A 144,179-nucleotide genomic window follows, 5' to 3' on the forward strand; every position below is an offset into this window, starting at 1 on the left:
GTTGGTTTTGTGTCAATGGGTGAGCATCTAAAGAGTTACATAGCTCTGCAGTCAACATTTATTTGCTTTACAGTTAATGTGATGTGTCATTAAGCCCAAGATTTAGCTTTTGAAAAAAATCAGTAATATTTTTAGAAGTAGGCTTTGCTCACATTGGTCTCCTCCTTTGAGAATTTATGGAGTAGGGACCTGAATTTAATAGAAGTTGTTCATACTTAGTGCTTGTGGGTCACTGAGGCCCTGATCCTGCAGAGACTTACGCATATGCTTAACATTCTGAGTAGTCCCAGTGAAGAGAATGGGACCTCTCAGAATGTGTAAAATTAGACAGATGAGAAAGGCTTTTCATCATCGTGATTGTATGTTTTGGGGCCAAGCAATTCTCCCGTGCAGCCCACAGTAGGGTCCTCCTGGTTGTGGGGTATTTTCCTCCTGCAATTTCTAATGTGTTTCTGTACTTTCAGGAGGCGTCTGTGCTCCTTGATTACATCTTCTCAGAGAAAAAAACCACAAAGTCACAAAGGGAGCAACTATAGAAAAGTTCCTATCAGCTGTCCTTACTGTAACACCAAAGGAGACTAGTGATGTTACAGGTAAGCTCTCTCTTCCCAGTCCACTTTGGGTCCCTACTGGCCATTACTGGTTTTGAAGCAGTTAAACTAACTGGAGACCTAACTACTCAATACATTTCCAATAGTGGCCACGTCAAAAGTTTCATTAGAAACAACTCCAGCAACTGTTCAAAAGCCAGGATTTAAATTCTACCAGGTTTTATGACTCTAACTACCAAATAAATACATTTCATTGGTTTGAGTCCAGTTCAGTCTGATGTCATCAAAGATGTTAGATCTGTAGCAAAGAATTTCAGCCGCTGAAACAATGTGAAGTAACTATGAGACAAGCTTAATGAAGCACAGGAGTACTACATCTCTAGCAAGGTGTTTAATGATGCTTTCCTACCAATTAAAGGCTGTTAGGGGTTACATTCAGGGCTGCACCTCTAAGCCCAGGGCCGGCTCCAGGGTTTTTGCTGCCCCAAGCGGGGAGGGGGGAGAAGAGCCGCGATCAGCACCTGCTCCACTTTTTTCTTCGGCGGCAATTCAGCGGCAGTCCCTCCGAGAGGGACTGAGGGACTTGCTGCTGAAGAGCCTGACGTGCCACCCCAAGCACCTGCTTGCTGAGCTGGTGCCTGGAGCTGGCCCTGTCTAAGCCATAGCATAGATTTCACAGCCCAGGCGGAGGGATTTGGCTAATTGGCTTAAAATCACATTTGCATCCTCCTGATCCTGGGCTGTTCCAGAGGCTGGAGAAAATTTTGGTAAAATTTGGCAAATAGTTTTAGCGCCCCCCCCCCCCCCAAAACACACCAACCTGAAAAGTTTTGGAAACGTTTTGTTTTGACAAGTAAACCACAATCTTAAATGCACAATTTACGGAGTCTGGAACAGGTGATGATGATAAAGTATAGTACATTTCACATTTAGGCAACCATTCAAATCTAGCCCAGATAGGTAGTGACTGAAAGATGTTTACAGTTCTATGGCTGCTCAGTGACCTGCTGTGAGCAAAACAAGAGAACAGTCTCAATCCACTTTGCAGAGCTCAGGGGCTAGATTCAGTGCATTGCCCTAGTGAAGCTCTGCTGGGCTAGCCATGCCCTTTTGGCCCCCAGGTCTGGGGGATGTTATGCGGCAGGAATGTAAACTGATCCTGTGTCTGACTGACTGGTGGAGCAGTCCCTTGAAGTCTGTAATCCACTGGTATCTCCCAGGGCCGCCCAGAGGATTCCGGGGGCCTGGGGTCTTCGGCGGTGGGGGGCCCTTCCGTTCCGGGACCCGCCGCCGAAGTGCCCCGAAGACCCGCGGCGGGGGCCCCCCCGCTGCCGAATTACCGCCGAAGCACAGCCCGGTCTTCGGCAGTAATTCGGCAGCGGGGGGGGCCCCCGCCGCGGGTCTTCGGGGCACTTCGGCGGCGGGTCCCGGAATGGAAGGGCCCCCCGCCGCCGAATTACCGCCGAAGACCGAGCTGAACTTCGGCGGCGGGACCCGCTCCGTCTTCGGCGGTAATTCGCAGGCCCCGGAGCGGAAGGACCCCCCGCCGGCAAAGACCGGGAGCGAAGAAGCTCCTGCGCCCGGCCCCGCAAGAGTTTTCTGGGCCCTCCGGAGCGAGTGAGGGACCCCGCTCCAGGGGCCCCGAAAAACTCTCGTGGGGGCCCCTGTGGGGCTCGGGGCCTGGGGCAAATTGCCCCTCTTGCGCCCCCCCCGCCCCCGGGTGGCCCTGGTATCTCCTAGTTGCTCTAACTTGAAGCCCTGGGCCTGGTTTGGCCTCTAGGCTCAGGAGAGCATTCAAGTGTCAAATCTTTGGTCTAGTTCATCTGGGGCTCTAGCTTCAGGTGTCTACTTCCCAAAATTGCCACTGCAGCTAACTAGAGAGATAAAGGGGCAAACATAACCTTTCACTTAGGTCTTGCCCTGCACTACAGAACCTTGAATGGCAGAGCTGTACCGGCAGAGCACCTCCTGAGTAGATGCAACATATGCCAAAAAAAGGAATTATTCGGGGGAAGTTTTAAGGCCTGTGTTACACAGGAAGTCAGATTAGATGGGATGGTCCCTTCCGGCATTAGAATCTATGAAGGAGCTCTTCTACCGGCATAGTAACATCCCCTCCGTGAATGGCACTAGGGCTGACAGTCTGCATTGCAGGAACTACACCAGAATCCCCCTGTATTGTAGACACAGCCTATGATGACAGACAGTACTTTGCTGTGGGTGTAGATACCACCTGCCTAAACCAAGATGGCTACATTGCCAGAAGTCCTCCTCTGTCACCATGCTAGCAGCTGAGGGTTGAGTTGGTATTGCTAGGACACTCAAGGCTGTGGGGTTTTTTTCACACCCCTGGCTGACAGTTAATGGTGACGTAGTTCTAAGCATAGACCAAGCCTAGCTATACCAACAGAAGTGCTTTTTTGTTGGCATATTTGTATTTACGCTGCGGGTTCTGCTGGCAATGCTGTATCAGCTAGCAGGTGTGATCTCCCCCCTTCCATAGCTATGCTGCCAAAACTTTGTAGTGTATATCAGGAGTAAGGGCTGCCCTGCCCACAGAACCTGCACCAGTTTATTTATAGGTCTGATGTTAAATCAGTGTTGCTCTGTACAGACACTTACAGCATTGTAGCTTGCACCTGCCAAACAAAATGAACTGCTGTCAGCCATGTTTAATTTGCTATTGGTGTCCACACACAAAATTAGACCTGTTTAACATCACACTAGTGCAAACTGAGTGCGTAAGCCAGGCCTAAAGGTTCTTTCAGTGTCAGGGTGAAGGAACAATGACAAGGTAATAGTATTCTCAGCCCTAGCTACACCTGCTTTAGAAACAAATGGAACGTTTCCTTCTCACCCATAGTACAAAAATAGATCAAATTGAATAGAAATACTGTGTGTGCACATGTGCAACAGGCTTTTGAGGACCCTTTTGTGTAGCATTACAACTAATTTTCCTCATTGTTAAAACTAAATCTCCTTCAAGTGATGGCCCCTATTTGTATTCCATACCTGGGTCCATATGCGTGCCATGCGTCTGAGTCTGGAAGTGTTTCTTAGCAGTGGCCATTGACCCATACATGGGTAATGCATCCCCTCATGTTCGCAGGTTGTGTGGGTCAACACCGCTCCTGTTCCTGCCTCATGGCCTGAGGTGGAACCCCTGTTCCTTCACACTTAGTTCTCACTAAGAGTGACTACTGTCCTTTTGTTGTAGGTAGTGAAATTCTTTCCCCATTTGGGGACCATTTCCTATTCGTCCCCTCTCCCCCCCAGCCTATGTCCTGGATTCCAGGTTTTAAAAACTATCCTCCCTGTGATCATTCTCTGTGAGCGAAGAGCACCAGAGGTGCCTGTACTGCCTCGACGAGGCACATACCGTGGCTCACTGCCCTATCTGCAAGTCCTTCCTGCCCCAAACCTGGGAAGCTCAGGAGCTCCACCTCCATACGTAAGTGATGGAACTAGGCATGTGGGGGGTGCTGCTGCACACTACTCTTGAAGTGGTTTCCATCACATACAGAGTTTACAGTTTGGTTCAATGGCCCTCAGCATGCCCACTATACAAATTGTTCCAGTGCCTCCATAAGTTCCTAATAGAGGAAGCTAAGCGACCGCATGCACACTCAGTTCTGGGACCATTGGACCTCCCCCCTGTACAGGGGCCATCACATCTCTTTGACAAATAGGGCACCCAGGCTTCACCCCTCCCAAGAACCAAAAGCTGCCCCTTTATGGCTCCCCTGGAACAATAGCAGAGGACTCACAGGGCAACATTTTACTCTTCCCCTGGATGAGTGACCTCTGCTATGCCTTTCCCTCCATTCTCCTCCCCCAAGCATTAGACAAGATCCACTGGGATCAAGCCACCGTGGTACTCATAGCCCGATTCTGGCCCTGTCAATTCTGGTTCCAGGACCTCCTCAGACTCTCCACCTGTACACAACTCCTCCTCTGAACACTGCCAGATCCAGCGTCCCACTCTGGGTCCTCTTCATCCACAGCCTGGTATCTAGATGGAACTTGAGGGTAGACAGGGTGTGCTCCACCCAGTGCAACATCTCCTTAACCAGAGCAGGATGGCATCCCCCAAGGCCTGCTACCATGATAAATGAAGATGCTTCATGCCATGGGCTCACCACCATCACCACTGAGTATGATAGCTGTACCTGTCATCCTCTACCTTCTCAAATCTCAAAATGTCTAGCCTTGCCCTCAGCCCATATGGGTCTACTTGCCAGTGTTCCGTGCCTTTCTCCCTGCTGTGGATGGCACCTCTGTGTTTACACACTACCACCATCCATTCCATGAAGGGTTTACTCAATGCCCTCCTGCAATACTCAAACCCGCACAACTGTGGGACCTTAATCTCCTTCTCTCTCACCCTCTGAGCCACTGGCAACATGCTCCCTCTCCTACCTCTCCAGGAAGGTGATATTCTTTGTAGCCAAGACTTTTTACCTCAGCTAGACAGGTCAGTGAACTGGCAGCCATGATGACAGGACCTCCCACCCCCAACATTGTATTCCACAAGGACAAAGTGTCATTACCACTACACCCTAAAAGTAGTTTCTCCTAAATCAGTGCATCCACCTAGCTATTTTCTGCCCCAAACCACATCTCCAACAGAGACAGGGTCCTGCACTCCCTCACTGACAGCCATGCACTGGCATTCTACTTCCACAGGATTCACTCCTTTTGCACACTGCAGAAACTGTGTGTGTCCATTGCTGGCCAAGCCCTTTTCCCTCAATGAATCTGAGTGCACCCCCCGAATGCAACACACAATTCAACATATCCCTGCCGGCTGAAGTCTCAGTGCACTGTACGCCTGCCTTACCAATGTCTTGTGGTAAGACATGTCATGCAGCACCCGGGTACTCTGTCCACACATTCATGACCTGCTATGCTATCGCACATGCAGCAGCTATGGACATTGCTGTGGGCCAAACTGTACTGCAGATCTCACTTCCTATCACATCCTCGCACCCCCCTGCTTGCTAATCCCACACATATGGAATACATATATGGACCATCACATGACAGTGAGGAGGTGGGTTACTTTCCTGCCTTTTTAAAAGCCTTATCTGGTATTTCAGCAGCAGAAAGGAACTATCACCACACTAAACAGTTGGATTTGCAAGAGAGGATGTATGACCCTGTGGCCTACGGCTTTACACAAGAAAGTTAGTTAAACCAGTCTAAGGGCTTGGCCACACTTGAAATGCTACAGCAGCATAGTTGTTCTTCATTGTAGACACTACCACAGCAACAGGAGGGGTTTTCCTAGCAGCATAGGTAATCCACCTCAAGAGACAATAGCTAGTGCGACGGAAGAATTCTTGTTGACCTAGCACTGTCTGCACCCCTGAGCAACATAGTTATGCCAATTAATTTTATAGTGTAGACCAGGCCCACAGATGCAATTTGAAACCAAGCTTATTACTGAAATAAGTGTCCACAGAGCCACTTGCCTGATTTAACTAGATTGGTTTCAAATCACACCTTTAAACCAATGCAATATTCTGAGTAGGCACTTCTTTTAGTTTCAATACCGTAGTTAAAACCTGTTTCTAACATGTTTTCACAGGGTTTGCCCTGGGTAAAACAGACTCGCATTAAACCAGTGCCCTTGTCTTAATTCTCTTGGAACTACAGCTGCAGAATCTAAGCTAGATATTATTTGGAGATTCATTGGCATTGGGGAGGAATAATTAAGGCACAGAACTAGGCATCAAACGTCGTAGTTTGTTTCCAGCTTTGCTACAGGCTTTCTTGTGTGCTCTTGGGCTAGTTAACTGTATATTTTATCTGTACAACAGCTTCCTGTAAAAACATAGAATGCTGAGGTTGAATTCATTAGCTTAAACAGAAGACTAAGGGGTTTTTTTCTTTTAAAGGAGTGCCAATAAAAGGAGCAGCAGCCCCAATGGACAACAGTCACAGGAGCATACTTCCTAGGAGTGGATATTTCTACTCGTTACCTCAGTGTTGTTCATCTTGGATCCTCTATTTTCCAGCTAGCACATCTTGAATGGGCACCCCTTTTCCTAACATTACAGCTCCAATGTGACCCACTACATTTACAACAGGCGCCTGTCAAAGTTTGATGGACTGTAACGTCGTATCCTGGAGCAGTTGCTTACACAGCTCGTGACAGTTTTTCAGCTGGAATTAGTGGCTCTCAACCTGTGGTCCATGGAGTCCTTCAGGACAGGCCAGAGAATAAAGCCTGAACATGAAACATTAGAGGGCTTAAGGTTCCTTCAACAGTAAAGCCTTGGTCACATAGCCAAGGCAACTGCATGCCCTCCTACAGTGCCTTCGTTTGAAACTACCTCACCACTGCCCCCTACCAAGGCCACCTTTATATTAGAAAAAGTATGTTTAACAATTACTGAAGTAGCAGAGTGAAACCTGGCCTTGCTAAAGTAAATCTAAAGACTCCTAAGAGTCAAGATTTCACCTCTTACATAGACATGGCAGGTCTGTAGTTTTAATGGGTCAGGTGCCCCTTGCTGGCCACCTGCCATACTGCTGTGATGGGAAAGCAAGCCTCAGAGAGTCCAACCACTGCCTCCATCTTGGGGGTTGTAGGCACACAACTCAGGGTGCAGACCTGCAGTCTAACACTCCCTTCTAAGAGCTGGAACCTACTGTCCAGCTGCATGGCCCCTCTGGGCACAAAGACAACTCTTTAGACTCCTCTGTACTTAAACACACCCTTTCCCAGAACTCTACCTGAAAGGTGTGAAACCTTCTGGTTCTAGTTAGACTCTGGGCAAAAATGTTATACACTTCACCACTTGTGCATGTCTCCCAAAAGTTAAAACACAACCGCTCTTTTACTTAATCATTATAAACACAATTAAATGGAGATGTACAGAAAACCACCATCCTAACTGGAGAGAGTTGGGGATTACAGAGAAGGCAAATACAGCAGAATAATTTCCATTTAGTTTTATATGCCTACAAAACAGCAATTCATTTCAGAACCTCTCCTGTGACACTGTGGTGGGAGATTTAGCCATTTAAATTAAACCTTCTGAGCCAGTATAGTTTAAGACCAAAGACACATTACTTGAAGTTTAGTCAAAAGAATTTATTAGAAAATATTATGCACTACATAAAACTATTTTTAGAATATTATTTCAGTAGCCAGCACTCCAGCCTTAAACACCACAGCATAGACTTTGCCCAGCCACTGTGCTCCTGAAGATACATCTTTAGGATGAGACATTCAAGCAGCATGCACAGTGAAACCATTTGAAGGAGTGCAGGGAAATTCTTTGTGATTTGCCTATATTCACAAAATGTATAACAATTTAATAAATTTTCTCAAGGCAATTTAGATAAGATGAATTTGTCTTCTCAACCTTCTCAGCATCAACTGGGCCCAGAGCTCCTGCTGCCACTTTGTATTCTGTATTAGTGCATGTTGGGAAATCCCAACAACTGGGGGTTAACACAGAGTTTCAATAAATATCAACAGGAACACAGCTTTAATACTAGTCTTAACAAAAAGATGTTCACAAAGTTAAAGCACATGCCTTCTAATGCAGTCATATTAAAGTAGACCTTGCTGATTTTTCTGGAAAAATATAGGAGAGTCTATGTATTAAGGCAATGCATTTTTAATTTAAACATCCATTATAATGGACTGCATATTTTCTGATAAATTCTTAAATATTTCAGTTGTAAAAAATAAGGTTTACTGATCACATTCTAATCTATCCGATATTCGAAATACAGTGGAGCATCACCATAATAATCACTGCCCCAATTATAATGTGGTAGTAAGTGGAATCTTGTCATCCAGACAGGAGTGTGGGAACAACGATTAACAAATCCTGCCTTCCCACCCGCAACATGTGAAAGCAACCATCCCTCCAGCCCTTCACCTCCTACTTCCCTTCAAAAGGACATTTATCTATTTCCTAAAAGGAGCATTATAGTGAGGCTCAACTGTATAGAGTAAAAAGATATAAAAATCATTAAACCCCAAAAATTCATCAGAGGAGGAAAATGCAATAAAAATAAGTACGCATGGCGTGATTAACCAGGATCGACATAGCAATTTGCTACAAGATTTGTCAAAAAGTGCTAACCAATTCTAGCTTAAAATAGATTGAGAGTTCATACAAATTGCTACGACTGTTTATGAATCACTTCTGAAAGATCTAAAACATGGCTTGACCGTAGAAAATGTATTATACCATCAGTCTCCAATTTACATAATATTTTGATTTAGGCACACAAAAATAAATATAGCAAGTCAAATGCTTCAGTAAGTCTGCAGAAAGTTATAATTAAAACCAAGTTATCAACTGTTTTGTGACAGCATTTAGTTATATACGTCTATATCGCTTATTTTATCCTTCATCTCATGGAAGGGAATGGAAAAGCATTGGAAAGTCCCCTATCAAAGACAGCTCTGTGGATGGTAACATCCCAGAAGGTAAAACAAACAAAGTATATTACACCACATTGCAGGGACTAAGTGTCAGCATGGCACATTCACACTTTTGAGGCCTTTAGTTGGAGCACAAGGGTCTTGGGTTCACAAACAACAGTATCACCAGAGTGCAGTACTGAGGGACTCTCAGTTCAAAAGGAGAAGGAAAGCAAGGTCCCATCTACCGCACTCCTAGTCCCTGTCCCAATGAAAGTTAAAAGGAGCTGAATGGGTGCTTTTTCCATAAAGAGCTGGTAAAAATCTCAAGGTCCTGGCAACCATACCCTCTCAGTGTAAAGCAGGTTCTACTCAACACTGCAAGCATTCCTGTAACACACTTAATGGCCTCCATATTTGCCTTTAGAATGGGACTATCTATACCTAACTCTTTATTGCAAAGTGTTTTGGGAAATATGAAAGCTACCATATGTGACTACATATTTCACATGTTACCTAAGATAACTTTGTGCCGTTTTAGCGACAAGTTCGGTGGTTGTATTCCCTTGCAAACTGTAATTCATGTTAATAAAATACCTCACATAACTAAAATTGGCACAACTGACCACCTCTGGTCATTAGAGACCCATGTAAGACTTAATAAAGAAGTCCCTCTTGTTCACTATAGTTGACGCCAGTGCTTATATTCCTGCATATCCAGCCTTACACAGTGATAATTTCCTAGGTCCTTTTACCAGATAAGGGAAGAATTAGATACGTACTGTGGTTGCCTGAACCATACCTCTTGGAACTGAAGCCTTCAATTAATTTCCATAAGAATTAAGCAGATTTGTCCCAACATCTTAAAACAAAAGTCACAAAACAAAAACAAGCAGCATAACCTTTATTTGGTGTTACAATAGATGTACAGTGCCCATGATGCTGGACACTGAATCTTACTGTTTGATTAATTTTTTTTGTATCTAAACAGTTCTTCTGTTCAGACATAGCCATGTGCTTTTTTTTTTTTTTTATATACACACACTGACCCCTGCAATCACTCTGTCCAGTTAACACTAGAAATATTTGTCAGGGGAATACATTATCTTTATTATAATTAGGGGAAAAATCAAAGAGAAAAATCTTACTTTAATATCTTTAACCTGACTGATTACATGTACTGTACATACCTGTTCCAAAACCAATGTACTTAGAAGTTTCTAATTTTACGCACTTCATTATTCAAGTCAAAATGCTGTACATCTGCTAGTATCCACACAATCGTACATTCCTAATAAAAATGCACCCTCCTTTACACCTTTTACTTTCTTTTAAGCATCTTTTTTTGAAAAGGAATAAAGAAGTTGCAGTTAGATCTATATTTATTTAGAACAAAACATATACTACATTGAAAAATAATTTTATCAAAACCAGATTCCAATCAATCATGAATAATTTTCAGTTAATGGTTCATGTTGAAATTGCACTTTGCAGATTTATCTTGATCATGTTTTCAGTTCTTTTTCATTTTACTCTCTCTTTCTTTCAGCAGAGACTGCTTCCTCTGGATTTTTCTTCCGTGAATGTTTGTATTTGTCTACATATGCTTTCACTAGATTCGCCACTTTTGCAGAATTGACTTCTCCACTCTTGCTATGACAAACCTACAACAGGAAATATATATATCACACACACACACATCCTTGTCAATTCTTCACAGATGTCAGTAAAGAGTTACTCACAGATAAATAATGCTTACTTTCACTAAGATGGGCAAAACAAAAGAAATCAGGAAGGCTGTTCTATTAATTTAATAAGGCAAGATCTACCTACTCCCCACTGTTATTTTTTTGTCTATGGAATGAACAAATGTACCTGTGGTTGCAAGGTGCTGAGCACCCTCAACTCATTACCTTTTTTCCAATATTGCTGGGGATGGGGTGGAGCAATTAAAATATTAATGTACGTATATTTTTAGACTATTAAAAAGTCGTTCCCGAATACAACTTACTTTATCTACTGCTTTCCGCACAATTTCTTTATATTCCTCCTTGGTAATATCTTTATTCTGGTAGAAAGGTTTAATAGCCAGTTTTACCTCTTGTGCTGCTTTTTCCTGAATTAACAATTTCTGTCAAAAGAAAAATACCAGATTTTTAGGTAAGTATGTATGCAATTTTTTTTTTAAACATGAAAAGATTATTTAAAGTTAATTCGAAAATCAAAGTAAGAAAGGCTTTACAGACTGAAAGTTTCTCTTAAATTAAGGCTGTCAGAAACAGGGTCAACGTTCTGCCTTAATATTTGAACACACAACCAACTTCCACAGATGTCAATGAGAACCACACATACTAATCTGGAGCAGAATGTGGCCCCACTAATTAATTACACTTTAAAATATTTTTAAGTATTTACAGAAGTGCAGCTCTAAAAGTATTAATATTTTGTTAGATAAAAAATTAAGTTAATTTGTTTGTTTTTTGTAGTTACACAGTTTCCATGGAAGTTTAAGGATGACAGCAATAAGTATCCCATACATAAAAAAGGAGATTGACACATTTGCTCTCTAATTTTAACACTGTAGAATTATATATATTGCTCTCAACTCTGAACTTGCCTGGTCTTTCTTCGAGCTATCTGCGCTGGCTTCCACCGTAACACTTACTTTGCCTTCTGCAAATTTTACAGCAGCATTAGAGGTTTTGATGTGACTTGATGATGTTGCATTACCAGAACTTGGTCCCTGAACTGTTCCCACATTTCCCAGGACTGCTGTTGGAGCAGGCAAGAGTGGTGCACTCATGTTATTACTTACATGAGGAGCACTAGGAATACCCTGTTTTAAAAAGTTACCGGCAGTTAATACATTATTCTTCAGATATTCAATAACTGTTACTTTCTAGAACTCTCAGCAAGTGTAGTAAATGCACGAATACCACAGGTACTTGGGTTAGCAGCTAATTTCTACATCAGCTGTTGCTATAGCAGCCAGCCACTTTTATATAAAGATTAACACACACAAGAACAAAAACAGTTAATGAAAGCCTGAACAAAATAAATGCACCTTGCATCATGTTATTAAAGTTGATGGACCCTGGCTGAGGTGCACTTCTACCTACTGGGAAAGAATTCCCAAGAATGGTGCTGCAAATGGAAATGGACATGTTCAAATTTAGGTTCTGAAGGCAAGTACTTCCCAGCTTTTAGCTCTCATGGCAGTGTACAGGAATGTGTCTGTTAGATAAATCAGTTCCTAGATCCTTCACACCTTTAAAAATCACCACCAGCACCTTGAAATGCATACACAAAAAGGAAAGCTTATGCAAGTGCTTGAGCTCAGGTGTCAGAATGTTTGTCCATATGTCTTAGAAGGTTTGCTTCTGTGTTTCGCAAGAGGTGGAGCTTCTTGTGAACTTCAAGAGTAGCCATAGCCAGCGCTCAGTCAAGACTAGAAGTAAGAGACCAGAAGGCTACACCTGAGGAAAAGCCATTTCCCGTATATTCCGAGATATCAGCAAACGGCACAATGGACCATTTCTGCTACCTTGGAATCAAGGAATAACAATAGTGCCAACAGCTCCTATAGGTGCAAATGCCGCCTCTTGCCTGCTGCTCCAAATGCTTCTCCCTAGAAGCATCACTTCTATATTATGCAGGTTGAGTCACAGCCAGTTTATATTTATCCAGATTGGGCGGTAGTGAAACTAGAATTTGAGTTCAAATGTAAAGGAGATATAGAGCTGGATATCAACATTACACTGATAACAATCCAGTTAAAACAATCCTTAACCTTCCTTCGTTGTTTCTTAGAAACACTGAATAGGAAGGGAAAAACTGGAATGTTGCAGGACTCGCACAAGGACAAGTAACTATGCGACACTACCCTGAAAGACCTCTCTAAAGAAGGAGCAAATCTATTATATTCCCAAAAGACCCTTCAGGCAACTCAGGGCATGTCTACGCTACAGCGTAGACATCTCCTATATTGACAGAAGGGGTTTTTCCATCCATGTATTTAATCCATTTTTCCAAAAGGCAATAGATAGGTTGATAGAAGAATTCAGTCAACCTTGCCGCATCTACATTGGGGTGCAACGTTTTCACGACTCTGAGGTTGATCTAATTTAAATGTAGACCAGGCCTCATGGTCAATGATATTACAAAGTGCTAAAAGATTCAGGACTCAGCATGGACACCATTCCATAATGAGAGAGGGGCAGCACGCAGACATCAGTAGTCTCAGTTTCGTATCATACTTTGAGCAATACATCTTACTAAATACTTTACAGTCATATTTATTGAGTCACTGGACAATTCCATTAGCGAAGGGTTCACAGAAACACTTCCGCTCTCTCATGCTTCCGGTATTAGAATATTCAATTTCCCATTGTAAAAATCTAGTTTTAATTATTTCAGATAGCAGACCTAAACCAAATAGACAATCAGCCTGCATTTTAGTTATAATAGTATTTTACCATTGTGTCTGCAAAACATATGAATGAATATGACACATTTCAAATAAGTCAATATTTCCAATGGTTATGCCCTTTTGTTTCTGTGATGTTGAGGTTGTGGATATTAATGACTGACAGCAATGGAAAAGAAACATTTTCTAGAACAGTTTCCAAACTTAAGATACAGAGGGAAGGCTACCAGATTAGTTTGGGGTCACAGGCCAAGGCTGAGGATCAGCATAGATAAGAAAATGTGCAGGACCCCAGATCAGCTTCCACATTCTACAAATGTGCTGCTGTGTGTTCAGGTAATGTGTTAGGTAACCTCCTGAAAGCCACCCATCTTTCCTCAGCATTCCTGTGTGGCTCCTAATGTAATGACTGGCTGTGGGAGAAGCTCACATGTACAGAGCTGATGGCTAAGGCAACAGCCCACCAGCCCAAACTTCACTTCTCTGGAGCGCCACAGGAACTACCAACCTGGTGAGGCACAAAGATGCCCCACTATCTCCAGCAGAACTGAGACTAATGATGACTGGAGAAATGGGGTACGGACTGCAGCACCAAAGGGGAGGGACAGAGACTATACACAATAGGTAAAAGAGCCAAAATAAAATAAAGTAAAAATGATTAGAAGGAAAAAAAGGATGAAGACATGGGGAGGAAAAAAAAGGCAAGTGGAAAAGAAAAACAGACACAAGCAATGGCATAAGGAAATGGTGCAAGGGGACATTGTAGGGGTAACCCTGTGCTGATCCATCCCAAGAGTGGGCGCCAAAAAAAGGTTGGGAATCACTGATTTAGAGGATTGTTAAATGAGACAACAAAAGCTTCCTCATACTACAGAATATATAACCTTTTCCAGAGCATAAAGCCACCACTCTGCTGAAATAGGAAGAATATTCAGAATAATTTAGTATCCAATTTCTAAAAACTACTAGAATTGAAATCTCTTTTGTACACACAAAATTTGATAGTGGACAAATTATGAGGAAACAATACAACATTCCATTCTTGGTTGACATCTCTGGGTGCTACTGAACTACAAACAAACAGTAAAAATTGTGCATTCTGGCTAACGTTTTAAAAGATGTTTCAGAACAAATCAATTTCCCCATAAATACTTCTTTATCATCTTTTTCAGGGGGAGGAAGAACTGTTATATAACTGACAAGTTTTAGAGTACTTTAATATACATACTCTTGATCGATGTAACACTGCTTAACTATGTTTTATGACTACATTGATTAGACCGTGATTTCTGAAAAACATACCTGCAATTGTTTTCCATCTGGTTGTGAAGCAATGTAGCTGACTTGCTGAGATGGTGGGGGAGGAGGTGGAGGTGGTGGTAATCCCTGAGCATTGGTAGGAGCAGCTACCTGTATGAGAGGTACTCCTGTATGGAGATGCATGGGCAGCGGAGGATGAATGTTAAATGGATTGTGTTGGATGTTCATAATAGGAGCATGAACACCCACTGGATATGGGAAGATATTCATAGGCTGGTGTTGTGCATTCACTTGTGGCATTACATTCATTTGTTGCTGCATCATATTTATTGGTAGCTGAGAGCCATCACCTGGTTGGTTTGTTTGGTCTTTGAGGTTTGGATCTATTAAAAAAAACCAGAATATTTAAAGTACAAAATACGTATTTCTATAGAGAACAGAGACCCCCAAGAAACACCAATTTAGAGGTTTAAGGAGTCAGAAAGTTCAGGTTGCTCTGAGAGCCTTTGCTTTGAATTCTCCAACTACTCATTTATACCACAGCTTAAAATGTGTTATATTTTACTGAAACAGATTTTTCAGCCAAAGTGCAGGAATGCAACACACATTCAACTCGTCATTACTGAAACATAAGCATACATTTTCTCATGTATGCAATTCTGGGTGTCTGATTTGCACAACCATGCTATAGTTATTTCTAATAACTGTTCTGTAGTATAAGGATATTTATACTCTGATTGGCTAAGAGTGCTTATTATCCAGACTTCAGGGATACTAACTGTATGGGATGGTGACATGCTCCCTTACTCACAACGTTCACACTCTGTGCCAGAAATAAGTGTTTATCTCAACACTACTTCCCCACTTTAACAGTAGGCAATAAATAAATAAATAAAATATATTTAAAGACTAAAATTTACATGCAAGTAGTAAAACCCCAAAAGCTAAGGAGCTGGGACTGTGAAACTGCTGAACTGTTTAAAAATCCATTGACTCACTTTCTTTCTATGTGATTGAAATAAGTGGGAACTGTGTCACTGAATTCAAGATCAAGATTTGACCTTTCCTCTTATACCTCACCCTCTCCACACGTGTCTCCTTTTCTATAGGCCAACATGGCTCTGTCTTACTGAATTTATAATGGAAGAATTTAATCCTCTCCCTCCAAATTCAGTTTTCAACAACAAAAATACATTGGGCTATTTTGAAGAGGATTTTATGGACATGTAGGAAGTAGGGATTAGGCATAGAGATGGAGAAAGAAAAAAATAGGCGAAGAAACCGGGACGAGAGCAAAGGTCGGAATTTTTTTTGTAAGTTTTATGTAACATCCCATTTGTGTTCTGTAGTTTTAATTTTTTAATTCACGTTTCATAACAATTTCAGAGTATTAATAACTTGAGGGAGCTTTCCACTAATTCAAAATTAATCACATCCTGAGCTAGTAACTCCTCGGCCTTCTACTTCAAAGTTTATTCAGCCCAGAATATTTTTATTAACTTAACAGGAAACACTCAAAATGATATTTCAGTCCCACTGGGTGGGGATGTTCACTGTAACAAATATGGAAGAGTAACACTTATATAAAACGTTTTATTTACTCCTAGTTCTCCGAATGCCCTTTGATATTATTGCAGTTGTGTATATCTGAAAAAATTATCTTCTGTACAAATGAGGACTTTTTTTGCTGTTTACTCTTGTAATTAATAATAAACCTATGTTTATAATTGTGATGCCAAAAACTAAAGGATCAAGACGGGTAATAAAAGATTTTTCTCCCTCTAGGTCAGCCATCTGCTAATTAGTAAGAGCATAAGACATTTTTGGATTTATAAATACTTTATAACATGAAAGCCAATTTCACTCTAAAAATGCTGACTGCTACATTATGGTTAGTGCCATCAAGTTAACACATTATCAAATCTGTAACTTGTATACGTTTTCATTGGCAACTTAAGTCTTCCTTGAAGAAATCACCCTTTTTAAAAAGGTAGTAAGTAGTTCATTACGTTTCTCTCCTGTTCACTCTGTACCAACGATACCACGGTGTGTGTAAACTCTCTAAAATAAGCATGTACATGGATTTTTTTTTCTTTTTCTTAAGGAACATATTTGATTGGTTGCACCGTAGTCCCAAAGACTCAAAGGCCAGTTCTTAAGTTACTGAACATCCAGCCCAAGAGTGTATGTAGTGTACAGACCAGGGTGAAGAAAAAAAGGCGGCCTCCCTTCTTAAGTAAGCTTTTTCAATTTTGTTTGCTGTGCGACTGCTAGTTAGCCTTTGCTGCATAAAACAGTAAAGTGATAGTGTCAAATTCACATAATATTTGTAGTATTTTTTTTTAAATAAAGGAGAGAAAAAGGAAAATTTCTCCATTTAAATACTATGAAAATCAGAGAAAAATGAATACCTTGCTCAGACGTCTCATCTTCTTGCCTCACCCATCCAGACTGGGGACTTGAGGAATTTCTCCCTCTTCTTGAATAATAGTTCTGTACATCTGCAGGTAAAGTCTTTCTTACAGCCCAACTAGATGCAGATGTCCACCCAGACCTATCAGCAGGCGTATCAAAAGAAAAATCTTGTTCACTCTTACGCCTGTATGGTTGATGTTCTGGGAACCTTGCAGTCTCATTCCCAGAACTATTTGAGTTTCCTGAGAGGGGTTTTCTATTTTGCCAGTGGTTTTCATTCTGGTCTCCATACATGAAACCACCTCTGCCATGGCCACCTCTGCCACGGCCACCTCTGCTGCGATTTGAAATCCAACCTGAACCAAAGTTTTTATTCCATGAATGTCCTGAATTATCGTGTCTATTTTCTTCCCATTGTGGATCTTTAAATTTGTCTCTCTCTCTGCTCCTAGTTTCAGGAACAGAATTTATCCTTTCCATTACCCAGTCTGGACAATCATTCTTATGCTTTTCAGAAGAACATTGCTCATCTGTACTTTTCTCTGTATTGTCTTTTTCTTTTTGTATATTTTCATTCTGTTTTTCCTGTTCACTTCTTTTGTATCTATCATTTCCTCTGGGACTTCTCCAGCTGTCATTTGTCCATCTCTCTTTCCACCGAGGAGAGTGACCATCTCTTTCATTCCTAATGAATGAAGGACCCTTACTTCTTGTTCTTGATCTGGATCTTGATCTAGATCGTGACCGGGATCTTGACCATCTCCTATTTCTTCTCTCTCTGTCATGATCTCTCCTTTGTCCATCTCTATCACTATCCCTGTCTTTGCTTTGAGACCTAGATTTTTGCCTTGGAGAGGAATCTTTAACTCTTGACCGAGAAGGAGATCTTCTGCCTTCCCTGTCAGTCTCCCTTTTAGGAGACCGAGATGGTGTTTTCCTGCCCCCTCTAACAATCTCTCTTTTTGGAGACCGAGAAGGAGATCGCCTGCCCTCCCTGGCAGTTTCCCTGTCAGGTGACCGAGACCTCCTGCCCTCCCTGATAATCTCTCTTTTGGGAGATGGTGACTGAGATTTCCCACCCTCTCTCCTAGAAGGAGACCAAGTCGTTGATGGAGAGTGAAATCTAGACCTTCTAGTTCGAGTCTTTTTATCTTTTTTAAATTCTGTTGAGCATTCTGTTTCTTGAGAAGAAGCTTCATCTTTTTTGTCAGAAAGACCTGAGTGTGATACACAGTTTTCGGAATCTTGCTGCAATGAGTTTGCCTCCTCTTGTTTTATACTATCAACTGGTGATGACTGTTCAATTTGAGATTCAGCCTGGTCACTGCAAAATGAGTCACATTCCATCGGTATCATTTCATTATTATCCTCATTAAAGTGTTTATTAGATTGTTCAACATTCACCTTGAGTAACTCTGTAGTTCTGGCCTCTTCACATACAGGTATGGGCTCCTCTTCTAAAGACTGGTCCAATTTGTTAATGTCTAGAGAAATATTATTTATTAATACAGCTGTTTCAGTATCTTGAACAGTTTTTATGTTCTCAATATTTGAAGTGTTACAATTTGCTGCCTGATCTTTGTCCTCAGAATCATCAATTTCTATGGATTCTGGATGCTCAGTCAATTTATTTCTGGGGCTATCTAAAGGCTGAACTACTTTTGCCACAGATTCTGGATACTCAAGCAATTCATCTTGGGGACTATCTAATGTCTCATCTACTTTTGTAGGTGTTATTGAATCCTCAACTAATTGATCTCTGTGACTATCCACTGGCTGTTCTATTTGTTCAAGAATATTTTCACAGACATCTTTATTTTCAAAATCTGTAACATTTTTATTAACATCTTTTATTTCACATTTCTGAGCCTCTAAGGTTAACACAGGAGATTCTTGGATATAAGAACCTGAATCTGAATTTGCTAGGGTATCCTGTTCTTTGTCACAGTCTCTGGTAAGATCCTCACTCTCTATATGTTCACTGCAGCTTTCCAAGCCATTAGCAGACTCTGTTTCTGCATTATTTTTATGCATAAGGCAAGAGTTACTACTTTCAATATCTGACAGGTGGTCTTTATCTAATATTGGAGGTGTATCAGACTCAGCAGCTTGGTCATCTTCCACTGAATCGCTCGATGATTTTTCAGAACGCAGAGAACTTCTAAGTTTCTTTTTAACCAAAGGTACCTGCTGTTTAACTCCTCTTTTAGACTTCCGTTTTGAAAGTGGTTTTTCTGAATCTGCAGAAGAAACATTTACAGTTGAGTTATTGTCATTGGGGGCATCACATCCAGAATTACTTGATCTTGGTGAGCTGCAAGATTGACTCATAGTCTCAGTTTTTCTGTTCCGTGCAGATCTTCTAGGAGTAGTATTTGCAGTCTTCTTTCTTGTTCCTCTAGTACCAGATGTGCCAGAGGCTTGTTTTTTCTCCTCTCCTTCTTGTGTACATGCAACAGCATATCTCTTTCCTGAAGGATCTAATATAAAAAAGTATATATTAAAATTTAGTAAATATATTAAACGTAATGTGAACGCAAACATGGTATTTTAAGTTTCATGAAGAACAGATACTGATGTGTAGCACAATAGAAATTTTGGTATAAGACCCCACCAGGGCTAAATCTAGCATGTTGTCCGACTTATACTGTTTCTTCAAAACAACAGAAATAGACTAAAAAAATTAACATGTTGGAGATATACTGGCAAGGCTCCTTGGTAGCAATCGCATTAAAAAAAACGAACAAGCAACCATGTTTCACCACAGTGAGTCTTACTATTACCATTTGAAGAGTTAGAATGAATGCCATTTAAAAAAAAGTTACCATTCACCACCTGTAGTGACTAATTTACAGCAGAATTTTCCAGTTCAAGCATAAGACTTATTGCAGCTCCAGAATGCTAACATTCAATGCTGCTGCAAGATACATTTTTTTAAATGGGCATCAATGCAACTGTGAATTACCACATGAAAGGTGGTTAATTAACAAGTGTATATGATAGCATAATTCCTGATAAAATCTTAAATTCACGGTTTATAAATAAGACTCTAATTTCACTTTGCCATGGAGGATCCCAACTCTGTTGTAAGGCTCCCTGACTTCTCCAGCACTATAGTGACTAAAAGTGGACAATAAATTCTGCAGCAGCTTCTGGCAAAATTAAAAATGAAGTAATATGAAAAATATTATAAGAAGCACAGTATCCTTTTTGTTGGTATGATACTATATTCCATTTACTCTGCATTGGCCATAATTTTGAATTTTCAATGGGCCACATATTTTTGTACTGGCACTGCTTAATAGTTGTCATAGCAAAGTAGGAGGTTTTGGTAGCTGGAAAAGGGACAGTTGGGACTTCTAATACCCAGGCAGGCATGCGGGGTGGTTAGCACATTTGCTTTTTTTTGCTAAAATGATCAGCAGTGAAACCGTTATCAATATAGATGTTTAAATCGGGTTTAGGTTTCAAAATGTAATGGAAGTTAAACATCAGTTCTTAAAAGTTAGTGTTTCAGGCTGTATGCGTAAAGCCAAGATAACAGCACCAGTTCATGTTTAAATTCATGCTTTTAAGGTTCTCTTTTCAACCATAAGGGCTAGAAACAAAGGAAATTGATTACATGCTTACAAATTCACAATTCCAAGTCTTAATATAACAGATTACTGAACACTTCTGCTTTCCATGCTTTTACAAACAAACACATTTTTAGTTTAATAGAATCTGAATTAACCAAGATGGGAATCCATGAAACAAATGTATGCAATAGTACAAAACCCTTCCAGCTGGCAAAGTATAAACAGACTACATAGAGGTGTCACTTACTCTGTAGGGTTATAAAATTTGACAACATACTGTAAAGGTATGTATCAAAACATTAATAGAATCACAGATTATAAAGGCCAGAAGGGACCACTGCAATCATCTAGTCTGACCTCCATAACATAGGCCACAGGTATAGCTGTAGGATATTTTTGAAGTATGGGAAACAGAGATTTCTAAAGTTTTCCCATTCCACATTGGCATGAACCCAAAACTTTTCAATCAAGAAACCAGAGAGCGAGTGCATGAGTGAGTGCAGACTAGCAAAGAGCCCACGTCATATGGGAGGTGGATACCCAGGTTCAACTCTCTGCTCTGCCTGATTGAGGTAAGAGACTTGAATCCAGGTCTCCCACATTTCAGGTGTGTCCTAACTACCTGAATATTGGATATTCTCTCTCCCCGGAAATTCCATCCTGGACCCCTTCCACAGGAAAAGGGTTTGTTTCCACAAATTGGAAATTTCTAACCAATAAACAAAAAAAACTAAAAAAATTCCTGACAGCTCCACCATAAGACTACTCTGAATTATTTTCAGTTTGAATGAGAGCATCTCTTTTAGAAAAAAAATCTGATTTAAAATATTTCCAGTGACAGAGAATCTGCAACAGTTGACAAGTAGTACTACTATAAGGAATATGTATTAAAGATGAAGAGGAAATGGGTTTTAAATGGAGGCCCCAGACTCTCAGAAGGAATGCCAGGTGACTAAAGCTATTTAAAATGATAGCATCAAGAAAGCAGTCCCTGATATCCTGCCAAAGTGGCATCATATTGGCCAACTAGCATGTACTTGAGGTAGCTGCCTCAAACATACGAAGTGGAAAGTGTGCCTAATCAGATCTTCAAACCTGATATAGCCATAGCAAAATGAGTAACAAATCCCTCCAAGCCAAAAGGTGTTGCCACCTCATAAATTTCAGCATATTGTACTATTTGCTTAAGTCTACAGATTCAACATAAAAACAGCCATACTGGGTCATACCAATGGTCCATCTAACCCAATATCCTGTCTTCTGACAGTGGCTAATGCTGAATGCTTCAGAGGGAATGAACAGAACAGGGCAATTATCGAGTGATCCATCCCCTGTTGTCCACTCCCAGCGTCTGGCAGTCAGAGGCTCAGGGACATCCAGAGCATGAGGTTATGCCCCTGACCATCTTCGCTAAAGCCAATTGATGGACCTATCCTCCATGAACTTATTGAATTCTTTTTTGAGGCAAGTTACAGTTTTGACCTTCACAACATTCCCTGGCAATGAGATCCACACGTTCTGCCTTGTGTGAAAAGGAAGTACTTCCTTTTGTTTGTTTTAAACCTACTGCCTATTCATTTCATTGGGTGACCCATGATTCTTGTATTACATGAAGGACGTGAACAACACTTCCTTATTCACTTTCTCTATATATCCCCTTTAGTCATCTTCTTTCACAGCTGACCAGCCCCAATCTTTTTAATCTCTCCTCATATGGAAGATATTCCATACCTGTAATCATTTCTGGTGCCTTTCTCTGTACTTTTCCCAATTTTAATATTAACCTCTACCCTGATATAACGCGACCGATATAACATGAATTCAGATATAACGCGGTAAAGCAGCGCTCCAGCGGATCAAAGCAAGTTCGATATAATGCGGTTTCACCTATAATGCAGTAAGATTTTTTGGCTCCCAAGAACAGCGTTATATCGGGGTAGAGGCATCTTTTTTGAGACAGGGCAATCACATCTGGATGCAGTATTCAAGGTGTGGCCGAACCATGGATTTATATAGTGGCATTATGATATTTACTGTCTTATCTATTCCTTTCCTAATGGTTCCTAACATTGTTAGCTTTTTTGACTGCTGCTGCACACTGAGTGAATATTTTCAGAGAACTATCCATGATGAGTCCAAAATCTTTCTTCAGTGGTAACAGCTAATTTAGATCCCATCATCGTGTATGCAGTTAATATGTTTTCTAATGTGCATTACTTTGCATTTATCAACATTGCCATTTTGTTTCTGAGTTATTCAGTTATGTGAGATCCCTTCACAGTCTGCTTTGGACTTAACTATCTTGAGTCATTTTGTATTGTCTGCAAACTTTGCCTGCTTGCCCTTTTTCCTGATCATTTACGAGTATGTTGAACAACACTGGTCCCAGTACAGATCCTTGGGGGACACAGCTATTGGCCTCTCTCCATTGTGAAAACTGACGATTTATTCCTATGCTTGGGGAGGAGGAATAGCTCAGTGGTTTGAGCCCTGGCCTGCTAAACTCAGGGTTGTGAGTTCAATCCTTGAGGGAGCCCACTTAGGGATCTGGGGCAAAATCAGTACTTGGTCCTGCTAGTGAAGGCAGGGGGCTCGACATTATGAGCTTTCAGGGTCCTTTCCAGTTCTATGAGAAGTATAGCTCCATATATTATTATAATTATTTATTTGTCTCCTGTCTTTAAATCAGTTACTGATCCATGAAAGGACATTTCCTCTTATCCCATGATTGCTTACATGCCTTTAGTGAGATACCTTGTCAAAGGCTTTCTGAAAGTAACCTTTATACACTGGATCATCCTTGTCCACATGTTTGTTGACCCCACTCAAAGAATTCTAATAGATTGGTGAGGCATGATTTCCTTTTACAAAAACCATGTTGACTCTACCAATTTACTGTGTTCATCTGATTTTTTTTTTTGATAATTCTGTTCTTTACTATAGTTTCAACAAATCTGCGTAGTACTGAAATTAGGATTACCGGCCTGTAATTGGCAGGATCACCTCTGGAGCCTTTTTTAAAGATCAACGTCACATTAGCTATCCTCCAATCATCTGGTACAGAGGCTGGTTTAAATGTTAAGTTACATACCAGTCAGTAGTTCTTGAGTTCCTTCAGAACTCCTGGGTGAATACCATCTGGTCTTTTGATTTATTACTGTTTAATTTATCAATTTGTTCCAAAACCTCTCCCATCAACAACTTATTGTGGGACAGTTCATCAGATTTGTCACCTACAAAAAAAGTAGGAATCTCCCTCACATTCTCTGCAGTGAAGGCCAATGCAAAGAATTAATTTAGCTTCTCTGCAGTGGTCTTGTCATTTTCCTCAAGTGTTCTCTTAGCAGCCTGATAGTCCAGTGGCTCCACTAATTGTTTGGCAGGGTTAAAAAAACATTGCTGTTAGTTTTTGGATCTTGCTATTTGCTCTTCAAATTCTTTATTTGGCCTCCCTAACTCTACTTTTATGCTTGTCTTGCCAGAGATATGCTCCTTTCTATTTTTCTTATTAGAATTTGACTTCCAATTTAAAGGATACCTTTTTGCCTGCAATAGCCTCTCTTCACTATTGCTTAGCCTTGGTGGCATTTTTTGGTCTTTTTTTTTTTTTTTTTAATTTGGCACATACATTTTATTTGAGGCTTTATTATGGTGTTTTTTTAAAAGTTTCCATGCAGGTTATAGGCATTTTATTCTTATAACTGTACCTTTTAATTTCTGTTTAACTAGCATCCTCATTTTTTTCTAGATCCTCTTCTAAGTTCAATGCTACTGTGGTGGGCTTCTTTAGTATTTCCCCACCCCCAAGGATGTGTAATTAAATTACACTATGGTCACTATTACTGAGCGGTTCATTTATATTCACGTGCTGGACCAGATCCTATGCACCACTTATCACTAAATCTAGAATTTCCTCTTTCCTTTTGGGTTCCAAGACTAGGTGCTCCAAGAAGTAGCCACTAATGGTGTCTAGATGTTTTATATCTTCATGCTGTCCTGAGGTGACCTGTGTCCAACCAATCTGGTGATAGTTGAAATCTCCCATTATTGTTGAGTTTTCTATTTTTGTAGCCTCTCTAATCTCCCTAAGCATTTCACAGTCACTATCCTGGTCAGGTGGTTGGTGGTATATTCTTACTGTTATACTCATTATTTAAGAATGAAATTTCTATCCACAGAGATTCTATGATACAGTTTGATTCACAGATTTTTACTCTATGCTTTCTTTCACATATAGCAAAACTCCCCCACCAGCACAATCAACTCTGTCATTCCTATATATATTTTATACCCTGGTATTACCATGATCCATTGATCACCATCGCTCCACCCAATATCCTCATTTAACACCAGACACTCAAGTTCACCCATATTAGTATTTAGACTTCTAGCATTTGTATGCAAGCACTTATACAATTTGTCAATATTTAGTTGTCTGCCTTCATGTGATGCAACTGAATGGGCCTCTTTTTCATTTGACTGTTTCTCTTCAGCTCCTGCCTCTACTTTATCAACTTCTAACCTCTTCTCTTTTTTGGATCTAGCTAATCCCCCTTAATAGATCCTCCGTAAGAGATGTCTCTGTCCAAACCATGTGCTCCTCCACACGTGAAGCCTTTCCCCTCTTACATTTAAAAACTCCTCTGCAACTTTTTTTATATTTACATGCCAGCAATCTGGTTCTATTTTGGTTTAGGTGGAGCACACGTTTCCAGTATAGGCTCCTCCTTGCCCAAAAGGTTCCAATCTTCAGTGATCTAGCTTCCTTCTGAAACATCATCTTGCAAGAGGAAGAACTGAGCTGGGATCCTAACAGAAGTGAAATAATCCTTTTAAGTAACGTTTCCAAATCCACTGCTGAGAAGTAAGAACCCCCAAATAATTTTTTTAGGGTGTAAAATTTGTTACACAATGTAAAGCAGGTAAATGGAATTTGCCAAATTTTACAAAAAGTCATGTTTGGGATAAGAAAAGCATAAGAAATTTCAGCTGAAAGGGTGGTTTTTTTGTTTTTGTTTTTTTTTAAATCTAATTGCACAAAAAATATGGTCTTATAATGAAACTGCCTGCCCAAATCATACTGTATTTGTAGATTCACTAATGCAATATCATGTCAAGCTGATGAAAGAGTAGAATCTCTCTTCTGCCACTACACACAACTCTCCACAAGTATAATGTGCCTGTTAGAGATGAGGCAGACTTTGGTAGGTATGTTGTGGTGCCTGTTTTATTTTTTTTAAGAGTTTTTTTACCACCACTTTTTATTTTCAAACTGAGTGCAAGTAAATCTGCTGCAGTCTTCTGTATGGGTCTTGTACCCTACAATGTGGGCCATCCAGTCAGAGGTTAGGTACCACTGATAAACACTTAATACCAAACTAAACTTTTACTCCAGGCACCAAAAGGTTAAATTGTGGGCAATTACTAACTATGATGATGAAAATTAAATCATTTAAAATAACTAAACCATTCCGTGAATCTACAGCCCAAGAACTAAAAGGGAAAGAGTTATACATCAAATTGTCACTTGCCTTCTTCACCTGGTCAACTTACAATCTAGACAAGTGTTGAAGCTCTACATTCCACCTATAGTGGCTAAAATTCCCAAAACTGTTAAAATTGTTTAATTTTTGTGTGGTAGGAAAGCTTCAGTCTCCACGCCAGAAGTGAGTGTTAGAAGACTTCCTGTTATAAGGCAATGACACATTAAATCGCCTCAGTGCAAGACAAAAATGACACTGTATGCATAACTTCAACATGGAGAAGTCCATACTCTAAAATGTTGCTGCCATGGAGCTAAAGTTTTCCAAGGAGACATTTACTCAGAAGGGAAAACAAACAGATTGTATTCTAGAAAAGGTTTGCTGGTATAGCTATCATGGCAAACCCTCCTAACATAAATGCATTTTCTACCAGCAAAAAAGGGCTTTTGCAAGTATCACTTATAACAAACTACACCAGCAAAAGCATTTTTTCTATGGTATGAATGATTCTACACTAGGGCTGCTTTTTGTTCATATAAAAACATTGTGAAAAACTCATATCCATAACAGGTATTATTATAGTACCCAAAGTTTATAGGGTAGACCAGGCCTAAGAAAGTCTTCAAGCAGAGTTCACATCCTGAACAGTGAAAACTTGGATTAGGTCCTACAATGTTTTCTTTAAGGTCTTGTCTTGCTGAGGTTGCTCTGTACATTTCAATTCTCACAGTTCAGCATGCATTTAACCCTATACTGCCTTGTTCACATTGGACTTTTAAAATGTGTTAGCTAAGAACATCTTTAAATTCTAGTTCAGCCAAGGCTTAAGTATATATAAATGAACATCTCATGGGTGTCCGTCCAAGCACCCTTTTCAAGTTACCGAAGAGTAACTTCATATACCAATGAGTAACAAGAAACAAGACAACTTCACATTTCAAAACACAATTATTCTTTAAAAGATAAAGTGAAATACTTGTAAATACAAAACTGAATTCCAATAAAGAGAACAAATGAAAAGGAATAATAAAAAAATAGATTTTTTGTTTTAAAATGGTATGAAAATCTTTTCCTCTCATTTCCCTGGCAAGACCCAAACTCAGTGTTTTTTTGCTTCTTCCAGCAGGCAATGTGAAGATTTTAGTTCCCTGTCTTGCATTAGGTATATGCCATGTCAACAACACTTGAAGGGTTTCTAGCATTAATCAACCCTAATTAGACCCAATAAGAATAATTTAAATAAAATGTTCAATATTTTATTTCATTAACTTTTCAAATAAAAAATGTATACACTTCTACTTCTGGTGCAGTCTAATAGAGAAGCCCTGTCACTTCAGGGGAGAAGTTTAGCACTCCCACATTTCATTGCTGCAGATTCCCATCAACCTAGCTCCATGTTTAAAAAAAGAGCAGCTGGAATCATGTGCTTTCCTGCCCCACATCTCAATCACTGTAGGGCAGTCCCCTAAGCATCCTGAGACAAGCCCCTTTTCTTAATTGCTGACCCCAACTTACATTAAGAGGATCGAGTTCCCAAGTCAAATATCTGTAACCACAAAATAGGACCAGCCCCAAAGAGAGAAAGTGTATCAAAAAGTTAACCAATATTTCAAGATAAATTTACTCCCCTCCCCTAATTTTAAAAGTAGGATCAATAACAAAGCTTTTACATTTCTCTCTGCTCCTGGCTCCAATTTCTGCCTGAGTTTAATTTAAAGCATATTAAGGGCTTGACTGTATGGGGAAATTGACCAGCACAGCTATAGCAGAATAACTATAGCACTGTAGCTATTCTGGTACAACTCCCAGGTGCAGACAAACCTTAAGTTTCTAGCCCCTTTAAGGTGAAGAAAGTCTTTAAACTACTGAAATGCGCTCCTGAAACTGCAGATGGGGTGAAACAATAGCTTTGAGGGACATTATATGGCTTTAATAATCGCAAAGTTGACACCCAGTCGAAAACCGTTATAATTTAAATGTCAATACTAACTATTCAGTCACTGAGAATTTTAGAGGCGGCATCCAGCTAACATGTTCACCTAACACTACTGGATGCAGTAAAGGATAGGAAAACGGGCAGGGGTGAGGGGAAAGAGAACCAGTTAACCTGCACTGCTAAACAGTAGAGCCCTGAAAAGTCAATTTCTCCCTCCCTCCCTCCCCCCAGGAGAGGGGTAAAGTTTTTGCTTGCTACAATTTTGTACTTTTACTGATGGAACTGTTCTCACCCCCTGCTCTTGTTCCTTGGTAGGTGTTTCCCTGTTTTTGCTGCTTGCATTGAAGCCCCAAAGTCTCTCTCTGCTTGCCCAGCACTTAGCTCTGAGGCAATACTGCTTCAAAGAGGTTTTGATGATAGTTCCGCTGTCTCTGAAAGCTCTGCTCCACACATCACAGAGCTGTGCAGGTTGGGGGGAGAAGGAAGATCTCCATTCTAAGTGGCTTTGAGGGCAGGAGGGACTAGAGCAGGGACTAGATGGTAGTCACTGGAGCAGGAGGGAGAGCGTGCTCCTTCCCTGCTGCCCCACCCCCAAATTCCTACTGGATCTTAAAGATCAAATGATTCTGCCAGTTTTTTCCCCTCACCTTTTGGTGAAGGGCTGTGCCCCACCAATTAAATACTAATCTAGACCACTCCTCCTCGTCCTGTACAAGATTGTTTCCTTCACGACATTTGTAGAGCACTGCCAATCTAGGTTGTTAAACAATATATAACGTATTAGCAAAGCTGCTATCCATCCTTTCAACAAGTTTGATAAGGTTACAAGATTAAATATAAGATTCATATAATTTTGATATACAGAATTATATAAGAAAATTTCATATAGAAAACATTTTGCTCTTCACTAAATGAAGAAAACAAGTGTTTTATGTAACTGACCAATAATTAGGAAACTGGCACAACAATTTATCTCCTAAATTTTAACCTTGAAAACTGACAATAAAAATATCTGGGTTTGAAGCTTACTAACTGCACTGCATTTCATTACAATTTTTCTTTATAACTGAACAGTTCATCTAATTTATAGAATTATAGTGGGACAACAGTTTATATGAACTATAAAAAAAAACTTACAAAAAAAAAAGTTTACCAAAATTTTCCAAAGGCGTGGTATGTGTTGGAAAAACAGTCTCTGGCATTACACTGGAAGCAAGAAGAAAGGTTTCTGCTTCAGCTTCACAAAACATGAAGAGATTTCTGTAATATTAAAAAACATTGAAGCAATGAAAAAGGTACAATGGTATAGGAAGAACTTTAGAAAAATAAGATACAACAGTGTCATTTAATGTACTAAGCAAGTAATATCATGTTTCACCATGCTCACCAATGGAACATTATACCTAGGACTGCCTGTAGCTAGTGATACAGAGAGTCAAAGCTGATGGTGAGTAGGCTTTCTTTCCCAGAAAGATGTATTCTTCAGGAGTCCTTATTCATTGACAAAACCAAAATAACTAACTCTGTATAATCCTTTAGATGAAATCAGACATAGCTAACAACCTGGAGCAAGGTTTCAGTAGAAAAATCCAAGTCCTGCTGTAGGCCCTCACAGTCAGTCCAATAATAATCTCCCTCCATTGACTAAGCAGAAGAAATACTTCTAAGAGAACCTTTCTCCTGTTGGAGCACAGTGAAGGGATGAGAGATTCCTTCTCCCTCAGACACAAGAGTTCTGGAAAAACAGTAGGGGGAGAGAAGAGTTATCTTCTCCAGAAACGTTTCTTTTATGGATGTAGGGAAGAACCAGAAGTTTCCACCACAGAGGTAAGGGATCCAGTGTGCCATATCATGTTATATGGAGAATAAGTTGGTTTGTTGCAGTCAGGAGAAGGTAGCAAATACTGGTATATTCACTAATATGGAGAAAATATGGACAGAACAAGGTGGGTTTTGCTTGGGGAGGGCAGAGTTGTTGGAGGGTGGGGTATGAAAACCCAGAACACACCATCCAGTGATCTATCTTTTTAAACTTCTTTATCACTCAAATTAGAACCTAAACACCTCATATCAGCAAAGGAAAACTATTCTAAAAATAGAAAGGGAAGTGGTGACAACATCAAGGTTCTTGTTATGTCTATTAGGAAATGATAAGAAAGTTACAGAACTGTCTAGAAATCCAGAGGGAAAGAAAAGTGGGTAAAGTTACCGGTGACTGGGGAAAGTGGTGTGGCTAGCCAACAGAGCCAATTGTCATCAGGTGCTGAAGACTAGGTGGATTTATGAGCTTTAACAGAACTAAGATGATCAGAAACTTCTGGAAAGTAAACAGGATATCTGATAACATGGTTCTAATTAAATGCTGGCTAGCTCACCTTTTTTTTTTTTTTTGCTTCACAGTGTTCATTTCACTAGATCATTTCTAGTTTTACCTATAGTAAATGTGAAATCTACTGATTAACACTGCAAGTGAAGATTAGTATCTAACTATTACTAAACACCTATGTATAAATTTCTCATTCAATATGCCTAGAGCTGAAGTAAGTGGTAGGAAATAATTCACTGAATGAACTGAAGTAATTAAAACCATTTTTCCACACTAAAACAAACACTGTCAGAATGAAGTAAGTAGTAAAACAAAGAATTCATGCTCATCTCATACGGGTTTTTTTGGATTCTTCAACATCAAGCATGCCTTTGAATGAAACTTTCTAATGAGATCGATTTTTGATACTATCATGATTCTCAGCACAAAGTAAACATCTAAATTATAATGGTTAAATTAAATGTTGTTCCAAGACTTCCAGAAGGTTTACAACATAAGATTTATCAGGAGCTGTCTCTTCTCTTTAAAAACAAAAAAATGGCAAATATCAATCAGTGACTAAGACATTTCAACAAATGACAGGCTTAAATTCAACTTGACAAAAGAGTTGCAATCTTGTGATATGCAAACAAAATGGCATTCTACATAGAAAATAAGTAATTTAAAAAATGATTGATGTATTTTGCCCTGAGTTTACACCTCCGGACAGACTAATTCTTAAGTATAGCACTAAAAGTTGCAAGAGAAAAAATACAGGAGAAAAAAGAGAAACTATAATAAACACTGACATTAATGCAAGATATTGAGTCAGTTCTTGTGTCTGATTAACAGTTATACACATCTGTTGAGGGATTTCATTTTATTCTTAATTATGTTGATTCTATGTTTAAATTAAAAACAGCAGAAAAGTGTGTTCAAACTGCTGATTATGTATGTCAGCTAAGCACAATGAAGAAAGTTTAAGAAATCTCTCCCATTTGCTCAGAAAACAAAAAAAAAAGGAAGATATGAGAGAACTCCTCCGATGCAATTATTTTGAAAATGTATGATGAATGTGTGTTCAGCACTGTCTCGTTGATAAAGTAGTAACACTTACCACACTCCTAAAACACATCTGAAGTCCAAAAATAAGACTTCTGCAACAACTATCACCTTATTTGGCTGTTAGAAAATGAAAGACTGATGCTCCATCTTCCCATTTGCAATCACATTCAGTTGAGCTCTCAGGAAAATTGTATCTCTACCTTTGCACTGAATTACCAAGGGTGTGTAAAATTCAATCAAAGTCCTCTATTGCTCAATGCAAAAAACCCAAGCATGCTCAAAAGAATCTACAGAAAGACACTAAACTTACAAATGCAATTGAAGGAAATTTTGGAGGGATTTGACAGATGAGCTGATGGCATTATTGGCACAGTCTCAGTGAAATCTGGCTTGATCTAATTAAGAAATGGAATCACACAAGAACAAAACTGAGGAACTATTCAAGCAGCTATTCAAAGCAGCTTTCCATTACACAGCCAGTATAACTGATCTCAAATTTAAAAGGTTATAGGCTGAGACTATGAAAACTAAAAATAAACTGAAATAGTATATGCTTCGTATTTCATTTGCTAAAACGGTCAGGGTCCATCCATTCCCCCCCCCCCCCTCCATTTTTTATCTTGGATGAAAAATGTGGATTTTTTTCCTCCCCGGGTTGAAGAAAGTTTCAACCAACCATGGGAGAGGGTAAGACTAACTGGTTTTAAGTTGAGGTTTAAGTCTTGAGATTTAGTAGTCTGCATTTAATCAGAAGAATATTCTAAAAATATGTTTAATATGTGCATGTTACCAACACTGACAATCCCTGAATCATGCAAAATTAAATTAGACCCATATGTATGAAAAATGGCACATGTAGGCTCACAGATCAGCGCACAGCGAGGTTATCACACTGATGCACATGAAAAGCAAGTACCAGGATGTACAATAAAAAGTCTCAAAAGTACATAAAAGTAGCAAGTAACAAGCTGTGAAAATGTAGAAAATTATGATCTGAAAACAGATTTTAGTTTTATGTTTATGGTATTATATCTAAAAAACAATTGAATAATGTGATTTCAAACCTGAGTTTCCATTTAAACTTTTATCCACTTAAAACCATTGAACACTTTGGATAGGAAACATCTCTTTACCTTTGAACTCTAGCTAACACAGAGGATGATGACAATTCCAGTTCTCGTCTCTTCTGTCTGATCACTGTATGGATTTCTGTAAGTTCTGTACTGAAAGATAAATTTCAGAACTTTTTTTTAAAAAGTTTGCATTATGCCAGTCTTGGATATTATGCATGTCAGTAACTGATACAAGCAAATTTATTAGAAGTCAATTATTCCTAAATTAGTTTAAAAATATTTCTAAACATTTTAAGTTTCAAGATTTATTCATGCCCACCCACCTGAACGTGCAACTGAGTCAGACTGTCCCAGAGCTACACGTTAAGCTATGATACTAAGAAAAGGTGGGAATTACTAAGGTGACAGCAGAACACAGTATCTGACATCTTTTGACTGGGTCATAAATAGAGACACAGATTTGGGAAGTGATGTGTTGGATTACATCTCATAAGGTCATGAAGGAATTGAGTATGGAACTTTAAATTCATGAACTCCTCTAGAGAAGAGTTTCAGCATTCATCAATCCTCTAGAAGACTCCCAAATATACAGCCTGACGAAAAGGTCTGTGATGAGATTAAAGAGTGAAGAAACTGGGTTGCCCAGCTGACATTTAGTATTGGTAGTGTATATGGGACAAGTGAGGAGGAACTGCATTTCTTAAGTTATACAGTACTAAATATGATATATAATTTCTCCGTTTTATTATCCAACTAGTGTTTAAGGTTTTCTTTACTTTTCTCTTTCTTTAGACATTTTGTATGCATCATGAGTTCCCAAAACTCTCCCTTATCATGACCACCCACCTGAACAACCCCAAAATATTTGTGATCTCATACTTTATTGACTTTAAAAGTACTGGGCCATTTAGCAAAAGCTGGTTCAGGGAGATGGAAAAGTACTCCTCTCTGTGCCAAGTAAGATCAAAAACAGAAGATTCTCTCTGCTGTATGAGCAACCTAATTTTTTTTTTTTAAACTCTGCCCCTGCTCTGAATAGTGTTCTCTCATTATTCTGAGAGTCAACTAATAATGGTCTTACCTAATTCAGCAAAGCAATCAAGCAAGTGCTTAAAGTTAAGCATGTGGTTAAATCCTATTCAAGCCAGTGAGACTTAAGCATGTACATGGCTTTGGTGAATAGGGATGGATTGTTGAACTGAGGTCTCTATTTCCAATATCAGATTTTAAAGGAAAAATGCAGGCTTTTGTTTAGCGAAGAGCATAAGACAATTACATGCATTTGGGGGTAATAAAATATAAATGAAAGCATCACTTAACTATAATTACTGCATCTACAACGTAAAACTTACATGTGTTAGCAAATACTCACCAGTCATTTCTATAGCTGAAGAAGGATTCTCCAGTGGAAGGAGATCTATTGCAGAAATGATTTCTGAAGCACTCATTGGAGCAGGTCTGTCTTCTGGGCTACAAAAGAAAATTGTAAATGAAAGAGAGCCAATACTAAATCTTCCGCATCTTTAGTGCTTAATACATGACTGTCCATAGACTTTAAAATTACACTGGAAAGATTTCCTTCAGATGCATATTACAGAAGCTTTATAGTTAAACCTGTATTGAGATGTGCGGTTAATGCAGGACTAAAACTTTTATACTCAAATGTCTGAATTCAATCTCCAAGTTTTATACATATGCTCTTCATTGGCCAATTTAATTTTTCGTAGTCAGATTTTCTTTAGCGTTGGTACAGGAAACATTTAAAAATTAGATCTTTTTAAATTTTTTCTGGTTTCATGGTTTTTCCTAACTCCTCTAGCTAATGAGCCACAGTACCAACGAACAGCTAAACCCACACACAGGGACATCTTCAAAAGAGTTCAGAAAGATGACAAACCCACGAAGTTTGAAACCTAAGAAAGCTTAAGTTATGTATGATCACATTCATCATCTTTGCTAGAAAAAGTCAATGTACAAGTCAAATTCAGCTAGTTCCTTCCTCCAATGTGGTCAGCCTGCCTAGAGTCACCAGATCTACCTAGCAGAGACCCTAAAGATGCAGTTGGGCAGCATGGAGGACTGTAGGTAGGTAGGGACAGATGAGGTCTGTGGGGCATACAGAATTGTGCACATCTGCAGCGGGGCAGGGGAGAAGAGGCTTTATAAAGGGGCAGAAGCAGCAGCTTTCAGAGCCATCTGGGACCCCCAGCAAACCAGGCAACAGCACCATGGACAGGAGCATACAAGGAAGGAAGCAGAGAGGGGAATGGATTTTGCAAGGGATGGGGGCAGAATAGGTGTCTATGTTCCTCAGAAGAAGTGTTTTTATGTTTGGGGAGAACAGGACACGGGGAGTGAGTTGAGGATGAGACTTTTCAGAGAAGTCTAGAGTTGGGGAGAGCCCCAAGTCTGTGCACGCTCAGTGATTTTGTTGGAAATGCAGTGAGCTGAGGCACAAAGACATTAAATTCCTCTGAATTGCATCTGAATGCAAAAACTAACTCCAACCTCACATTTCCCCATGGACAACCACCACGTACACTTATTAATTGCTCATATCACCACAGAAAATGTTACACTGTTGTTGAGGATTGGGTTTTGTATTAGAGTACAATCTAGAGGAATGTTGTGCATTCATTGTGTGGCTGAGTAAGTTAGAAGCGTCAAGAACCATCTTGTGGAGGTGCAGAGTCTGTCAGTGATTGCATAATGTCATGTGTGGTGTTACTGCATGTTCAATCGGGTTGCCAAAATTTGAGATGTCCTTGCTCTTCAGTGATTGTGATAATGAATTTTGCACATAAGCAGCCTGAATGTAAATTCTATGTAGTTTTTGGATGCTGGGATAACTAAATCCACTAAGGTCCTTGGTACATACTTAGTTTTCCTATTGTTCATAAATTGCCTATTGCATTTTTGATGCTAGATAATAAATATCACCAGTACGTAAAAAAATTAAATGCATCATAACTGTGGTAGTTTGCTTTTGCAATTGTGTTTTTAATTTTTTTTTTTAAAGTCAGGTAGACATGATACAAATCAGCAGTTGATTGCAGAGTTTATAGGTAAGTTCATGCTACAGTACATGAACATAAAAATTTATTTTTTGCAAATATTTCTCATAACTTTAGTAAAAATGAACCATAAAAGTTTATCTACAATTGCTTACAAGAAAGGGTCTCAGTAATAACAGCAACAGGAGGCAGATATCAGAGTTCTTATTCCTATGAATAACCCAACAATGCAGGAGCCTCCAATATTGCAGTTTATAAAATGCACACCAGATTAAAAATTGAATAATCAATAGGGTTGTCAAGTGATTAAAAAAATTAATCGCGCTGTTAAATATTAATAGAATATCATTTAAATATTTGATGTTTTCTATATTTTCAAATATATTGATTTCAATTATAAAACATAATACAAAGTGTACAGAGCTCACTTTATATTTACTTTTAGATTACAAATATTTGCACTGTAAAAAACAAAAGAAATAGTATTTCAATTCACCTCCTACAAGTACTGTAGTGCAATCTCTTTATCATGAAAATTGATCTTACAAATGTAGAATTATATAAAAAGAACAATTGCACTCAAAAATAAAATAATATAAAACTTTAGAGTCTACTTGTTCAGCCAATCACTCAGACAAACAAGTTTGTTTACATTTGCAGGAGATAATGCTGCCCACTTCTTGTTTACAATGTCGAAAGTGAGGACAAGCGTTCGCATGGCACTGTTGTAGCCAGTATCACAAGATATTTACGTGCCAGATGCACTAAACATTCATATGTCCCTTCATGCTTCAACCACCATTCCATTACAGTACAAATATTTGTAATAAAAGATAATATAAAGTGAGCACTGTACATGTTGTATTCTGTGTTGTAATTGAAATCAATATATTTAAAAATGTAGAAAAACATCCACAAATATTTAAAATAAATTTCAATTGGTATTCTATTATTGTTTAACAGTATGATTAAAAGTGCAATTAATTCTTTTTGAGTTAATCACGTGAGTTAATTGTAATTAATTGACAGCCCTAAGAATCAATATTCCTTTCTTGCTGGGACAAAGAGTAAAGATGTCATGTTTCAAACATTCTGAAAACTACAAAGTGACGCTGTTGTTCACAATGCAAAAAAAATTCCTGAAGTTTAATGTATGACCACTGACGATGACATTTTTTCATGTCTATTTGGTGTTCATTATTAGAGCTGTTCGAATAAGATTATGTGTTTGAAGCAAAACTAAATGTTTTGTTTCAATTTCAAGTATATATATATTTTTTAAATAAGAGGAAAATTCAAAATCAGGTCACTTCCTTGTACAGTAACTGCAGTTCTTTGAGACACGTGGTCCATACCTGCATTTTACTGTGGCTACATGTGATAAGACTGGAAGATTTTTGCTAGCAGTATCTGTTGGTTTGTGACTACACTCCTTGTGCTCTGAACTGAGAGTAGAAGGAGAGGTGTGGATTGGCTGCCTCTCCTCTACTGCAAATCATGTATCAAGAATCTGAAGCAGAGAGGAAGGAGGGCAGGTAGTGGAATACAGACATGGAACACACATCTCAAAGAACTCCAGTTACCATACAAGGTAAGAACCTCTTTCTTCAACTTCCTATGTGTATTCCACTATGGGTGACTGAGACAGTACTCACTGAGGAGGAAGGTGAGAGAACCTGTGCAGTACTGATGACTGAAGGACTGTCAAACCAAAGGATGCATTTGCTATGGAAACTTGCACTAGGACATGATGTCTTGCAAAGGTATAGCTAGCATCCCTAGTCTCAATGGCTTAGGATCTTTTCACGCTTTCCATATAGTTAAATAGCCTTGAAAACTAGCTATATTTAAAGTAAATAGGTGCTGTATGTAAACAACAAATTTTGTTTTGGATAGTTCTGAACTCTGTATCTCTTCCACTGATATTAATAGGAGTCTTTTTTCTATTGATTTCTGCTGCAGAAAGACTGGGTACCTTATGTATGTGGCATATTGCCTTCTATTAACAGGTTTCAGCTTCAACAATTAAGGTTATTCCAAAAATGGCATAATAAACAGCACTGGAACTGGACACCCTGAGTATTCATCCATCCCAGAGCCAGATTAAGTGACTGATCTGACATCAAAGGCTTTTTTCCCCTGACTTCAGATGCTTCTAAGTGCATGAATGATAACTTCATATCTACTTGGGAATGAGACCCCAACAAACAGATCAAAAGACCTGGCTTGTGGGGCTATCACAGGAAGAGGAAGCGTGGAACTACTTTTGGGCTCCAAGAGGTAAAGGCCCAACTCAAGAAACAAATGATCCAAAAAACAAATATCAAGGCCCACCAGACACTAGACACGTGGATCTTACACCAGGAAAACTGGGGCCATGAAACCTAAACTATGAATGATACAGAAACTTAGAACTATTTAAAAAAATGTAACTGTCTAATGTAACTAACAGCAAATAAAGAATTCTTAGGCAAAATCCAAGAAAAACTCTGGGCACAGAGTGAAGGTCTCTATGATTACAGCTAGCTATGAAAAGGAAGACTTCATGGCTTCTTGTAACCTTGGCTCTGAACCTTTGGTGTAACATTAAATTATACAAAGAAAGCAAAAGAACTGGAAGATGCTAATTGGTTATCTTCAGATAATCCCATAAAAATGGGGTTTTTCTAAATCTGAATGTTCATTTGCATAGCAAATTATTTGGTTAAGTACACCTGCTGATTCAGGCATTCCTCTCTCTGTGACTTGTATATTTTAATTTCTTTGCCTAGGAGCTTGGGGCTGATGCCTCAAGTTGGTGAGAAGATAAAGTTCCAAACTATTTTTCTTTAGAGAAGAACTTTCTTTGAGCACTCCAGCTGCCACAATCTAAGACTTGGAACTATATTGCAACTCACTTTTAGGTAATTGCAGGGTACCCTTGTGACATTTTAGTATAAGAGAACAAAATGTACCAGTACAAAACTGTATTGCAGGTAGACTGTCAAAGGAAAAAGTTCACATAACCAGTATTTCTTAAATCACTTGCTTTTTTTTAAAAAATAACTACAGATATGCAGTATTTTAGACAAAACAGAATAGTTAACTTTCAAAGTAATTTACAGTATAAAAAAACTTGTCACTTTCACTTCCTAGTTAGTTTCAACCAAGATATTTCCTCCAGTTATTTGAACAAACCTTGTTTATCTTCACAGATGCAGTTTCCTTATTTCTTTCATCATCTGAAATACCACCTGTACAAAAATTAAGATGACACACTTTGGTCTCAATTTTAACACATTTTGCTCTTTTTTAATTATACATTTAAGAGCATTAATGCAACAGCAATATTGTATGCACTCTTAAGTGAGACTCTCCAAATACTTTTTTTTACTGTTACAGGCAAGAGCAAGAAGTAATTTATGGAGAATAACCAGTAAAAACTGTTGAGAATTGATATAAGAATGGAAAAATGAAATATTGAGTAGCCCATTAATGTATGTAACTCATAACATACACATACAATCTCATCGAGAGAGAGAGAGAGGCTAATCAAACTAGTTTATGTTGTGATATATACTTTTCCACAAAGAATTTCTCAGCAGTCAATTTGAGCGATGCTAATAGAACTAAATTTATGGATTCCAGATTACCAAAGTTATCGAGTTTTTATTTAGAAACGAAATAGATTATTAAAGCAATTCTTAAACTTGTCCATGGACCAATTGCTTGTAGACCACAGAGATCGAGCTAGTCAAAGTAATAGCTCTCCTTATTTCCAACCACTAAACTTAACAGATAGTGAAAAATACACCACCACTTTCCTAATATGACAGTAATAGAAATAATAAAATAAAATAAATACTTAGCAATTGCTATACCTGCCACCAGGATGAGATGCAATAGTGAATGGGAGGAGAGATGATACAAAATTGGGAATAAGAGAGAAAGGGATCCATGACACAATATTTCTTCTATTTAGTTACGGCCAACACTATGAAAGGATTTGTGAACTCATGGATTATTGACAGAAGTGACAATATTGTCAAGATACAAGGCTAATTTCACAAAACGTACAACTTCCATTTATTGCACTTGGAGTTCTGAGGTTCTGAAGAGCCACAAAAATGATTCAAAGGCTGGAGAAAATCCCTTACAATGAGAGGCTTACATAGATAAATGTGTTTAGTTTATCAAAAAGAAAATTGAGAGCTGATTTGATCAGTGTATAAATACTTCCATGGGAAGATATTACTTTAATCTAGTGGAGAAAGACATAACAAGCACCAATGCTGAAAGCGGAAGCTGGACAAATTCTAACAGGAAATAAGGCAGACTCTTTTAACAGTGAGCATGGTTAAACACTGGAACAAACTGCCAAGGGAAGTAGTGGATTCTACAACTCTTGATGTCTTCTAATCAAGATGGGAAGCCTTTTTGGAAGGTATGTTTTTAATTAAACAAGTTACTGGGCTCAGTATAAGATAACTGGGTGAAATTTAATGGCCTGTGATATACAGGAGGTCACAGCAGATGATTTAAGGGCCCCTTCTGCTTGAAGTTCTATGAAGGTCCATAAAGCCTGCATTTCACCACCAGATAAAAAGAATGTTTTCCAATCACTTCAAGAGAAAATCTAAGGGTATACCTACACTGCAATAGAAGACCCATGGCACAGCTGCGGCTGGCCCAGGTCAGCTGTCTTGGGCTTGTGGGACTACAATCTGCAGGTTAGATGCTTGGGCCTGGCCTGGATCCTGGGCTCTGAGACCTCCCCACTTTATGGACTCAAAGCCCAGACTTAAGCCTAAGCCCGAACATCTGACCTGCAGTTTGTAGCCCCACAGCCCGAGGCCCATGAGCCTGAGTCAATTAACCTGGGCTCTGAGACTCAGTGCTAAGGTGTTTTTGGTTTTTTTTGCAATGCAGATGTACTGTAACAGATTAACTTCAATATCCCAAGCCAATTTTAACTGTTATATTTTATTAATAGCTATAATAGTATCAACAAAGAAAATGTCATCTTGCAATTTTGTCTCTACATTATATCAGATTAAAATGGCTACTGTCAAGTAAAGGAAACTTTTTAAAATAACTGTTGTAGCACCTTAAATTAATAATTTTTAAAAATCACTTTAATACTGTTTACTTTCTAAGCTATCTAATAATGGCCTTTTCCCAAGCAGGCTACAATTTCCAAGATTTGGCTGAATTTTGTGAACTACAAAGCTCTTAAAAAGAGCGATGCTGATACTATTAACTAGAGAAAGGGTCTCTGAAAATGTCCCCCCAAAATACTGCTAAAGCAACTCAGTACTGAACTGCTATAACCTAGCTGTGGGCTTCCTGTTAGCAGAGACTGCCAATGTGTTGAATTCTGATAAACTGTGCAGTGGTTCCACGATGCAGAACACCACCTGGTAGGTTGAACCAAATCCATTTCACTTGTGATATATGCCAGTTTCATTATGATTAAAAAGAAAGCTTTCATATTAACTTTGCATGGTATAGCGTATATATACTTCTACCATAAACAAGTTTTCCCTTTACATCCAAATTCTGAGCAATAGAAAGATGGGTTCCATTTGTAAATGTAAGTGATACAAGATTGATAGAATCTTAAAAGAATTATGAAAATGAAGGAAAGGAAATAATCACAGAATATGGGGATGAGATCCATGTGGCTCTAACAACAACAACAACAAGAGAAAAAAATATCAACTCACTGTAGTTCTTCAAATCTTTACAGAGTTTTTCTATTAATGGTCCTTTGTCAGCACATGCATCCCTTCTGTAATATTAATGAATAGTTATTTGCAATAGCACCTATGGTTTCTACTGCACTAGACACACACCATCAATGCCCTAAAGAGCTTTAAAACTTTGGTAAGTGTAAAGCACTTGGATTGCTAAGGATCAGACTGCAGGATCAGAGCCAAGATTTGCAACTTCACATCATCTGCAATGCAAAATCTTGCATTAACTGGCCCTGTTTCAAGCAATTAGTTTTATAATTGTAGAGAATCAAAACTCTCACTATATTATCAATTCCCAGATCAATCGGAGAACCAGTGAGAAAAAATATAATGGGTATAAAGACTATTTTATTTGTTACCATTTTTCAAAGACCACCAAGTGAAGATCTTGCATGTTTTTAATTTTCAGCAAAACCTTTGCAGTTAATCATAGACTTTAATCTTTTAATATAGTTTTAGAAATTTACAATTTAAAAAGGGAATTTAAAATTTTATTCAAGAAAATACATCAACACTGGTTTACAAATAAAGTAGTTTATTTTAAGAATCCAGTATACAGCTCTCGGTGAATTTGCTTACTGTATTTTGGCACATAAAATTTTAATTTTTAGATTTGCATGCTTGCATATAGGAGAAACAGCTGCTAATTGTTTTCTGAGCTACCGTAAGTTCTGGAATCATAACTCAGTTGAAATAAGAAGCAACAAAGTCAGCAAAGTATTATTGTGGCTCCTTCACTGTTCTATTTATAGATTAATTGATAGTCAGTTTATTTTACTGTTGAATAAGCTCATGTAGACGTGGAAGTAAAGCACCACACCACCAAACTGGTGCTTATGTCAATGGTGCAGAGGCTCTAAAATATACCAAAAATTTAATAGGACACTAGCATCCCTTCCTCCATATGGATCAGTAAAAACTAATGACTTTTTTTTTTTTTAAAGCAATGCCATATGCACCAGTTTTAACCATGATCAGGTTTCTTTCAGTGTATAAACAGACAACTTATGTTCATCTGACTGTATTGCCAGAGATCCCATTAGCAAAGTAATGGAGGAGAAGTGCTTTCATTATGGTGGCAATTGCTTTTCCCCATAAGGGGCCATATCCATTATACGTCTAAAGTTAATATTTTCAAAGCAGCGTAGGTGATTTAGCCATACATCCCCTCCATTAAAATTAATGGAAGATGTGTTAAATCCCCAGCCTGGTTTGAAAATATCAACCTATGATTTTTCGAATGTGTAAATTCATATATTCTCTTACAAGTCATTTCATAGGTTGTATTAAAAGGAGAATCATGAAAATATTTTAGATTTAATTTCATTGCAATCTACCCATATTTCTTTAGTGCCTTGATAAAGTTACTTAGAAAAAAGGCATACATGCATGCAGTTAGCTGCCTTTCTGAAGAACCCCCCAGCCCAGGTTTCAATGGTTAACAGCAAATGTTGACTCTTTATCCAATATTTACTACAATCAAGCAAACACGACATCAGTGTCAAATTTATATACCACTTACGGGAGAATGGGACATTTGGAACTCCATATCTAAACTTATTAAAATTGGAAAACATGCTCAAAACTATCTCCAATCTGTAAATTTGACAGCCATATTTATATTCAGGATTCATATATTACCACATATTATACTCAGAGCACCACCAACCTCATAAAGATTTTTGTATTCATGTGGTAATATTTTTCCTTATTGCAGCAGCAGTTTTCTTTTTCTCCCTTCTCCCTTAGTTGAATCTTCTCCTGAACCTGCAATAAAAAAATAAAGTCAGTCTTAGAACTAGAGTGCACCGTATAATGCATAAAAAATATTATTTGAAAACTAAAGCATGAGGACTTATTTATTCCTGAATATTACAAGCTATACCAGGAAAGTATGAAACTTCCTTAAGAGATAGCTATTTGGATCCCAAAATGTACAGGTCCTGTCAGGTATTTTTACAAATCTTAATTTGATATGCAAGGCCTTATCAATCATGCATTTAAATTCTGCAAGATCAAAGTGGTTACATAATCTATCAAGATTCTGATTTTCATAGCAAGTAATTCCATTATTACCCACCCAACTTTGTAAAAAAACCAGCATTATGTACTACTTCCCAACCAGGAAGAGGTACTTACTGTAACTATGGTTGAGATGTGATGCAGACATGTAATACACTTAGGTGTGTGCACACCCAGCGCACCAGAACCAGAGATTGTGCCTTCAGTTCCTTTGCACCAAACCCCCATATAAGGCGACTCTGATGCAGAGGCAATGGAGGGTGGGTAGTGGAAGACATGTCTACATCACATCTTGTAGAACCAGTTACAGTAAGTAACCATTTCTTCTCCTTTGAGTAGCTGCAGATGTGTATTCGACTTAGGTGACTTGCAAGCAGTACCCCTCTGCCAGGAGGTGGGACTATGAGTCTATTGAAGTAGTACCGCCCTTTCTAAGTTTGTGTCTACTCTGGAAGATGCGGCAATAGTATAATAGTCTGTAAACATACGTATGGACAACCACATTACTGCCCTGCAAATGTCCAATATGGAACTGTCATTGAGGAATTGTATTGACATTGCTTATGCTCTTGTTGAATGAGCTTGCATCTGCTGAGGAAAACTTTGGTAGTTTTTCAGGTAGCTAAAAAAAATATATATATACTCTGAAAAACTACCACTCTCTGTGTGTGCGCCACCACAACAGCTGTATACAGCTGAGCCTTTCACCGTTAGTCAATAAACTTAAACATCTGGTTGCAGCAAAGCTTCTTGATTCTTGAAATTAATTTCAACTTTTACTGGTGACTGTATAGAACAGCAAAACCTGTACATACAAGCAGCACTTTTTCTAAGCAAGGATAATTTACATGCAAATTTATGCAAGGTTAGCTTATAACAACACTTAAGTATTTACTTTTTTAAGTAAAGATAAGATGCAAGGAAAATGCCTATTTTGGGGGATACAAGGAGGGTTTCAAAGGATCCATATGAGATCCAAACACAAGTAGAGCGTTGTGACTCTACATCACTGTAAAAGTTTGCTAAGAAAAGTGTACTTAATTAGTGAGTCCTAGTAATTTATGAACAACAGGCTTCAGAATGGCCCACAAGTTCCTACAACTGAAATGTATCTGAAAAAGAACTTTGGACTTACCTTTATATGGTATTTTAATGCACCAAGCTGATACACTGTTTGAAAAGGTTTGCGATCAATCGGACATGAAGCCATAATCTGAAAGAAGATTTTTCATCTATTATGATTTACTCTAAATTAGAAAAAAATCTCTATTTTCTAGACTTTTAATTCATTTAATTATCCTGGGCTGCTTAGCAGAAATCTCTCACCCTCCACTAGCTACTCAGCCATTAATAGCTTCTCACTGGAAAAAGAAAAATAGTCCAGCCATACAGGATTGGATCCAATAAATATGGGAAGTTGTTATGGAAAAATTAACACACTAATTATGTACCCAGAAAAATAGACAGAGGGCAAATGGATACTCTGATATTTAGTTATCTTTTATTCAGTACTCAAACAAAGTACGTTCACCTGTAAAATAACCCAGCACACTTATTCAAATTTTAAAAAATTAAAAATATTTGATAAACATGCCTATTCTGTTCAATGCCCAGAGATTTCACTCAATTTAATAAGATCGCTAGAAACATGTCTTAGGTGTAAGGAGGCTCACTCTGTAATATGGTAACACTTTGTTAAAGAAAGATCTGATGACTATATTCTTATATGATGTGTGTCTAAACAAAAGCTCACTGAGACACTAATTATTGTGTGCAGTGTAGTTGTAGCCATGCTGATCCCAGAATATTGGAGAGTCAAGGCGAGTAAGTTAATATTTTTTTATTGGACCAACTTCTGTTTGTGTGAGACAAGCTTTCGAGCCACACCTGAAGAAGAGCACTGTGTCGCTCAAAAGCTTATCTCTCTCACCAATAGAAGTTGGATAAATAAAAGATACTACCTCACCTACCTTGTTCCTCTAATACTGATTATTGTTTTGTTTCTAATATTTACATGGCAAGGATATGTAAACCTGTTAAGATTCCCTAAACAAAGTACAAAAACAAAAATGAAAGTAATCTGCTTGAAACATGCAGTGTTACAACTTGCTCATATTACTTGATTTGCATTTATTACCCTAGTAAGATTTAACCAACCATCATAAAATACACTTAGATATATTTATAGTGAAAACAATAATACATTTATTACCAATGATTCAAGAGATGGTGAATAAGGATAATGGAAAGAAAAGGTGATATTTAAAACCAAAATCATGACATTTTCTAGAGACTAAACTTAAATATTAGGTTAACCTGTCTAATGAAGTGAACCTCACTCACAGCCTACGAAAGCTTATGCTCAAATAAATGTGTTAGTCTCTAAGGTGCCACAAGTATTCCTGTTCTTTTTGCGGATACAGACTAACACGGCTGCTACTCTGAAACCAGCCTTTTGAAGACTCTTCAAACCAAAACTGGCCGTGATCCCATTTTCATGAGTGTAAAGGCACTGCACTTTTACTTCCTAGGTGCAGGATGACGGGATGTCTTTTTTGTTCCCAAAATATGCTCCAGTGAACCTTTAAAGGATATCAAGATAAGGTTCTCTTCCCCTGTTGTATTTCTATACCAGTTCGTTCCTTTCTGAAATTCTTACAATTCTTCATCTGCATTTAGCTTTGATGGTTGACCAATTGTGAATGAGATAAAACTTAAATTTACATTTTAACAGAGACAGGTAAACAAACAAATTTTGTCTGACAGGAAACCTGCTTCTCCACCTCTGCTGTGATACAGAACATATTTTCAGCAGACATACATAACTCCTTACATAACATCTGTACATACATTTCACAACAATGACCAGTGTGACCCTGGCTTTCATTTAAGCCCACATATGATTTTCTCTGGGGAACCAGAATATACCTACCAGAATCAGAATATTCTTGTAACCCCCTTGGCCAGCTGGCATTCAGGGTTTCTTGGGTCGCAGCATATATACAAAAAGTTCACAGAACTCAATTTTTCTATAATGTGCGACCATGGATTACACAGTTTATGTTCATATAGTGCCTTTCATACCAAAAGGATCCCACAGCTCTTTACAATCACTGTACAAGAGTCACTTTGCCCACTACTAAAAGACAGCCACCTCTGCAGTGGAACTCATCAGCTTTTTTATGGTGCATCATTATGACAATTTAGTATAGGAAATGAAGTTCACAACTAACTGAAATGTAAATGTAATCAACTGTAATGCTGTTCTCTTGCTGCAGAGAGGAAATGGTTCCTACCACTTCTAGGCATTAGTCTCCCTCTGCCCTTGTTTAATTGGATCTGGCCTCTCACAGACCCCAGCCACTCTCCTCCTTCTGTCTTATTCTTTTACCTTACAGCCTCCCTTGTATCACCCCCACCCTCCACATGATAAAGCTATCCTCTGTGCTTCTCCATAGATTAAACCCTGGTGGGAGATTGTGTTACTTGCCAAAGTGCTGAAGTAACAATTGCAAAGTGCTCAGTGCCAAATGGAAGAACTTATGCAACGGAACAGAGGATTCTTTAAGATCTTCAGAGACTAGCTTTCTATTTATGCTCCTGATCTAGTAGTGGCGGCTGAAAAGCCCTGGTGTCACCAAAATAAAACAAATAATGGAGGACAAGACCTGACTGGAAATCACAGGGGCATGCAGAATAGATACTAAAGCAGAGTAGGTGCTGAACAGGAGCAATAATTGAAGAGATGTATCTTCTGTGGGAAACCTCTTGCTGACCTCTGTCAGGAGGAAATGAATAAAATGTTCCAGGATGGTAGTTAAGTTCCATAGTGAGGTAAGACTGTCAGATACGAGGATGAATTTTGGTGGGTAGCACCTGACTCTTGCTAGACAGCTAAGATCCAGGAGTAAGAATCCTACAAAACAGCTTCACAAAAGTAGAATTTCTAGGTGAGTAACATTCTCTTATTGCTGTGTACTAGTCTTTTCTCTCCTAGGACACTACTCTAGCCCCACATAATCAGCGCAGAGACTGGGAAGAAATCAGGAAACCTCTCTTTTTAAATTTTCAGTTTTTTAAAAATAACAGCAGAGCTTAACTCTAAAATGTCATTTGTCATTGTGTATATACTAGTGTTTTTAAATTGGTTCCTCTGTAGTAAAAAAAAATCTGACAGTAGTTCAAGTCATGTTGGGCAATACTTTTTATCCTTAGTTGTTTTTATAGAATATACTGAAAACAGACTATTTTGGAAGGTGGGGAAAAGAGGAGAGTCTTTCAGATTAGAATTTTCAGGTCACTGCTTAGTTTTTTCCCCACCCCATGGATGTAGCTTTGCCTTTAAAATAAACCTCAAACCTTCAGGAACCTGTATACAGTGGTATAAAACTAGTTATCGTACATTTCAAGGAAGATACATTATTGTAATATCTTCTGTATTCCGAACTGGGTGATTTCTCATAACTCATAAATTAAAGTAATTGATAATTATTTATAAATGAACGATCATACAGAATGATCAAGGTAGGCAAGCAAATACAACTTAGATAATGTTTTCATCCCTCTTAGCCAGAAGGCCGATTAAACTACTACTTCACCCAAATACAAAAAAACCCCAAAACTTTAAAACTAACAGTAAATATTTAATACTAATTAATTAGGAAAAGTAGTGACCAAACTATATGACATCATCATACTGCTAGTGGCCACATGTTTAAAATATACTTCTATAAAACCACTGATAAATTTCCCCAGCAATGGCATTTTGGTATCACCCCACCACACTTTAAGAAATTTAAAATTATATTTATATAATTACATGGGCTGAAGGAATCCCAGATCCCCAGAGGAGAAAGGAACCTTCATAAAGTTATTTATTTGAGGTTTTCCCTCCACTCCCACTTATCTTTAGCCATGATGGAAAAAGCAGACAGGTCCCCTAGGCAGCTAACAAAACTTAGAGCGCATACAAGCGAACCTGAAAAGGTACATCTTTATCTAGCTTAGCTAATTAGACTGTAAGCTGTTTGAGGCAGAAATCACCTTTTATTCTGCTTTTCTATAGTGCCTAGTACAATGAAAGTCTCAATCCTAATCAGGCCTTGTAGATGATACCTATATACAGCAGAGAATGGCAATGACAGTAAGAAAAGCTATTACAGAGGGGAACAAAAGGGCAGAGATCTTATTTTCTAAAGATATGATTAATGATCTGGTAAAGCATGCATTTAAACCAAAAATCTCATTTACTCTAGCAAGGAGGACTGTATAGAAGAAAACTCTCATAGGCCTGTATTGTACTGAATGAGAAACTTAATACTAACTCAAAAGGACAATGTTATTTTTACACTAGCAACCCAAGCCAGCAATACACAAAACAAATGATCCACTGCTTTTACGTACTTTCAGCTGAAGCTAGGTTTCACACTCTTGGAAAAATAATAGTTTTGCTGCAGTGGATTCAGTTCTTGAATAAGTGTACACTAGATACAGAACAGAATTAAAAACCCATGGAAAAGAAAGTTAAGGACAGAAGAAAGTTTTCTACTTACTTTAGACAAGCAAACAGAACCTAAAAAAATAATTACTGGTTACAGAGCAGAGAAATTGTGGTTATGATTTTAATATTACATGTCAATTTTTAATATGACCACAATGAAGGATCTGGAGGAAGCAACATTTCTTAATAAATTCCTGGAGAGCAGAATCAAACTAGAGAGTTAGAAAATGGAAGCCCCATTGTGCTAGGTAAGCCAAGAAAGGCTTACAATACAAGATAAAAGAAGTATAAATAATTAGTGGAATGGGATTCAATTGAACAATTTTTATATAATCAGCAATCGCAAATATAAAGTGGAGATTATCCCCATCTACCCCTCAAAATAGCCATAATTAATGGGCAAATTTCTTGTAGGCATCATAAGAGGTGGGAGGTCTTGAGAAAGAAAACGTAATGTATCAGACTATTTGAACAGTGGAGAAAGCTGCTTAGCACTATTTATAAACAAATTATTTAAATAATTTTGAAAATTTGAATCCAATTAAAACACAGTCATAGATTTAAGTAAATGGTCAAAGTGATTAGTGACTACTTTAATTGACCAGCTAATCAGTTATTTTTCCCATTAAAGATTTCAGACACACAGAACACACTACATCTTTGTTCTGAAACTTACTTCAGCCCATTTAAGAATACAGGGCATGCAGAAGAAGTGCCTGCAGTTTTCAGGAAAACCAACCTCCTGTTCTAAAAGGCAGTTTAGACAGATCGGGCACCTGTCAGCTTCATCATATAACACAGCAGTAGGACAGGAACAGCTTTCTTCATTCTCTTCACCTGTTATGAACATTGACACTTTCAATTATTGTTCATTTCTGGAACTACATTAGATTTGAATACAACAGTTTGTGTTAAAAATAAGTGTGCTAACTCTTAACTGTACATATTAGAATCTTCCTGATTACAAGTTTAATATCTTGTATTTTTTGTACAAGGTAACAACTCATCTAGTTGTAGTAAAGAGCAGAGTGGCAAGTCAATTATTAATGTTTCAGTTGTTCAGTCCAGCTGTTGACCAAAACAGTGATGTTAAAGGAATTTTAACTTGACTGGAAAAAACCTGAAGAGCCCGGCAACCACATAATCCTTACCAGTATTTTCCATTCAAAGGAATGGAAGTTAGCTCTACATTTGTTTTAAAAAAATATAAACACAGAGATGATAGGGCTAGATTAGTTCAATAATTTAGCCTATTTTATTTGGAATCAAATGGACACAAATCAGATATTAGGAATGGCAATATAAAAAACCTGTAGGAGAACACTTCAATCTGAATACAACAGTCTGCTATTGTGTGTCAAACACTCCTTGACACACAATAGCAGATTTAAAGGTGGCCATCCTGCAGCAAAAAAACTTCAGGACCAGACTTCAAAGAGAAACTGTTGAGCTTCAGTTCATCTGCAAGTTTGACACCATCAGCTCAGGATTAAACAAAGACTGAATGGCTAGCCAACTACAAAAGCAGTTTCTCCTCCCTTGGTGTTCACACCTCAACTGCTAGAAGAGGGTCTCATCTTCCCTGATTGAACCTACCTCATTATCTCCAGCCTGATTCTTGCTTTATATATTATATATATATATATATATATATATATATATATATATACACACACACACACACACACACACACACACACACCTGCCTCTAGAAATTTCCACTACATGCATCTGACAAAGTGGGTATTCACCCACGAAAGCTCATGCTACAATACGTCTGTTAGTCTATAAGGTGCCACAGGACTCTTTGCTGCTGTTTTAGTATAAAAGTAGTTCCCTTCTGTCTAAGCCACTCCTCATATGCTTGTGGTGTCTGGGCATAATGGGATGAGTTAAGCATGTCTCCGTTCTAATACCTTGTAACTCAACAAAAACATCTATCCTTAACTTTAGCTTTTTTGTACTTTCATTACAAAAAAATAAAATTATCCTTAACTTTAGCTTTTTTGTACTTTCATTACAAAAAAATAAAATTATTTTTTTCACGACTTCCCCCTGACCTATTAAAATATCTACTGTGCATGTTAAATGCAGCAACGTTCTTAATTTTGTTAAATCAAAACTTATTTTCAAATCAAACCAAACTGAATTCAATCCATAGTTCATGATAGTCAGAAAGGACTAGTTTCATGACACGTCAAACTTTAAAGTTTTCAGACAATATATTAATTCTTTCACTCAAAACAGTGTTTTCATCTTTTCCCACTCACCCATAACTCAAACATAAATGAAGAGATGTTACTCAAGTTTAGGAAAACTACATTGCTATTAAGTTGCAAACACTACTAACCCAGGGCTGGTGGGGTTAAGTTGCAAACACTACTAGCCTGCCTGCAACTGACTGAGAGGTCTGTTTCTGTTTCTAGAACTGTGATCAGGTTAAACATGTTGCTGTAAAGGATTCAGGGACCCTCCCAGGCAGAAGGAAAAAAAAAAATTTTTGCTAACCAGTGTAAATTTACAGATTAAATTCTACAACCTACAATCTACTAATTCAGAGAAAGATCAAATACAAAATCTAAGCACGTTGCTTGAACCTGACTACTGACAATAAAACATTTTCATGTTTTCCCTAAAATTTTAATTTCACGTAATTCCAAACATTGTCACTTTATTATAGGACACCACACACAAAAGTTACATATATATATATATATATACACACACACACACACACATATATATATATATATATATACACACATACATACACACACACACACACAAGTTACCTTCCATGTCTTCATGTTTTTGAGCCTCAATATTTGGAATACATTTTTTTTTGTTCTTCATCTCTACTTGGGAAATACAACCTGAAAAATATTGAAGTAACAATTTAGTTTCGCTTAATATAGGTTTACATTCCTATTAAAGAAATTAACCACTATCAACTTTACAAAAGAATTTCCAGTGCTTGTCACTGTTTTATTATATAAATCGGAGAGCAGAGGTATCTGCCAGGGAGAGAAGCAGAATATGGACCATTTAATATGCACATTTTTGTAGCCTGTTTTGATCCCAATGTCTCACTGGACCAGCTCAAGAAGGTGGCTACAGAAATAGTTTAGCTACTGTAAAGCCTAATAAAGAATATTTTTTTAATATCAAAACTAGTATTAATACAACTTTACAGCTGATATTTTATAGGTGAACTACAAAACAATTTTTAATAAAATATCCCCCAAACTTATGTAAGATTCTAAAAGGAAAAGTATTACTTTTTATTAAGAAAAATGTGTTCTTCCTTGAAAGTTTCCTTGATAAGTTGGCCCCTTTAGTTCTCATAAGTAGGCTTCTCCATCTCTAGCAAAACTGTAGCAACTATTCTCTGCCATTCCCACCTCAGCAGTTGGGGGCAGGGGAGGGAGGGAACAGCAGGATTTGGAAATCACTTAGATGTATATGGAAGAGTGAGAAGAGATGAAGATGATGCTCCAAGCCTGAAGAATAGACATAGTAGCATGACTACAGTGAGAATTAAGAGGGCTTAGGAGGAAGATGTTTTAGCCATGCTGAGTTGAAAGTGTTGTTTTGACGTCGAGAAAAAAAATGTGAATGAGGCAGGCTGAAATATGAGATTTGAGACAGGTCACAAGTGCAGGTATAGATTTAAGAGTCACCAGCACAGAGGACACAGTTGAGACGATCACCCAGAGGGAAAGGTGTCAACTGAAAAAAAGAAGGACTAGAAAGGTCCCTGGGACCTACATCCCATTCACTCAGACTGCACTGATGTGATACCATGTAAGAAACAAACAGCCTGTCCACTGAATCAAGAGCTAGACCTATCCCAGGTCTTCTTAGCTGAGGATGGAAAATAGGTGTCTCTTCCTCTTTATCTTTCTCTCTGTGAAGGGTCTCTCTCTGTTTAGGTCACAAGGTAATGCCTTGGAAAAGTAACACTTGCTGAGAGTCACTAAGAATTGTGTAGCTGAATCACCCTTTCCTCTTGCTGCATCTTAGACTCCTAAGTCTTAGAGGAAGAGGAGGGTAAACCCCCAGTAAATATCCAAGTTTCCAGGAGAAAGGTAGAAGTTGGAGACATTTTATAGTTTAAAACATGTTTACAATACCCAGGAATGTATTCAATTCATGTCCCATGTGCTTGTTGCCAGGAGACAGATTTAAGAGATTAAGATTGAGAGACAGATTTACTGATGTATCTAGGTATGAAGCCTGCTTGCCTGGAAAGCACGTAGATATAACTGACTAACTCTGGTACCACATAGGAAAAACACTATAAGAGAGAATGAGTGTGGGAGAGGAGGTTACTTACCCTCAGTCTATGGACAGTATGTCTACACTTCAATTAAAAATCCACAGCTGCCATGTGCCAGCTGACTTGTATTCATGAAGCTCAGGCTTCAGGGCTGTTTTACTGCAGTGTACACTTCCAGACTTAAGCTGCATCCTGACCTCCAACCTTGCAGGGTCCTAGAGCCCAGGCTGCAGCCCAAGCTCAGAAGTGTACACTGTAATTAAAACAGCCCTGCCACGGGTGTCTCACTGCAGCATAGATATACCCTTTCCAAGCCATAGCTCACTTTCCAAGCAGCTGCAGCTGCTCTAAGGCCACTGGCTGTAACATAGTAACCTTCCCTTCTATGAACTCTTCACCACTATCCATGCTCTTTATTACTAAGATTTGATATTTATGTGCGCTTGGATTCCCATTCGCAGCAGTCCCCTTCAACACAGCTAGTAGCTCTTTGTTGAGACGCCTCCTGCTTCCCGGCTACTCCCACATGCTGTTTTACCAATCTTGTGGTGAGAACAGGAAAGTGAGCAGCATTGCTGCTAATGGTCTTGTGTCATGCCATTTAATTGGCTACTTCAGGCCACTATGGGCGTGCCTACACAGGGAAACTGACTGGAATAGCTACTGTGGAATAAACTATTCCAGAACAGCTAGTCTGGAATCTCTCTCTATGTGGAAACACTTATTCCAGTGTAAGAGTTTCCATACAGTGATCTATTCTGGAATAGCTACTGTGCTTTAAATTCACACCCTACCTTATTCCAGAGCAACTTCCTCATGTAGACAAGCCCTAAGTTACTGAATGTCCAGGGTGTGCTTAGAGGGGAGCCTCAGGAGTAGATTTCAAAATAGTAAAGCTATTATGGGAGTAACTTCTGGTTCTCTGGCTCTCAGAAGAGCACACAGGGAGGGGCTTTCTGGATCTAGCATCAACAGTGAACAACACCTTTGCTGCTTTCCATTTGCTGTCAGGACAAAAAGATCATGTGTGAGAACAGGTGTTTCTAAATACAAAGGAGATATGTCATTAATGTGTTTTTAATCAAGATTTGTGATAGTTACCATTTCCTTTAGCTCCAGATAAATCTAGACTGTTTACTCTACAAGAATGCATAATGTTTCAAACCTGGTTTGAAACAGCCTTTCTATTCTAAACCCCTAATTTAATTCTCTTTGTTAAGGTATCTGATGTTGCTCACTCTGGAAGTGAAACCAGACATCTGCAATTTAGATTTTTCAGGACTTCAAGTAGTTGTGTTAAAATAGAACACTTGTTATATTTTTAAACATTGTACTTTTCCCTTTTTTAAATGTACAAGTCTAATCAACACCTCTGAAGCTCCCCTTTGAATGCACAATAACCATGAAATTCAAGGTTATATGGTTCCCACAGCAACTGTACCTAGCCAGCTGTTCACACCGCTCTCATATGGTGCTAAATTTTCATCCCCTTGTATGTAAATGACTGCCTAGGAAGGAGTACTGCAGAAAGAGATATGGGGGTCATAGTGGATCACAAGCTAAATATGGAGTGGGCAGTGCGACACTATTGCAAAATAAGCAAACATCATTCTGGGATGTATTTGCAGGGGTGCTGTAAGCAAGACACGAGAAGTAATTTTTCCACACTACTCCAAGCTGATTAGGCCTCAACTGGAGTATTGTGTCCAGTTCTGGGCACCACATTTCAGGAAAGATGTTTGTTTAGTCTGGAGAAGACTGTGAGAGGATATCTACTTAGCATATGTGCAATGTGCCACAGGTGGCACGTGACTAGGATTCATCACTGAATTTGGTCAGCTGGTTGGATCCTTAGCTTCCCCGGCTCAGGCTGGGAACTGACAGGTAGTAACGTGAATACTGATCCATGCCCTCCACTGTTTTCAAGTACATAAAAGGTTGTTACAAGGAGGAGGAAGAAAAATTGTTCTCCTTAACCTCTGAGGCTAGGAGAAGCAGCAATGGGTTTAAATTGCCATAAGGGCATTTTAGGTTGGACATTGGGAAAAACTTCCTAGCTGTCAGGGAGGTTAAGCCCTGGAATAAATTGCCTAGGGAGGTTGTGGAATCTCCATCATTGGAGATTTTAAAGAGCAGGTTAGACAAACACCTGTCAGGGATGGTCTACTTAGTCCTGCCATGAGTGCAGGGGACTGGACTAGATGACCTCTCGAGGTCCCTTCCAGTCCTATGATTTCTATGATCACTGTACAGCAGATGGATACATGTATAGGACAGGAAGTGCAAAATACTGTAATCATCTGCAAGGGGAGTTTGATATAAGCATATGGAAGTTACCAGAATGGCAATTCAAACAACAGCACCAGGGTAAATGCCCCATCTCTCAAAAAGTGTCTTGAGAGCTTTAATGACAAAAGTGGTAATAGCATAAACTCCAGAGAAGCAGCCAAGTTTAGGTTGACAGGCAAACCCCCTGTCAACTTTCAAGCCTCCAAACATGAGTTGCAGTAGCGTTAATCTCTAAGGTCCTCAATTTTGGCAGCCGACCCATAAATTCATGGTTTCCTGTGATTGAAAGCATGCATTTTTTACTGGTGCTTCCTGTCTGATCTGTTCTTATGAACAAGTATTCTGAAGTGTTTTGAGCAGAAACCTTGTCAATGTCAATACACTGTCTAATATAAAGAAGAAAGCATGAACATCATGGAACTGGAGAGATGGACATAACCTATGTAGTAGATTTGTTGGGTTTAATTTTTAATTATTTTTTTTAAAAACAGCACTGGTTTTGGAGATTTCCTAGCAGGAAAAAAAAAGTACTGAGTGTTATTCTAAAGAAACTGAACATTTTGATGGAGAAAAGCCACAGGATTACAGCTAATTCCAACAAGGTTGATACATTTCCGATCTTATTCCCAGTCACAAACTGACCAACATTTTCAACAACAAAACCAACACAAGAGCTGTTTGCTTTTATTTCACTGAAAATAAGAATAAAAAGTTATTTCCTGAAGGAACTTTGAAAGGCTATTTTTCCCCACCTAGTTTTAAAAGGGTACTACAAGGAACAGAGTAGTAACACAGTTAAAGATTTTTAAGGGCACTTACGTTATGTTAGCATCCAAGGAATCTGGAATGTGTTCAACAACTGAGTTTTGATGAACTGTGGAAAACAAAGAATTTTAAGAGCAAATTAAGATTTTTGGAGGCAGGTGGGGGATGAAAGGACTGTTAGAAGATGAAGCACTTCTCTTCCCCAAAACCAAATAACTTCCAAGTAAACAAACTTTGGGAATGTAAACCTTAAGAATATTTTAGTAGCACTTCTCAGAGCTCACTTTATTGCAGTTGTATACCACCTCAGTTTAAGTTCTTATTAGAGAAAATTTGCATTCAAAATGGAGAATATTCATCTGCCCAGTTTCCTCAGTTTCTTGAAAAAAAAAAATCCTGATTTTGCATGCAAATTGTGAATGTCCAGTAAGGTTAAGACACATTTCTGAGAAATTTTCTATTTGAGTTTTAATTATAGCAAATTTTGTTGACTGCCTTGTGGATGACACTGCACAATGTATATGCAGCTACAGTCATCCAGGTGTTGACATGGAATATTCAAAAATGAAATGAGTGTTTGCAAAGAGTAGCAGCAAAGATGACACCACGTAAGTATTCCAAAACCAAGAGAAATCCATTCTAAAAATTTATATTTCCTTTACAAGATAAACATACAAAATACCTAGTTCAAGAATAGTAGCAACATTATAATTGAGAAGATGCTTTTTCAGGTGCTTATAAACTTTCTGTAGAAGTTACCTTTTGGCATGTAATTTCTTATTTAATCTCAGTCTAGATATAAATTGTGGGCATAGTTTGATTAAGTTAGCAATTTTTCAGATAACTGAGCATGAAAAGTTTCCCATCAATTAAATATGAACTATTTTAGCTTTAAAATAACTGTTTATAAATTTCAAGTTTAGATATTTAGGCTGGATTTCAAAAGAAAATTCCAGTCTCTGTCTTAATGCAAGACAAATTTATTTGATGTGTGTCAATCAATTCTTTTTGAAAATAAGGTACCCAGGTGCAGTTCCATATGCTTCACTTTTATCATTAAGAATAAAGCCCCAAAGATACATACATCCAAACATAACACCACCAAACCACATACATATATATTCCCTAAGAAATAAAATAAAATTGTGGTTACTGTATTTCTAAGCATGATCTTATACATCTGAAAAGATTCACTAGCGTGACCATTTACATTTATTTTTGAAATAGCTAAATGGTAAAACTATGTAAATGTGTTATGGTTTAGACAAGTGAGTTAGGACAAATTAGAACATCCATAAGTTAGTTACATTACAAATCTATTAAGGCATTAAACACTACACAGCACAATACATATTACTGAACAGGCAGAAGGGATAAGAATTTGAGTTGTTAGAAGTTACACGTTTGAATATCCTAAACTATTAAAATTAAAATTGTTACCATAAAAAGTTGCAGTGGTGTAGAAATAAATCAGATAAAATAAAGAAAAAAAGTGGAGGTGCTCTGGATGCACTCAAGACTCGTATATCTAACCCAAAAGATTGCATCTGTTTTTGATAAGTATAACCAGGTGTGACCAAAGATAAACTAATGAAATCTTTAACCACGTAGTTCATTTACAGGAAGTGGGAGATGATGATTGAAGAGAACTTCTCCCCTGGATGCTCCAACTTGCTCTAAGGGCTTTCCTACATACAGAATTGCATGAGTTTAAGTTAAGGTATGATTTTAAACCGATTTAGTTAAACAGGTGCAAAAGGGTCTGTGAACAATCTAGTATCAGTTTAAAACAGGCTAAATTTGGTTTAGTATAAATTGATAAGGAAGAGGTTTAAGTGAAATTGAAATAAGCCACTCTTAAACCAAAGCAAGAAGGGGTTTTGCACTGGTTTAAGTAAAACATCTTTATAGAGTATTGACAATGCCTATGTTGACACCATATTTTCCCACTAGTTCAGTTTTGTTTTTATAAATTGTTTGTGCTTCTCCTACAAAAAAAGGACTATAAAAACTGAACCATCTTCCTTGACAGTTCTGCTCCCAAAGTGTGCTTATATTCCTATCTGGTTGCTTAACTAAAATTACACACAACACTAACACTTTACTACTATTAAACTGGACAGAGTCAACAGACTAAAAGCCATCTAGGTTTATTCTGGTTCCTGAATCAAATAGAATCCACTACATTCAAAACCTAGGTCTGAATTCTGCTTTTACACTTGTGCTACCAAGCGGACCACACTGAGTTACACATATGTAACTGATGGTGAATATGGCCTGAGTTGTTATTACTGATATCAGCAAAAGATTCTCAGATTCCATGTTTAGGTTTCAAAGTTCTCAAATGGGAAAGCTATCTTTTTACTGGTAGGCTGACAAAATGTGATATGGAAATCATTGACACAAACATGGAACTCATTTAGCCGCTCAGTCACTTTTCAAGATAAAATTATACAGTTTCACTAGAGTCTCTAGAATAGGCAAATTAGTAACTATTCACCTACAAATAAGCATACTTTTGTAAAGATGTGTTCAGACTAGGACAACCACCAAGCCAGCTACAGCGATAAAAGCAATATTCCAAGAGATTTCCTTCCAAACAGCAGAGGTAGGGTAGGCTAGTGAGAATCTTGCAAAAGATTATTTTCAGATAAATTAAGAGGTAAAAGACCCCTTTCCTAAAGAGAGAATCTGTGTAGGATTCCCATTCTTAAGTAGTTTGTGGGCTGTCTCAAAAAAAGGGCAGCTAACTACAGCATGTGCAAAACAAACGATAGACAAGGACGATGCCAACACTTTAAAAATTTAGGAACACAGGAATTGCCAGACTGGATCAGATCCAAAGTCCATCCAAGCCAGTATCCTGTCTCCAACGGTGGCCAGAACCATACGCTTCAGAGGAACATGTAAGAACCCTGCAGTAGGCAGATATGGGATAATATAGGTCTCATAGTTAGAGGTTGGCTTAAACCCTGAAGCACAAGGTTTAATATCCCTTCCATCATCAAAATCAACGGTAGCAACTCTGAATATCTCTTGATATCTATTTAAATATTAAAAAAGGGACACAGTATGGAGACAATCTCACTTGCATTCTCAATGCTACCTGTGCTGGTGAAGGATGGTACTGAAAGGGCAAGGAACTGGGAGTGTGGGGTGGGAAATAGTATGTGGACATGCAATTAAAGATTATCTTAATGTACACAATGGGGCAAATTAAGATTGCACTAGCAATTTTACTTTTTGCATTTCCTAACTTTTGAGTGCTTGACTATGCAACCTTAGTAATGTTCTTCCAATACAGTCTGTGTGTGTAATATATACAGGATCCAACATACCACATTTTTTGTGGGTCTCTATTTTATATTTTAAAAAACATTACACATTAGAACAAAGTCTTTTTAGTATATAATTAAAATACATCTTTACAGAAGACGACATAGGATTTACTAGCATAAGATATTTTGGGGCCTTGAAATGGCTGTCTCCTCTTTAAAGGTGCATTGAAAAGTGTTAACTTTTTAATCTTCATGTATTTGAAAGATCCCAGGAGGAAAAGTATATAGCTATTTAAAAATGCAACTTGAAATTATCTGAACACAGTGGAAACAAACATTAAATAAAAGCTACGGAATCTAAATGATGGACTTCCTATTTCTTCAGCCATGCTGAGTGACAGCCTTCCATAAACATAGGTCAAAAACTTTACTACTCTAAACACTTATTTTCATTCTAAGATGTCTGAGGGAATATTTCTGTACTGAATTTTCTTATTAGCTTCAGTGCCATGATGATTTTTTAACTGAAGTTCTTAAAAATAGTTGCACTGTTTGAAATAAGGGAAGTGTTCAAAAAAGTATCATTAAAATCCAAAATGGTTAATTTCTAAGCTACAAATCTGCAATACACTTAGGCCCTAATTGAGGAAAGCACTCCTATTCAGGAAAGGACTTAAACATGGTTAACTTTGAGCATGTGCTTAAGTTCAAGCAAATGATGAAACTTAAGCACATGCTTGAATATTTTCTTAAATTGGAGCTTTCGGCCTCAATGAGAAGATCCTTCAACGATGTAACAGGAACATTATTTGTGAACCAAATAAGTGACTAAAAGTGGGGGGAAATCATATCGTGTATTACATGGCTAATGCACACCATTGCTTTTAATTCTGTGATCTGAGAACCAAGTTTTTTCAAACATTCAAAACTGCTGAGAAGTGGTTTTGACATTTTAAAAGCTAGTTTACCTGAGAAATAATGTGTGGTTTTTGAAGTATTAGTTTTAATTAAAGTCTTCTGCATATAGATCCTTTTTTCAAAAATGGAGGAAAAGTAAAAAGAAAATATTTATAAAGGATTTAGTGTGCAGAAAGTATAACCATAATTTCAACTCTACTCATTTGAAGAGATGCAGAGGAAAGTGATATTTTGTGGAGTTAGAGGATGGAGGGTAAATCATTCAGACTACTTTTGCAGCTTGCCCTGAATGTCCTTACTTAATTGTCCAGCAGCAGTGCTTAACCCTCACCTATGGTCACTTCTGTGATGGCTAACAGGGTAGAAAAATATCACCATGCACTGTAGCTAGAGGTCTGGGAGAAGGTTTGCTCTATTTAATACCCATAGTGATGGGCAATAGGAGACAAAAAAGGAATTAAATATAAAGGTGGGGTAGACCTGGACTGGAATGTATACTCTGAATTCCATTGTTTTTGGCTTCAATTACTTTTTGTGAGGATAGGCTGTTAATGGACAAGGATCCTACTCCTAACTTCAGGCTGATTAATGCAACATCCATGGTTAAGGTAATTACCATCCTGTGACAGAAATGGGCCCTCAATTTTGTGTGTATAATCAAACCACAGTTGAGAGGATTGTGACTGGACCTCTCTGTGCAGCTCTCTCAAGTATTAAATGGATCATAAAGAGAAATGGAAAATGCAGTGGTGGTATCTCTCTGCTGTTCACATCTGACCTTAAAATATAGGTAATCCCCAGCCCCCAAAACGTATTAGATAGCATTTTCATACTGTGAGTCCTGGGATACAGTGAAAATAGTATAATCTTTGTACCAAAACTAAACCTGCTTTGCTGCAAAATCCCTGTGTGATCTAATGAAGTTTCTCACTGTAGTAGTGTCATCAAGGTTAATTAAGGTTGTGAACTATGTACATGATTCTTCTGAGTTGGTTCAAAATTTTCTGGTCACCATGACGACGACAGAATAATCCCATTTTACTGATAGACTCATCTCATTCAGTTATATAGGCTCTTGATTTGTGTTTAGAGTAATTAAATTTTTCACCCATATTATGGGCTGATAATTATTTCCTGTAGTTTGAGATCAGAGTACTCCTCTCCTGTAAGGTAAAAGTCCCCATGATTTTCTAACTTCAGAAGGCCCTGAGGCAAGGTTGATAAAAATCTGATTTACTTTGTTACTGTATTTAAACTATAAGGTGTTTTTTCCCCCCAAAAATAAAAACTGTTTAAAATGAAATATGAATTTAATGCAAAATATGTTAAGGCCTACATTTATAATCTCTTAAAACATTTGCATAAAAAATAAATACGCTGAATCCATGAGTATCAAAAACGGAGTTAAAAGCTGCTTTTTCCATATAAAGAATCAAGAAAAACATCTAAGTTTTGAGATCAAGACTGGCAAAAGTCATCAAAGGTGTTGGGACTTGGCCTCTGACTCAAAGAAACACCATCATGTATCTCATCAGGATAATGCACTGAGCCCATTTGGGTGAGCTCATAGTTCTATTTTAAAGCTCAGACAGGGAGAAGCTATGATTAGCTCAATTCCCAAGTCATGAATACTTATGACTATCCACCATTTATGACTCTATCTCCACCTCAAGGAAAAACACTGATCTGTCCAGTAATTACCAGCCCTTGCTTCTGGATGGTTCCAGCACTTCAAGTAAATAAGATTGCTCTGTCTCCTTGCATGTGTACACAGACAAATACAAACAAAAATCCATTACAGAAATCCAGCTGTTTCTCTCTGAACAATTAAAAGATTGCATTGCAAAAGGCATGAGGGTTACACAAGCAGAAGTCTAGGACTGATAGTTTTTTCTGGGGACACGGGAGTTATGTAACAATGGAGAAGAACTAGTGTCAAAGCAGGACACTGTGGGAAGAAGGGACAACATTCTCCAGGGCGCCACCTCTTGAGTTCATTTCAACACCTGGGAACTGAAGAAAAGAACTGGCATGGCTGCAGGTCATAAAAACAGATCCAATCTGGAAATATTTTTAATAAATTCCTGTACCTCTGGGTCAAAAAGGAGAACACACAAAATGTAAACAATGTGACAAAGAAATGCAAGGCCTGGTTTTCAGAATGAAACAACATTATGACAAATGCTCAACAGAAAGCAATGACTAAAAAGGATGAAGGGACATGTCTGAACAATCTGGATCATCTGGTTAGTAAACTTATTTTTGCACCATTCTTACAGACTGCCAACTATAAGAACAGCCATACTGGGTCAGACCAAAGGTGCATCTATCCCAGTATCCTGTCTTCCAACAGTGACCAGTGCCAGGTGCTTCAGAGGGAATGAACAGATCAGGTAATTATCAGGTGATCCATCCCGTCACTCATTCCCAGCTTCTGGCAAACAGAGGCTACGTCTTATTATGCTAATAAATAACAGCCTCTGTTTGACAGAAGCTGGGAATGGGTGATGGGATGGATCACTTGATGATTACCTGTTCTGTTCATTCCCTCTGAAGCACCTGGCACTGGTCACTGTCAGAAGACAGGATACTGGGATAGATGGACCTTTGGTCTGGCCCATTATATCCGTTCTTATGTTCTTGATAATTATCAATTACATTTTTATTGCTACTGCTGGACTTCTGAAATGATTTTTTTTTTGCTCAATATAATCAAGCATTCTATATGAAATTTTCCTGTTTAAAAGCAAAGTTTTAGGCGGTTATGGAATTTTAACATTTTAACTTTTTTTTCAAGCTGTTTAGTTGGTACATTGTTAGAGATAAGGATTTAAATAGATGTAGATAATCTTTATGATTTATTAAACTATTTTCCCTACAAAACTGAGTTTAAAATAAATTACATCATTTAAAAAGTGGTACAAACTTGCAAGAGGAGGAATCTTTCATATACAATCTCATTTTCTTTAAAGCAATAAATTCAGTAATACTCAGTGAACAAGAACGACTTTTTTTTTTTTTTACACCATTTTGTTTTGCATCCATAAGGGGTTATCAACATCCATCATCTGCAAGGTTTACAACTGCAGCGTCATCTACCAGTGCCACCAGCAGTGCGGCAACTAAACATACAGTTAATTACCTTTATTAAAAAATAAAATAAGAAATCTTGATCATCCAGTAAAACCATGGAGGAGTTCAAAAATCAGCATACTCCAGCAAGACTCCACAAATGAGAAGATTGCTCAGTTCACTTATGCAACCAATTCTCCCTTTCATCTTGTTCAGAGCAAATATTTAATTTACACAGTGTAATCATTAAGACCAGGTTACACTCCACTCGTCAGAGCAGACATTGCTGGATACAGTGTATGGGAAGGAAATTAAACAATGTGCAAAAACATTGAAGGGAAATTCATTAAGCTGAATCTTGATGGTTGGAGCAATGTATACAGTGATCCAGTAATACACGCTTATGTGACAACAGAAGCTAGGGTCTAGCTCACAAACAGGTGATACATCAGATGCCCATACAGCAGAATACTTAAAAGTAGCAGTAAATGCTGTAACAAAAATTCAACTGTCAAGTGTGCAACTTCCCCACGGACAATACTGCAAATGTAGCAGACAGGAGAAAAAAAAATCTTGAATAAAATAATGAAGAGAACCTGAAACTCCTAACATATGGGTATACTGCTCATTTGATGCATATTTTAGCCAAAAACTTAAGTACAAGTCCAGGAATAAAGAAAAATTAATGGAACCTTGTCAACCACCTGGAAGGACAGTATTGTGATCTCATTTTATAAGGACAAGGGACAGCCTAGTGAATGTAAGAGCTACAGGCCGATCACCTTGCGGACTCCAGGGAAGGTGTTTGCATATGTTCCGTTGGCATACAAAACGTAACAGCCAGGTGACAAAATACCTGGCACTATCACAGCCAAAGTAGTCAACATCAGACTAAAAAGAAATGTAGAAGACATGCTGAATATACTGAAGTCTATTTCCATAGCCTTGAACAAACTGCAGAAAGATTGCTGCTGTACTGCTGATGCTGTTGAAATCTGGAAAGAACTTCAAGAGACACTGACGAAAGAAATATCCACCAACAAAGTTAAATTGCAGGGAGTAGAGAAGCGGATGGATCAAGTAACTACACCTCATTTTCTTGCCAATATTCTCATCTCAGAGTTCCAGGGTAGTTGAAGAAGGTGCTGCTACGACAGGAGCATCTAATAATCATTCTTCAATCATGCCAACCACAATAGATTTCAGAGCTGGAAGTGAACCATTCAAGCAAGACATGTTTGCTGATTATATTTTAAAGAAAGTCCAAACCCTGAACTGGTGGAAGTAACTAGCCAAGCATCTGGAACCAGAAATTGTTGAAGCTTTAAATCAGTGTTTGACAGTCGTAGCCTCTTCTGTAGGCACAAAATGAATTAGTCCAAATAAAGAAAATATTCTATCAAAGTTAAGAAATCTATTGGAGTTGAAAAAGCAGGAAAACTTGTCTCTTCCTATGCATGAATAAAAATGAGAGGAAGGAAGGAAGAGACACAAGATACTCTAGTTTTAAAAGCGTAAAGGGCTTAGGAGACTGTCTCATTTTCAAGAGACTTAGGCGCACAGGAACTCAAGTTCCAGTTACTTTCACATAGCCATATTTGAAAATTTTCCCAGGCTGACCTGAAATAATCAATTTAACTGATTACAGTAAAACCCTCTATTTAATAAATCACTAAGTTGTAAATGTGAAACACGTTTTGATAAGATTAGGTACCCAAAACATCTACGGTTGTTTTGTTTAGTATAAATAAATGTTATATGCTGGTCTGTGTGTTTAATTAAATTCCAGCTCCCATCCTAATGCAGTTTGCCACAGATCATAAGCAAAAAGTTAATTATCTAGTAAATGAGCAATATTCACCATTTTCCAATGTACTAAAAAAGTACAATTAATAAAAATCTGAAAATATTAAGCCATATAATTGCTTAAATAAATGAACACTTATAGTGTGCCCTTCTAGATAGCAAAAAGATGTACCAAATCTAGTGTAAAAGCTCTATTTATCTGTAAATCAACATTTTAATGGTTATATGAGAATGCATCTTTCTGTAGAAAATAACTGAAGTATAAATGGAAACAGATTTAAAATTGAGGCTTTCCACTTGGTGATTTAAATCACTCCACCCTGCCCTGAAAGAGAATATCAATCCTCCAGCAGACCACTGCTACTGATGGTTTTATAAGGACTTGACATGAGCTTTTCCTAGATGTTTCCTTCACTACATATCCTTATGGGTAATCCACAAACGGTGGTGACAAGTGATAAATGAAGCAGGTAAAAGAAACAGACCCAGTGGCAGAAGTTTTGTGCCAAAGCCGATAAATTGCTTCGAACACTTTTCAAATTTGTATGCAGTGGTTGGGGAAAATGCAAAGATAGTGGATTTGTCCTGGGTGCAGGCCAGACTGATTAACATAGGCTGTCTCTCATCAGCAGTTGATTCAAGACTGTCCCACAGGAAATAAATTTATTTTGTAGATTAAAACTTTCAGTTCTCTGCTTCTGTGGTGGCAGCGCAATGTGTAGACACACAAATACCAAGACTCTGATGCTTCAGTTTTTGTCTGCATTGCTATCTAAGCCTCTGGAGAGGCTAGGAGAACTTTATTCCACAACATGTACTTTGGATCCATGTCCTTCCAGGGTGAAGGTGGCTCTGGGGAGTACTTAGTCCATCATAAATAAAATATACAGTGGAGATAGAGGACTATCAGACCAGTGTCAATATATCTGAAGTCTTCCTTTCTAAGGTAACATTGATGAGACAACTCAATATTGATGCATATTTCCTGGTCCAGTAGGTTCAGTCCTGGGTATTATTTTTGAGGGAGGATTACATTTAAAAGGCATGTTTTTAGTCAAAAAATAGTAGCTGCATTGGAGAAATAACTCCAGAGACTGAAATTTAAGTGTTCATGTTCTCCAGGTAACAAATGAATATTAGTTGTCCGTGTCAATATTCGATCTATCAGTGTTTATTAATACAGTTGATAAGGTAACACTCAATTGCCTTTAGACCCTAGTGTAAGGAGAAATGCAGCCACTTGAGGGCAATTTACTTCTTAGATATTCCAGTGGATAGTACTGAGAAAAATGTTCTTCTGCCCCGAGTTCCATGCATGTGTATGGGGGATCATAGGAGGTTTTTAAAATAGGAGACATGGGTTGCAGTGTTACAAAAACAAAATACACTGCCTTCACCTCCTTGCTGAGGGGGCTAAATAAGCATGAATTGGGATACCACACAGACATACGCACTAGTGGGTCCAATGTTCCAAGCTGTGGGCCAAACTTCCACTTTCAACTCTTTTAAAGTATGCATGCATGCAACCAGGCCAGGGGAAAAGTCCTTCATGGAAGACCAAAACAACCCAAACCCCCAATCTGTACAAATGAAAAGGATCCAACAACTGGCCAGGTAAAAACCAAGTCTTCTGACCTTCTGGAAAAAGCAGTAGTGTTATCTGTTTATCAAAGTATTTTTGAGGGGTTATTCACTGAGAGGTTTAGAATCATAGAACTGGAAGGGACCTCAAGAGGTCATCTAGTCCAGTCCCCTGCACTCATGGCAGGACTAAGTATTATCTAGACCATCTCTGACAGGTGTTTGTCTAACCTGCTCTTAAAAATCTCCAATTATGGAGATTCCACAACTTCCCTAGGCAATTTATTCTAGTGCTTAACCACCCTGACGGTTAGAACGTTTTTCCTAATGTCCAACCTAAACCTCCCTTGTGGCAATTTAAGCCCATTGCTTCTTGTCCTATCCTCAGAGGACAAGAACAATTTTTCTACCTGCTCCTTGTAACAACTTTTTATGTACTTGAAAACTTATGTCCCCTCCGTCTCATCTTTTCCAGACTAAACAAACCCAATTTTTTCAATCTTCCCTCATAGATCATGTTTTCTAGACCTTTAATAATTTTTGTTGCTCTTCTCTGGACTTTCTCCAATTTGTCCACATCTTTCCTGAAATGTGGCACCCAGAACTGGACACAGTACTCCAGCTGAGACCTAATTAGTGTGGAGTACAGCAGAAGAACAACTTCTCATGTCTTGCTTACAACACTCCTGCTAATACATCCCAGAATGATGTTCGCTTTTTTTGAAACAGTGTTATACTGTTGACTCATATTTAGCTTGTGGTCCACTATGACCCCCATATCCCTTTCTGCAGTACTCCTTCCTAGACAGTCATTTCCCATTTTGTATGTGTGCAAATGACTGTTCCTTCCTAAGGGGAGTACTTTGCATTTGTCCTTATTGAATTTCATCCTATTTACTTCAGACCATTTCTCCAGTTTGTCCAGATCATTTTGAATTATAATCCTATCCTCCAAAGCAACCCCTCCCCCCTTGGTATCGTCCACAAACTTTATAAGTACTCTTTATGCAAGGGGTTCTCAATCTTTTTCTTTTTTAATCCCCCCTCCCCCCCACACACACCCCCAACAAGCTATTAAAATTTCACAGCCCACCTGTGCTACAACAACTGTTTTTCTGCATATAAAAGCCAGGGCCAGCATTAGGGGATAGCAAGCAGGGCAACTGCCTGGGGCCTCACACCACAGGGGGCCCAATGAAGCTAAATTGCTCAGGCTTCAGCTCCAGGTGGCAGGGCTTGGGGTGGCAGGGCTTCAGCTTTCTGCCTTGGACCCCATTGAGTCTAATGCTGGCCCTGCTTGGTAGACCCCCTGAAACCTGCTCGTGGTCCCCAGGGGGCCTCGGACCACTTGTTGAGAACTGCTGCTCTATGCCATTATCTAAATCATTGAAAATATTCAACAGAACCGGACCCAGAATTGATCCCTGCGGGACCCCACTCATTATGCCCTTCCAGAATGACTGTGAACCACTGATAACTATTCTGTGGGAACAGTTTTCCAACCAGTTATGCACCCACCTTATAGCAAATCCATCTAGGGGGATTTTAAGGGAGATTGTTTCGAGTTAGCAGTCAGAAGTAATGTTTTTATTATAAGAGCGCTTAGTCACTGTAAGTATGTGTATTGTATCATGTAAAACATACCAGTTCCCACCATGAAAATTAGCCTGCACTTAAATAATGGGTGCATCAACTAACCAGTGGGTCCAATATGCCTGATACTGAAAATGGACCAATTTCCCAAGTAACGTGAACGTAATTTATCCTATACACTTCCCAAAGCACAGCCCAACTAAATGAACAGAACTAGTGAAGGAATTCCAAAAACAAGTTCCAAAAACAAAAAAAATCAGGCAAAACTGTCATAAAAATAATCAGAAGAAACATCAATAAGCCTTGATAAACAGTACAACAGTTTCCATGGCTCCACTTGCTGGTAATGAAAAGTAATTGATCACTGAATTTACTATAGGCCACTGAAAATACAGATAGTGAAAATTCTTTTAAGGTCTCTCCCATGATTTCTTCTATGCTTAATGGTGTCTGCCGTGTTCTGTAAAAAAATATATGCATTGTTAATTACAAACTTTTTTTTGTTTTGTCTTTATGGTTGTGAAATAAGTTTCCAAATGTGAACCAATTCAGTGCTGTCTTCCCAAGTCTACACGAAAGATCTCGTGTACACTTAAATATTATGTCAACATGGACCAGGGATGTGAAAAAAAAAACCACACCCCATAGCCCTCTAGCTATGCTGAACTAACACCCAGTGTGAACGCAACTATGTTGATGGAAGAATGCACCCACTGACCTAGCTACCATTGCTTGGGTACATGGTATTCCTACACCCTGGGGGCTGCCCAGGCAGTGGCTGCTCCGGCCACTCGCCAACCACTGACCGGGGCTGCCCAGAATCCGTGACAGGCACGGAGCCCTACACACAACACAGAGAGCTCCATGTGCGGCCACAATGGTAAATAGGTTGAGAACTGCTGAACTACACTAATAAGAAACCCAGTGGATATGGTCCAAGTGCATCTACCACACTTTCTGCAAAGCTATTGCACTCCCTCCCGCCCTCAGAGAAAATGAAACCTCTCTTGAGGGAGGATTAAAAAAAACAAACACAAGACTGAGTGAAATAGAGCTTATTTTATTTAAAATTACACATCAAATTAACTGTTGGATAAATTATCTTTAAATATTTTCATACACTTGGAATGATTTCTTTAAAAATTCCAGTCTTCTCAAAATTTCCCACAGAATATTGAAGGTGAATTCTTCATAATGTATAATTTTCCATGTACATCCAGACATCCTTGTAACAACTAAATATGGTGGTCTGTAACCAGACATATCCTGAGCAGAAATTACTTACTGCCTTTCTAAAACAAATGAAAGGAAGTCTATGCTCAAAATGTATTGGTCTAAAATCACAATGAATATAAAGTCACATTTCTGATGCACACAGGTACCATGATAACCACTGCCCTATAAACGCAGATTGTGAAGACACCATATAAATATTAGATTAACATTCATCTAACAAGTTTCAATGTTTAGTTTTAGACTAATGGGATACAATCCTAATATATTGTGCCTGAAAATGTTCAAGTAGTAAATAAAATGACAGTCCTGAGAACATTTGAAAAGTTTCCGAAGAAGTTTCGAATGAACTGGCTCTCAGCCTTAAAGATACCTCACACAAGAAGAAAAATGGATGACTATGTTTACTTCTTTATAATGTCTAAAGGGTTTTGTTTCTTACTTTTAAGACCACTTGAGAGTAGGGATTTGGGGGAATTTTCTGTTTTAACACATACATACACAGGAAATTCAGATCTTGTCATTCTATTTTTTTCCTGGAAGACTATGTATATCTGGATAACTTTTAAGATAACATTACAAGTACCAAATGAGTGAAACCTGAGCTGCTGAAAAGGGAAGAACTTTTATTCAGGCTCTTTAAAAAAAATTGTGATGTGTATTAACAAAAACAAACAACTGAGAAGAAAGATGTCACAGTGTTAAATCTTTAACAAAGATCTCTTTAAGTAAAAGACTGTGGAAGCTCCCAATCCACTTCCAGGGTCTCCTCCAAGGAGATAATTAGTTAAAAAGGAAAGACAAAACTTGTTTCATGGTATTTCTAAGGCAAAAGACAAGTGGAAAAAGAATTTGAAAAATATTTTTCAAGGCTTCTTTATACTTCATAAAGCAACCAAAGAGGGCACAAACTAACTTTTGCATTTTTAGGCTTCCAAATATAACTTCGCAATAATTAGTACAAGATGAGTTAGAATACTTCATATCCCTACAAAATAAAATTCAAGTATATTTTAGTTAATGATATTAATTTGTCATTTCATTTCAAGATCCTGATATTTTAATTACTGTTGCCAAGGTTATTACTTAGATATGAAGGGCTGGGCAGGTAAGGATTTACTCCACTCTCCGTCCTTACAGTAAGTTTGAACTCTTTTAGTGTATGCCTGTAATATAGCAGCATAGCCACAGCACTGCAGCAATAGCATAGACATTTCGTACATCCATGGGAGGGATTTTTCTGTTGACATAGGTAATCCACCTCTTCAGTCGATCTAGTTGCATCTACAAAGGCACTGGGAGTGAGGGGGGAAAGTATGGCAGCCTAACTAGGTCTGACAGGGTGTGAAATTTCTCGCAACTGTGAGCTATGTAGTTAAGATGACCTAAGTTTTAGGTGTAGGCATCAAACAGTACCACTTTGATAAAGGTTTGTCTACACTACCGCTTAAGTCAATGCAAGTTACATTGCTCGGAGTGTGAAAAAGCCACCTCCCGAGTGACATAAATTACATCCACTTAAGGCAGTACCTATACCATGCTAGGTTGGTGGGAAATGCTCTCTCGCCTACATAGCTTCCCCCTCTCATTTCTCCCGTCGGCATAGCAAGTCTTCGACTTTGGCTACACTTACACTTCAAAGCGCTGCTGCGGCAGCGCTTTGAAGCGCTAAGTGTAGTCAAAGCGCCAGCGCTGGGAGAAAGCTCTCCCAGCGCTGGGGCTTTGACCACACTGGCGCTTTGCAGCGCCGCAATTTGCAGCGCTGGAGAGGGTGTGTTTTCACACCCTGCTGCAGCGCTGCAAATTTGTAAGTGTAGCCAAGCCCTTCAAGAGACACGCTAGAGCGGTGCAGCTGCACTGATGTAGCCCGGTAGTATATGCTTGCCCTAAGTTAGGTGTCTTTCCCTTAAAAGCTAAATCCCCTTAAGAAAAAGTTGTGTTAAAAGCCAAATGGGTTAATGATCCCATGAATGATGCTGTGGTTGTGCAAAAAAATAATGGAGTTAGTCCCCTAGGCTCTTTTTAGACTTAGTGAATATCAACTCACTGATATAAAAGTCCTAAAAAGCTATAAAACTGATGAGATAACTTGTAAATAAAGTTCTGTTGACTTTATACAATTTTTATCTATCTTTAAAGTGAAACTGTGTCGAATATCAGGGACACAATTCTGTAGTGAAATCAGATAATTAGAAGATAAAAAATACAATAATGCTATCTTATATTTAGGCGTTTACACAAAAAAGTTAGGAAATATATAAGTTCTAGTTCCTTACAGGAACCACATTTAAGCCACTTATACACGTGATATAGTTTCATTTCATGTTGCATATGCATTACACCAACAATAACGGATTATACATTTATTTACATATGCAATTATGTACATGTAATTGGTTATTTCAGTGTGCAGATAATCAACTATATGTATAAGCTAGCAAAACAATACTCCCAAGTGCTGTAGCTGAATCTGTGAGGATGTATATACAGGATCAGGGCTCTCATTACTAGTAAGAAAAGAGCCATACCATGTATTAGAGTTACACTAATTCTCTTCTCTGGCAAAAACACCAAAGAGTCCTTGTGGCACCCCTTGTTGTTTTTGCTGATACAGACTAACACAGCTACCCCTCTGAAATCTCTCTCCTCTCGAGAATTCATTCCTCACTGAGTACTACACATACAAGGCTGAACTTCTAAAATGAAAAAGTTCAAAGAAAAAAGTTTCTGAAATTTGTTTTTTTTTTTAATGGTAAAATCCCAAAATTATAAGAGCCCAATCTTTTCAGAAAGTCCCAAGAACCTAGAAAATAGCATAATAAGTATTTTTCAACTTTAACTATAATGCAACTATTGGACTGCTATACCTGATATCAAAGTTTGCACTGTGCTACATTCCACTTAAAAAATAAAGTTTTATTGCTGCAATTAAGAAACTTATATTTAGCATGAAGCTTTAAAAAAAAAAAGTCAAGTTGCACTGGACCCTCCATCCCATATAATTCTTAGAAAGTAAACTCTTTCGGAGTAGGGGCTGTCATTTATTATATCTGTACAATGGCACCCAGCCTTTGGGCACTATTGTAATATAAATATTAATGACAATCTATATAAAATGAATAAATTCACAAATGAACTGTGTCTATTTATATTTTAAAAGAAGCTTCCTTACCAGTTACACTAACACCATATAAGATTACTAAACACAAAAGAGTTACCTTGCTTTTCACTATTTACTTTCTGTATTTCGCTCTTCTTGGATATTTAGTTTCATAGCACTTGTAGTACAAACACTGCAGATTTTAAAGTCTCTGAAAATTACTCTCAATTTTAAATAAGCATAAAGTACTACTGTTACTTTTATTAATATTGAAACCTGGGGCCTTCTCTGTTCAACAACATTCTTTTAATGGATATCAAGCAAAAAAAAAAATATATAGGACACTGGCTGACCACCACTACATTCCCTCCAAAATTCAAGAAGTCTCACGGATTTAAGGGTCAAATTTTCCTCTCACTACCAGTTTTCCCCCAGTGTAATCCCAATAACAAATTACTCCTGATTTACTCCAGCATAAAGGCAATCAGACCTAGGCTAAATCCCAAATCCCTCCCTTTAACTTTACTACAATTTCAGGTTTTAATCTAATTCTTGGTGCCTGAACGCAATGTGCTGATATGGTGATGCCAATACAGAAAGCTTGTAGCCACACAGTTTATTACAAAAGTGGTCTAGATAAGATTTTGACCGACCCGAACGGGAGCAACGTTTAGCTCAGGGCACGGGACTGCTGTACACAAGCATTTTAACAAACCTTGGTCCGTGCCTATCTCGATTACGTAGAGTCGGGATTTGTTTTGGTGGTTTGGTTTCGTGTAACAAAAGCTTTCCCCGGATGCTGGCGGGGCGGGGAGTGGGGACGACGACGAGGAGCAGCGCTCAGGGGCAGGCTCAGAGGCCGGCGCCGGGCCGGGGACTTGGGAGCTCAGTTATTCCAGCCGCGGGTCCCCTTTGTTTCCCCTCTTGCCCCGGGGAGATGCGCAGCCAGCCGGTAAGGGCCCAAGCAGCGCAGCGCAGCGCAGCGCGCCCGAGCCCAGCGCCTGCGGGGCAACGGCCTGTCACGTTCGGGTTTAAACCCTTGATCCGATCGGCTCGCGTCAGTCTCCTCGCACGGGGGGGCGCCGCCGCCGCGGGCTGGGCACCAAATCCCGCCTGCGGCCCCGGCCAGGGGGGAGCGGAGAGACCGTAACTCTCCGGTGGGCGCCAAGCTGAGGTGAAGGCCCAGCAGAGCCGGGCTGCCGCCTCCGCAGCCCCACCGAGAGGAACCGGCTCAAACTACTTTCACTTGTAACATGGGAGCAGCCGAGAGTCCCCCCCCGCCTGCGCCCCCTCTCCGGGAACCAGCGTCCCGGGACACGCGACACCGCCCAAGCGCTCCCCACAGGGACCCCCGGCGCCTCCTCGGGCTGCCGCCCCCTGGGCGTACCTGGCGCCAAGGATCGGAGGCTCCGGCCGTAGAGGCCCCGCGTCCCCACAGGGCTCGGTCACTGCCGCGCTGCCAGCTTCCCCAACACGGAGGCTCCGCCTCGGGGCTTCCGGGAGCCGCCGCCGCCGCGGTCGCTTCTCCGCGGCTGAAGCCCGAAACGCGTCCCCGGCCTAAAGGCTCCGCGGGGGGAGGGGCGGGCTCCGAGCGCGCTGCGCTACCGCCGCCTGCTCCGCTCGCTCCTCAGCGGCTCCCCGGCCACATGTCAATGCGCGGCGGCGACTGCGCAGCACCCACGGAAGCCGCGCGGCGGCGCTGCCCAACCGCCTTTTGCGACAGAGGAACAGCGTGGCGGCGGGCGGCGCAACCTGACAACGAGACGCCTCCAACCCGGCCCGCGCGCGCCGCCTACAAGGGCATTCTGGGAAAGGTCCTCCGGCTCCGAGCTCCGGAGGGCGGGGGCGATCAGAAGCTGCTGCAATAGGAAGGCGCAGGCAGAGGAGTGAGGCCGCTGGGCTGGGCTGGGCTGAAACCTCCGGGGGAGGGGGGGGGGGGCGCGGGCCGCTGCGCGCGGTGCCGAGCTGCGGGGGCACGTAGGGGCCGCAGTGACGTGGCTGGCAGTAGTGGTGGGAGGCGCGTGCTCGCCTCGTGCAGCGCGTGGGCTGCTCCCTGCTGCCCCCAGCGCTGCGGGGTTGATGGGAACAGGCGCCCCCTGGGAGCGGGGCGCTTCCCCCTGTGCCGGGGCGCTGGCGACGGGGGCCCCGCAGCTGGTTCCATAGGGGCGCACAAAGCGGCATGTGCAGGGCGGGCGGCCTCGCCTAGGGCGTTCAGGAGCCCAAACAGCGGTGTTCGTGCCAGTGGGTAGTTGTGGTGTTCGGCTGGTTCCCCTTGTGTGAGCAGCGGGGCTCCTGAGGAGAGATTTGACAAAGCAGGTTGGGCAGGGCACAAGTTTACCCAGGTTCCTAGTTTCCAAGGTAAGATGGGAGCCTTGTGATGATCTACTCCAGGGGTTCTCAGCCCTCATCGTGCTGCAACCACCGTCTGACAAAAATTACTATGTGACCCCAGGAAGAGGGACAGAAACGTGAGCCAACCTGAGCCTTACTGCCCCATATGGGGGGGACGGGACCGAAACCTAAGCCCAAGGGCTTCAGCCCCAGGCGGGGGGCTTTTAACTTGAGCCCCACGACCCAGGGTGGTGTGGAGCAGGCTTTCATCCTGGCTCCATGCCCCAGCAAGACTAACACCAACCGTGGCAATCCAATTAAAATGGGGTTGTGACCCACTTTAGGGTCCTCACCCACAGTTTCAGAACCGTCGCTCTACTCTCAATGCCTGTAATTAGAACACGGATCTCAAACTCAAATCACCACAAGGGCCATATGAGGACTGGTACATTGGCCCGAGGGCTGCATCACTGACACTTCCCCCTGCTGGCCCTGCCCCAATTCCACCCCTTCCATAAGGCCCTGCTCCATCTCCATTCCAACCCCTTCCCCAAAGTCCCCACCCCAACTCTGCCCCTATTCCAACCCCTTCCCCAAATCCCCACCCCTGGCCCACCTTCTCCGCCTCCTCCCCTGAGCACTCCGCTCCCTGCTCCTCCCCACTCCATCCCGGAAAGTGCTAAGTGCCTGGAGGTAGGCAGAGGAGCATGGACGTGGCACACTGGGGAGGAGGGGGTGGTGGGTGAGGGGAGCATGGCTGCTGCAGGAAATAACTCCGGGGGGGCAGGGAGCTTGGCAGGCTGTAGCAAATAACTCCATGGGCCATGTGTTTGAGACCCCTGCTTTAGAACTTCCCTTAAATAATTCCTACAGCAGAGCTTTTAAAAAAAATCGCTTGATTTAAAAATTATGAGTGATGGAGGGTCCCCCACACACCTTACTCAGTTGTTTCAATGGTTAATTACTCTCACTGTTAAAAACATATGCCTTATTTCCAGTCTGAATTTGTCTAGTTTTAACTTCTACCTGTTGGATTGTGTTGTACCTGTGTCTGCTAGGGTGAAGAGTCCATTACTAAATATTTCTTCCCTATGCAGGTACTTATAGACTGTAATCACATCATCCTTAACTTTCTATTTGTTAAACTAAAGAGTTTGACCTCTTTGAATCTATCACTATAAGGCATGTTTTCTAATCCTTTAATCATTCTTGTGGCTCTTTTCTGAACCCTCTCCAATTTATCAATGTCCTTCTTAAATTGTAGACACCAGAACTGGAGGCAGTATTCCAGCAATGGTTGCACCAGTGCCAAATATAGATTTAAAATAACCACTCTACTCCTACTTGAGATTCCCCTTTTTATGCATCTCCAGATCACTTTAGCTCTTTTGGCCACAGCATCACACTGAGAGCTCATGTTCAGCTGATTATCGACTACGAGCCCCAACTCTTTTTCAGAGTCACTGCTTCCCAGAACAGAGTCACCCATCCTGTAAGTATGGCCCATATGCTTTGTTCCTATATGTATACATTTACATGTATCTGTATTAAAAGATAATATTATTTGCGTGCCTCCAGTTTGCCAAGTGATCCAGATGGCTCTGAATCAGAGATCTGTCCTTTTCATTATTTACCACGCCTCCAATTTTTGTGTCAGCTGCAAACTATATCAGTGAACATTTGTTCCAGGTCACTGATGAAAATGTAAAATAGCATCGGGCCAAGCACCAATCCCTGCAGGACTCCACTGGAAACACTCTGGCTCGATGGCAATTCCCTTTTTACAATTACATTTTGAGACCTATCAGCCAGTTTTTAATCGACTTAATGTGTGCCATGTTTATTTTGTGTCATTCTAGTTTTTTAATCAAAATGTTAATGTAATACCAAGTCAAATGGCTTACAGAAGTCTTAAGTATATTATGTTCACACTATTACCTTTATTAACCAAACTTGTAATCACATCAAAATAAGATATCAAGTTAGTTTGACAGGATCTATTTTCCACAAACCCATGGTGATTTCTATTAATTTACATTACCCTCCTTTACTTTATTAAATTTTATTCGGTCTCTGTGTGATTCCAATCCTCACAGGTTGCACAGCATAAGAATTTGCTTCAGATGTAGGGACAAAATCATATCCAGCATTGTGGGCCTTGCAGAATTGGGCCTTAATAGTCTAGGAAAGATACAAGATTCTTAGTTATGTGTGCCCAACAGATTACCTCATTGTAACAATGTTTATTATTATATTATTTGTTGAGCGCCAACAGTTAAGTGTGTGATGCTTTGCGAGGTGTAAAAAAAAGACAGTTCCTGCTGCAAGGGGCTTACGGATTAAAAATACACCTGGAGTAATTGCACACACAAGACACCGAGAATTGTGCTAATTTGGGGAATGTTTTGATTCGTTTAAAATGGAGTGGTGACAGCAATTACTGGTTTGGGTTAATATTTATAGGTCTTGTGGGAGAAGCAAGGTTTAGTCCATACCTGTGCTACAGGTACCCGGCTAGTTATACTGTCATCTGAACTGTTCACAATAAACATAAAGTCGGGCTATTCAACAGCTTTTTTTTTTCACAACACATGCATTTTTGTCCATCTACACTTACCGTGTTTGCTGTGTTTTAGGGTGACCAGATGTCCCTATATTTTGGGCTTTTTCTTATATAGGCTCATATTACCCCCCATCCCGATTTTTCACATTTGCTGTCTGGTCACCCTAGCTGTGTTTGAATCAGTTAATTTTGGGTAGCTTTTTCCATACTGCCTCGGTAGGAGTGAAAGAGCTCAGAGGACATGCATGCAGAGTGGTACCAACAGCACACATAGGGCAATGCACTCTGATGTAGCAAAGAGAGCTGGGAGTTAGGCCTCACTATCCTAATTATAGAGACATGGTTGGGTCCTGACCCATGCAAAATGACTGTTACAACCATGGGCAATGGATATAATAGGCCAGGGGAGGCTAAGCCTCCCCAAACAGCTTCTGACCCAGTGCCTTTGAGAGCACAGATGCCTGGGCCAGGGCCCCTCCTGTACTCCATCCCAAAGCCCCGCTCCTGCTCTTCCCCTGTGGCCCCACCCAAGCTGCGTCTCTTCCTGCCCATGCTACTTCTCTTCCCCCACCCCGGTCTGTCCTTGCTCCGCCCCTTCCCCCAAGCCCTCCCAACCTGCTGCTCACCAAGTTGCACCTCTCCTCCACCCGCCCACTCACACTCCCAAGGCCCCCCACTCGCTCCTCTCCTCCGCCATGGAGGGGAGGAGCAATGGCAGGTCGGGGGCTGAGTGTGGGCTAGGGCCAAGTGGGGGTGGAACATAGGCGGGCTCTGGGATGGAGTGGGGGTGGAGCAGGAGCGGAGCCACAGGCCAAGCACCAGGGGAGCTTCCAGTGCTCATGCCAGCCTCCCCAAATGCCGGAGCCACGTGTTGCCCATGGTTACAACCTGGTTAGACTAAGACGACTATGTGCCAGCCTTGGCTGCTGGCAAGGGCAATGATACATCATAAGTAGCCATGATTACTAATAGAGTATTAACTTGTGATGTGTGGATACCAGCAGTTGTAACTGATCCCACTGTAGGGTGTTGCTGTGAGTAACACTGGGATTTCTCAGCTTGGAAAAGAGATTATTAAGGGGAGACATGATAGAGGTCTATAAAAGGACTGGTGTGAAGAAAATAAATAAGGAAGTGTTATTTACTCTTTGTAACACAAGAACTAGGGGGCACCAAATGAAATTAATAAGCAGCAGGTTTAAACAAACTAAAATAAATATTTCTTAACACAATGCACAGTCAACCTATGGAACTCTTTGCCAGAGTATGTTGTGAAGGCTAAGACTAAATTCATGGAGGATAGGTCTATTATTGGCTGTTAGCCATGATGGGCATGATGGTGTTCCTAGCCTTTGTTTGACAGAACTGAGAATGGGTGACAGGGGATGCATCATTTGATGATTACCTGTTCTGTTCATTCTCTCTGAAGCACCTTGCGTTGGCCACTGTTGGAAGATTGGATACTGGTCTAGATGGACCTTTGGTCTGATCTAGTATGGCTGTTCCTATGAGTGTTGTGGTATCCACACATTTGGTAGTGTGTTTTGTGTACCTCATGCTTATGGTAAGGTGGCCCAAATGCTTTCCAGGCTTTAGCCTTCCCTGAGTTCCCATAAACACTCACACACTTTGAATAACATAGGATTCCTTGGCTAGCTGCCAAAACTAAAAGGTACAACTGCCCTAGGTACAATGACTGTAAGATACAATAAAAGATAAACCAGCAGTTCCTAATCCAGCCCCTAAGAGCAGTCCAGTACAGGAGTATAAGGGTAACGGTGTCTTGTAACTCCTGCACACTGCCCTTCTGCCGGAAGATCACTGGCCTGTATTCTCCTGCTGTGGTTACTGCTGGTCCACTGCTAGCAAAGGGACATAATTGCTTGGATCTCACCCCCAGTTCCCAGGCTTCCTGCTGCCCTGCCTTCCCTCTGCAGCTAACTCCCAGGCTGATAGCTCCAGCCTGCTACTCCTGCTTCCCTGTATCCTTCCGTGTATCCCTCTGATCTCAGCATATATATTACTTCCTTTTCCTGTATGTTGGGGGGTTATGGAACCTTTCTACATGTTGAACTGGCTCAGAGTGATCTCCACTGGCTTGAAGGTACTCGGTAATGAGCAGCAAGTGGATTATGTTAATGGCCCAAGAGGGACTTAAATAAAGTGAGTATGGGTGCTTGTTGCACTGGGATAGGAAGGTATTCCTGTTATAGGAGACAGCATGGAAGAAGGGTGATAGGTGAAATTAGTTTCACTGGCAGGGTGAAGGGGAAATAGTGAGAAACAAGAGTAAAACCATAAGCGGGGGTGTAGTTGTGCATAGTCTTAAAAGTGAAGGAAATAATCTTAATTTAGAGCCTGACCCAAAGCTCATAGAGATCAATGGACTGTTGTGTCCTCAATGGGCTATGTCTCAGCCCTTATTACAGATGATAAGAGGAAACTATTGTGTGTATGAGTGTGTGGGAGGCAGCGGGCAATTAAAAGGTCCATGCAGTAGGTGAGGAAGATGATGTTCAGTGCTGCATTCTGAATAGGCTGCACTTTAGGAAAGAGGGAGGCCAGAAATAAGGAAGCTGCGGTAGTCAGGATGGGAGATAATATGAAGAAAAAGCTGCTGCATGTTTGGCTGCCCAGCCTCCTAGGTGAAGCTTTACAACCTGCAGGGCACATTATACAGTTATTTATTCTTCCTATATTATTGTGAGTCTTGCCATTTTAGATCATTATAATGCTCTTGTGATGCAATGCTGGGATAAATTTGTGGCAGTGTTGCCAACTCCCACAAATTTGTGATAAGTAGTGCTATTGTGGCCTCTGATGAAACTAAGCTCCCAATAACTGAGAAACTCAAGCCCTCACAGATTTTCACTCCAGCCCAGGGGAGAACCCCTCCTCTGATTGGCTGCTTTCCCCACCTCCTGGGGAAGAGCAGCCAATCAGAACTGCAGCAGGAGGCAGACACAGCTCTCCCCACACCACTCAGGATCCCAGGTGAGCTTTTGGGTAGGGGAGGATCAGGAAAAGGAGCAGACAGAACCATTTTTACATGATGAGAGTCTGGAGGGGATGTGACGAAAGATTTTGCCTCAGTTATCTGAATTGCCTTAAATTGAAGGTTTGCAGAAAAACCTCAGGAAGGACAAATTATAACGTGCTTAATTGGACATAAAAGGAGTGGTGGTGGTGTCAGGACCCTTTGGGATTCTTAGACAGTGATTAGTTTTAAGAATAGGGCTTTGATTAAATAGAAATTAATAGTAATTTAAATTAGAAAATCCAGTAATGGCAGCTATAAGGTGATGTAGTGGAAGAGTCCATTTGTAAGAAATATAGGGGTCCATTACCTATGATGTAATAATTTCACTTCCTGTGATGAAATGGTAAACTCCACTTCCTGTAGGAATGACTCAGCAAAATCCCATAGGGATACATTGTAGCCCATAGAAATACATACCGCTTCCAAATAGGAAGTAGCTAGGGGTCATCCACAGGTCATCTGAAAAAAAACATAGGAATATATTGTGGCCCTTCGGAATACATAGGGACTTCCGGTGAGGAGGAGAGCTATTAGTCACATGTAGGTATATGTGACTGGGCAGAGACAGCAGAAAGCTCAAAGCTGATTGGCTGAGCCTGGGTGACCAGCCAGTATATAAAGGCAACAGCTGACAGTCTAAACACTGTAGAGAGATCAGGACCTTGAAGAGAGAAGGAGCTGAAAGACAGCTGTCTAGGAAGAGGGTTCTTAGGCAGTTTTGGGTGGAGTCTTGTTAGGCTTTCGGAGGGAGTTGCCTGGGGGTTCTGAACAGCTGCCGCGCACAAGAGGCATCGAGATGCAGCAAGCAAGACTAACTAGGTTTTGTGTGGAGTCCTATTAGGGTTTGGGAGGGACTTGCATTGGGGTTCCAGAAAATCTCTGCCATTAAGAAGCAGAGCAGCAGCTACCGAAAGATTCTAAGGTTGCCTGGACAATGGCTGCTTGTGCTACCCAGCCAGCAGAGGGCTACTGCAGCAGCTGCCCCAGCAGTCAAGCAGGCTACCACCTCTCCTACCTGAGGAGGTGTTTTACCTCCGGAGCAGGTACTAAAGCAGCCCGTGGTTTATCATCAATGCACAATGCTCCCTACGTTTGTGACAGAGCAGAAGGACCTTTTTAGACAGTCTCAGAGGGATTTTAAGGAAATCTTTGTAAGTTAAATATTCCTTTTTACCCTTTTACTCCTAGAATATATGGGTTTTGTTTGTAAATAAATCTGGGTGTCTGTGGTGTGAGTGAGATCTTCCCCTACCCATCTAGGAGCTGCCTGGCCAGCACTTACTGTATGTTTAGTGCTAAGTATTGCTTAGTCATCTAGTGATTCTTGTTATAGAGAGACATGTTAGAGAGAGTTAAGTACATTGTTATATGTTATACAGTATTGAGTTTGTTTTGAGTCTGTAGCTTTCATTTACCGTGCTGCTTCATTCTTTTATTACTGTATTGTTTTCATTATTTGTAGCCATGCCGCTTAGATATGATAAGGCTATCTCTATTCTTTTATGGCAACTGCTCATTTCTAAATAAATATTTATTTCTGTTTTCAAAGCATTACTGCTTGTGTGGCTATTCTTGATCAGAGGGCTGTATCTGTGTCCTTTCAAGAAAAGAGCAAGCTAGCTGCGGTTTTCTCTGGCAATTCCTTTTGGGCAGCCCACAACCTTGGTTACCAGTTTAGATAGTTATAAAGGAAAAGCTTTTAAATTAAAAGCAGTGGTTTTTAGGCAGCATCATTGGTATAATGTAATTGAATACAAATCGGAGCCGAAAAAGCTCAGTTTCTCAAGATGGTTATGGACTCTCCTCCTCTCCTGTGAAAAATGGCATATTCTGCTCCACCTTCAATGCACTCCACCCATGCAACAACAGGCCAGGGAAAGGGGAGAGGAGGTGAAGAATCCATGGAGTGCCCCCTACCCCTTCTGCATTCCTGGGAAGGGGTAGAGCCAGGGAGTAAAAGACTCCTGGAATTGTTCTCTCCCTCCCCAGGACCAGAAAGGAGGAGACAAGGGCCCCACTGCAGCTGCCTCCAGTCTAGGGGAGAGGTGAAGAGCTCCTGGAGGAGCAGAGGTGCACTGAGGGGCAAGGGGCAGATGTGAGGGGTTGGGACAGAATTAATTTGGGAGCTGGTATGGTACATAATGAATTAATGGGCTGGGGAATGGGCAGATGTGGGATGGGGGGCACAGAATTTATATAACAGAATTTTGGGGGTTTGGGAGAAGCTGGAAACTCAGCACCATCAGGCAATATTTTCTATAACTCTGTGTATTGTGAACCCTGTTGTGGCTTCCAGTGAAAAGAATCAACATATTACTCTAAAATCTCAAGATTTGGGGCTAATCTCGCATGTTTTTTGTTTTGTTTTGTTTCAGAAGTTTAGGGTTAGTAATAGTGGGACTTGACTGAAGCTGGCGAGTGCCCTGAACCAAGATGGCCACTATTCCCATAAAATCCTTTGTAGAGGAGGTGAGACTGCCACTAGTAAAGATGGGTACTGTTTCCCATTGTTTCCAAAGGGACTGAATCGAGACCACCCTCAGATAAGATGGTGACTAGCTTGACCACCTCTCTCTTATTTTAAGGGACTATACCTTATTTCATGGATTTGTCCCTCCGGGTGACCACTCATCCCTTATTTTAAAATTTATTGAAATATAATAAAACTGATAAGAATCGTTTTAAACATTAAATTGAAGCTTATACTAATTGTATTATATAATTGAGAGGAAAAATACATGATGTACTAAGGGAAATGGTGTTTCCTTAAAATGTCCTTTAAAATAAAGCATTGTCCCTTATTTTTCATGTGGTTTTCTCTTATTCCCATCCAACAAAGGTGGTGACCCCTCTGACCTCTGTGTGGGAACAGTAAGGAGACAAGATGGGATATGTGGAGCTGTAGAGAATAGGACTGGAGTCAGGTGGAACAGAGAAGCATGGGATAGGAGCAAGTAAGGAGACTGGGACAAAGGAAATGTGGAGGGAAACAATATGGGAGAGTGTGGAGGGGAGAGTTGGACAAAAAATTCTAGTTTGGAAATTGTTCAATGAAAAACAGGGACAAATTTTTCAACAAGCTCTAATGGACCAGCACAGAAGTAGATAGTCTGGGGGCAAAGGAATGTCTGAATTGCCTACAACAGGTATTCGAAGATTATCAGCCAGGCCCCTGAAAATCATGAGGTTGGCTTAAAACATCACAAGGTGTTTTTATTTAAAAAATAAAATAAAATTTGGGTTCTTTTTATTTGCCTTCTAGTTTGAGCCTTTAAGATGCATTCATATCACATTTTCAAACTTTTCTGTGCAACCATGAGGGCTAGAAACTTAATGGAAGCTGAGATTCACACCTAATAATTTGTCCCCAGAAGCATGGTTTCCTGTAAAACTTTAGATGATATCAGACTTGAGATAAAATTGCACAAGTTGGCTACACTGGAGTATGGAGGTGAGGCAGGGAAATGGAAAGACACAGAAAAAGAGATAATGGAAACACGGGAATATTAAACAGATAAGAAGAGGGGACTGGGAAATGTGACTGTAAAGAGGGTAGAGAAATGGAGAAACACTATCAGGCAGGACAGGATGGGAGACTGGGAAGGGGCTGGGGCGGCAGCTTTGTATATTTTTTGGTGTTTCCCAGAATGGGTCCAGCCCGCCTAAGGCTCTGGGAAGGAATTTGGGTGTGGGAGAGGTTCTGGGACAGAGTTTGAGTGCAGGCTCTGGGCTGGGACGGGGCTGGGGTGCAGGAGGGTGTGTGCTCTGGGAGGGAGTTTGGGTGCGGACTCTGGGCTGGGACGGGGCTGGGGTGCAGGAGGGTGTGTGCTCTGGGAGGGAGTTTGGGTGCGGACTCTGGGCTGGGACAGGGAGTTAGGGTATGGGGCTGGGCCGGGGATGAGGAGTTTGGGGTGCAGCAGGCAGGCTGCCCTGGGACTGGGGGGCCAGAGATGAGGACTCCCCCACCCCAGCCCTCTCCCTCCTGGCAGCAGTGAGCTCCAGGGGAGGAAGGGTGCTGGCGTGACACTCACCCAAGCTCCCCAGACTGCTGCTCAGGAGGTCCAGCCAGGATAAGCCTCGCCCCCCATCCCAGAGTCAACTCAGAGTCGCCTGCCAGGGGAGAGGGGCTGCCATGTACCTCCTCCCCTCGTTCCTCTGCAGGTGCAGCAGCTGCCTTAGCTTGCTTCTGGCGCCATTCCCTTGTAGCTGGCAGTGGCTGGTGAGGGAGCGCAGCGCGGAGCTGCTTGGGGCAGCCGCCCACTGCCCAGGGCAGTCAGGGATGCTCTGGGGAAGGCGCATGGGGCCAAGGGAGAGACCCATCCCCGAACATTGGTGGAGCCAGGCACCATGGGCCCATACAGCTCACTGCCCCTGGGAAGGGGACATGGGGATAGGGGAGGGCTGAAAAACATAGGAAAGGGGCAGGATAATGCTAAAGGATGGAGAAGGACAAAATAACAGCCTTTCCCACCTCAGAGGTTAGGATAGTTTAAACTTTAGGCTCTGAGCAGTTGAGAGTGAGGGGATGGGGAAGCCCTTTTGTCTGTGCATTTAAATGTGAATCATCAACCTGAATTTATCACACTCAAATTGGGGTGGAGCTTCCCCAAAAAGGTCAACAAAAATTAGGAGACTGACCAAAACTGACAAATTTTTTTTAATGTGATTTCAGGGATCTGAATCACGATTTTTGGACTCTTGAGGCTAGCAGTATTGCACTGTGTCTTTTAGGAAGATACAGAAAAATATGCTTCAGAATACTAGGTAGTGCTTCCTAGAATGACAGTTGTGGAGTTGAGTGATGTTGACCACCAACCAATGTATCCATCAGCCAGTGAACAGAGGGACCATTCATGAATGATTCTTCCCCCCCCCCCCCCTCAATTTTTGTACTTATTTAAGCAATGAACAATTAATCTATTTTTGCTGTTGGCATTTCTAATAGTCCTGAATGTCTTTAACTTCAAAATAATTTACATGTATTGGCAATGAACACTTCCAGGTTCAGCTTTGGCTTGTGTCTACATTTTAAACAAAAATTGAAACTCGCTCTCTATATATTGTTTATAGCTATAGATATAAAGATCTGAGACCTGATTTCTGCAGGCATTTGTGTAAGCATAGCTTTTTAGACAATTTTGAAGACCTAAAAGTTGTTTTCCAACATGCATGAGTAACCAAATAAATAGTCCTAGACTGTGAACTTTATATTCCAACACATCTTGCACCGTATTAGTCAAATTATTTTAGAATTACAGCATTTTTCATAAGCTCCTCCTTTCATAAGTCCTTTGGTTGATAAAGAGATCATGGTATTTTATTTGTGTGCAGCATGTCTTTGTTGGATATTTCATGATTTTAATAACTCAAAATTACTAATATGTGTTTGATGAACAAAAGTAAGTAGAGTTGCTAAGTCTGAGTCAACAGATATTCAGACGATGAGGAACGCAAGCATTGTGCTATTTAGAAGCAGGCTAAGACCTGCATACAAGAATTTTGGTTAAAACGTGTGCAAAATATATTCCAAGACTAGAACCACCTCAGTGAACTGGTTTCTTCAGTTCTTGCAAATATTTTGATATGTGCTAATAGCTATGTTTAAAATGTTTAGTTGTAAGTTGACAGTTTTCTTCTGCTTTGTCTCAGTGCTTTGTAAAAGCCCTCTCCAATCTCACCTCATCTTCTTTTTGTCTTATGTACAAAAAAGGACTTTTTTCCAGCGGAAACATTTCATTTTTATTTTTTCCTTGTGACTTATAAAACACTAGAAGATGCTCAGCTGCTACTTTGGGTACCTTGACATTGTTTAAAACAACAGTACAATGGGGGGGGGGGGGGAAAAGCCCTGTAACAAAACGCTGGGAAAGCATCAGCAAAACTCCAACTCCAATAGAATCGAATGGACAGGACCTTCTCCACCAAAATTAGATCTCTTATAAATTGTTGCTTCCCTCTGTCTCCAACCTCTTCACTGCCCTGGTGAAAAGATGCCCTTTTTCTAGGGTGACCAGATAGCAACTGTGGGGAAAAAAATGGGACAGGGGGTTGGGGGTAATAGGCGCCTATATAAGAAAAAGTCCCCCCAAAACAGGACTTTCCATATAAAAACAGGACATCTGGTCACCCTAGCTCTTTCTGGTCTCTAGAATTGCTTGTGTATGTAGTACAGATATTAACAAGCCAAGGGAAAATGTTGAGAGAAGGAGTAAAGAAAACAAAGAGCTGCATTAAATACATACAGAGCAGCCTGTAAAAGTACTGTCAGCACCAATTCATGCTATAAGCTAAGTTGTGTCCAGGAATCAGATTGTTTTCCTAGTAAAACAAGGAAAGAATTATATTTTCTATCTGGGAACCCAACAAATACTTAAGCATGATCTACTATTTCTCTCTCCTTCTGGAACACTGTCATTCCTAATATTCATCTCTTGATTCTCCCTCCGCACATAGCATGACAATTTTCCTCTAGCTGGGAGGATGAAAGGCCGGGTTCCATTCTGGTCTCCCCCTTTTTGTGCTGCAGATGAATCCAGCCTTACCCCCTTCCTGACTCCACTGGTCACAGCCAACACAAGCACTCCCCTCTAGGCCTCTGCAGGCTCTGCTGTCTCTCTACAGGCACACTCCAACCCCTGAGTCCTCCAAGCATCCCCCTGGAGTGTCCAGCTCCTGATCCACTGAACACTCCCAAAGGAAGAACATACCCCAGCTTACTAGTTACATCACAGATCACTGCTCTGCTTAACTCACAGCCCTCAGATATGTGTATATTGAAATTCTGTATAAGATTATTTCACGAAGCATAGAGATGCAAGTTCAAATATTGGAAACAAATGGTTACATATAATTAAAACCATAACACTCATTCTGGCACCTAGACTTAACTAGTTCCTGTCATGTCTTATAAAAAAGCAAATCTGACCCCCAAATCTTTCCAGTGTTTTACAGCCAGACTTGGCTGTGATTTTCTGTTCATGAGACAAGTCACACTGTCAGTTTGCCCCATCAGTGAAAAGATCTTGGATGTACCTCTGCATGCACATTTATACCCCCCCAAACATCCATTGTCTTTACTCATAAACAGGATCCCCTCGTGCTGTTTACAATGTGCAGCAGCAGTCAAAAAAAAGCTAACAATGTTGGGAATCATTAGGAAAAGGATAGATAATAAGACAGAAAATATCATATTGTCTCTATATAAATCCATGGTACACCCACATCTTGAATACTGCATGCAGATGTCATCGCCCCATCTCACAAAAGATATATTGGAAAAGGTACAGAAAAGGGCAACAAAAATGATTAGGGGTATGGAACGGCTGCCATTTGAGGAGAGATTCATAAAACTAGGATTTTTTTAAGCATAGAAAAGGGATGACTAAGGGGGGATATGATAGAGGTCTATAAAATCATAACTGGAGTGGAAAAAGCAAATAAGGAAGTGTTATTTACTCCTTCTCATAACATAAGAACTAGGGGTCACCAAATGAAATTAATAGGCAGCAGGTTTAAAACAATGAAAGGAAGTATTTCTTCACAAAACACACAGTCTTTTAGAAAGACTAAACCCGCAAGTTAGGCTAGGCAATAACAGCTCTGGTCTTAGGGGTAGAGATACTTACCTGCATGCAAGGATAGCAGTCCACTGGGTGTTCTTAAGATCCGGAACAGACACAGACACTGACGCAGGGAACGAAGACTAGAGTGGGAGAAGACTGATATACCTGTTTGGAGCAACTGTCTTCACGAGGAAGGCCAGCTAGGGAAAGAGCAGCTACCTGTCTGTGGTCCCGTCTTCAGGATCCTGTTGCCTCCTGTCCTGCTGTGTCTGTAAGCATCCATCATTCCTGTCATCTGAGATGGTATAGTGACATTTTAGTAATCCTTGCCACTTACCTTTGTAATCAGGGTGGGTCTGAGATTCATGTTCTTGTTTATGTTAACTGCTGAGTCTGTTTTTAATTGGTCCTGTAAATTTGGGGGTCCTCTTCTGTGTTAACTTGCCTTAGTTTAATAAATCTTTTCAACTGTTTTTCACCTTACTCCCATTGTATGTTTTCATTTGGGACTGTAACAACCGGATGACAGATGCGGGATTAAGGGGACAAATCTTCTTATCTTTTGCCAGGTGAACAATCTCAGCTGACCCCATCCCCTGCCGGGACCCAGGAGCAGCAACATTTGAATTTTTAGGCATCCCTAAAATGCTGGTGCCCCGTGGCCCATGCCTACTGTGCCTAATGGGAGATCTGACCCTGCACAACATGATTGTTTCTGGGTGTCAGGAAGGAACCTTTTCATTCTGTCCACCACAGAAAGGCACAGTTGCAAAGGTCCTTTCATTATAACCCTTTTTAACCTTTGAAGCATCAGCCTGTTGGTCCGAAATAGAACGGTCACATCAGAAACAATAGTCAGCCTCATTCCAGCCTATACATGAAAATTTTGGGTTGCACAGTTGAAATAATTGAGCACTCAACTGTCTAGTTTGCATCTGCAAATAACTTGTTTCAAAGTCCCTTTTCTTTCCCAAATAGGAAAAGTATAGGTATAACACCATTTGTTTTAGCCTACTCTATCCATAAGCACAGATTTCCCAAATAGCAAGTCAAAAAGTTAGCTTTAAAATTCACTTATGCTGTCACACATTGAGGCACCCTTATTTGGCCATTCAGTCAGGGTTAATGTCAGCTGCCTTTTTATACATCACAATCTACTTCCCACTGTAGTTTAAGAGGACAAATGTACAGTTTAGCTACAATGCAGCCCCTTGATTGTTGATTTCAAAAAGGCCATGTGGGAATTTGCTTTAGTAGTAGGCTATTACCTCAAATTCAACCCCCCTCTCTCTGTCTTAAGCACCCATCACTCTATTATCTAAATGCTAATGAAGCTTCACAGACATAACTGAGAGAAGGTTATGTCTATGAGACCTTTTTTATTGGTGATAATGCCTGAGAGGGAAAGAATCCAGCTTGACGGTCAGTTTCTTGGGTGAGTTTGCAGGAGATGGCAGTTGTAAAAAGCAATGTTTTGCCTTGTGAGCTGAATAAATTTGATGTGGGGTAATTGAAAAACAAGGCTGAAGCAAACCCCACAATACTCTTTTACAGTGTTACTTTTCAGGGGAAATACAACTGCACTTTAATGGACAATGTTTGAATGAGCAATCAGGTCAGAGATAGGGTTGCCAACCCATCCTGGTTTGGCTGGGAGTCTCCTGGAATTGGGCTCGATTCCCGGAGGCTATTGAAGCCAATCCAGGAGATTTTAGGCTGCTAAAAGTCCAGCAGCGCTGGAGGCTAAGGCAGGCTCCCTGCCTCCCCTAGTTCTGTGCCACCCCCGGAAGTGGCCAGCATGTCCATCAGCGGCTACTAGGCAGAGGCACGACTAGGGGGTCTCCATGCACTGTCCCCGCCCTGAGTGCTGACTCTGCAGCGCCCATTGGCCGGCAACGGGGAGCTGCGGGGGCAGTGCCTGCAGGGAGGGGCAGCATGCAGATCTACTTGGCTTCCCCTGAGACTAAGAGCTGTTGCCAGAAGAGATAAGCACTGCTTGGCTAGAGCCTGCACCCCAAACCTCCTCTCACACTCCAACTCCCTGCCCTAGACCGGTGAAAATGAGTGGGGGAGAGCGAGCGACGGAGGGAGGGGGGTTGGAGTGAGCAGGGGCAGGCCTCGGAGAAGGGCTGGGCAAGGGTGTTTATGTGATTAGATAGTTCACAGCCCTAATCAGAGAAGAGAAATTTCAGGTTCATAACATCTAGATTTCCTGGAACTAAAGTATCAATTCCTGGCAATCCTTCACATATTCAAAGTATACAAACTGTGTGGCAGGCTCTTAGATAAGACCATCAAAAATGAGACTCTCTCTGCTCTTTGTGAGTAGCGAAGTTCCTTTTATATAATGTTTTTATATGATCAGGGGACTTATGCAGTGGCCTTGGATGACATTTCTTTTATTCCTAACCAGGCTAGTTAGAGGCTGCATTCCAGTTGTGCTGAATGAATATAGTTCTGACTCCTTCAGGATGAAAGGCACTATAGAAATCAAAGATGTTATTAATAACGAGGTTGAATATCATGGAGGAGAAAAGGGGTTTCCTGTCTTTAGAGCACAGGGGAAACAGGATGTGAGATAATTAACAATAATTTATGTTATATAACCATGTTGTCTCCTAAGGAAGAAATGGGATGGGTGTCACCCCTTCATGGAGACACCATTCTCCAGTTATTTTCACAGGAGTTCCCATTAGCACTTTAGTGTTATTCTAGCACACTAAGCTATATTACATTCATTTATGGTATGCTAAAATTACAAGTACTAAAGGGGAAATGCTTGGAGCTTTTAACACTGATGGCCAGAATGTGCATAGTATGCAAATACTGAATACAAAAGCACTGGTTTTCTAAGTAGGAATACTCTGCACTCTTTTTTCCCCATTTGTTGCCTCAATTTCACGCTCCTTTGAAAATGTTTTTTGTATCCAATCACAACTTATGCCTGTTGTTACAGATTCAGTTGGCTGATTTAGTGAACTCTGGACTGAAATGAAACATTAGTTCATTAACGTTCCTCTTGGTGGCACCAAAGAAAAGCAGTGCTTGAATAATAGCAAACTGTGACATTAGTAGAACCTGGACATGATAGGAAAAATTGTTTCCTCCTAGTGTATGTAAGTGAAAATAATTTACCTTGGGGCACTCTGCTTGATACTGGCTGCCAACTAGACATCGAGCCGTTGATCACTCCCCATTGAGCCCAACGAAGAAGTTGTGTTGTTTTTGACATAGAAATACACCCGTTTCAGTCTGGGTACTACTTAATCAGTGGTAGATAGGTAGTAATTCATTTGGATAAAGCAGTTATTCTCTAGCCCACGTCTCTGTTACAGATATGGTAGAGATAATAAATTAGGCATGTCCAGAGGTTATAGTGGAAACAATGGAGTCCTGTGCAATTAATCCTTTATGAGGCCAGCTGGATTATAATAGTAGGTGAGAAGTTGACTACAAACACCTTTTTTTTTTTTTTTGGTGACAGGAGTTGTATCAGCCTGAGCCCCTGACTTTCATTGCTGTTTTGATCCTTGTGGGATGGAACTGCTATAAAAATTAGAATGCAGCTGCCTCCTATGTGAATATATTTTTAGAATGGAAACATCCCTTGCTTATCAAACAAACGTCTTTTTTTTTTTAGAGTGATGGACCAAAACATAACTGCTCACAGTGGTTTTATGGCATTTTGAACCACTAGTGTAGACTATTGTAACACTGTAATGTAATTTTAATAATATATCTTTCTTTTGAATCAATATTGGTTTGTTCATCTGAGCGTCTACAACAGTGGTTCTCAAACTTTGGGTTGGGACTCTAAAGTGGGTCGCTACTCCATTTTAATTGGGTCACCAGGGCTGGCTTAGACTTGCTGGGGCCCGGGGCTGAAGCCTGAGCCCACCATGCAGGGCCGAAGCCCTGGGCAGCGGGGTTCAGGTTACAGGCCCCCTGCTTGGGGCTGAAGCCCTTGTGCTTTGGGCCTCCCACCTGGGGCGATGGGGTGCAGGTGGGCTCAGGCTTTGGTCCCCCGTCCTAGGGTTGTGTAGTAGTTTTGTTGTCAGGAGGGGTTGCAATGCAATGACGTTTGAGAACCTGTGGTCTGAAAGCTGATGTGCAGTGGATTTTTTAAAATTTAGCTTTGTGCTCCTTTTTGCTTCTTTATGACTTATAAAGTAGGCCAGAATGGTTTTTCTTCTTTTTTTCCAGAATTTTATTTCCTTAAAAATATTGGGAATGTAAAATTTGACCTTCCCTGGTTTTGCTCCAGGAATGCCTCTCACACCTTATTTGAAGGGCTGGGAAGGCTGGATCTTTACAAAGATATCTTTTTTCCAAAATGTTATTTAGTCATTGCAGTTAAATGGTATTAACAAAAAATGAAGTTTTAAACAGTCCAACTAAAAATCCCTCCCCATCTCCACGGATCAACATTCACTCTCTCGATTCTTTTTAAGTCATCATCTCATGAGTTCTCCACTTACTACAACCCTTGTCTATGCTAGACTTTTTTCTCAAATTTTCTTGTTATTGTAATTCCACCACCAGCTGTGACACTTTACTTCTAACTCGATCACTTAGAAATAGCAGGCGCTGGAGTGCAAATAGGAGTCACTGGCATTTTAACTACCTTATTATGTAGACCTGTTCTGAACCAGGTTACACAACTTGGTAGTTAACTTAAGATGTCAGGAGTGGGTCCACTTTCACTGTTGATAGCACCGGTGGAGCTGCAGAAGTGGCAATAACTGTGAGAGATTCTACTAGAGTATTTCTCTATTTTTTTAGCTTGTTTGTATATTTGGCAGGCCTACTTTTATCTAGTCAGTTTGACTGTTTCCCCTGTACAGTCAGTTTCTTCTATTGTTTTTCTGAATCTTTTCTGAATGAAGAGTGGGAAAATATAGTTTTAAAAGAAAACCCAAACAACAGGAAAATGTGATTGCTGATGTACAGCCATTATCTGGGGGACTCAAGGGGAGGTGTAGTGCCTGAAAGTACTTTTAACGTATATCTCTTTAAATGAATTAGATTTCAAGTTAAGTAGGCCACTTTAGATAAATATCATGGCCGGCTCCAGACCCCAGCGCGCCAAGCGCGCACATGGGGCGGCATTTTAACTGAAGGGCGGCAGGTGGGTCCGGCGGACCTTCCGCAGTCATGCCTGTGGCGGGTGCGCTGGCTCCACGGCTCGTGTGGACCTCCCGCAGGCATGACTGCGGAAGCTCCACCGGAGCCGCGGGACCAGCAGCATGTCTGCGGGAGGTCCCGCGGAGGCGCGGGACCGGCGCCCGGCAGCGCGAGCGGCGCAGCGCGCCGCCCTGCTTGGGGCGGCGGAATTCGTAGAGCCGCCCCTGATAAATATATAACAATAATTTCAGCACACATAGGGCCAAATCCCAGTTACAATGGGCAAAACTCCTAATGATTAGAGCAGAGCCAAAAGTTGGCCATAACATTAAATAAAAAATTGTTAAAGTCACACATCAACATGTTTGCATAAGAGCTCATGTGAGTTACATCAAAGCCAAAAACAGATTTTCCCTTTTGTAGGCAGTTTCTTCTATATTGTATTGTACTTTTATATTCAAATACAAGTTTAATCATAGAATCATAGAATCATAGAATTCAAGATCAGAAGGGACCATTATGATCATCTAGTCTGACCTCCTGCAAGATGCAGGCCACATAAGTCGATCCACCCACTCCTTAAGCAAGCGACCCCTGCCCCATGCTTTGGAGGAAGGCGAAAAACCTCCAGGGCCACTGCCGATCTACCCTGGAGGAAAATTCCTTCCCGACCCCAAATATGGCGGTCAGCTGAACCCCGAGCATGCGGGCAAGACTTTCCAGCCATACCCTCTGGAAAAAGGCTAACAATATCCTATCATTGACCCATTGTACTAATTACCAGTTTGGCACTTAATTGACCTATTGACTAAGCCCGTTATCCTATCATACCATCTCCTCCATAAATTTATCTAGCTTAATCTTAAAGTCATGGAGGTCCTTCGCCCCCACTGTTTCCTTTGGTAGGCTGTTCCAGAATTGCACTCCTCTGATGGTTAGAAACCTTCGTCTAATTTCAAGCCTAAATTTCCTGACTGACAATTTATATCCGTTTGTCCTCGTGTCCACATTAGCACTGAGCTGAAATAATTCCTCTCCTTCCCTGGTATTTATCCCTCTGATATATTTAAAGAGTGCAATCATATCTCCTCTTATCCTTCTTTTGGTTAAGGAAAACAAACCGAGCTCCTCAAGTCTCCTTTCATATGACAGGCTTTCCATTCCTCGGATCATTCTAGTGGCCCTTCTTTGTACCCGTTCCAGTTTGAATTCATCCTTCTTAAACATGGGAGACCAAAACTGCACACAATACTCCAAATGAGGTCTTACCAACGCCTTATATAACGGGACTAGCACCTCCTTATCCCTACTAGAAATACCTCGCCTAATGCATCCCAAGATCGCATTAGCTTTTTTAACGGCCACATCACATTGCCTACTCATAGTCATCCTACAATCAACCAGGACTCCTAGGTCCTTCTCCTCCTCCGTTACTTCCAACTGGTGCGTCCCCAGCTTATAACTAAAGTTCTTGTTAGTCATCCCTAAATGCATAACCTTACACTTCTCACTATTGAATTTCATCCTGTTACTAATACTCCAGTTTACAAGGTCATCCAAATCTCCCTGGAGGATATCCCGATCCTTTTCCGAATTTGCAATACCTCCCAACTTGGTGTCATCCGCAAACTTTATCAGCCCACTCCTACTCTTGGTTCCCAGGTCAGCGATAAATAGATTGAATAAAATCGGACCCAAAACCGAACCTTGAGGAACTCCACTGGTAACCCCCCTCCAACCCGACAGTTCCCCCTTCAATACGACCCTCTGCAGTCTCCCCTTTAACCAGCTCCTTATCCACCTCTGGATTTTCATTTCGATCCCCATCTTTTCCAATTTAACCAGTAATTCCTCATGTGGTACCGTATCAAACGCCTTACTGAAATCAAGATATATTAGATCCACCGCATTTCCCTTGTCTAAAAAATCTGTTACTTTCTCAAAGAAAGAGATCAGGTTGGTTTGGCACGATCTACCTTTCGTAAATCCATGCTGTAATTTGTCCCAGTTGCCATCGACCTCATGCTCCGTAACCACTCTCTTCTTTAAAATTTGTTCCATGACTTTGCATACTACAGATGTTAAACTAACAGGCCTGTAGTTACCCGGGTCACTTTTTTTCCCCTTCTTGAATATAGGAACTATATTAGCTAATCTCCAGTCAAACGGTACAACCCCCGAGTTTAGAGATTTATTAAAAATCATCGCTAACGGGCTTGCAATTTCACTCGCCAATTCCCTTAATATTCTAGGATGAAGATTATCCGGGCCCCCCGATTTACTTCCGTTTAGCTGTTCAAGTTTGGCTTCTACCTCAGATACCGTAATGTCTACCCCCATATCTTCATTCCCATCAGTCCCTCCATCACTATTCCTTAGCCCTTCATTAGCCTCATTAAAGACCGAGGCAAAATATTCGTTCAGATATTGTGCCATTCCAAGATTATCCCTAATCTCCTCTCCGTTTAAAGTTTTAAGTGGTCCCACTTCTTCCTTCTTGGTTTTCTTCCTATTTATATGGCTAAAAAACCTTTTGCTATTGGTTTTAATCCCCTTCGCTAGGTCCATCTCCACCCGGCTCTTTGCCTTTCTCACTGCTTCCCTACACCCTCTGACCTCAATAAGGTAGGTTTCTTTGCTGATCCCTCCCATTTTCCACTCCTTGTATGCTTTCTGTTTTTTCTTAATCACCCCTCTAAGACGCTTGCTCATCCAGCTCGGTCTAAAACTGCTACCTACGAGCCGTTTTCCCTTTCTCGGGATACATGCCTCTGACAACTCCTGCAACTTCAACCTGAAGTAACCCCAGGCGTCATCTGCCTTTAGATCCCTAAATATGTTAGTCCAATCCACTTCCCTAACTAGTCGCCTTAATTTAGTAAAGTTAGCCCTTTTGAAATTGTATACCTTAGTCTCAGACGCAATTTTGATTATCCTCCCATTTATTTTGAAACGAATTAGCTCATGATCACTCGAGCCAAGGTTGTCCCCTACAACTATTTCCTCAACAAGGTCCTCGTTACTCACCGAAATCAGATCTAAAATGGCATCCCCCCTCGTCGGTTCAGCAACTACTTGATGAAGGAATTCATCAGCTATCACGTCTAGGAAAAGCTGAGCCCTATTATTATTACTAGCATTTGTTTCCCAATCTATATCCGGGAAGTTAAAGTCCCCCATGATCAAACAGTTCCTGTTAGTATTTACCTCCTTAAAAACATTAAAGAGCTCTCTATCCATATCCAGGCTAGATCCCGGCGGTCTATAGCACACCCCAATCACTATCCCAGGGGAGGCTCTAGTAGTTTTCTTCCCCAATGTGACCATTGCCCAAACAGACTCCGTGTTATCCATTGCATTGCTAGTTATTTCGTTACATTTCACCTCATTATTGATATACAATGCTACTCCCCCACCTTTACCTTTGCATCGGTCTTTCCTAAACAGCACATACCCTTCCATACCTGTACTCCAGTCATGGCTACCGTTCCACCATGTTTCGGTTATTCCTACGATATCCGGTTTCAATTCCCGGACCAGGAGCTCCAGTTCCTCCATTTTGTTACCTAAGCTTCTCGCATTGGTGAACAAACATCCTAATTTTTGCTGTTTGGCTCCTCTCACCCTTTTCACCCAACTTGGTAGGGACACAGTACTACCAGTATGACCTGTCGATCTAGTATCCGTCCCCCCGCCCTCTTCCTTACACCTAACCGTCCCCCTCTGGCTATATCTGTTGTGATCCTGTTGTTCTCACTCCCAATGTATAAATTTGGCGTGGAGAGCACCTGGACCTCTCCCAACCGTCTCCCCCCAGTGTCTAGTTTAAAGCTCTTTTAATCAGATGAGCCAGCCTCCCTCCTAGAAGTCTACTTCCTTCCCTACTTAGGTGGAGCCCATCCCGTGAGAACAGTTGTCTGTCCCCAAAAGCCTCCCAGTGCCCATACATCCCAAAGCCCTCCTTGTAACACCACTCCCTCAGCCAACTATTAATCGTCACAATCCTGTCACCCCTTTAGCGCCCTTCCCTAGGGATAGGTAGGATCCCACTGAAGATCACCTGAGCCTCAATTTCCTTGAGCGTCTTACCCAACCTGGCATAGTCTCCCTTGATCCTCTCTAGCGAGAATCTAGCCGTGTCATTCGTTCCTACATGAAGGATGATCAAAGGGTTCTTACCTGCTCCTCTTAGGATCCTTTCCAACCTCAGGTCCACATCCCGTATTTTAGCGCCCGGTAGACAGCACACCCTTCTGTTCTCCGGATCGGCCCTGGTCACAGGCCTGTCCAACCTTCTCAGTATGGAATCCCCAATCAGATAGACCTGCCTTTGCCTGGGGACAGTGCGGTCCTCTAACCTATCCTCCGTCTCCCCTGGTTGCAAGCTCCTTCCATTCCTATCATTCCTTGTGGTTCCCGTTAAGCCATCCTGTATCCTCTCTTGGCCTACACTTGGTGCTGCCTCCATAGACTCCTCCCCTCTTTCTATCGGACTAGCCGCTCTTCTCTTTTTCCTTGGCCTCCCACCGTCAGCTACCACCTGCTTTACCCCTTCCTCATTCTCCAGTTCCTTAGCTCTGTTTCTCCCTCACTGGCTCTCCTTTTTCTCGGCCTGCTTCTCACGGTCACATGCTTCCACCGCCCATCTTCCTCATCCGGCGGTCCCCCCTCACTGGCCTTAGCCCCTGCTTCCCCCTGTACCCCTAGATTGATGATGAACTTTGGATATCAACAAATTCACTGCAGCAAAACTTGGTTGCATTATTATAGTTCCTTGGCAATAATCCCTAAACAATCACACAATAATAGCTTTAGAGTCAACTGTGAGGTTGCTAGCTAATGGTCCAATGCAAAGTGAAGTGCTGTTAGTAATCTAACAAACTAATTTTCTTAGAGTAATGGCAGATTTACATGAGGGCATCACTGACACAAACATTCATCAGTGATTTATATAATCAATAGTATGTTTTTAGTGGCTAATAATCAGTCTCCTCTTTAACAAGAACTAAATATCCACTCCATTAAATTAAAAGTGTAATCCATTTAATATACTTTAAGAATTAAAATACATTGTCTGTGTATTTGTCTGGTTAGTAAATAATTGTTGGCACAGACCCAAAAATGTGATTTCAACAGGCCTCCTAAATTCATAAAAATACATTTGTCTCCTTGTTTGTATTTGTGTTGGCTTTATAGAGAGTGCATGTGGGTAAAAGGATTGGAAATGAAACATGGTATACATCCTGAATGTGGGCCCAATCCTAAAAAGACTCGTGCATGTGCTTAACTTTACACACCATGAGTTCCAATGAAGCCACTGGGACTACTTGCAGTGCATGACAATGAAGCATGTAAATAATTGTTTCCCGTATTGGGGCCTATATTTGTGGGACTCAAGGGCTTTTCTTGATTGTTTTGTTTTATTTTGTTCTCTCATGGGTAAATAATAATAAAAATCCCATTCTAGTGGACGATCAAGAATACTTTCCAATGGAGGCTCATAATTTTTCATTGTTTAAATTTCACCAGTACTGCTGAAAATTATTAATACTATTTGATTTATTTAATTTAAAACAATAAAAAGGACATCTATCCAATGTCCTAGGTGCCCTGTCACATTAATTAATTATACAATACAGTGAAATCCCAGAGACATTAAAATAATAATTCCAGCGGGAATTCAGCCAGCCATAAGCCTATAGAAGCTCTTTCCCACCCTTTCATCGGTTTGGGAAGTACACTCTCAGCTCTCTCCAAAAACCCCCCATCAAACAAACGTATTATGCAGCAGCCCAGAATTCGACAGCTAATGCAGCATCACCAAATTCAGGCTATTTCTGACCCGGAGAGCAACACCTTGCCAGCCACTCTCTCTCTTTTGTAGTGAGGGGATCCAGCTCAGTCTCCCCTGCTGACTGCATCTTTGGCAGTAGGCAGAGGGTGAGATGCAGTCCCTTAGATAGGCCAATCCCAGGTCATTTAGAGCATTATAGATCATAACCAGCACCTTAAACTCTACCTGGAGACCAGTGGGCAGCCAGTGCAGATCCCGGAACACTAGGATTATATGATCCCAGAAGATGTCCTGCTCACAGTGGTGGATTATCCAATGAGCCAATGGGGCCCATGTGCAGGGGCCCTGGCCAATTGGTGGCCCCTGGAAAGGGAACTGCAGCCAATGGGAGCTGCAGGGACAGTGCCTGCAGATGGGGGAAGTGCACAAAGCCACCTGGCCACACCTCTGCCTAGGAGTCACCTAGAGGGACATGGTGGCTGCTGCCAGGAGCTGCCTAACCTAAGCGCTGCCTGGCCGGAGCCCTCACCCTGAATCCCCTCCTGCATCCCAACCTCCTGCTCCAGGTCAGAACCCCTTCCCACACTCTAACTCCCTGTCAGATCTCGCACCCCAACCCCAGCCCTGAGCCCCCTCCTGCACCCCAACCCCCTGCCCCAGCCTGGTGAAAGTGAATGAGGGTGGGGAAGAGTGAGCAATGAAGGGAGGAGGGATGCAGTGAGTGTGGGGCAGGGTCTCAGAAGGGTGTTTGGTTTTGTGCGATTAGAAGGTTGGCAACCCTATGCGCACCAACCTCGGTCCCCAGCAGAAGCGCTGGGCAGCGGGGGAAGCCCCAGCACCCAGACCCCCGCTGCAGTCCCAAGACTGGAGGCACTCTCACTCCCTGCTGTGGCCTCAGGGCTGGGGGCCACAGCGAGGGAACAGAGCTTCTCTGGTCTTAGGGCCACAGTGGGAGGGTGGAATGGGGTGGGGCCTTAGGGCTGCAGGCGGAAGGGTCAGAACGGGGTGGGGCTGCAGGCAGAAGGGGTGGGAGGGGCCCCCTACTTGCTCATGGCCCCAGGAAACCTTAATCCGCCTCTGCCTGCTCAATAAGTGAGCTGCTGCATTCTGCACCAGCTTCAGTCTCTGAAGGGTTGTAAGGTATAGCCCCATGTAGAGCACATTGAAACAGTCTAATCTTGAGATGACAAAAGCATGGTTAATAGTGGCAAGGTCCACATCCCAAAGGAAAGTCTGCAACTTCCAAGCCAGATGCAAATTGTAAAAAGCTGACTGGGTCACTGTAATATGATTGTCAAACAGCATCTGCGGGTCTAAAATCACCCGTGAGTCATGAATCCAAATAACAAATAGTGGACATACTCCCTCAATCAAAGGGACTGATATAACCTCCACCATCTCCTCTGATTGCTTCCCCCACTCCCACCATCATCAGTCTTCTCTGGGTTGAACTTCAGCCAGCTCGCTCTTATCCATACTCCAGTCTTAACTAGACATTGGCTCAGGCACTGAACTAAGTTGGACGAGATGAAGACATAGAGTTGGTTGTCATCAGCATACTCTAAACCAGGGGTCGGCAACCTTTCAGAAGTGGTGTGCCGAGTCTTCATTTATACACTCTAATTTAAGGCTTTGCGTGCTGGTAATACATTTTAAGGTTTTTTAGAAGGTCTCTTTCTTCTTCGAGTGATTGCTCCTATGCATTCCAGTTAGGTGTGCGCGCCGTGCGTGCACGGCTCTTCGGAAGGTTTTTACCCTAGCAACTCCGGCGGGCCGGCTGGGTGCCCCCTGGAGTGGCGCCGCTATAGCGCAGGATATATACCCCAGCCGGCCCGTCCGCTCCTCAGTTCCTTCTTTCCGCCCGTGACGGCCGTTGGAACAGTGGAGCACAGCTCAGCTGACCTCCACTTCCCTAGCTACTCGTAGTTTTCTCTCGTTCTGTTTATAGTTGTAGTTAACTCTGTTTGTTTGTAGAATAGTATAGTGTATTTATTTTACAGGGGTTGGGGTTTATCCCCTTCCCCTCACCCGGGGCCAGGTCCGATGCCCGGTCCACAGGGTTTTCTAATGCTTGGCCGGCCACAAGCCGCTGCCGACAAGAGATCTTCTCCTAAGTGCCTCGAGGGATCTTACCTCACAGATAAGTGCCGCATTTGTGAGGCCATTAATCAGTGAACAAAGGGGAGCGGGGCTTTCGTTTTAAACAGCTCCTGAGGGAGGCAGCTCTTGCTCCTCCGCTCTTGGCGCCGAGCGCTAGTTAGTTTTCACGGCGCGCTCCCTCGGCACCGGACCGCCGGTGCCGCCAAGGCCTCCTGGCACCACCGTCGCTGACTCCGACGTACCCTTGGCATGGACCTCTCTCCTGGAGGATGAAGAGTTACTCCGGCCAGGCAAGAGCCGTCGAGTCCGGTGCTGGAAAGCTCCCCGGTACGCACCGTGGTCGAGCTCGCCCAGAAGCTGCGTCCGAGCCGCCTGCTCTGCAGCCGAGCGCTATGCTCCGTCGGATCGCCCAGCACCGATGTCTGCCGTGGCACCGACAATATCCGCACCTTTCACTCTGGCCAGGCAAGAGCCATCGAGTCCGGTGCTGGAAAGCTCCCCGGTATGGACCGTGGTCGAGCTCGCTATGAAGCTGCGTCCGAGCCGCCTGCTCCGCAGCCGAGCGCTATGCTCCGTCGGATCGCCCGGAACCGATGTCGGCCGCGGCACCAACAATATCCGCACCGTCAACTCCGGCCAGGCAAGAGCCGTCGAGTCAGGTGCCGGAAAGCTCCCCGGTACGCACCGTGGTCGAGCTCGCCCGGAAGCTGCGTCCGAGCCGCCTGCTCCGCAGTCGAGCGCGATGTTCAGTCGGATCGCCCGGCACCGATGTCTGCCACGGCACCGACAGTATCCACACCATTAGCTCCGGCCAGGCAAGAGCCGTCGAGTCCGGTGCTGGTAAGCTCCCCGGTACGGACCGTGGTCGAGCTCGCTAGGAAGCTGCGTCCGAGCCGCCTGCTCCGCAGCCGAGCGCTATGTTCAGTGGGACCCCCCGGCACCGATGCCTGCCGCGGCACCGACAATGCCCACACCATTAACTCCGGCCAGGCAAAAGCCGTCGAGTCCGGTGCTGGAACACTCCCCGGTATGGACCGTGGTCGAGCTCACTATGAAGCTGCATCCGGGGTGCCAGCTATGGTCGAGCTCACTATTCCCTCCACGCCGGAGACAGTGTCCACGGCGAGGGGGCTGATTGCAACGACAGCATCTATGCTGCCTCAACCCCCGGCACCGCCGGTGGGGGTTACATAGTCGATGGGCAAGCCTGCCTTGATCAGACCACCCTACCTCGGCGCCGCACAGCGGCACCATTCAGGGTCGCGGTTCCGCAGATGTTCTCGGTCCCGTCACCGATCTAGGTCTCGACGCCGTTCTCCCTGTTGGTACCAGTAGTGCTCGCGGCACCGGTCAGCATCCCGTTCGCCGGTCCGGGACACTCAGCTCCGATCAAGCCTCAGGCACCGCCCTCGGTCGACCGCCCGGCACAGCTTCGGTGGCAGGTCCCGTGCTCGGTACCGGTCTGTCTACCGGTACCGATCCCCGGTGCCGTATCGAGCGACGTCAGTTACAGACGGAGACTCTACCAAGAGCTTTCAGCTCCTCCAGGGCCATCCAGCCACGCATCAATGTCGTCCCGTGCGGACACTTCATATGCGTAGCACTCTGTTTTCCGATGTGCCCTCCAGAGTCTTCGAGGAGACCTATCAGTGGTCATTCTGGACGCCGTGGGTGTACTACCACGCCAGAGGCGTACCGGTGATCCCATCTCGCTCCGTTCCCTCCGAGCTCTGGGTGCCAGAGGTGACAATTAGTCGTCCCCGTCCGACCGGTACAGAGCAACCCCCGGTTCGGCACCGGGCTCCCAGATCCCACCGGATCAGGAGGTCGTCCAGGAGCTCGAGCCCACACAGGACCCGCTCATCCCGGGCCTTTCTTCTTCCTCCTCCCCAGATGAGGCGGGGGCAGGAACATACCCCTCCGGTCCTCCTCTAATCAAAATGCGACCAGCCCCTAAATCCAAAGAGGCTGGGCGTGTGGTCTTACTGGGCCATAAGATGTACCCGGAGGGGGCCCTGCAACTTCGTGTAGCGAACCAGCAAGCCCTGCTTATCCGCTACTGTGGGTGGTGGTGGACAAATTTACAGAGTCGGTTCTTCGGAACTCCCGGTCAAGAGTTCGATGCCCTCCTGCAGCAAAGGATGGAGCTGGAGAGAGCTTCCCTCCAGGCCTCGTTGGACGCAGCTGACTCCGCTGCCATGACTCTGGCCTCGGGTGTTGCCACGCGGCGCGTTTCAGGACTCCAGTTATCGAGCCTTCCCTCGCAGCTGCGGCACGCTATACAGATCTTGCCCTTCAGTGGCACAGGCCTGTTCTCTGACAACACTGGCCCTAGGCTGCAGAACCTAAAGGGCAGCAGGGTCACTTTGCTCTCTCTCTCTCTCTCTCTCGGCATGCACACGCCGGTAATTCAGCGTCGACGCTTCCGTCCCCAACCTCCGCTCTTACCCTGCGCCTTGACAAGGTCAGGACATGGCCAGCGGGCGTGGCTTACACGGTCGTGGCCATCAATCTGCACCCCAAAGGAGCCAGAATTAGGGTCCTTCTGACCACCAATGGGGCAAAAGCCTACCCATCCTCGCCCCTCCTAAGGACCCCTCTCACGAGCGATTCCTCTGGCAAGAGGTGCGGACGCTCCTCCTCATCGGAGCTATACAGGAGGTACCTAAGGGCGAAACCTATTCCCCTAAGCGAAGGGAGGTCTCAGACCTATCCTAGGCCTGCAGGAACTCAACAAGTCACGATGCAGATGAGTTCCGCATGGTACCCAGGGCGACCGTCATCCCATCCTGGGATCCCGGAGACTGGTACGCCGCCCTCGATATGAAGGGCGCGTGTTTTTCACGTTGCCATTTCTCTTCCACACAGAAGGTACCCTCGGTTTGGGGCCTACCATCGTTATTCCCAGTATACGGCCCTCCCGGTTGGCCTCTATACAGCCCAGGGGTATTCAAGGTGCATGGCTGTAATCGCCGCCTTTCTTCGCCACCGTCTGATACACGTTCTCCGTGTCTAGACGAGTGGCTCATTCGAAGAACCCCCGGGTCCAAAGTACCAGTCATGTGGGCATCGACACGAACCTTTTCCTGTGTCTAGGCCTGATGATCAATAGTAAAATCCACTCTGATTCCCATATAGGGAAGGGAATTCATTGGGGCCGTCCTGGACTCCAGACTCGCCAGAGCCTGCTTTCCTCAGCCTTGGTTTCAGGCGAGGGTAACAATTGTACAAGGTCTACGGACCTTCCCGCCAACTTGGGCTCGCTCTTGCCTCGGTTTCCTGAGTCACATGGCTGTCTACACGTTTGCAACTAAACATACCAGGCTTTGCCTCTGTTCACTTCAATCGTGGCTCACCTGGGGGTGCCACCCGGGCAGAGATGGCATACTCGTGGTCGTCTTGTTTCCACCGAGCAGCCTAGGCTCCCTCGACCGGGAGTCGGCGTCCTCCCCGGTGTATCCGGGGATGCTGTTTCACTCACCCCTCGGGGTCCCTCGTGACAGACAGCCCATCTCTCGGCTGGGTGCACACCTGGTGTAGTTTCGCACTCACGGCCTTCGGTCAGCGCAAGAGCTGGCCTTACACATCAATGTCCGAGAGCTGAGAGCAGACTGCCTTGTGTACCAGGCGATTCAGCTGGCGGATCGTCTCAGCAGATCCTTCCTGTCTCACAAGTGGTGGTTTCCTCCCGTCTTTATCTATTCCGTTTTCCAGAAGTGGGTCTTCCCCTGCATAGCCCTCCTCGCTTTCGCAAGAACGGAAAGAGGGAGAGAAATTCTCCTCGTTCCAAGGCCTCTCCCCAGGCTCGGTCTTGGAGGATTTTCCTGAGGCCATGGATCAGCCATCTGCCGTACGCTGTCCACTGTCCCCGCTGGTTCACAAGGTCCTGCTCAAACTCCGCAGGGACAGAGCGCCCCTGATCGGGTTCGCTCCAGTGTAACCTGGGCAGCACTGGCACACCATGTTGCTACACCTCTCGGTAGCAACCCTCTTGGCACAGACCCCATGACGCGGAATCACGACAACCTTCACCACCCGGTCTTGTAATCCCTGCACCTCACAGCAGGACTCCTGCGTGGCTAAACCGATCCGAGTTACGTTGTTCGGCCTCGGTTCTACGGGATTCTCCGGGGTGGTAGAAAATTCGTCCATTCGATTAAAGTATCTGGCCGAGTGGAAGCGTTTCTCATGCTGCTCCGAAACGCGCAATGTTTCTCCCGCCGAGATCCCGCTCCATTCCATCTGGTTCCTCAGGGCTTGGAGCATTTATGCAACCCCCCCCCAAGTGGGGCTCGCCATAAACCTGGCTCTTCAATCTGGTTCTACCCAGTTTTATGACTGCCCTATTCGAGCCAATGTCAACATGCTCATTGATATAACTGTCCTGCAAGGCAGTTTCCTGTAGTCTTTCCTGCGGCCACACGAGTCTCCGAGCTTCAGACTCTCACAATAGGCCCAAGGGATACTGTGTTCCTCAAGGACAAGGGCAGTTATTACCACGTCCGACCTGCCTCCCCAAGGAGGTGTCGGCCTTTTATATCCACCAGGATATCTTCCTTCCGGTCTTATTTCCGAAGCCACTCTCTGTGCAAGGAGAGCAACGGTTGCCCTCCTTCGACATCTGCAGGGTGTCCGCAATCTATATCTAGCGGACAGAGCCCTCTCGTAACGCCCCCACAACCTTCATCGTACCGGCATACCGGACGAAGGGCATACCTGTCTCCTCCTAGAGGATTTCATCTTCAATGACGTTGTGCATCTGCACCTCTTCTGTTTCGGCCCATGTGCCATAGAGCCACCTTGCTGCACATTCCGCCAGGGCTCACGCTTCTCAGCTGCCTTCCTGGCTCGCATTCCGTTTCGGGGGATGTGTTGTACACCTACCTGGTCCTCGGTCCACACCTTTGCCTCATTGGTCCGGGAGTCCAGAGCTGTTGCAGCCTCTGGCTTAGCGGTTGCGTTCTGCAACATCTAACTCCGACCCCACCGCCTACGTAAGGCTTGGGAATCACCTAACTGGAATGCATAGGAGCAATCACTCGAAGAAGAAAAGACGGTTACTCACCGTAGTAACTGTTGTTCTTCGAGATGTGTTGCTCCTATCCATTCCAGACCCGCCCTCCTTCCCCACTGTCGGAGTAGCCGGCAAGAAGGAACTGAGGAGCGGACGGGCCGGCTGGGGTATATATCCTGCGCTATAGCGGCGCCACTCCAGGGGGCGCCTACCCGGCCCGCCGGAGTTGCTAGGGTAAAAATCTTCCGAAGAGCCGTGCACGCGCGGCGCACACACCTAACTGGAATGGATAGGAGCAACACATCTCGAAGAACAACAGTTACTACGGTGAGTAACCGTCTTTTCTATAAGTCTATAATATATAATCAAATTACTGTTATATGTAAAGTAAACAAGGTTTTCAAAATGTTTCAGAAGATTTATTTAAAATTAAATTAAAAGGCAGATCTTATCAGTTTAGTGTGATCCTTGTCCTTGCTTTTCCTTGCTGAGTTTTCCAATGTCTGGCACGTATTTGGATATTTTAAGCTGCACACAGGCTTCTGAGTGATCAGTTGTTAACCGGCTCCAAGAGGGACAGAGGACAGATATCATGTGTGAAAATACCAATTCACACAGGTATGTGGATCCAAATGCTGAAAGCATTGCAAATGAAATTTTCTTCAAACAGTTAAATTTCACTGGCAGGGACGTCCAGCAGGTCAGAATAGAGGCCCCATGATCTTTCTCGGTAGCTTCAGGTGCACTCCGCAGATCCACGAACTTTGATGTTCACAACTGTGAGCTTTTTAACTGAATGAGTTGCATTTCAAAATCTTCAACACCCATCCACTGAAATACAGACAAATCCAAGTCACTTTCGTTGAACTTTTCAGGTTTAATTAGAAAAAAAAGCATTGGGCCAAATCGCTGGCAATCTTGAAATCTACCAGAAAATTCTGATTCCAGTTCTTGCATGTACTTTCCAATCTCATCAACTTTGACAGTTCAACGTGTCGATAGCTCTTTTATGAGCTGGAAGTAGTGGAAAGTAGAAGTTTGAATATCCCTGGAAAAAACTAGTTTCACAACAAATGCTTTCCAGGCTTCATAAAGATCCAAACTGTTTGCCCTGCACCCTGGAGACAGAGGTTGAGTTCGTTTAGGTGAGCGGTGACATCAGTTAGAAACATGAACTTACATAGCCATTTGTCATCATCCAGTTCGGGGTAGTTTTGTTCTTTTTCCAACAAAAGGGCCTTGATTGCATCAAAACAGTTTACAAAGCACACCAAAACCTTGCCATGACTTAGCCACTGAATGTTGCTATGAAGTGGGATGTCGTTATAAGCACTGTCCATCTCTTCTAGCAGTGCTTGAAATTGTCTGCGAGTCAAAGCAGATCGAGCAACAAGGAAATTCACAACTTGCACCACTGTATTCATCACATTATTGAGCTCTGAATTAGAAATTTTAGCACATAGGTTTTCTTGATGGATGATGCAGTGAAATTTGACTGTCGGACGGCCAATTTGATCTTCAAGTAACTTTACAAATCCCTTCTGTTTTCCGACCATGGCAGGAGCACAATCTGTTGTCACACAAAATATTTTTCTGATGTCAACTCCTTGTTCTTCAAAATGGTTTACAAAACTTTCCAGGATATCTTCCCCCTTTGTTGTGCCATTCAGGGGTTTTAGGCAACAAAATTCCTCTTGGATTTCATTGGAAGCACAATATCTTGTAACAACTGCCAAACGTGGAACGTCGTTTGTATCCATGCTCTCATCAACTGCAACACTAAACACTGCTGTGTCTTTCAATGCAGTCGTCTGCTTTTCCTTAATGTTTTCTGCCATTTCACTTATGCGTCTCTCAACTGTTCTGGCAGAGATGGGCAGTTTTTTATTCTAGATATGATTGTATCTTTATTTGGCAAATCATTGAACTAAATCTCTGAACTGCTGAGAAAAACTTCTTTTATATATTCCCCATCTGTAAATGGCTTTCCGTTTTTTGCAATGCACTGTGCAATCTTGTAATTTCCTTTTGTAGCTTGATTTTTACTTACACTTAAGCTTTTAAAAACACTGCTTTGCTACTGCCTTTTTGATTGATTCAGTCTTGTCTGCTTCGTCAAGAGAGGTTTTTTCTCGTGCTTCGTTTCAAAATGTCGAACGCTTGATGTGCGACAAACAACACTTTCATAACAGGTTTCAGAGTAGCAGCCGTGTTAGCACAAATAGCACGGTCCTTCAATAAATCCAAATGCGTCTGTCCAAGCAGGCTGAAATGATCGGACGTCTATCTTCACTTTCTTAGGAGCTGCCATTTTGTCAAATGTTCCCTTCAACTCTCAGTGGGGAAAAAAAATGGCGATAAGAGGGCAGGCACAAGGTCAAATGCAGTGTGGTCTGATATAAGCAATTTTAAGATGGGGGTGCTGAGCCGCACCCGCTCTTGCCTCATGTGCAACCCTCACTGTCCCAGGCTGGGGACAGTGGGCCGCAGCGGGGAGGCTGCAGAGCACTGATCCAAGGCCAGGAGCAGAGCCCAGGGTGGCCTGCTGGGACTCCAGGCCGGAAAGCAGGCTGAGCAAGGCTGGAGATCCAGACCCCGGCTGGCAGGAGGTCAGCGGCTGGAACCCCAGATCGGCAGCTGAGGTGAGTGGAGCTGGTGGCTGGTAGGGCTGAGCAGGGCTGGAGGCCTGGACCCTGGCAGGGGGCCTGCACTGGAACTCCAACTGGAAGCAAGGTGAGTGGGGCTGCGGCAGCGGGGACCCCGGCTGGCAAGGAGCCAGCAGCCAAAACCCCAGAGCAACGAGTTAGCGGCTCAGCCCACCGCCGCTGCTCTGGGGTTTTGGCTGCTGGCTCCTGCCAACTGGGGTCTCAGCCTGCTGCCGGCCTGGGGTTCCTTCACCCAGTCCAGCAGCAGGTGCTGAGTGGGACCGGCAGCAGGATCCCAGCTGGCAAGAGGCCAACAGTGGGAACCCAGAGCGGTGGTGGGCTGAGCGGCTCAGCCCACCCCAGCTCTGAGCTTTCAGCTGCTGGCTCCTGCCAGCTGGGGTCTCAGCCCACTGCCAGCCTGGGGTTCCTTCACCCAGTCCAGCAGCGGGTGCTGAGTGGGTCCGGTGGTGGGACCCCAGCTGGCAGAGCCAGCAGTGGAAACCCCAGAGTGGGGGCGGGCTGAGCGGCTCAGCCCGCACCGCGTGCCATCAAAAATTGGCTTGCGTGCCACCTTTGGCACGCCGTAGGTTGCCGACCCCTGCTCTAAACTTTGCACAGCATGTCTCCTTACTAACCCTCCTAACAGCCCCATATGCACATTAAATAGGCAGGGTGATAGAATGGCTATGACTTCATTTGTTGTACAGAATTAGAGTAAGCTATAAAAGGAAAAGAAAATAATAGGTGCGTCTCTCTATAAAGTCCACAGCTGAAAGCTGGAGATATGGGTAGATAATATACATGTCTCCCCCATAAATTATGAAGTAGAAAATATAAAGTTTTAATAAAATATAAAGCTGTGTTTCTGCGAAGTGAACATATATATGGTAGTCGTTATTAATCACAGGCGCTGATTTTTGTTTTTGCCCATTCATCCTGGCCTCCATTTTGAGAAAATGCTATTGAAATGCTTTTCCAAGGAGCTATGGGCTTTGATACCTTTTCCCACAATTCCCTTGGATTCCTAGTAATTAATATTGGTAGAAATATGCAAAATAATTTTAGCAAAAATGTACATTTTTAATCTAAATTTTTAATTTTCAAAAAATTTCAACCGCTCTTTAAGTTGACTGAAAAACAGCAATTATTTTCATGATATCCAATCTTGATTCAAAAATTTGTCAGTGATGAAGAATCCACCATGACTGTTGGTAAATTGTTCCAATAGTTAAATAGAAAAAAAATTCAGCAGGTTATAAGTGATCAAAATGAGTGGGTTAAAATCCAAGCACTTATGTCACCTGAACCATTGGTGGTTGCTATTGCTCTAACTAGAACAAAAAAAATAATGAACAATCTTAATTTCCTGGCTTGGCAGACACCTTAATTTAGTGGCATATTTCAGTACTGAAAAATTATTTCAACTGGGTTAGGAAAGACTAAGTATAAGACAATAATAAAATCTTACCCATAATAATAATTATATAAATAAAGAATATGATTAAACTTCACTACTGTGTGTTTTTATCTAAAGTGATTGCTAAATAACAACATTAATTTTCATTATGCTAAAACTGGTCTTATGACTCAATGAACTGTAAAAAATCCTACAGATTATAGAGGAATTTTAACTATGTTTGTTTTACCAATATTTCCTACAAATAGAAAGTATACACCTAGTCCTGCAATCCTTACTCAGGCAAGCTTCCCATTGATTTTAGGGCACCAAGAGTCAGTCCTATATGAATGACTTTTGAAAACTGCAATTCTGCATTATTATATGTAACCAGTAGATGGCAGCCCATCATTCTTTGATACAATAGGGATAGGCATTTTTGATACAGATTGTTCTTCAGGTGCAATATTTAGTTAAATTGGTAAATTGACCCCTTATAGCCCAACTCTGCATTAAAATAAGTATGTTTGCACAGGGTGTAAATCGCTACAGAACCTGGCAATTTTTAATTACTATTACTAATATTTTTTCTAAATTACAATAACATTTAATATATAATAATAGAACAATAATACTTTTTCCTTTTAAAATTACTGTGGAACTATGAAACTGTTATCTGCTACTCATATTGTAGTTTAATTCTGTTTGCTGAAGGCAGACCCATGGTACATTACCATTTTTGTACCATTTTGTTTGGTAGCTGTCCTTTGCTTTTGAATCAGTTATATGTTGATTTTCAATAGCTTATTAAATTACTTTACATGGTGCCATGTCTAAATGGACATGAGTGAGTTTGTAATTGGATGCTGGCAATCAGATTTTCTTCCATTACAGAATAATTCTAGCCTCTTAAAATATTTACATAGGAAGCACCTATATGTTACAGGCATGAGGACTGTAGAAAACCTGAAGATAGTCAGGTAAACATAAATTCAATAGGAGTGCCTTTAATTCCCAATAAGAGTTGGGGGTGCTTTGCTCATAATTTTGCAGGATTGAGCCCACTATGACCCTACCTATTTAACATAAGTATCATAAATTAGGATGTGCATATTTTCCAGCAATTGTAAAACAGTTGGTGGAACTTTTGACATGTGACTAACAGTCTGTTATAGTTCTACACCCTCTGAAACACAAAAGCATAATTTACATCCCACCCACAAGGGTCAGTTACTTCTGACTATCTATGGCCTTAATAAAGACAAGTTAAGAGACTTGGTTTACTTCAACAATGGCTTGTCTGCAATGTGATATCACTGAATTTCTGGTCTTTGAGGAAGATGCCATGTTACTATGCCAGGTATATACTTTGATGTTGCAAAAGGAAGAAGGAGTAGACCACAAACAGAATTTAAGAGACATTATCAAAATATACACCAAACAAACAAACAAACAAAAAAACCTTGGGCCAGATCCTCAGCTGGTACAAATCATCTTAGCTCCACTGAAGACAATGGAACTGCAGTATGTCAATTTACCCTCTCTGAGGGTCTCGCCTTATTTGTTTAAAAAAAACAGATCTATTTCCTATACTTGTACAGTACTAATAATACTTAGATTAAAAATGATTTCTGTTTTAATATAAATACTCTTTTAATAATGTCTGCTCTTTGCTTATTTTATCAGTTTCAGTCAGTTTAGATCAATAAACTAGATTGCTAACAGTTTGCTAGATTACCAGATTGCTTCAGTTTTACTATCTGGATCTCTTGTAGAAACACAATACTGTTCCACTGTATATCTGTTTCCAATACTGCATTGGAACATTTAAAGGAATATTATAAGATTGGGGGGAAAAATAACACTGTTTGAGTTCTTCTACATACTATTATTATAAATAGCACCAAAGGTTTCTATCACTGAAAGAGATCATAGAAAAAAGTAATCTCTCTATTTTTAATCTGTTTATTTTATGCATTTGACAATCCTTTGGGTATAATCAGTTTCACTGTTTTTCCTGTATAATCAGTTCTTGATCTTGCAAACATTTAAGTGCGTGCATAACTTTACTCATGTGAATAGTCTCATTAACTTCACACTTTTAAAACAATAACACTTTAAAATAATCTCATATTTTCACTGAAAATTAAAAATATTTTAAGAAATACATGAAAAGTAGACTGATACTGTCCAGACATCTGATAGCCGAAGCTAAACGTGTCAGTCAAATTCCATGTGGATAGGTTTCCAAATTGCTATTCACAATAATGGGAATGTTTTTTGGTGCTTTCAAAGAAGCCAGAAAAACTAAGTAGACAGGGACAATGAACTCACCAAAATTTAATTCCTCCAGGCCAAGGATGAGGCACATTGCCAGGGCAGGTTGAGGAAGCTGATATTGCTCTCCTCATGCCATGTGTGTTGTGTAGACCGGTAGTTTTTTTAAATCTTCAGTTCTGTCAATCCGTGACTTTTTAAAAACCACTGAAATTAACCATAAAATAGACTTTCTCCAAAAATACAACTGGAAAGAACTTCTATATCACTGCATAGAACTGATCACCTCTTCATTTAAATGCCTCATGAAAACTCACTTCAGCACAGTGCACAAATGTTAACCCATTTCAACTTAAATGGGGGCATTCAGCCTGCATGAAAAATCAACAGCAAAAAAATCTTAGACTTCATTCTGGATCTTCCATTATGTCTAATTTTGAGTTGTCTGTTCATTCACACTATATACATGCACACAATATTTTAAAATTCTGCAAATTTTATTTGTCAAATGTGGAGGCTCCAGAATGGCATTGGGGAGCACAGACCACTGGCTGCACAGAGGTGGGAGATTGCTGTGCAGCTCCTCACCCTCTGCCAGACATGGTCTCAGTGGTGAGGCTCAAGGACCGGGCCTGCCCCAGAAATGCCCCAGGGCCCTGCCCCTCTGTGCCAGGTGCACCGGGTGCAGGCAGGCTCAGCAAGGCAGGATCCAAGTGTGGAGGGGCTTAGTGAGGGGGTTCCAGGTGTGGGCTGAGAGGATTCTTTGTGGGGCAATCTGGGTGCAGGCAAGATCAGTGGGGGATCCAGGCGTGTGGGGATTTGGATGCACAGGGGCTTGTTGGGGGTTCTAGGTGCAACAATAATGGGACTCTGCGGAAGGGGGCGGTCCAGGTGAAGATGGGTGGGTCTTGGGGGGGGGTCTGAATTGGCGGGGGGTAGAGCTCACCAGGGCGGGTCTTTGTATGGGGCACTCAGTGGGGGGTCCAGATGCTGGGGCAGTGGGGCTCAGTGAGGTGATGATCCAGGTGCAGCTGGTTGGGGCTTGGTGGGGGGAGGATCAAGATGTGGGGGGCTCGTCGGGGTGGTCCAGGTGCAGGGAGAGTGTGACTGGGGCTTGGTGTGTAGGGGAGTTCTGGGTGTGTGGGGAGTGAGGCTTGGTGGAAGGGTTTGGGTATGAGGGGGTCTGGATGCATGGGGGTTGGGCAGATGAGGAAGCAGTTCCCTGTACAGTGATTCCTCCCCCTGCAGCTGAGGAGCAATGGGTGCAGGAAGGATGGGGCAGGGGGGAATTTGCAGTGCTTCCTACAGCCAGGGGAGAAATCTGGGGGTGGGTCTGACCTGGCCCCAGATGCCGTGCAGGAGAAGAGGAAGTCCTGTCCTCCCCAGCCCAGCTGGGACTAGCAGCTGAGCCTGGCGCAGGGTAGGAACCACCAGCCAGGTCTTCCCACTCCCGCCCCCTGCCCCCACAGTGATTTCCCTCTCTGCTGACTGTCCTGGGCACCCAAAACATACTGCTGGGGAGGGGCTCATGACAGCTCTTGTGGCTTCCCTTTGCTTCCCTGTCAGAAAGTCATTTTTCTGCAGGGAAGCAAAAAAATCTGCAGGGGACATAGATTCTGCGCATGTGCAGTGATGCAGAATTCCCCCAGGAGTAGGGGTGTGTGTGTGTGTGTGTGTGTGTGTGTGTGAAAACACACACACACACAGAGCCTTTATTGAGTTATTGCAAAAGGCTACACTGTATTTTTAAAACAACATGATAACTGCTTCTTGAAGCAGTTCTATTGGAAATACTGGTAACTGCACATAAATTTGCATTTTAGGGTCTATACCCCATTTTATCTTTATTAATTATTATTATTATTTATTATTTAATTTATAATACAGCAGAACCTGGAGTCCTCATATGAGATTAGGGCCTCATTGTGTAAGGTCCTGTACATAGACAGAGTAACAGACAGTCCCTGTGTCAAAGATCTTACAACCTCAGCAGACAATGTAGACAAATGAAGAATTATTATTGTCATTGGAAACAGGCACAGATTGAATGACTTTCCCAAAGGAACAGAGAGAGTAATTGAAGTGAGCTCTCCAAAGTCCCTGTTCAGTGACTTAACCAGAAGACTAACTTTCCTCTCAGCCTTTTCCCCATTTCTGAACTTGCTTTACTACTGCATATAAATCATTCCTATTTCTTAATATTGGAGGACTAGTATATGCAGCTGGAGAACCATATCTTAATACAGGTGAAGCTTATTAAAATAATTCCAGAGGAAAAGCTGGACAATTAAAATATATTCACAGCTGTGTGGAAGTGTTGTGCCAAAGAAAGGAAGGGGTAGGAAGGCTGTTGTCTTAGTGAGCTGTCAGGTAATCCTGAGGTCAGAGAATGGCAAATGCACATTCTGAAGTTGGAGGAGAGAAGGGATGGGTCAATACAAAATTAAAATGAGTCTAAATTTTGTTCACAAATTATTGTGCTGCTCTACTTACATAAACTGCTTAATCCTATCTGGTAGTGGTATAAATCACATCCAATAGTCCAGAATTTATCCTGATGATCAAGATGAAAAGAAAATCCTGTTACAGATCAGTGGTGGAAGTGATACATAGCAGAAAGTAGAGAAAATTATAATAAAAAGCTCTAGTTCAATTGTGTTTTCAATTGTATAGGCTCTGTCACAAGCTTCCTGTATGTGACCTTAGGGCCAGATTTTCAAAAGTGCTCAGCTCTTGTGTAGGCACCAAAAATAAATGGCTAGAATTTCCAAAGAGCCCACTATGTTGGGCACTGATGTCTCTCAAAAATCTGGCCATAAATGTCCCAGTGGGCTTTGCTGGATGTTGAGGACCTTGGATAGTCTAGGGCTCATTTAGGTGTTTAAACAGGAGCTGAGCTCTTCTGAAAATCACCTTGTCATTGGTGCTGAGCACTGGAAAATCTGGCCTGAGTAGGTGACCAGACAGCAAATGTGAAAAATCAGGATAGGCGGTAGGAGGTAATAGGAGCTTATGTAAGAAAAAGACCCAAAAATCAGGACTGTCCCTACAAAATCGGGACATCTGGTCACCCTAGGCCTGAGTGACTTCACTCCGAATTCAGTGGGTGCAGCTGTGGGGTCTTTCTGTGCTTTTGATTCTTCATCTGTAAAATGAGGATAGTAATATTCACATCTCAGGGATGCTGAGAGGCTTAATTAATCAACTGTCAGGTGTGGGGCGGGCAGTTAAAAGAAGGCCAAGCTCTGTTTGGGGCTGAAAGCCTGGTTTCAGCCAAGAGCTGGAGAAAGCTTGCTACTTGGACAAGCCTTCCAGGGGATGAGGTGACTAGGCCCAGGAAGACTGACTAAAGGGACTAGCTGCATGAAGACAAGCTCTGCGTAGAAGAGCAGGGTCCTGCCAAAGACTGTTCAAACTACCCTGTTTTGAGTTAAACATTTTCCTTTATTTCTGGATTTTAATACCGCAGAAGGGGTGCGACTCAAGTGTGCACTTGATCCATAAGAGGTGGCAACTGACTGTCGGAGACACCTCAACCAGGGAAGTATTGCCCCCTGGGGCCAGAAGTGGGCACCATAGAGTCAGACCCTGTCACAGTGACATAAAGCCATCTTCCCTTACCCTTCTTGCACCAAGTATCGTTCTTTGCCAATGACCTGTATCAAGCACAGCTCAGACAGAGCCAAGGAATGGGCCCATTGTTCCAGTTGGAATGGTGAAAATGCCCTCAGGATGCTTGCAACCCAAGCTCTTCTTACCAGCATTGATTAGACACCCCTGTGTTTTTCAGCAACAGCAAAATGAGTGCAGTTAGGAAGGCCACATGAAATCAGTTACTGTTTAATTGTTCATTGTACATCACTATGCTATAGTCAGGAAATAATTTAAAATCCTACACTACCTTACCACTTTTAGCTGCTTTCTTTAAGGTGTGCATTTTGACTCCATGTCAATTGCTACTGTAAATATAAAACTATTTATAAACTATCTCACAACAGGCCATATGCTCCCCATTTTGACTAAAAATGCACAGAAGGAGCAGAAAAAATCCTGCAAAAGAGAGGCGTAGTAAATTGATATGTCCCATACCATCTGCTTCTATGAGAAACTGATGTTATAACAAACTTCAGGAGGCCTGACTAAAAAAACCCATTGTAAAGAGCCAAACCCCATTGTGCTGTTTGGAGATCTTTTGCCAATCTTTTGCATGGTACCAATTTTCTGTTGTATTCTTCTGTGGCAATATACCAAGTAGGACATATTGGGCAGCTTATAAGGTTTTTAAGGCTGGATTTTTAACAACTAGCAATGATTTTCTCTTTGTATTACCATTCAGTGAACACTCCAGTATTTGACTCCAGATGCTCTGATCTTGCTAGACTTATGAATCATTCTTTAAAAAAGGGTGGCCACTGACACCATTCCTCTTGTAGAACAAGTAAAACAGTGAGAAACTGCTGCAGAACTTGTTCTCATTAGCTAAAATATTTTCTGTATTTGCCCAAAACCTGTAACACCTTTGCTTGAACGGATATTTGGTTGGTACTTAGGTTAGTTCTATGTGGAGAAGAGAAGTTATTAAATAATTGTTTAATATCAATTGCAAGTACATGTATAATGTAGTTGGTTTATTTATTAATAGGAACATGCCCCATTACGTATTTTGCTTGGGTTTCAGATGTCTTACACTAATCCTTCAAAGGTACAAAGGAAAGGACTGAAAAATTCCCTTTAAAAGCCCAGTTTTATTGTGACAAAGTCTACACTGGGGATTAGATTGGCTTAACTATGTTGCTCCAGGGTGTGGATATTTCACACCCCATGTGAAGTAGTTGGGTCAACATAACCTTTTAGTGTAGACCAGGCCTTTGTTATTGCTACTGATTTTATGTGGAATGTGCTCAGATAGTACAGTGATAGGCAGAAGTTTAAGAAAGACAGATAGCAGCTGGTTACTAAAAGCAAAAGTGCAACTCATCAAAGGCTCCCTATTTTAATATAAGTAGCTTTATGACCTACCTTCAGTCTTTACTCCAACTAATATTACGGTTATCTCTACTAGATCTGTTTTCTCTTTGGCCAACTTTTGTGCATACTATGAGAGATGCTACATGTATTATTCAGAGAGAGCTCACTTGTAAACCTTCATTACCGCAAATTTTTTCCATTTATCATTAGAAGCTTACAGTGTAAAGTAACACATAAGTGTCTAAAGTGTGCAGATGCTAAATGATATGTAAGGAGGAAATATTGTTTGTGTGACCTGGTTTTATTAGGGCCAAGTATAGATATACATTATCTAGCATGGAGTATTTAACTGTAACTCCCCCTGTGAATCTGTGTGGCTTGGTTTAGTGCAAAAAAACTGGCGCCTTTGACAAAAGCCCCATGTTGACATGTTTGAATTGCCCTTTCATCTCAGGAAGGACAGTTAATTTGTGTCAGGGATTAGATGTACAACAAGCGTGGAAGAGAAAGTCACATGGAAAGTTTTGTTGTTATTTTTGCCTGACAGATCAAAGAGAAGAAAGAAGAAGAAGTGACAACAAAAATGGCACTTAGAAGCATGGGATACGCTTGAGATAATGTTAACTAAAGACCATAAAAACCTTTGAGGCCCAATCTTGTAATTCCCATGCACTTCAGTGGGCGTTTTGCCTAATGGGGTACAGCATAGGTAGCTATATTCAAACCATCCCTTCACATTTCTATCAATACTGATCTGGGGAACTTTATGCTCAGTCATTTCCTTGTCTCTCTTCTGAGTCTGTCAGAATGACTGTCAGCTATAAGGGAGTTTTTGTATTGCGGACACATAAAATTAAACTAAAGTCACAAGCCTTTTTCACACCACACCCTAAATAGCCATCACTAACTACTTGTTACTGCTCACCTGGGCTTGACTTTAATTTTATTTTTTCCCCGTCTGAGCTTTGGTGGAAAATAGACATAAACAACCCAGAACTACTGTGGAAGTTTTTTCTTTGCTATAACCACAAAGCAGCAGTTTTTCCCCTTGTTTTCCATAATAGAGTAACCTTCCTCTTCATTGCTTTTTATGTCCCTGCTTGCTTGTTGATTCTCCATGTCTGTTGCAAAGGCAGCTTAGTTAATTTTTCATTTCTTTCAAAGGCTTGCACCAGTGAAGTACTAATTCTCTAGTAATGATAAAATGGAGCAAGAGTTGAAAGCTTCCAGATATTGCCTTCAAAATAATCCACAAAGGAAATCATGAGCAGGTTTGCTGTTTCACTTCAAACACATAGGCCAGATCCTCAGGTAGTATGAATAAAGTTATTAAATAGAACTATGCCAATTTGCACCAGCTGAGGATCTGGCCCTTCAGCTTTTCCATAGATCAGTGTTACCATTCCTGCATTAGAAAGTATGGGGCACTGCTTAGTGCTTTTCCCCCAATGCTTTTAGGGCTTGGAGCAGTTTGGGGGACTGCTAATTGGTACTAGCATTTTATCTCTGATTCACTAGTTTATCTCAGGTGCAGGCCAGTAAGGACTGAAAGTTCTAACCAGTTGATGGCTATTTACTGTCCTATGTGAAATAAGTTAGTTGCCCCAGACCAAGTCGTTACTGGATAATTTTCCACACATACAAAAACTGGCACCCTTGTTAGCTGTGGGTTAGCCCATGTGTCTTCAAAATGCAGCATATTTTTATACAAACACATGCTTAGCTAATCTGGTTTACAGTTACAGGGCTGGATTCATGGAACGTGTATACTGGTTTCTGCTGGACATAGAAGGCCCCCAAGACAGAAAATTTGCTAGTGGGAGGTTTCAGTGGCACCAAGCCACTGAAATCTTCTTTGCAGCTGGGAGCAATAAGGGGTGGGTGCAGCCCCCAAAAGCAGGATTCTGACCAGGAAGGGTGGTTGGGGAGTGCAGTGGTTCAGCGTCTCTGTACATGGAACTCTGATAGAGCTCTGAGGAGAGTCACAGCTGCTGCCCTCAGGGGGATTTCCAAGGAGGGGTGATGGTGGAATCACTGCATGGCCCTCCTCTGGGTAAATGCCCCTGTGCTGCAAGGAGCCTCACCTGCACAGGGTGGTGCAATGTTCACCTCTCTGTGGCTGCTTCAGTGAATATTGTTGGATTGCACCGATCACAGTGTATTCACAGCTGTCAGGAAAGTATAAAGAAAAACATTATGGCCAAAGCTCTTTTCTAGTTCTGTTTGGAATGATTTTGTTTACTAGGTCTGAACTATTTCATAAGATACCTATAGCCAAGATTCTTCCCTTCTTAGATAACTGCCCTGAGTCTAGCTGGTATCCAGATTCCCTGAAGGGAAGTGCAGGTTATTTCTAACCCTGGCAAACAGGGCTGACTCTGTGTCCCATACAGAGAGCATTGAACCAACACACGGGTGTGTACCTATTTGAAGAGGTTTAATGTTTTGCATAGGACGATTAAAGAATCTACAGAATAGAGTCTTCCTGTTCTACACAGATCCAAGGTTTGTCTGGTTCATTTTGGTTCCACACAACTAGTACTATAGTTTTGTTGCCCAGCTGGGTTTGGCCGTCCCTTTAGGATGTCTCCTTAGCTGTGCAGAGTTCATGCTCAGTGTGGTTGAGAAGAGGTGAGAAGGAGAGATGGCGGTAAGCTTCCTTTTGGTTCACTGGTCCTGCAGCTGGCCAGCAGCTGAAACAGCCCCTGCTGTAATTTAGCCTGAGCTAAAATAGAAAATTAGGTCACTTTAACTATGTCAGTCAGAGGTGTGAAAAATCCACAATCCTGAGTGACTTAGTTAAACCAACTGAAATCCCCAGTGAAGATTTTTTCCATCAACCTAGCTACCGCTTCTTGGGGAGGTAGATTATCTATGCTGACAGGAGAACCCCTCCTGTTGGTGTGTCTACACTGAAGTGGTACAGCAGTGCGGTTGCCTGCTGTAGCATTTTAAATGTAGATATACTCTTAGAATAGGCAAAGTTAAACTGGAGCACTGTACAAAAGGAAGATGGACAGGTGGCATAGATCCCTCTGTGTCAGCTTTATGCTGCCCAAGGATTCCTCTACATCAGGGATATGCTTAACTGTCCTTGCAGCCTGCAGGGCAGCTTTCAAGTTGTTTTGTGCTGCTTGACATTGATGAGAATCCATTTCTGTCTATAACAAACAGATGATCTAATTGCAAGAGATATATAATTCCTTGTTATGCCTGTGAAGCCATTTCCTCAGCATCTGGTACTTTTCCGATTATCTATACACAGCTTTGGAGAATTACTAGGAGCATCAGCTTTAGCGTAAAAATACTACTGGGAACCATTGCATATCTCGATCTACAAAAGACTTGGTGCTCTGCAAAAGCCAGCTCCATCAGTGAACATATAATTTTCTTACATCATAGTAAATTACAAGCTTTGGTTATGGTTTCAAAAAATGTGTTCTACAAATGTCCTGACATCTGTATTCTGCTGCTTTTACTGTGGTCCATGTGCAAGTCATTAATCTGATCTGACATGGAAAAAAATCTCTGCATCCTCTCTATAAGTTTCTTTGTTATTGTAACACTTTGCAGTATTTTGGCTCCTGGCAGCATCATATTCCTTTCTAATTGCCTTAGATAAAACAACAACTTTGTGCTATTTAACATGCTTGGCTCTCTCAAACGATGTTATAGATGCCCTATTCTTCTCATTTATGTGGAAAATTGAACAGCCAAGAACACATATGGCCAACAGACTCTTTGCTCTTGACCTGGTTTGAAATCTTGGTAGCACAGAAGTCTGATCCTACTGAGAAATGGAGATTTCCTACGTGTGTCATTCTACTAATCATTCATGGAAAATAAGGGCTATAGACATACATATGAAAGGCCTCCATGGAGTTACTCTGTGACATCAGTGTAACTGAGAGCAGCATTTGGGTCTGCAAACAGTTGTACTTAAGTTTTTCTTCAGCTACCATTGTATCAGACATAACCAGAATGGTGAGAGTGAGCTAAGGATCCCTAAGATGAGCATACACAAAATACACTTCTGTTCATTTACTGTTACCAAACTTGCATGTGCTATTTAAATGGCACCAGTTGCATATGTTGAGATTCCCAGTGTGCTGTATAGGAATAATGCTGTTAGTGGTCATTCTCCCACTTCTCAGGGGAGGTGCTTAGCAAGGGTCATGAAACTGTTGATTTTCATTGGGAGGGGGAGCACATGACCCACAAGACAGTAATGTATTGACACCGTATAGAGGTACTGGATTTTGTCAGCCACGGCCTTTGGTAGCTTTCTGTGTCCTCCCTGCTAATAGTGAACCAAAGTGAGATTTGTTTCTATAGAAACAAGAGGGGAAATGCTGAGATAGAGTGTCAGAGGCCCACAAAGGCTTTTGCAATCTTTCATTTGGTTCTTTTACTAACATCTCAATATTGGAAGAATAACTGCTACCAACACTGGTGAGCAGAGTATTTTAAATTTGGCTTCTATTAACACAAATCCTGTGGCCCAAGTGAGGATTGCAGAAGGCTCCACCAGCAGCATAAATGGGGCTGTTCCACTGCATGGGGATGGAGAGAAGGGCAGGCTGTAGAGTGTTGTAACGAATCCACATCCTGTGTGTCATGGCGCTGTGATCTGAGGGGCTTGAAGTGGAGATGTCAATTCTGATCCTCCTGGCGCAACCCTCTGTCCCCTCTCCCACTGGAACAATGTAGTTCATGTTTTTCACACCTTACATGTCACTTTCTGTACAGGCTAGTAAAATATTTAATGAGCTAGGAAAACAGGCCAAGATTTTCAAAAGTAACCAGTGACTTTGGCTACCTCAGTGTTTGGGTGGCTAACTTGAGACACTCATAGGGGTCTGATTTTCAGAGGCTCTTTCTGAAAATCAAGTCTCACTGTATGTTTCAAATCAGGAACCCAAACAGTGAGGCAGCCAAAATCACTGATCACTTCTGAAAATCTTGGCCAAAGCTTGTACATAAAATTGAAAAAATAAATGACAACTTTAGAGCTTGGTTCTGTGTTCCTTACACAAGCAAAACTTCCATTGACTGTGAGGCACCCGAGAAAAAGATGCAGACTTACTGGACTGGACCCAGGGCTGTCCCTAGCCATTTTGGTGCCCTACATAAGAACATAAGAACGGCCGTACCGGGTCAGACCAAAGGTCCATCTATCAGTATCTGTCTACCAACAGCGGCCAATGCCAGGTGTCCAGAGGGAGTGAACCTAACAGGCAATGATCAAGTGATCTCTCTCCTGCCATCTATCTCCATCCTCTGACGAACAGAGGCTAGGGACACCATTCTTACCCATTCTGGCTAATAGCCATTTATGGACTTAGCCACCATGAATTTATCCAGTTCCCTTTTAAACATTGTTATAGTCCTAGCCTTCACAACCTCCTCAGGTAAGGAGTTCCACAAGTTGACTGTGCGCTGCGTGAAGAAGAACTTCCTTTTATTTGTTTTAAACCTGCTGCCTATTAATTTCATTTGGTGATCCCTAGTTCTTGTATTATGGGAATAAGTAAATAACTTTTCCTTATCCACTTTCTCAACATCACTCATGATTTTATATACCTCTATCATATCCCCCCTTAGTCTTCTCTTTTCCAAGCTGAAGAGTCCTAGCCTCTTTAATCTTTCCTCGTATGGGACCCTCTCCAAACCCCTAATCATTTTAGTTGCCCTTTTCTGAACCTTTTCTAGTGCTAGAATATCTTTTTTGAGGTGAGGAGACCACATCTGTACACAGTATTCGAGATGTGGGCGTACCATGGATTTATATACGGGCAATAATATATTCTCCGTCTTATTCTCTATCCCCTTTTTAATGATTCCTAACATTCTGTTTGCTTTTTTGACTGCCTTTGCACACTGTGTGGACATCTTCAGAGAACTATCCACGATGACTCCAAGATCTTTTTCCTGACTCGTTGTAGCTAAATTAGCCCCCATCATATTGTATGTATAGTTGGGGTTATTTTTTCCAATGTGCATTACTTTACATTTATCCACATTAAATTTCATTTGCCATTTTGTTGCCCAATCACTTAGTTTTGTGAGATCTTTTTGAAGTTCTTCACAATCTGCTTTGGTCTTAACTATCTTGAGCAGTTTAGTATCATCTGCAAACTTTGCCACCTCACTGTTTACCTCTTTCTCCAGATCATTTATGAATAAATTGAATAGGATTGGTCCTAGGACTGACCCTTGGGGAACACCACTAGTTACCCCTCTCCATTCTGAGAATTTACCATTAATTCCGACCCTTTGTTCCCTGTCTTTTAACCAGTTCTCAATCCATGAAAGGACCTTTCCTTTTATCCCATGACAGCTTAATTTACGTAAGAGCCTGTGGTGAGGGACTTTGTTAAAGGCTTTCTGGAAATCTAAGTACACTATGTCCACCAGATCCCCCTTGTTTGTTGACCCCGTCAAAGAACTCTAATAGATTAGTAAGACATGATTTCCCTTTACAGAAACCATGTTGACTACTGCTCAACAGTTTATGTTTTTCTATGTGTCTGACAATTTTATTCTTAACTATTGTTTCAACTAATTTGCCCGGTACTGACGTTAGACTTACCGGTCTGTAATTGCCGGGATCACCTCTAGAGCCCTTTTTAAATATTGGCGTTACGTTAGCTAACTTCCAGTCATTGGGTACCGAAGCCGATTTAAAGGACAGGTTACAAACCTTAGTTAATAGTTCCGCAACTTCACATTTGAGTTCTTTCAGAACTCTTGGGTGAATGCCATCTGGTCCCGGTGACTTGTTAATGTTGAGTTTATCAATTAATTCCAAAACCTCTTCTAGTGACACTTCAATCTGTGACAGTTCCTCAGATTTGTCACCTACAAGAGCCAGCTCAGGTTTGGGAATCTCCCTAACATCCTCAGCCGTGAAGACTGAAGCAAAGAATCCATTTAGTTTCTCCGCAATGACTTTATCATCTTTAAGCGCTCCTTTTGTATTTTGATCGTCAAGGGGCCCCACTGGTTGTTTAGCTGGCTTCCTGCTTCTGATGTACTTAAAAAACATTTTGTTATTACCTTTGGAGTTTTTGGCTAGCCGTTCTTCAGACTCCTCTTTGGCTTTTCTTATTACACTCTTGCACTTAAGTTGGCAGTGTTTGTGCTCCTTTCTATTTGCCTCACTAGGATTTGACTTCCACTTTTTAAAGGAAGTCTTTTTATCTCTCACTGCTTCTTTTACATGGTTGTTAAGCCACGGTGGCTCTTTTTTAGTTCTTTTACTGTGTTTCTTAATTTGGGGTATACATTGAAGTTGGGCCTCTATTATGGTGTCTTTAACAAGGGCCCAAGCAACTTGCAGGGATTTCACTTTAGTCACTGTACCTTTTAACTTTTGTTTAACTAACCCCCTCATTTTTGTATAGTTCCCCCTTTTGAAATTAAATGCCACAGTGTTGGGCTGTTGAGGTGTTCTTCCCACCACAGGGATGTTGAATGCTATTGTATTATGGTCACTATTTCCAAGCGGTCCTGCTATAGTTACCTCTTGGACCAGCTCCTGCGCTCCACTCAGGATTAAATCTAGAGTTGCCACTCCCCTTGTGAGTTCCCGTACCAGCTGCTCCATGAAGCAGTCATTTAAAGTATTGAGAAATTTTATCTCTGCATTTCGTCCTGAAGTGAAATGTTCCCAGTCAATATGGGGATAATTGAAATCCCCCACTATTATTGGGTACTTAATTTTGATAGCCTCTCTAATTTCCCTTAGCATTTAATCATCACTATTACTGTCCTGGTCAAGTGGTCGATAATAGATCCCTAATGTTATATTTTTATTAGAGCATGAAATTTCTATCCATAGAGATTCTATGGAACATGTGGATTCGCTTAAGATTTTTACTTCATTTGAATCTACATTTTCTTTCACATATAGTGCCACTCCTCCCCCTGCATGACCTGTTCTGTCCTTCCGATATATTTTGTACCCCGGAATGATTGTGTCCCATTGATTGCTCTCAGTCCTCCAGGTTTCTGTGATGCCTATTATATCAATATCCTCCTTTATCACAAGGCACTCTAGTTCACCCATCTTATTATTTAGACTTCTGGCATTTGTGTACAAGCACTTTAAAAACTTGCCCCTGTTTTTTTGTCTGCCCTTTTCTGATGTGCCAGATTCTTTTTTGTGTGACTGTTTATCATCTGACCCAGCCCTTACATTATACTCTTCCGTCCTCTGGTCCTGACTATAACCTGGAGATTCTCTATCATCAGACTCTCCCCTAAGAGAAGTCTGTGTCCGATCCACACGCTCCTCTGCAGCAGTCGGCTTTCCCCCATCTCCTAGTTTAAAAATTGCTCTACAACCTTTTTAATGTTTAGTGCCAGCAGTCTGGTTCCACTTTGGTTTAGGTGGAGCCCATCTCTCCTGTATAGGCTCCTCCCATCCCAGAAGTTTCCCCAGTTCCTAATGAACGTGAACCACTCCTCTCTACACCATTGTCTCATCCACACGTTGAGACTCTGAAGCTCTGCCTGCCTACCTGGCCCTGCGCGTGGAACTGGGAGCATTTCTGAGAATGCCACCATAGAGGTCCTGGATTTCAGTCTCTTCCCTAGCAGCCTAAATTTGGCTTCCAGGACATCTCTCCTACCCTTCCCTATGTCATTGGTACCTACATGTACCACGACCACCGGCTCCTCCCCAGCACTACACATAAGTCTGTCTAGATGCCTCAAGAGATCAGCAACCTTCGCACCAGGCAGGCAAGTCACCATACAGTTCTCCCGGTCATCACAAACCCGGCTATCTACGTTTCTAATAATCAAATCTCCCATTACTAACCTGCCTTTTCCTAGAAACTGGAGTTCCCTCCCCCGGAGAGGTAACCTCAGTGCGAGAGGCAACCCCAGCACCATCTGGAAGGAGGGTCCCAACTACGGGAAGGTTTCCCTCTGCTCCCATTGACTGCTCTGCTTCCCTGGGCCTTTCATACTCCTCAACAGCGCAGGGGCTGTCTGAGCGGAGGTGGGACAATTCTACAGTGTCCCGGAAAGCCTCATCAATATACATCTCTGCCTCTCTTAGCTCCTCAAGTTCCGACACCCTGGCCTCCAAAGTCCGTACAAGGTCTCTGAGGGCCAGGAGCTCCTTGCACCAACTGCACACATACGCCACCCGCCCAAAGGGCAGGTAATCATACATGCAACACTCAGTGCAATAAACTGGATAGCCCCCACTCTGCTGCTGGGCTTCTGCCTGCATTGTCTCCTAGTTAATGGAAGGGTGGTTTACAGAGAGGGGTTTTGGATTGTGGTTTGGTTTATAGGTTTTAAGGGGACTACAGGGGAAGGGTTAGGACCGACGAGGGACTCCCGCTCCCTTCCCAACTCCCTTGCGAAACTCCCTGTTAGCAGCACCTGTTCGCAAAGCTCCCTGGTCGCTTGTGCGCGGCTTTATAAAGCCCTGGCCTGAGTGAATGCCCCGCCCACTGATTAAGGCTCAGCCAATTACCAGAGGCTTCGAGCTTTCAAACCTTCCTTTGAAGCTCACGGCCTCCAACTGCCAGCCACAGCACACGGTCCTTCAAAGAACCCAAACAAACAGACTGACAAACACAAGCTCAGCACACAGCAAGTAACCCCCAAACACAAACAAACACACACTACAGACAGTCACTTACCCCACAGATGCTGCATTTGCTCCTCCTTCACCTGGAGAACTCCCTTGCGAAACTCCCTGTTAGCAGCCCCTGTTCGCAAAGCAACCTCCCGCATGGGGGCTGTGTGGGGCTGGCCTCAGGCCTCCGTGTGTGTGTGGGGGGGATGGCATGGGGGGGAAGGGGGAAACCGCCCCCCAGCATGAGCAGGCAGAGCAGAGTGGGTTGGGGCAGGGTTGCTCCACTTCCTGGTGAGTGCAGGGCAGGCCTGACCCCGCACGCATGGGGCGGCGGGAAGTGGAGTGACCCAGCCCCAGCCTGCTCCACTCCCCTGGCTCCCAGCCACACCGCTGATGAGTGTTGGGGGGCAGTTCCCCTCCTGCTCAGCCTTGGGGGATGGGGGGCAGTCCTCAGGGGAGTGGGGGAGGGGCTGGGGCAGAGCAGGGGCCGGGGCCATGGGGAAGAGGTGGAGCAGGGGCTGGAGCAGCTGCATACTTTGCGTATGAGTAGGGACAGCCCTGACTGGACCACGTGGAAGCTGACCCCAATAATCAGTGTATGCAGAGAGCATATAAAATATAGTGTGTACAGGGTATGGGTCTTCAGAGATTATATATGAAGCTATTTATTTGTGTCTTATCCAGATGCAGCCACAAATTCCTTGAATGGTTAAAAATAAATTGCTCCTGCTGCTATGATTCTGAGTGGTGTGTTCACACAGTTCCATTCTGGCTTGGAATTACATTGTATTTACTTCAAGGTGCTCTCTTGAACTGTATTAAAACCCGTTTGAGTTCTGTCTGCTCACACCTTCCACACTACAGCTTGGTTGAGCTCTCATGCTAGCCTCCTTGCCTGGCAGTACCTTCTGTCACCTCTTTGGAATGCTGTCTCACTGGTGATTATTTGCTTGATGGCCATTTCTATGGTGCTGCAAACTATAAAGTTGTTTTCTGTCAGGGGGAAGGGAAGGGAGGCCTCATTAATTTTGCTGCAGTTCAGTGTCAGTTCCTGCAACAAAACTGGCAAGCTTGTGGGACGTTTTATCTGAAGATTTTGCTGTTTCTGTGGCATTTGTAAGAGGCACTCATAAAATGCACAATTGGCTGCAGTATTCCTAAGAGCCTGGAAACATTCTACCCGTGTGTTATATAGGAAATACAGAATGGTGTGCTATAAAGGTTCTTTCAGCATGAATTTGAGCTGGATGCATTATTCATCAGTGGCAAACCCACAAATGAGTTATATAGGTCATGCCAATGAGTCCCAGTGGACCCTTCATGCCAGACCACACCATTGGGACTATTCTCTGTATCCCTCCACCAATAAAGCTAGTACGAAGCCTTAGTACCATGGCCAAATTTTTCTAAAGCTTTAGTGGGTGCATGTAGCAAGCCATGCTGGTAAAATGGCAGCTCTGAGACACATTTTCAAAAAGGGTCTGTTAGCTGAACACAAGTCCCCTGCATGTGAGAGAGGAGATCAGATGGATAGGGGCAAGTGTAGCCTGGAGCACTCAAGCTGGATTTTCAGAAGGGCACAAAATCTGTCCATACACCTGACCCGGTGCTGCTCTAGTCATGACAGGGCCATGACTAACTCACCAGGCTGAAGTTAACGTGCACCAGCAAGTCACTGTCCAAGATGGACGATGGATGCTAGGGGAACACACTCCTAAATGAAGAGTCGAGAGAGAGTTGGAGATAGATAGATAGGTAGCAAGCACTTTCCTACTGGGCTTGGGATATAGAGTTGAGCAGAGAAAAGTGGCAGGGCATAATCCAGGAGTGAGGGGGTTCTTGGGGCTATATAATCTAGGAATGTTCTGTTTCTGCAGTATGAGACTTTCCAGTTTTATTTTCTAATGAAGTGAAGATGTCGTGTGTGGTCATGTTTGTGGAAGAAGGGGTGGTCTTTCTGGTAGCTAGGGCCAATAGCCAGCAGGTCTTGGAAAATCAGTTCAGTGAAGTTCTTAAGTGGACTTCGATCAATAAGGAACCAAGTCAGGCCTGTAAAGCTGCCTTGCTCAGTGGACTGGATTGCACAGTGGCCTTCCTCAGGAGCAGCTCTTACTCCTGCCTATTCCAATTTATTTCTTTGCCATATTATCTAAATCTAACTCAAGCAACACGTTTTTCTGAGCATTCTGGTAATCCCCTATTTTGTAAGCAATAAATCCTGATGAACAAATACCTTGGCAAAGCCAAGGACCATTAAACCAGTAAGAAGACTGCTGTTCCTAGCCAAAGCTGTGGCATTTACAAATTCATTATTTTCTCTAAATTGAAACAGCAAGATAAGGTGTTTGATTTTAATACTTATGATGAATGCCAGACCAAAAGCTTCTATTTAACAATTCTGTAGCCCATGATACACACCCTCCAGGGGCCTCTGCTTTTGCCACAAAGCCCTCTAGCACAAATCCCATGGTCCGAGTGGGGACTGCTGGCAGCTTTGAATTATGCAGCACAACTGATGCTGCTCCACTGCATGGTAATGGGGGAGAGGACAAGTTATAGGACAACAAGGAGTCAAAATCCTGTGTCATGGAGCCACGCATGGAAGTCCTTATCACTCATCTTTAATGCTCCCAACCCCCAGTACTTCTTACAAGCTCTCTTGCAGTGGTCTTAACATATGCTACAGCCTGAGGAGCAAGAGGGAATATGTTCCTGCCCTGGGCTCTCCAAATGAGGAAAGAACGGGGATGGGAGAGAGATGGAGAGAAAATTGCTTCTCTGTTTAAGTTTTCAGTTTCACCAATTCACACTCCCTTACCCAGTAATGTATAGAGCAAAGATGGTAATTCAGAATGCCCTCTGAAAGTGGAAATGGTGCAGTTCTGCCAAACAAGGGGGGCTGGGTTAGCAGAGGCTGAATAGAGGCATGCATGTTGCGTGGAGCCCTGCTCCATGAGAGCTCCCTAGGCTATTGTGCATGGAGAGGGATTGGAGGCATGGCAGAGGTTGGTCAAGGATCTTTTTGATGCATGGCTCCTCTGGCCCCTTTCCCTCCCTCATGAGGTGGATGGGTGGGTGCTAGGAAAAGATTCCTTTTTATTTTAACCCCCCCGCCCCAAGTAGTTCCCTTTCATTCAGTTGAGTTATTCAGGGAGAAGATTTTAGATTGAGGGTGGGATTGTAGCCACCAATTCATTCCACAAGCATTGTTCACCATGACCGGAGCTATAGTTATACTAGTGACTTAAAGGTGAAAAACAATTTTTTTCCAAAGCACTTAGGTGTCAATGGAAGTCCGTGGGATTCAGTTGACTCTGAAAATGTTATCCAATCCCACTTATCAATTCCCTGAGAGTCTAGTACAACTGGTACCCAGGGATGCAAGCCTTGAGTTCAATGGGATTACTTGCATAAGTACTACTCGACATGAGTAAGAGCTGCTAGCTCATGCTGTTTAACAGATTGTAACAAACACATATTTGTACCCTTGAAAGAATGAACGTAACATTCTCATTATTTTAGATCACATTTTTAATGTTTAAAAACTATATTGGTAACAGATTACAGAACTTATTACTCTTTTATTTATTTACACACAAACTGGGAAACACTGTAATCTATTTGCTTATGTTTAATATGAACAGCACAAAGTATAGTGACATTAGCAGGAGCAAAAGATCACCCATGAGTCATGACACATTTGAAAACCCCATTGGAAATTACCTGGCATCAAGTGTACATCACACTGTAGTGTTTGTACTGCAGCTGGGTGAACCTTAACTTACATAGGGACTCTAGAAAATGGATTTAGTATAAACAATCTAAAATTCAAGTCATGAAAAAATACCTTTTACAGTCTGTATCTTGGCTGAAACACTGTATATATGCAGCAGTTTGAAAAGCTCTGTAAAAGCGACTAATACATTTTCCTTCAAATTTGTGCTCATGTTTAAAACAAATATTACTGCAAGACTTGTTCTTATCCTAGGCTACAAAGCAAGCTTGGAAAATAAATATTTATTTTTAGACCCGTTTCTCAACTTCTATTTTTCATAAATACTGAATACTATCTTGTACAGTGTTAACATGGTATGGAATATGCTTGATCACTTTGTCTTTAGCTCCTACTTCTAAAGCATGATTATTTTAGTGGGTGAAATTCACCTGGTGCAGCAACCTTCACAAGGCCTGTTCAAGATACTAGTGCCACTTGATCCCTACCAACAACCTAGGAGGTGACTAGGCATTGTGTGTGCACAGGGAGTAATTTCACCCATCATGAGCATTGTTTGAATAATTTGCTATTGAGAAAATATGAATACAGGCATTAGAATTGAATTCTAGTAAATTAATTGGACTATATTGAAAAAATGCAGCCATTTTCTTGCTACATTCATCAATATAATTATAGTTTTAGGTTTAAAGTTTACTTGAGGCAACAATGATAAAGGATAGAGGGGAGGGGATGTACATTTTGCTACGTGAGAAGCTAAGGTATTCATGTTTCTGTTCAAATTTGGATACAAACACCTATTTTTGTTAATATGCAGTGACTAACATCTATTTCATAGGGGATAAACAATAGCAAAAATATACAGCATCCTATTTATTTACAATATATATATACATAAAAATGAAACATTTCATACAATACCACACAGCTGCATAGATTCTTCTTTAGAAACAAACATGTGCACAGTATGTGAATGTCCAGACCATTTCAACCCTGTACTTATGAATTTGCTACCATTTTCACAGTTTGTAATGAAAGCCTTCCATTTTGATACAAATAAAATATTCTTTGTATATATTATAGGGAAAAGGTTTTCCTGATGCAAAGTGCTCTTGGGAACTTTTGTGTGAGCTTCTTGGTAGCAGGAAAGAAGAGCCATTATTGGTATTGTTGATGGAATAGAATACACACTGTTGTGGGTTGGTCCTAAGGATACCAGTGATAGAATTGTGGAACTAGACTGGGGTCATTCAAAATCAGAAGGCTTTTTGCCAAGATGCTCTTTTGTCTTAATATAAGATTAAAGCAATTAGTCTTTGCGGATTTAGGATGGGCTATAGATACCATTATATATAATTAATTATTCGTACAGCACCATAAATACGTATGGTGCTTTGTGTCATGAGGCAGATGTACAGACGAAACCCATGCTGTCCCCAAACATGTTTTCAAAGTTTCATTTAGATGTGTGACCAGTCAAAATAGAACACACGTATCATTATTAAGCTCAGAAAATCAACTTTCTGGAGTGGATGGATATCCTGAAGGGCAGGAATTACCCTTCTGGCAAGGGGCCAGTACAAGGGCTTTGTACCACTGAGATCCCCCTTACATCCTCAAGTTACGGCTTATGTGGCACATAGGTCTTGTGCAGGCCCATCTGTACACTTCATCCCAAAACAGTGTTACTTCCAAGATTCTAGGTCCAAAATTGTAATGTATTTTACTTATTTATGTCTATAAACAGGCAGGGAGAGAGAAGGGAGATAGCTTCTTCATTTTTCTCCACAGCTCACTGTGAATGAAATGCTAGTCAAGATCAAAAGCCAAAAGCAAAGGATTTTATGGGCTAGATCTGCAGCTAGTGTCAGTCAACATAACACTAGTTCACGATCTACTCCTAAAACCTTATTAGGAACTCCTGCTTGGAACTACTCCCTCCTTCTCCCACCACTTTCCAATAACCGTAACAGAACAGTTTAACTAGTTTCACGTCCAGTCTATGAATTTGCAGTGTCCACAATAGTGACAAGCTCTCTAGAAAAGGAAAGCATGCTGCCACCTACTAAGTAGATACAGTACTCTGGATCCTACTAATTTAACAGAGGAACTCCTATAGCATTTTACAGTGCTCTTAAAAGCCTAGCTAAAATGTGGGATTCATACTTTTGTTAGCTACAAGTTCACTATTTCAAACAAACTGAATAATAGCAGTACATTTTACAGATAACCTTATACAGTGATTTTGACAGTTACAGCAGGGTCTATTGCATTCTGTTAAGAATGTATAAACCTGATGAGAAAATAAAAAAGCAATATTTCACAGTCTGTACCACAGACATCAACATACATATTATTCCTTTGCATAAATAGCTATATATACTAGTCCAGTAAATCAGTCTGAGTGAACCCCCCCCCCCCACCCCATGTACAGGGCCAGCACACAGCCTGTTTAAGGACGGAGCCCATCTTACACCCTTTCAGGACAGAAATGATGATGGTCCTATGCCTAGGGGAAATTGCACTCAGTGCATAAATCCTGCTAATTAAATTTATTTTATTCAGTAAGACTGCAGTATGTAAATTGAAGAAGGGGACAAAGTGGGTGAGGAAGAAGTAAAGAGGGAGAGTGCCCAACTCCCATTGAATATCAATGGGAGTTGGGCATCTAACTCATTTGTGCCTTTGAAAGTCCCCTCAATATCTCCTCTATCACAGTCCCATCAACTCAGTAATCTCTACTGTCAGTAGTAGAAGGAGGAAGGAAAAGGGAAGGAGGAGGACAACCCCAGAGTACTTGTGGGATAAAACAGTCACCTATGAAATTTTCACAGGTTAAAGTTAGTCTTTTAGGGTTTGTGTACACTACAAACCTAAGTCTACTTATATTAGGTCAACTTACATCCACCACAGTAATTAATGTGGTGGTGCATGTCCACACTACCCTCTTTGGGTTGGTGGTGCATGGCCTCACCAGGAGCATTTCTGCTGACCTAATAGAGGGCAGTGTGGGGAGCTGAGAGCCTGGTCTCTGAGCTCTGCTGGCAGCTCCCTGCCTGGAGCCTGGCTGCCACACAGGCTCCTAGCGGGCTGTCCTCCTCTTTGCTTCCCAGTCCTCGCTGGGAGTGGAACAAAGCTGTTTGAGGCTTTTCACCTCCACATTTCCCACAGGGAGCCGGGGGAAGCCGCCTGGGGCTTCTCACCATTGGGGAGCAGCGTGCAGCTGCCTTGGCTTCTTGCCCCTCCCCCCACCAAAAGCTGGCACGGGGCCGCTTGAGCTTCTCACCCTGACTCCAGCTGGGAGCTGGATCCAGCTGCCTATCTCTCCAGGACAGCAGGGCTCCTGTTGTGAAATTGACACGAAAGCTGATGTAAGAGATGCAGTGTCTACACAGACACTGCACTGCACTAACTACACTGACATAAGCCTTATCCCTCTCGGGGAGGTGGAGTTATTATGTCGGCATAGTAGGGCACTTACATCGGCGGGACAAGGATGTAGTATGTACACTGACATAATTAGGTTGACATAAGCTGTCTTATTTTGACCTGTGTAGCATAGACAGCCCATAGGGCTAGACCCTTACAGGTCCTGAGCACCTCCTGCAAGTTGCTAAGTGACCTCAACTCCCATAGACTTTAAGCGATGTAAGGACAAGGCAATAGGAGTGAAGGCAATTCAGCAGCTCACAGGAAACTCAATTATCTTGAAGTATCAGGTCTGTAAAAAGAAAAAACTGTAGTGACAAATAATATCCATAGATATGATTGCTAATCCTAGTCTCTTTTTCCTTAGTTATAGTGTGAGTATAAAATGAATCAGCCACTGAAAATGAGAGAGGCATCACAAATTGGCAGGTACATCTGAACTTATGAAGGGCATCATTCAACCCTGAATGTGCACCTGTACTCCTGTTAGCCATTAGTTCCATTGCTAGTGTAACCCTTCTGCCAGGTGGAGCCAGCAGCAACAAGGGCCGGGTTCAGTATCTAGTGGTTCCTTTTCAACAATACAACACAAAACCGGCTCGAGCCCCCACCCAGTGACCTGGGACAATTACACACAACCCCTCTGGATGCCTCTAAGAGGCAACACTTCCTCTCTCACAAGCACAGTCTGAGTGTAGCAAAAACTTTTAATAAAAGGAGGGCAGTAACTCAGAATTAATTTGGGAAAACACTGCAACTAGGGTTCATAAACACAAACCATGAGCAAAAGACCCACCCCCAAGTAATTTGGGCACTGTCCTTTTGCCTCAGGTTCTTAAGTCCAGCAACCCAAGTCCCTTCAACGTGCCCGTCCCTTCTCTGTACCCCACTCACCGTTGCTGTCCTTGGCCAGTGCAGCCCCAGAGTTCAGAGGTTCATCTGCAGAGTTCACCTCCCACCCTGTGTGGAAGTGGGGGGTGTGGTGTAAGGAGGCACCTTACATGCCCCAATGGCCACTTGCCGCACTTCTCTGCAGGGCTCTGCTCTGGCCCTTTCCACCAACCTCTCTGCCAGCCACCCGGCTGGCCACTTGCCAAGATGTCTCTCACTGATTTCAACTGTTAGTGGGGGAGCCTCACTGCTGGTGCACACTGGCCAGTCTCTTGCAGTAGAGACACTATCCCAAAGTAGGTCTAATACTTAGACCTGGGTATCAGTGATTTCAGCTCTGCAGCATGTAACAAGACTCTCAATTGAATCTAAATTAAGTTTTTTATTATACCATGGAGAGAGGAAGGGTCAAACAGCATCTAAGACCCTTAAACAAGGCCCACCCTCTCTCAAGTCATTAGACTTTGGAACCCATGTCCTCTGCCTAGCAAGTGCCGTTCAGTTGAGGGTGAGTCCCTCCACTGGGGTATGCCAGGTACAGTTCTGCTGCCCTCGGTTCACACAACAAGGATAACAACGCTTTATTACTCCTGCCCCAATAACAAGGAGACTGGGATCCAACACCAACCATAAGTGATCATTTGGGCAAGCAATCCCATCATGCTGAACACCTAGGCAGGGTGGGTGTGTCCAGGCAAACGAGATCAGCTTCTGAAGTCTTTTTCCACAGTTCACCACTAGATGTCAGGGAAGAGCTCATTCAGACTCTGTTTACACTAGGACAGGGATTGGCAACCTTTGGCACACGGCCCACCAGGGTAAGCCCCCTGGCAGTCCGGGCCGGTTTGTTTACCTACTGCATCCACAGGTTCGGCTAATCACAGCTCCCACTGGCTGCGGTTCACCACTCCAGGCCAATGGGGGCTGCAGGAAGCATCAGCCAGCACATCCCTCAGCCCGCGTCACTTCCCGCAGCCCCCATTGGCCTGGAGTGACTAACTGCAGCCAATGGGAGCTGCGATTGGCCGAACCTGCGGATGCAGAAGGTAAACAAACCGGCTCAGCCCACCAGGGGGCTTACCCTGGCAGGCTGTGTGACAAAGGTTGCCGATCCCTGCACTAGCAACCTAACACACATTTGACAGCAGAATTCAAACTCTCTAATTCACACATCAAGACCAATACAACATGAACAAATGTGTGTCCCTGGTAGTACATTATTACTAAAAATGATTCGGTATTTGATGATAAAGATCACCTGCTTAGTACCTGAATCTCTAACCTGAGCCATTCTCCAAACTGACAATATGCCACAACATAAATGCAAAGTTAGAGTGGCTCTGCAAATAATTTATAGCTATTTTTGTTTGATCCTGAAGAAACAGAAATAGGCTTTTTAAATATAAAAATTTGTTCTATTTAAAGAGATATTAAAAAAATAAAAATCTGGCTTGATTCCAATTAAGAATCCAGTTTTGCATAAGGACCTGATCCTGTTCCCACTGGAGTAAAAAACTCACACTGACTTCAATCGGAGGAGGGCTAACCCTAAAAGGTTAAGTTAACTTCTTTACAAGGCCAGCCTTAAGTATATGCAAAACTATCCTAAAGGAAAAGGCATTAAGTATGACTAAAGGTGGTGTTTTTTGATATAACTGGAATTTTTCATTTTTTCTTGAAAAGTGTAGATGTATTTAGTAAATATTGGTTTATATGGAAGAAAATGCATATTTCTGAATCTTTCCTTTCACACAAAAATCAGCTCTGCCTTCTCCTGGTTGGTTTCAAATGTTCAGTGCTCTATACCAAGTCTCAGAGTAGCAGCCGTGTTAGTCTGTAGCCGCAAAAGGAACAGGAGTACTTGTGGCACCTTAAAGACTAACAAATTTATTTTAGCATGAGCTTTCGTGAGCTACAGCTCACTTCTTCGGATGCATTGAATGGAACACATAGACAGGAGATATTTATACATACAGAGAACATGAAAAGGTGGAAGTATGCATAACAACAGGAAAAGTCTAATCAATTGAGATGAGCTATCCATCAGCAGGAGGAAAAAAAACTTTTTGAAGTGATAATTAAGATGGCCCATAGAAGGTGTGAGGAGAACTTAACATAGGGAAATAGATTCAATTAGTGTAATGACCCAACCATTCCCAGTCTCTGTTTAGGCCAGTGTTAATTGTATCTAATTTGCATATTAATTCGAGTTCATTGATTAGACTTTTCCTGTTGTTATGCATACTTCCACCTTTTCATGTTCTCTGTATGTATAAATATCTCCTGTCTGTATGTTCCATTCTATGCATCCGAAGAAGTGAGCTGTAGCTCACGAAAGCTCATGCTAAAATAAATTTGTTAGTCTTTAAGGTGCCACAAGTACTCCTGTTCTTTATACCAAGTCTGTTTCTAGTCAGTTTCAAAAAGGTTAGTGGTATTTGATATTCCTCTTGGTCTAAGGTCACTCATGGTTGAGTATGTGTCTCTGCATGGTGATTTGATGTACTATCAGCTCAACCATTTGGACTGGCTGCTCCAATTACTTTTTTTTTTTTTTACACCACAAAGAGCAGCACCAATACAGGACATACTTTTATCTAACACCAGCTGATGCTTTTATGGTGCCCTTCATATAAACACTCCAGAATGCTACACTTACTAAATGAGGGGAAATGGTTTACAAAATAGTAATGAAAAGCCAGATTAAATGTATGCAATTTAAGAGTACAGTTTTGGTTAAAAAAAAGATGGTGAAAGCTGAACATCATTTGTGAAAACTATTCTAGAATCTGGATTTGCAAAACAAAAAACAAATACACGTCTTGCTCCAAGGGACTAAATATTATAGTTTGGAAGTTTTAGGACTACTAGTAGAACAATCTAATTCATGGCCAGAAGAGTAAAAATTAATTATGATTGGAACCAAGTGGCAAAGCCATGTAAACCCTTGCAGACAATCAACACAAACTTAACATTGATTTGATAACTCACTGGAATTGGAGAAACTGATATTGCTGTTGGGAAAATGGGCATTTTCTGCAAGCAAATACATCTATATCAGTATTTCATTATTTGGATTTGATTTGAGTATTTGAGTAAACTCATAATGGATGGGATAGATAAAACAGAATGGTGGTGATTCTGGTGAGTACCAAACAGAGATGTATCCTTTTCAGCATGATGTTGACTTCAGTTGCCTTCAGCACTGTCTCCTGAGTGCACCCAGTCATAGATGACCAAAGGAATGCTCACTAGGGAAAACAATATTCCCAATGCCATGAAAAGAGAAGCCTGAAAGAAAAAAGGAAAGGAGTCTTTCAACTAAGGTAACATTTTCCTTAGAGAGACTTAAAAATTGATTCTGGGTTTCAAAATTACAAATGAAAACAAAGCTCTGAATTCCTTGTTAAGCACTGAGAATGAAAATTTCCTCTATCCTCAGTTCACAACCTCTGCCTTAAGTGCTCATTTCAGTGACTATCTGAAGAGGGTTGAATGGGTTCTCCTTTGGTACCCCTTGGCTCTGCTCTTTAACTAGCCAATGGGCTCATTGCAGAATGAAGTAAAGCACATGCACTGGGTCATCCCATGAGGGTTTACTTGCATAGCATTTCAGCCATTGTCGTCTTGTGGAGCTAATGAATTAACCCACATATGTAACCTAAGATTCTTGCATGCCAGTGCAGAGAAATAACTATGGAATCACGAGCCTGGCCCAAATGAAGTTCTTGATTATGGAGTAATCAAATAAAATTAATCCAAATCACTACTGTAATATGAAAAAAGCCCAAAGGCATTGTAGCAGGGTGGACCCTGCTCCTGCTAAGAGGGGTTTAAAAAGTGGCCTGGCAGGGCTTGAGAGCGGCTGCTCTCAAGGCTGGGCTGATTGGGGAAGTGGCTGCAGCTGAGGCCACGCCCCAAACTGAGCCACAGGCCTTATAAAAAGGCCAGGGAAGCCAGAAGCCCACACAGTCTCTTTCTGGCTATAGTGAGAGATGGGCCTGGCTGCTTAGGAGTTGGAGACTGGATACCTGAGTGAAGCAGGGCTGGGGAAGGCTGGGGAGCTCCAGCCTAGAAAGCCCCAGGCTGCGGCCTAGCAGTGGGCCAACAGGTACTGGGGGTTGCAGAGGGCAGCCCAGGGGTAGGCCAAGGCAGCAGGTCCAAACCCCTTTGCCTGTGATGAGTAGGCTGATACTGCAGTCTGCCCCAGAATGAGGGGCTAGACAATGACTGGCAGTAGCCAAATACTGAGGCAAGGTGGGGACAGAGGGTGAGGGTTCCCTGGGCAGGGGAAACCCAGAGAGAACGGGGTTACTGCTAGGGAGCAGCACCCCATGTAAAAGGGCACCGGGTCCAGGGAGGGACACGGGGGGCCTGAAGACAGGTGGATCACCAGCCTGCAGAGGGCGCTCCGAATGCTGGAACAGAGCTAATTCCCAGAAGGACCAGCAGGAGGTGCCGCGGGGGTGAGTCCGACCTGTTACAGGCATGATAACAGAAGGGCTGGTTCTGGTAGTGCACTGAATGCACCCAGCAAATCACAGGGACTATTCAGAAACTTACATGACTCTATTCACAGCTGGGAAATTAGCAGGATCTTTGACCTTTACCAAGAAAGTTTTTTATTCTAATCTCAGTATGGGAAGGATTGTGCCATCTTCTGGACTGCAAACCTCCCTTGACATGCAGTAAAAACTTGTAAGGCCCTGCTGGGATCAAGTTGTCACACTCCTGTATGCTCACAAACGGTGAAGAGCTGGCTCCTTTTGCAGGAGGTGCCCAAAATTTGACTGTGATCCCTTAAAACAAATGTGAAGTGCTGCAAACATGACACACTGCAGGCTCTTTCAGGTAATGTGTTGCAGTGCAAAATAAGTTGTGGCTATGGTGGCAGCTCCTCTGCTGCCAAACTTCAAGGGACTTAGAACCTTGCTGGGGAATACTATTGTTTAAACTGTGGTACTTCTGGACGGTCCCCAGTTAGATTTGAGGCCCAAGTCAGATCAAGGCCTCAGTGTGCTAGGTGCTGTACAAACACATAAGAAGGTAAGAGTCCCTGCACCAAAGGTCTTACAATCTAATTTAAGACAAAACACTGCACAGGAGTGTGACAGAGGGAGGGAGGACAAGGGTAACAGCAATAGAGTCACATATGTTCAGACAACAGATTAGATCTGTTCTCAGCCTAATACATTTTAATGAGTAACAGGCAAAGCACTAAATTGATCTACAGAAAAACATACCCAAATCCTCTGAGTAAATTTTTCTGTATCCTGATGTGTGATTTTTAAATACAGCGATGAAGGAAGAATGAAAATCAGCATATTGGCAGAAGTTACTCCTGTAACATTCAAATAAATATGTTAGTTATTGTGGAATTTCACATCTGCCAACAGCTATTTATTATTATATAAAACCAGAATACTGTACCTATAACTCCAAAAATATCCTTCATTGAGGGGATAAAAATTACTAACAGGTTGATGAAAATCAGGAGGACAAGAGTAACCACAACATGATGGCGTAAGTCATATTTTGTTTTTTTAGCCATCTCAAATAAAGAAGAACGCACCTGTAGGAAAAGGAAGAGTTCTCTGTTAGGAGGAGCATACAACTTTCAAGCCCATATACTATTTTTTATTGATTCTGTGCATGACAATGAGATTTTCATAGATGCCCCAGTGATTCTGGAGGACTCAAATGTACTGCCTTTGGAATAAGCCTTACATTTAATTCAAAATCTGAGAACTGGATTTCTATGTGTCTGTACAAATGTATTTTCCCCCAGATTATATTTCTTGACAGAGGTCGGGGAGTATGTTAACATGTATATTTTAGTTCAAAATTAACTGCTGTTCTGCTAGGGTGAAAGCTCACGTAATTGGCTTTGTTTGTGGAACTAAACAGCGATGAGAAGGAATGGAATTCACCTACATCCAACTCTACAACATAGCCACTCTGTGGCTGCCATTCCAGCCTACACAGTAGGTTGGAATAATGTCACCCATGTGGGTGGGGAGGTATTGAATCCACTGGATCTGCATAATTGTGGATTCAGTGACTCCTTCCCCAGCCTGCCCATAATGCCTCTTTCTGTATCAGACTCTTCAACTGTTGTACAGAGCTCCTTGATCCCTGCAACACACAGGGGAAGTGGAGGCTGCCCTCATGGTCAATCCATCCCACCCTCTCATGAAGAGCCCTATTACAACAGGGTTACTGAAAGGGATTTCTGTGGTTCCTCTGTTCTTGGATTTCATCCTTGATTCTGCCCCTATTGAGATCAATAGGGTAGGATAAGGCCCTTAAGTTGATTTAAAATGAAAATACATAACACCTTCCAGTTCCAAGAGAGATTAATTTATTTTAATTGTATGATAGCTTCTTCTCCCATCCAGAACTCCCAATGAAGCCAATGGGGAGTTTAATATGTGGAAAGACTGACTGCAGGATCAAGTACTCTCTAGTCTGTCATTGATTCAGAAACCAGGCCATACACACAAACCAGCCTTGCTTTGAGAGAGTGCACCTACTACAGATCTTAGCTGTTTCTAAATTGCAAGAAGCCTTATACTTACAGTGAAAAACAGCACTGGCACAGTGAGTATGACTGCAAAAATGACAGCCACACGCACTGTCAGGATGAGGATGTCATCTCTACTCTGGTAGTTGTGAAGCAGATCTGAGTGCACATTTTCTGCAGGGAAGACAATAACGTAAATGTTCCAGCAAATAACCAATTAATTTACAGAAACCGTCACTTAACAATGGCCTTCTTGAACAAATAAGTGATGTATCAGCAAACAAAAGGGCAGGGAATGAAACATTCTTGAGTTAAAATATGTTTTAAACCATACTCCAGTGATTCCATGTTTCAAGATTAACTCTTTGGGGCCCTGTTTCAGGAAAGCATCCCCAGTCAAGAAAGCACAAGGTTAACTCTAAGCTAAAGTCCATTGCAGGAAGATTACAGGGAGGCATAGCATAGCTACTGGAGATTTTTTGGCAGCTTAAATTTACATAAAAATAACCACATGCACTGTCCCTGATGAATTTATACTAAATTATTAGGTTGCACTAAATAAGTCCAAAGAGCAAATAGAGTGCTAGGAGAAAACAGAACATCTTCTCTTGAAGAACAAACCCCTTTTTAGGTCAACCCTTTCCCCATGAGGTTTCTCTGACCACACAAACTGCTATCCAGCTACTTCTGGTGGCTACCCCCACACCTCCATTTTCCCCCTTGAACCTATTCTCCTCCCTCAGCAACACTCACAGCCCTTGCACCTCAATGACCACCTCCTGGAGGAAGTAATCCATTCTAAATGCTGCTGATATGGGTCACTGGGAGCGCCACGTGTACTGACAATATTTTAACAAGGCCTCCTACAAAAGCATCTCCCTTAACCAATGAGAAATGCTGTGGACCAGGTGTACACATGCTGGCAGACAGGAAGAACATAGAATTCATTTGTTTGTTTCCGCACCTTTAAAAAAACCTCTCATAACTGTAACCAAAGGAAGCAAATGCACTGGCCACAAAAAAAAGTATATTAATCTGCCCTTTCCTGGAAGTGTTCAGACTTTGTTTCTGAAAGGTGTCCTGAGAAAACTGATAGCACAGAACAGTAGTCAGCCTGTGTAATCTGATGTGGGGAGGCAGGGGGGTAAAGACATTGCAGGGGGCTCATTGGGGATATATAGTTTTAAAATACCTGCCATTTGGCGCAATCTGGTCTATTCCTGAAGGCAAAAATATTACTTGTCAGAAAGATTTGACCCTAAAGGATAAACCCTCTCTGGCAAGAATCACTTATAAATATACAGAAAAAGCCTGAAATCACCCCAAACTTCCCTTCAGTTTGCGGGTGCAATTTTAAAAGGGGCTGGCATAGCCACTTCTCATACCTGGCTTATACCACATGAGGCGCATTCTGCCATTACAAGCCCAGGTTGCTGCCTCTGTACCTCTGGTCTCCCACTCGGCATGACAGCGAAATACCATATAGCCCAAGCAAGTGACCTTTATCAATACCTAAGTTTTTGTAACTGTACTCCTGTAATGTACATATGGCAATAACTGCGACACCCTGAGCAAATAAACAAGTGGTGTTGGTTTAAAAAAAGAAGGCCAAAATAAAAATGCTATTCTGGTCTATGAAAGGATGAGGGAAAGGGCTACAGAAAAAAAAAAAAAGCATTTAAAAAAGGCATGTTCCTGTCAGCCTCAAACGATGATCCATGGGGAAGGAGAAAAGTAATGCTGCCTTTTCACACCCCAATTCTGCAACTGATAGGGTGCAGGCAAACATCGGAGTGGGGGGCTCTCACAGATGCAGCATTATCCACACACTATTAATATTCAGGCACATGGTAAAGTAGGAAAGAATTGGGTTTCCTTTCCTCACAGGTTCACGCAATCTGTAGGGTTAGCTTTGCCTCCTCTGTGGACTTGTCTCCAGGGTTCCTGCTCCAGGTTGCCCCCAGGACTTGGTCCCAGCACCATAGGCACCGATTTCTGCTCCCAACGGTGGGTGCTCGACCCCCTTCTGCCCTTTGCCCCGCCCTGACTCCATCCCTGCCCTGCACCCATTCCAACCCCTTCCCCAAAGTCCCTGCCCCAGCTCTGCCCCCCCAACCCTATTCCGAATCCTTCCCCAAATCCTCGCCCCCGCCTCTTCCTCACCTCCTCCTCTGAGTGCACCATGTTCCCTCTCCTCCCCCCTCCCTCCTGGAGCTTGCTACACTGCCAAACAGCTGTTTGGTGGTGGCAAGTGCTGGGAGGTAGGCGGAGGAGTGGGGACATGGCTGGCTGCCTGCTGGTGGATGCAGAGCACCCACTAATTTTTCCCCGTGGGTGCTGTGGTGTCTGGGAGTTTCAGCGCATTAGTCTGGCCTTTCCTCCTTTCTCTTTCATTTTTGAAGTTAAATGGGCAAATGCTGCATATAGCTACTGTCTGTAGCCACTCAGAGCACTAGTAAAGAAGAGATTTGTATCTTTACGGAAAAGGTTACAGAATTTTTTTTTAAAATTCTAGTAAG

At 41.9% G+C, this 144,179-nt stretch overlaps 2 protein-coding genes across 3 annotated transcripts in view; both read right to left on the reverse strand.

Moving 5' to 3' along the window:
- Window positions 1–9,830: 9,830 nt before the first annotated feature.
- SCAF11 (SR-related CTD associated factor 11) lies at window positions 9,831–74,378 on the reverse strand. Of its 2 annotated transcripts, XM_045032513.1 has the most exons (16): window positions 74,057–74,323; window positions 56,143–56,197; window positions 51,548–51,628; window positions 49,432–49,592; window positions 44,391–44,468; window positions 42,903–43,000; window positions 41,204–41,268; window positions 38,676–38,731; window positions 33,857–33,954; window positions 32,545–32,634; window positions 29,195–29,301; window positions 17,041–19,524; window positions 14,672–15,012; window positions 11,561–11,779; window positions 10,955–11,074; window positions 9,831–10,607 (listed from the first exon to the last, which is right to left on the reverse strand). In XM_045032513.1, the coding sequence occupies exons 3-16, from the start codon at window positions 51,606–51,608 to the stop codon at window positions 10,473–10,475; spliced, it is 4,113 nt and encodes a 1,370-aa protein (XP_044888448.1). In that variant the 5' UTR covers window positions 51,609–51,628; window positions 56,143–56,197; window positions 74,057–74,323; the 3' UTR covers window positions 9,831–10,472. The 2 variants fall into 2 exon arrangements, with proteins under 2 accessions (XP_044888448.1, XP_044888457.1); XM_045032522.1 differs by lacking the exon at window positions 11,561–11,779 and having other exon boundaries at window positions 74,057–74,378.
- Window positions 74,379–137,768: 63,390 nt separating this feature from the next.
- Window positions 137,769–144,179, reverse strand: part of SLC38A1 (solute carrier family 38 member 1) — a 25,987-nt gene continuing 19,576 nt past the window's right edge. The window contains exons 12-15 of the mRNA XM_044988279.1: window positions 141,716–141,834; window positions 140,568–140,709; window positions 140,381–140,478; window positions 137,769–138,428 (exon numbers count right to left, since the gene is read on the reverse strand). Of these exons, the coding sequence (XP_044844214.1) occupies window positions 138,327–138,428; window positions 140,381–140,478; window positions 140,568–140,709; window positions 141,716–141,834 (461 nt within the window). The 3' untranslated portion in view covers window positions 137,769–138,326. The remainder of the gene's footprint in view (window positions 138,429–140,380; window positions 140,479–140,567; window positions 140,710–141,715; window positions 141,835–144,179) is intronic.

The sequence above is a fragment of the Mauremys mutica genome, chromosome 1 (genome assembly GCF_020497125.1).
Source record: "Mauremys mutica isolate MM-2020 ecotype Southern chromosome 1, ASM2049712v1, whole genome shotgun sequence".
NCBI classification, from domain to species: domain Eukaryota; kingdom Metazoa; phylum Chordata; order Testudines; family Geoemydidae; genus Mauremys; species Mauremys mutica.

Excerpts from the sequence above, each read along its gene's own strand:
- SCAF11 (XM_045032513.1), bottom strand. The coding sequence starts at position 51,608 with ATGAAGAACAAAAAAAAATGTATTCCAAATATTGAGGCTCAAAAACAT. Across the intron at positions 33,955-38,675 it reads CATCTGTGAAGATAAACAAG|CCCAGAAGACAGACCTGCTC; the intron begins GTTTGTTCAAAT and ends TTTCTTTTGTAG. Across the intron at positions 10,608-10,954 it reads TGCGGAAAGCAGTAGATAAA|GTTTGTCATAGCAAGAGTGG; the intron begins GTAAGTTGTATT and ends TTCCTGTTGTAG.